General features: G+C 35.8%; 12 protein-coding genes, 3 long non-coding RNA genes, 1 other non-coding gene and 2 pseudogenes across 37 annotated transcripts in view; 11 read left to right on the top strand and 7 right to left on the bottom strand.

Moving 5' to 3' along the window:
* Window positions 1-1,723, bottom strand: part of LOC121240960 (protein LNK2-like) — a 7,055-nt gene extending 5,332 nt beyond the window's left edge. For both annotated transcript variants that reach the window (XM_041138476.1, XM_041138477.1), the window contains exon 1: window positions 1,446-1,723. In XM_041138476.1, the coding sequence (XP_040994410.1) occupies window positions 1,446-1,469 (24 nt within the window). In that variant the 5' untranslated portion in view covers window positions 1,470-1,723. The remainder of the gene's footprint in view (window positions 1-1,445) is intronic.
* A 565-nt stretch (window positions 1,724-2,288) lies between these two features.
* On the bottom strand, window positions 2,289-2,361 carry TRNAR-ACG. The gene has a single exon. It is a non-coding gene; the product is annotated as a tRNA-Arg (tRNA).
* An 8,566-nt stretch (window positions 2,362-10,927) lies between these two features.
* On the top strand, window positions 10,928-11,955 carry LOC121241426 (putative disease resistance RPP13-like protein 1). Its single transcript, XM_041139182.1, has 2 exons — window positions 10,928-11,477; window positions 11,888-11,955. Exons 1-2 carry the CDS (start codon window positions 10,928-10,930, stop codon window positions 11,953-11,955), a joined length of 618 nt encoding a protein of 205 aa, XP_040995116.1.
* A 2,039-nt stretch (window positions 11,956-13,994) lies between these two features.
* Window positions 13,995-16,647, top strand: LOC121240974. Of its 6 annotated transcripts, none has more exons than XR_005935608.1 (4): window positions 13,995-14,121; window positions 14,203-14,274; window positions 15,910-16,306; window positions 16,490-16,647. It is a non-coding gene; the product is annotated as an uncharacterized LOC121240974 (long non-coding RNA). The 6 variants fall into 6 exon arrangements; XR_005935609.1 differs by adding an exon at window positions 14,738-14,824 and having other exon boundaries at window positions 16,021-16,647; XR_005935610.1 differs by adding an exon at window positions 14,738-14,848 and having other exon boundaries at window positions 16,021-16,647.
* Window positions 16,648-36,260: 19,613 nt separating this feature from the next.
* On the top strand, window positions 36,261-55,492 carry LOC121241023 (xanthoxin dehydrogenase-like). 9 transcript variants are annotated; one of them, XR_005935630.1, is made up of 4 exons: window positions 52,119-52,387; window positions 52,676-52,718; window positions 53,361-53,490; window positions 54,515-54,529. XR_005935630.1 is itself a non-coding variant. In XM_041138604.1 (4 exons), the coding sequence occupies exons 3-4, from the start codon at window positions 53,444-53,446 to the stop codon at window positions 55,355-55,357; spliced, it is 846 nt and encodes a 281-aa protein (XP_040994538.1). In that variant the 5' UTR covers window positions 52,119-52,387; window positions 52,676-52,718; window positions 53,361-53,443; the 3' UTR covers window positions 55,358-55,492. The 9 variants fall into 9 exon arrangements, 8 of the variants coding, with proteins under 8 accessions (XP_040994535.1, XP_040994534.1, XP_040994537.1 ...); XM_041138604.1 differs by lacking the exon at window positions 54,515-54,529 and adding an exon at window positions 54,559-55,492; XM_041138601.1 differs by lacking the exons at window positions 52,119-52,387; window positions 52,676-52,718; window positions 53,361-53,490; window positions 54,515-54,529 and adding exons at window positions 36,261-36,300; window positions 37,016-37,105; window positions 38,166-39,253.
* A 3,783-nt stretch (window positions 55,493-59,275) lies between these two features.
* LOC121241424 (putative disease resistance RPP13-like protein 1) lies at window positions 59,276-62,125 on the top strand. The gene has a single exon (XM_041139180.1). It carries the CDS (start codon window positions 59,309-59,311, stop codon window positions 62,123-62,125), a length of 2,817 nt encoding a protein of 938 aa, XP_040995114.1. The 5' UTR covers window positions 59,276-59,308.
* A 6,640-nt stretch (window positions 62,126-68,765) lies between these two features.
* Window positions 68,766-71,371, bottom strand: LOC121241025. 3 transcript variants are annotated; one of them, XM_041138610.1, is made up of 5 exons: window positions 71,161-71,371; window positions 70,432-70,537; window positions 69,621-69,742; window positions 69,387-69,508; window positions 68,766-69,246 (listed from the first exon to the last, which is right to left on the bottom strand). In XM_041138610.1, exons 2-5 carry the CDS (start codon window positions 70,535-70,537, stop codon window positions 68,937-68,939), a joined length of 660 nt encoding a protein of 219 aa, XP_040994544.1. In that variant the 5' UTR covers window positions 71,161-71,371; the 3' UTR covers window positions 68,766-68,936. The 3 variants fall into 3 exon arrangements, with proteins under 3 accessions (XP_040994544.1, XP_040994543.1, XP_040994542.1); XM_041138609.1 differs by having other exon boundaries at window positions 71,178-71,368; XM_041138608.1 differs by having other exon boundaries at window positions 70,432-71,371.
* A 5,643-nt stretch (window positions 71,372-77,014) lies between these two features.
* On the top strand, window positions 77,015-77,867 carry LOC121241026 (dirigent protein 22-like). Its single transcript, XM_041138611.1, has one exon. The coding sequence runs from the start codon at window positions 77,140-77,142 to the stop codon at window positions 77,707-77,709; it is 570 nt and encodes a 189-aa protein (XP_040994545.1). The 5' UTR covers window positions 77,015-77,139; the 3' UTR covers window positions 77,710-77,867.
* Window positions 77,868-78,392: 525 nt separating this feature from the next.
* On the top strand, window positions 78,393-79,359 carry LOC121241024 (dirigent protein 22-like). Its single transcript, XM_041138607.1, has one exon. The coding sequence runs from the start codon at window positions 78,540-78,542 to the stop codon at window positions 79,212-79,214; it is 675 nt and encodes a 224-aa protein (XP_040994541.1). The 5' UTR covers window positions 78,393-78,539; the 3' UTR covers window positions 79,215-79,359.
* Window positions 79,360-80,104: 745 nt separating this feature from the next.
* On the top strand, window positions 80,105-81,345 carry LOC121241027. Its single transcript, XR_005935633.1, has 2 exons — window positions 80,105-80,735; window positions 80,803-81,345. It is a non-coding gene; the product is annotated as an uncharacterized LOC121241027 (long non-coding RNA).
* Window positions 81,275-84,042, bottom strand: LOC121241020 (annotated as a pseudogene).
* Window positions 84,043-87,821: 3,779 nt separating this feature from the next.
* On the top strand, window positions 87,822-90,178 carry LOC121241021 (annotated as a pseudogene).
* A 1,039-nt stretch (window positions 90,179-91,217) lies between these two features.
* Window positions 91,218-99,637, bottom strand: LOC121241019 (ubiquitin carboxyl-terminal hydrolase 24). 2 transcript variants are annotated; one of them, XM_041138597.1, is made up of 7 exons: window positions 99,200-99,637; window positions 96,006-96,668; window positions 95,689-95,873; window positions 94,406-94,653; window positions 92,873-93,018; window positions 92,185-92,361; window positions 91,218-91,712 (listed from the first exon to the last, which is right to left on the bottom strand). In XM_041138597.1, exons 1-7 carry the CDS (start codon window positions 99,212-99,214, stop codon window positions 91,521-91,523), a joined length of 1,626 nt encoding a protein of 541 aa, XP_040994531.1. In that variant the 5' UTR covers window positions 99,215-99,637; the 3' UTR covers window positions 91,218-91,520. The 2 variants fall into 2 exon arrangements, with proteins under 2 accessions (XP_040994531.1, XP_040994532.1); XM_041138598.1 differs by having other exon boundaries at window positions 96,006-96,665.
* A 735-nt stretch (window positions 99,638-100,372) lies between these two features.
* LOC121241509 (glycosyltransferase-like KOBITO 1) lies at window positions 100,373-110,477 on the top strand. The gene is given in 12 exon segments (XM_041139298.1): window positions 100,373-100,773; window positions 100,776-100,937; window positions 101,824-101,973; window positions 102,116-102,168; window positions 105,092-105,200; window positions 105,329-105,463; window positions 105,640-105,684; window positions 106,594-106,781; window positions 106,869-107,010; window positions 109,187-109,233; window positions 109,406-109,493; window positions 109,810-110,477. Coding segments are annotated over 12 exon segments (1,581 nt in total). The 5' UTR covers window positions 100,373-100,596; the 3' UTR covers window positions 110,095-110,477.
* Window positions 110,478-111,791: 1,314 nt separating this feature from the next.
* Window positions 111,792-113,346, top strand: LOC121240359. Of its 2 annotated transcripts, none has more exons than XR_005935526.1 (3): window positions 111,792-111,897; window positions 112,829-112,916; window positions 113,012-113,346. It is a non-coding gene; the product is annotated as an uncharacterized LOC121240359 (long non-coding RNA). The 2 variants fall into 2 exon arrangements; XR_005935527.1 differs by having other exon boundaries at window positions 112,750-112,916.
* Window positions 113,347-114,117: 771 nt separating this feature from the next.
* On the bottom strand, window positions 114,118-116,845 carry LOC121241542 (bifunctional endo-1,4-beta-xylanase XylA-like). Of its 2 annotated transcripts, XM_041139351.1 has the most exons (3): window positions 116,491-116,845; window positions 115,987-116,052; window positions 114,118-115,538 (listed from the first exon to the last, which is right to left on the bottom strand). In XM_041139351.1, the coding sequence occupies exon 3, from the start codon at window positions 115,444-115,446 to the stop codon at window positions 114,427-114,429; it is 1,020 nt and encodes a 339-aa protein (XP_040995285.1). In that variant the 5' UTR covers window positions 115,447-115,538; window positions 115,987-116,052; window positions 116,491-116,845; the 3' UTR covers window positions 114,118-114,426. The 2 variants fall into 2 exon arrangements, with proteins under 2 accessions (XP_040995285.1, XP_040995284.1); XM_041139350.1 differs by lacking the exon at window positions 115,987-116,052 and having other exon boundaries at window positions 116,491-116,844.
* Window positions 116,846-119,472: 2,627 nt separating this feature from the next.
* Window positions 119,473-122,208, top strand: LOC121241584 (protein IQ-DOMAIN 14). 3 transcript variants are annotated; one of them, XM_041139411.1, is made up of 6 exons: window positions 119,473-119,669; window positions 119,881-120,017; window positions 120,088-120,453; window positions 120,795-121,013; window positions 121,215-121,346; window positions 121,436-122,208. In XM_041139411.1, exons 2-6 carry the CDS (start codon window positions 119,943-119,945, stop codon window positions 122,042-122,044), a joined length of 1,401 nt encoding a protein of 466 aa, XP_040995345.1. In that variant the 5' UTR covers window positions 119,473-119,669; window positions 119,881-119,942; the 3' UTR covers window positions 122,045-122,208. The 3 variants fall into 3 exon arrangements, with proteins under 3 accessions (XP_040995345.1, XP_040995344.1, XP_040995346.1); XM_041139410.1 differs by having other exon boundaries at window positions 119,473-119,790; XM_041139412.1 differs by having other exon boundaries at window positions 119,473-120,017.
* A 4,498-nt stretch (window positions 122,209-126,706) lies between these two features.
* On the bottom strand, window positions 126,707-127,708 carry LOC121241423. The gene has a single exon (XM_041139178.1). The coding sequence runs from the start codon at window positions 127,706-127,708 to the stop codon at window positions 126,707-126,709; it is 1,002 nt and encodes a 333-aa protein (XP_040995112.1).
* Window positions 127,709-130,189: the final 2,481 nt, after the last annotated feature.

Here is a 130,189-nt window from a genome sequence, read left to right as displayed (position 1 = left end):
GATACTCCAAGTGTCCAAACGAGCCCTAAGTGTGGTCAAACTCTATGAAGTTCTTTCCTTCCACAGACTTATAAAAAAAAAAAAAAATGTTCTTTCCTTCCACAGAAAGATGTTACCAACATGAATTGAATAATAATCTATCCTCAGCAAATCCCACATTCAGGCCATAATTTGACACAATAGGAAGCAGCCACCCTGATCATTCAACTGAAAACGAAACGACTAAACAACCCAAGTCTCCCCCTTTGGGAGATAGAATCAGCAACTATTCCTCATCACTGCTAAACCAAAAGGATCTGGAAATTAAAAGTGCAGCAAGTTAATCCATGCGACACAAATTTCCATTAATATGGCATAACCAGGTTTAATCAACTCATCTTTCTCTTTACAGGAGAACCCATAAAATCTGCATTCTGATGAAGGTGCTATATGATGCCAAGCCTCTATGTTAACAAGTTGTACACTTCACTGACAAGTTACCAGCTCCATTTTGGTCTCATTTTTCCATATTACTGTCTAAATCTTAACAAACACTTTACTTTAATCTTCCAGTTAAATCATAGAACACCAAAGCTATGACTCCCCTTAGAGCAGTAGTCCATAGTGGAAGGTTTTTTTTTTTTTTTTTTTTTTTTTTTATAATTAATAAGATTTTGCATATCAGAATAGCACTTCCAAAAATTCTATTTGCCCAGTCCAGTCCCGTCCATGTTCCTTCATGTCGCTTTCTTTCACTCCATCAAAGAATTATTGCCTGCACCACACAAACTAACTTCAACTCCTATTTTTCACATTGAAGTACCATTTGAATCTAAAACAAACTCGTGAATACTTTTAGACTCGAGTGAAATTGAGATTCTATTTCCAAGAGAGAGAACAATTCCACTTCAAGTCTTTCACGATTCCCTATTCCTTTGAAACATGTCCCACATTCAGCCTGTTCAACGAAAACTACCACCTAAGAGGGCACTTAAGTTTAAATTACAACTACATATAGAATAGAATTTGACCATGAAAGAAACCCATTGGGTTTTCCTTTGGCTGTTGCTAATTTTTAGCAGTAGTAAGGAGGAATTCAAAAATAGGGAAATTTTTTCGATTAATTTCCCAATTGTTCAAGCAAACGGTGAGCTTTTTGATAAAGCATCAAGACATGTTTTATAGCCTTGACCAAATAGATTACAGCATTCTGTTACCAAATCTATTGTTCTCAGACATTTCCACAAAAAATCTACATATAGAAAAAAGAAAATCCTTCCACAACTTTAGCAGAACAATCTAAACATACCCAGAAAGCAAGTTTACATCTTCAAGCTCAAATTCTCACACAGAAAATCATCTTACAACCACATCACCAAGCTATTAATTTCCAAACTTCAATCATACCGGCGAATAGAATAACATAATTGAAAAACAAATCGAGGAAAATTGAGAAATTGGGTTACCTCTTCGTCGTTCCAATCAAACATCTCTGAAAAACCGGGAATAAATCTCTACGCAGAAACCCAAATCATAGCCACGCACGTAGATTGACTCGCACATTTGCCAAATTCCCCGGGAAAGAAGAAGCTTACAGAGAGAGCATCAAACTCCCAAAGACCAAAAACAAGATGCAAAGAGGTTGTTTTTGTAACTTCTATTGCTGATGTTGTTGAAAGGGCAAGCTCAGATCCCACGGAGTAAAGCGGAGTTTCGCAGAGTTGGGGAGCGGGTTGAGCGACACGTGTACCGGCGTATCTGAACTTGTGGCCAGGAGAGAATGATCTAATGCTGGAACGTGATTGGCCGGAGCAAGATTTGAATTTTCATTCGGGTTTGGATTCATTTTGGGTGGGTGGATCTAGTTCGTGATGGAGGTCGTTTTGGAGGTCGCTTTCAGTTGGGCCTCCGTGGGCCTGTGGTGCTGTTGCGTTTCTCTCTTTTTTTTTTTTTTTTTTTTTTTTTTTTTTTCAATTTTTATTTTTCCTTTTTCGGGGGCGACAAAAAGGCTATTTTTAGGATTTATTAGTTGAGGTGGGGCCCTAATGAGGAACATGAAATTTCCCTTTCATCTTATATTATTATTATAATTTTTTAAAATTTTCATATTAAATATAATAAATAATTCAAATTTTTTTAAATTTTAAAATAATAATAATATTAAAAAATAATATTTTATTTAATTTTAATATTATTTTGAGGTAGCTTGTAATTAGAGATTTCGTTTGATAAATAATGTTTTTTTGGTCATGCTGGATATGGGATAAGTACGGGCAGTGAAGAAAGTTTGAAAGGCAAACAAAACAAAACGACTCCACTGGGGATCGAACCCAGAATCTCTGGTTCCGTAGACCAGCGCCTTATCCATTGGGCCATGGAGTCCTTGGTTGAAGGTTTCTCTCACGAACATCTTATCTTATTAAACTTTTCCAATCCGAGCTCCATTTTAGGGCTAAATTATTATTATTATTATTTGTTATTTCTTCTTTATTTCTCCACATATCAATTATTAATATATTAAAAATGATGAGATTTTGAATTTAGAAATAAATAAATTTTATACAGTAAAATTGGATCTCATTAAAATAGCTGTTAGTTCACAATTAAGAAAGAACATTCAAAGAATATGTATGGTTGATCAGTAAATTGTCTAACATTTAGGAATACAAAACCCAACAAAAATAGGCAACTATTAAAATCCCTAAAACAAAGGCCAATGGATGAATGAATAAAATGCATAAACAAATAGTAAAGATTGGATAAAGATGCACAATAATTAGATTATATTAATAGAGCACTAAGTCAGACACATATAAGTTAGAACATACCATAGTCCCATACAAGTTTAGCAAAGAAAGGGGTGATGCGTTTTTGCAGGTCATGTTGTTTCTTTGTTTCACAGGATGGAATGGAAGATAACAAGGTACAGGTGAGGTTGGAAATAGAAAAAGGTTGTTGGGACTGAGGGAGTATGTGTATAACCTTACGCCTCGTTTATTTTTACAGCTCCTCTCAACTTATCTAATCATTATAATTTTTATAAATTTCCACACAAAATAAAATAAACAATTCAACTTTTTCAAATTTCAAAATAAAAGTAATAGTAAAAAAATATATTCTAACAATATTTTACTCAACTTTTAACTTTAATCTCAACTCATTTCATCTCATCTGTGAAAACAAACTGGGGCTAATCTATGCAAATCTAAAATAGAAATCCATATTTTGATGAACCCAGAATTCTCCAATTCAAGCCTGCGCTCCACGTCTCCAAAAAAAAAAGCCCATTTAACATTCACAGCTCTTTCATTACAATTAACTTCTCATACACTCACTGTTCTCAGTGAGTGTTATTGAGTTAGAAATTTAATAGACTCTGCTCACTGCCCTGCCCTCAAGTGTTATTGAGTGTTACAATTAACTTCTCAAGAGAAATTCATTCAGGGTTTTAACCCTCTCTAAATCCTCTCTTGCTCACTGCCCTTGTCTCCTCGACCCTTGTATTTCAATACGTATTTCCAATATACGAAAAGCAAAACAATTATAACAGTTGGATGCTCTGAATATGAAACTGTGTTAACAGATCTAGCTTTTATTTTTAACCAAATGATTGTGGCCAGCCACCATGTCTATCAGCCACATTGCAATATGAACAATGTATGAAGTAGTAACACAAACTTGCTAGCTTTGCAAGATGAGAACAAAAGAGAGTTGTTAGAGGAGTTTGCTCATCAGGCTTGATGACCATGGTGCAAAAGCAGGGCATGGTCGTCATGCCTGATGAGCAAACTCCTCTAACAGCTCTCTTTTGGAATATCATTTTTGATATTTTCTCCACGGGATATTAAGGGTTGTGGGAATGGAGATTTGGAGTCTCTTCTGGAAATGGTAATTTGGTGCATTAACTCCCCAGAGAAACATTTTGCAGAGATAAATTATTTCCTTCTTACCAAGGAATTTATATTATTTCTTCTCCCTAACTTGCCATAACAGATCATACAATGGAAAAGTAGAAGCTTTTCTTCTCAAGTAGACCATTTTACTTCTCTAGAACCTGGTTGTATTTACTTTCTACGCAATCACCAAGCTTTTATTTTGAATATAGCTATTGAAGTAGAACATGATCTTTGAACTTCCTAAATGTGGATCAGAAATGGTGTACAAATTAAAAATGCTCATCTTTGTAGCTGTAACCAGTGTCAACCTTATATATATTAACACTATGAAGAAAGTCTAACTGTTTTCGACTTAGCAGTTATCTTTAATGCCATTCTTCTTTTTTGCTTGAAACGTCACCAGGTAATCAAAAAATCGATTATTGGGGTTGGGACAGATGAGGATTCTTTAACAAGAGCAATGAAAATCAGAGGGGAGTATTACAACATGTACAATAGCAACCTTGACAAGGCACTTATTGGTGATTGTAGAAGATCAACTGCAAATTGAAACTGATGCTGAAAATCAGGCTGTAACAGATGAAGTGCAACCAACTAAAAATACTGGAGGCTGAAAATCAAATTCATGATATGGCAATCAATGCCAAAACTGGTGCTTCAGTTTAAAGATGAAGGAGATGTGATCCTACGGTTTTAAATTTGATTTTTGTAATTGTAAAGTTTCTAAATTCAAACTTTCAAATACTGCACAAGTTTAGAAAATCTGTTTGTTATACTCGTGTATATATACACCTATGTAATCTGTCATTCTTTATGCAAGAAAGCAATAAAAAGTATTCCTTGAAACAAGTTTCCTTTTTCTCTTACATGGTATCAGACTGACCAACAAAAGACAAACATCTCTCAATATGTCTTCATCTACCAACACCAACAACCAACAATCCAATAATTCTTCTGTTATCTCCATAACCAATGTTGTTACTGTCAAACTTACCGCTGGAAATTATCTACTTTGGAAAGCCCAACTAGTCCCCTACTTCTGTGGCCAAGACCTCTTTGGTTACCTTGATGGCACTATTTCCATGCCTTCAAAAACCATCTCATCCTAGAATAATATCATTCCAAATCCTGCCTATAATCTCTGGGTACGCCAAGATAACATTATTCTTAGCACTCTCATGTTCTCTCTCTCAGAAGGAGTTCTTGCTCAAGTTGTTAATTACACCACATCTCATGATGTTTGGCATGCACTATACAAAAATTTCTCATCACGATCTCGTGCGAAAACTGTACAAATTCGCACTCAATTGGTGACTGCCACTAAAGGCAACAAATCCGCCACTGAATATTTTTTAGTTATCCAGAAACTAACGGATGAACTAGCTATTGCAGGCCAACCTATGACTTCTAAAGATGTCATCACATATGTGCTAGCAGGTCTCGACCATGAATATGATAGCTTTGTGGCTTCCATCTCAACAAGACCTGAAAAAGTCTCTCTTGAAGAAACCTATTCGCTGCTTCTCACAACGGAAGCTCGCATCTCTTGACATCAACTTGCATCTCCCATCCAACAGGCATCCATAAATGTCACGCAAAAATAATATCAATTCTCTACAAATAGAGGCCAAGGTAAATGATGGATGGGGGCGAGGCAATCGTGGTGGTTTCACCAATAATACTCGGAACAATGATCAAGCTTCTATCATTTGTCAAGTGTACAACAAACCAGGTCACTCGGCTAGGAAGTGCTACCATCGGTTTGATCTTACTTACCAAGATTCAATCAAGACCGAAAATAAGCAAGTCATGGTAGCATCTAATGGATCAAATTATAAACTAAATGGCATGCAGATACGGGGGCTACTCATCATGTGACAAATGACCTCAACAATCTAAATCTTCAAAATGAAGATTACAATGGCACAAACAATGTTCTAGTGGGAAATGGTCAAGGTTTGCAAATAGCTAAAACTAGTTCTACTCAACTCTCTACTCCTACTTCTTCCTTTACTCTTAACAACGTTCTTCTTGTTCCCGAGATTCAAAAGAATTTACTATTTGTCCATCAATTTTGTGTTGACAATCGTATGTATTTTGAATTTCATGATCACTTCTTTCTTGTGAAGGATTATTTGGGGAAGGTCCATCATCAAGGTCACCTCAATAATGGCCGTTATCAGTTCACCACCAGCACCCGAACACCTCAAGTCTTCTCTGATATTCGTGCTTCCACTCAAGAATGGCATCATCGCCTTGGACATGCCTTAACACCAATTCTCAATAAAGTCCTTTGTCAAAACAACCTTCTAGTCGACAAGCATAATCTCCATTCCATTTGCTCCGAATGTCAAATGGCTAAGAGTCATGACTTACCCTTTAATTTGTCTCAAAATATTTCTACTCTTCCCTTAGATTTAATTTTCAGTGATGTATGGGGTCCCTCCTTTGTGGTTTCTACCACTGGAGCTAAATACTATGTCAGTTTTCTTGATGATTATTCTAAATTTGTTTGGTTATTTCCAATGAAATTTAAGTCTGATGTTGAAATGATATTTCTCCAATTTCAAGCGTATGTTGAGAAATACTTTGAAAGAAAAATTAAGGCCATTCAATCGGATTGGGGTGGTGAATTTCGTCGCTTGAACACATACTTCAAACAAACAGGAATCAATCATCGTTTAACCGGCCCATACACTCACCAATAAAATGGCGCTATTGAACGTAAACATCGACATATTGTCGAAGTTGGATTAAGTTTGTTGGCACATTCAAAATTGCCGCTATCCTATTGGGAAGATGCATTCCAAACTGCTACATATATCATCAATCATCTTCCAACACCTGTCCATAAATACCAATCTCCCTTCCAAATTCTATATCATCAGCAGCCAGACTGCACATTCATGCGTGTATTTGGTTGCACTTGTTGGCCAAATATGCGTCCATACAACAAAAATAAAATGAGCTTTCGGTCCCAAACATGCATCTTTCTTGGATATAGCATCTGTCATCAAGGATACAAATGCCTTGATCCATCAACAAACAAAATTTATATTTCAAGGCATGTTATCTTTGATGAAACAATTTTTCCACCCATCAAAAACATCTCATCTGACTCCAATTCAGTCCAAACCGTGTCTCTTCCCTCAAATCTTACTATCCCAAATCAAACTAGATTTACATATTTGCAACCAGATTCTATTTCCACCAACACACACTCTGCACCTTATCCCTCTTCTTTTGTAGGGATAGAAGCATTGAGATCAACTCAACCTGTCGCTCCATCTTTAGTCTCAGACTTGGTTTGCAATCAGCAACATACTTCAGCACAGCAAGCTTCGAATACTCATCCAATGCAAACGAGGTCCAAGAACAATATTTGTCAACCTCGAAAGCATTCGGATGACTATATTCGTTATCCTCTTCCAAAGGCCTTAATCACATAAACTGCAATCTCAAATCATGAGCCAACATGTTACACGGAAGCATCCAAACATGCACATTGGCGTGAAGCAATGAACCAAGAATTTGATGCTCTCTTAAAGAATGGAACTTGGTCTCTAGTCATTCCTCCCAACAATGCTAACATAGTTGGATGTCATTGGGTCTATCGTGTTAAAAGAAAAGTCGATGGAACTATTGAGCGTCACAAAGCTCGCTTAGTTGCCAAAGGCTTTCATCAACAAGAAGGAATTGATTTTTTCGAAACCTTTAGTCCCGTTGTAAAGCATGCAACAGTTCGGCTAATCCCATCAATAGTAGTTTCACATGATTGGCCGATACTTCAACTTAATGTGCAAAATGCATTTTTGCACAATGACTTACAAGAATAGGTGTTCATGACTCAACCTCAAGGCTACATTCATCCACAATTTTCGAATCATGTATGCAAGTTTCACAAATCACTTTATGGTCTACGCCAAGCTCCACGTGCTTGGTTTTCCAAGTTGTCAGAAAAACTCAAATCTTTGAAATTCTGTGAAAGTCAAGCTGATAATTCTCTCTTTATTCTCATAACAAAAATAGAGGTCATTTATATTTTGATATACGTTGATGACATATTAATTATTGGTTCAAACTCTAATGTTATCAACAGAACCATTGCAAGCTTGAAAGAGTCCTTTGCTGTCAAAAAGCTGGGCGACCTCCACTTCTTCCTTGGAGTTGAAGCTATTCGAAGTAATAAAGGTCTTTATCTCACTCAAAGGAAATATATTGTTGATTTGCTCAAGAAAAGCAAAATGGATAAAGCCAAACCGTGTAGCACTCCAATGGCTTCCACTTGTCATCTCATTGCAAACGATGGTACTCCATTTGAAGATGCAGGGCTATATCGATGCATCGTTGGGAGTATGCAGTACCTAGCCTTTACACGACCAGATTTGGCTTTTGCAGTCCATAAAGTGAGCAAATTCATGCACAAACCTATGGAATCACATTGGCAAGCTGTTAAAAGGATACTTCGGTATCTTAAGCACACGGTTTCAACAGGTCTATTAATTACCAAAGCCAAGGATTTCATATTACAAGCTTATTCAGATTCGGATTGGGCAGCCGATAGGGATGATCGTCGATCGATTGGTGCACATTACATTTTTCATGGACCTAATCTCATTTCTTGGAGCTGTAAACAACAACAAACAGTGGCTAGAAGTAGTACAGAAGCTGAATACAAGTCCCTTGCAAACACAGCAGCCGAGTTAATTTGATTAAAATCGATCCTATCCGAGCTTGGGATTCCTGTGCATCAACCACCGGTTCTTTGGTGCAATAATATTGTCGCGACATATTTATCATCCAATCCTGTGTTTCATGCATGCACAAAACACATTGAAATTGATTTTCACTTTGTTAGAGATCAAGTGGCCCGAAAACAACACTCAGTACAATTCATTTCAAGCAGGGATCAATTAGCCGATTCTTTGACAAAACCATTGCCGCCTATTAAATTTCAAAATGTGCAATTCAATCTGAATATTCGTGATCTCCCCTTTAGATTGAGGGGGCGTGTAGAAGATCAATTGCAAATTGAAACTGATGCTAAAAATCAAGCTGTAATAGATGCCGGAAATCAGGCTGTAACAAATGAAGTGCAACCAACCAAAAATACTGGAGGCTGAAAATCAAATTCATGATATGGCAATCAATATTGCCGAAACTGGTGCTTCAGTTTAAAGATGAAGGAGATGTGATCCTGAGGTTTTAAATTTGATTTTTGTAACTGTAAAGTTTTTAAATTCAAACTTTCAAATACTGCACAAGTTTAGGAAATCTGTTTCCTGTACTTGTGTATATATACACCTATGTAATCTGTCATTCTTTACGCAAGAAAGCAATTAAAATTTAAAAATTATTCCTTGAAACAAGTTTTCTTTTTCTCTTACAGTGACACATCATGAGACTACAAAAAGTTCTTGATGACTTTGCTTGGATAATAAATATAAATCATTCTACTGATACCCATCTCTGTTTCTTTTCATTCCATTCATCTCCTTGGATTGCTTATTGGTCATGTCATTGGATTAAAATTTTGTGATATGTGTGTTGGCTGCAGAGTTAAAACTTGAAACTTTGTTTATCTGTAAATGTAAGTTGATTTATTGTATATATAACAAACCCATTTTTATTCTTCCGGTTCTCAAATTGTTGGCATGCAATTTTTTTTTTCCTTCATTGTTTGGTTTTTTTAAGGTGCACTTCCATATTGTTATTTATTATTTATATAAATGATATCATTTTGCTGTTATGACATCTGAGCTCACTTCGTTCAGCTTTTCCCTTCCCATGTTTATATTTAATTTTCTCATCCTTCTGTACAATTTGGTAGGATAAATTGTAATTGATTTTTTAGCTAAGAAGATCCCGGATGAAATTGATGATCAAATAATTCAAGAAAATGATTCGTACAGGTCTAGGTTGAGCAAAACTCATTACATGTCTTTTTTAAAAAAATAAGATCCGTATGGAAAAATCTGATTTTTTTTCTAAGGATCGAACATATGGTTTCTCCGGTAACTTCCAAGCTAGCTTGAAGTTCATCAGGACGGCTAGCTTGACATCAATGAAAAGTGAACTATTTTAGTCTTCGTTTGTTTTCGTAGATAGATGAGATGAGATGAATTGAGTTAAAATTAAAATTAAAAATTAAATAAAATATTATTATAATATATATTTTTAATATTATTTTTATTTTTATATTTGAAAAAGTTGAATTATTTATTTTATTTTGTGTAAAAATTTGAAAAAATTGTAATGATGAGATAAGATTAATTGAAAAGAGTTGTAAAAACAAATGACGTGTTGGGGAAATCAACACAGCAGAAGGGATAAAAGCGGTAATAAAAGAGTACATTTTACGCACTCAGTGACACCAAGAATTTAACGTAGTTCGGCAACTGCCTACATCCACAGAAAAGAGCTTCACTAATAAATAGTGGTACACAAAAAAATATTACAGAAGAAGAGGATCACACTCTATTCAACTCAACTCTCTTCTTTTCTTTTCAGAGCTCTCCGGGCTCTCTCTCTTTTCTCTTCTTATTTCTTGAGTGTGTCTGAATCTCTCGCATGGAGCTTCAATTTATAGGCGAATGTATATCGCATTATCGTATGAATGCATTTAATATGCATTCAATAGACAGTTGGACACTGGGCACTGCGCGCTGGACGTTGCAGGATATTGAAGCTGATCTTTTAAAGGCCAAACAATTGCGCACTTTCCTTACATTAAACGAATACATGCGGTATTGGGAAATCAAAATGCCAAGTACAATATTGTGCTTAAGAGTTCTCTCCCTGGGCAGTATAGGCTTTGGGAATACTAAGTTGCTTGATTCAATTGGCGAGATGAAATATCTATGTTATTTGGATGTTTCTAGTCAAGATTTAACAGATTGCCCGATTCCATATGTAATTTGTGCAATTTGCAAACGTTGAAGTTATCATGGTGTAGCAAGTTGGATAGATTGCCAAGAGATATGTGGAAACTCATTAATTTACGTCATCTTGAAATTGATCGAACTTACCATTTAAAGGAGATGCCGATAAAAATGGATAGATTAAAATGTCTCCAGACGTTGCCAAAATTCGTCGTCAGCAAACATGACAGTGCTAGTGGGTGCATTGGAGAATTGGGAAAACTAAAAAATCTTCAAGGAAAGCTTTTAATTAAAGAGCTCCAAAATGTTAGATCAGCTGATGATGCTTTGAATGCAGGCTTGAAGGATAAAGGTTACCTCGAGAAGTTGGTGTTAGAATGTAATATTCCTCCAGAAGAAGTACTTTGTATTTCGGAAAGTCAAAGAAGTGTACTTGAAAATCTGCAGCCCCGTGAAAACTTGAAAAGTCTCTCCATCAAGCGCTACAGCGGGAAAGGTTTTTCAGATTGGATAGGAGGGCTTACTTCATTGTCTGAGTTGAAATTATTTGATTGCAAATATTGTAGTGCCTTGCCATCCCTTGGGCACCTCACCTCCCTTGTACAACTGCTAATCTATAGCTGTCCAGAGCTCAAGTACATGCCAGAAGAGGGCTTCCCTGCCTCCCTTCGTTTTCTATGGATAGCATCCGTATGTCCAGTGTTGGAGGAAGAGTTGAAAGGTTAAAAAGGAAAAGAATGGCTCAAGGTGGATTGCGTCCCCAACATAATGATTGATCGCAGACAAATTCAAGGATATGATGAATGGCCGAGAGGTGAGAGACCCATGCAACCTCAAAGCTTTTCAATAAGTTATAAAATCAACTTTTTTTTTTAAACATTAATAAAAATAAAAGTAAATGAAATATGATTTGGCATTACAATGTGAGCATTGGGAATTGTTTTGCTGATCGTGAATTAACTGCCTTTTTTGATTGCCAATCGAATTTCTGTTTTTTATATATACAAATTCTTAGATCCCTCTAGCTCATTTATTTTCCATACATATATATACTTTCCTACCATTTTCTCCGTGTTGTCAAATTAATTCTCTTTCTTTCTTTTCTAACTGTCTCATTCTTTTCGTTGACAGATAATTGGGCAAGTCGGTATGTTTATGATGATTCAATGTTCGAGACTATGGAGGAGGATGAATATTAACAAGTTCGTACGTACAACTTTTTCTTAAATAGGGTCACTTCTATCACATTTACTTAAAATTCACACTAATGAATTACTTTTATTTTTCAAAAACAAATGCAATATATGACTTTTCTTCATCTTGGAAAAATCGTGACACTCATTTGGTTGTTTTTTTTTTTTTTTTTTTTTTTTGCAATATATATGTTTACAAAAATGCTTAATACAGTCACCTGCCTTAAGCGCCATGTAAATGGCTGCTGAGTTGGCAAAAAAAAAAAAAAAAATGCTGTGGAAAAACAAGACCCTTCCCTCTCCTCCATCCCGAATCACCCTGCAAGATCTTCTCTCTCGCTCCTCAGACCCATGCTGCAAGATGGCAAGACCCTTCCCTCTCGGCCTCCATCCCAAATCACGCTGCAAGACCTTCTCTCTCTCTCTGGTAATACCGAAGCCGACCCTGCAAATTATTTCAGGTGGGTCTGGCCGTTTAGAGCTGAATGGTCCTGAAAAGAGTGGAGGGATAGGCCAAGATGTTGGGTGGGGTTGGAGGCTCTTGAAATTATGTCAGGTGGGTAGCTCTGGAAATTGATAGAGGAAGTTGCATAACTTGTTGGGAATAAAGATTTCAAGGTGTTTGTGATGGCCTCAAAGTCTAGACTTGGTGGAATGAAGGTTGAATTGTCATCTGGGTTCTCAGCTAATTTGCGGCCAGTGGATCGGACAATGTGGCCAACTTGGACTTGAACTATCTCTCCTCCGGTGCTCATCATACGCATTGTTTCTATGCTTTGCATAATCTCTGGTTTGGTAAAAAATCTCTTTGTTGAGTGCTTCTGTTTGGTGGGAAGTTTATGCATTCCCCATATGGTTGAAGATGTTGGGGGTATTGGCCAAGGCCATGTTCTTGTGGTTCTTCTAATGTATGAAGAAGGGAGAAAAAAAAAAAAAAAAAAAAAACCCTAACCAACAGATAGATCTATTCAAAATTTTTGAATAAAAAAACACAGAACCAGCCACAAAATAATTGATCCAAAAAAAAAAAGATAAGGAAAAAAAGAGAAAGAGAGACGAGAATTGATCCAAAAGCAAACCATACCCAGCTAAATGGTTGCTAATTCAATTACATTGATGGGCTTCTTTTTACTCAGCTTTTCACTTACCAAAACTAGCACTGTTCATCTAGGCCAGGTTTTTTCTTGGCCCAGTCGGGATAACCGGATTCCGGATGAGATTTTTGGAACCCAGATTGACTTATCCGGCTCTATCCGGTCCGGATGCGTCCGGGTAAGGGATTTTAAACCCGGTACCCGGTTTCTATTCAAAACCAAAAAAAAAAAACTCAAATCATGCCAACGCGCAGCTAAATTACTCCCAAAAGATCTCTCTCTCTCTCTCTCTCTCTCTCTCTCTCTCTCTCTCTCTCTCGTCTAAATAGTAAACCCTAGCTCCCGCTGCTCATTCTCTCTCGCATCAAACCCTAGCTCCTCCATATTCTCGTTCTCCTTCATTGACTGGTTTGTTACTTTTTTCACTACAATCAAAGTGGGACTGCGACTACTTGGTGAGGTCGATTCAAAGGTACTGCCCTGTGTCGAACTTGGCCAAGTGGGTATCCATCGATGACTCTCAATGATTACTTGATGGAGAGGAGTAGCAAATATGGGAAGAAGATGGAAGTGCTTGAGCTTGGGATCCAAGAGATTAGACGTGTTTCAGGCTCTGTATGTCAGGTACAAGTTTGTTTGTTCTTCTTATTATCTGCTCAAACCTCTCTCTCTCACAATCTGTGAACAATGAATGTAAATTTGGGTAGATCTGGTGATTCCGTCTTCTTCTTCCTATTTCTTCTGGGGCTCAAAGGTCTTCGTCCCTAAACCTCGAACCCACTTCATTTCCAAGCCTCCTTTGCTCTGTAGAGCTACATGGCAGAAGATCCGTCCATGACATTCCTTTCATGGGGGTTTATCTTTGTTCCGTTTCTCTATTTCTTTTGTTGGGTTTCTTGAAAAAAGTACGCATACTTACTCTTTCACTTTCTTCTTCCATTTTCGTTTCAAATGAATCCTAAGCACAAGCTCTACTGATACTGGAATAGTGTCTTTCCACTCAATCAAGTGAAGTCCCAGGTGCTAAAAACTTGAGGGGATTCGTTTTTCTGGCTATGTCTACCTTATTCTTGGAAAGGTTTCGCTTGTCCTTTTATTTTTCCGTGAAATTTTTAGTTTCAGAAATTTATATTAAGTTTGAGTTTGGTGGATTTTAAAGGAGATTTTGGAGAGGCAATTGAAAAGTTTTAGAGAATCCAAGATTTAAAGAACTCTTCTTTGGGCGTTAAAGGTAAACATTTGCATTTGTTAAGTCTAATTTATTGCATTGTCATTGAATTTGTGAGACTGGACTCAAATGGCAAAAAGGGTATTGACCAAAAGTTTTGTTAGGGTCCTTGATATAGTTGCTGCAATGAAAGCTCTTGTTGGGCTTCATCTCAGTAATTGTTGAGACAATCAATTACTGAGAGTAGTTTACCTAGGGTCCACTCAATCCCATTCATACGCATGGATAGCTTCGCTTTTTATAGATTTTTTTGTCTTTCATTTGAGTCTAAAGCAGAGGAATTAGTCTTTTGATATAAAAGAGTCAATGGCAGTGCATTGTGGTAGGTTTAGCTTTTGTTACCATGGGTTCTTTTTCGTTAAATATTATCTTTGTTTTTTGCAGTTTTTTTTGTATATATTTTTTCACCTAAATGCATCCCACATTTATGTCCTTTTCTGGTAGTGTGTGTGTGTTTTTTTATTAGATTTGTTAAAGGATGCAAACCCAAGCACCATAGTAGATTTAATATATTGATGAAGCTTACCTTCTAGAGTTGGAGCAGTTTCATGAGGTATTGTTGCATCAGCCATATTTGGTACTGCTAAGCATAAAATTCTGTAATAAGTACTTAAATTTAATACAAACAATTCTATTGATGTTTGTCAAATATGTTTCTCAAATGTTTTGGCTTTGTCCAGAATGATTAGGTTTCACCTTTATATGATGGTTCTTAATCACACCTTTTAAGCACCATAAACAACCATGTAGGATATAAAAGATCACAAGGCCACTTCATCACACAGTTTCTTTAAAAATACTAGATCAAGATGTAAGCCAAGAGCACTCACAATGGCTTCTTCATCTTATCCTTTAAAATACATCACCAAAACTCATTTTTTCTATTTTACATATTGACTTTTACAATATACCATATATCAGCTTATCTATTTTTTCTTCATATCATTTAAATATTATACTTTTTAATCTTTTTTATTCATTTCAAATATTTTCTCTAACTACTAATGATATCTTCATATCTTTTGATATTTACAATATATTTTCATATATAATGTCATATAATTATGTTTTATTTTAAATTAATTCAAATTTGTAAGCTAGACTAAAATATAAATTAATTCAATAAAATGTAGCATGGTATATACCTAAAACTAGGCGCACCACGAATGACATTTTTTTTTTTTTGAATCACACCAACAGACATTTTGGTTTGCTATTTCACCCTAGAAAATAACCTCTTTCCTCAATACATATGATCCCGATTCTCCGTACACACTTTGCACCACCATGTTCCGAAAGTTTACTTTCTATAGTTTATGCAATGAAAGAAAGGAACTTGGGGTTGAAATGGAAATAAAGTTTACTTTCTAGTTTCTGCAGTGAAAGAAAAAAAGTAGAAGGTAAGAGAGAGAAATGAATAAAAAATTTATGCATTTGTGAATAGTGTCTACTAAATGTGGTAGTGGTACTGTAGCAAATTGTATTTTAAAGATGAAATACATAATCCATTGGAAGGATATTTTGAGCTCTTTCCTTTAAATTTTATAAAAAGTTGAGTTTTACAAGAGCCATTGGGAGTGCTTTAAGCCACTTCATCACACAGATTCTTTAAAATTAATTTTAAATAATTTATTCAAGTGCAGGATTTCACAAGAGGGTTAACTTCATAAATAAAATTGGAGTGCTTTTTCCATATAATCCATTGGAATCATCTTATCCACTTTCTGATTTCTGTTTCTGGTACTTCAGGGATCCTCATGCAATGACGACAAGGAGAGAGAAGATATTGTCTTCTCTTTAGAGATGAGAAGACTTCTAGAGAGCAATGTCAATTTTTATAGTCCTTTGGGGGGTAGAGGTAGCATGAGGTGACTTGGGAACCAGCAGCGCGGTAAGTGTACTGGGAATGTTTTTTAAGGCCAGGCTAGCAGCAGCTGATATTTGTTTGTCTTTTCTGAGTAGGGGACAAGTCATCCCGCAATAGCCAATTATATAAATGTGTAGAGCATAGTTTTACAGAATCCAACTTATAAAGGTATTCCCATAAATCTATAGATGCTAATTTCTGTTCAATATGGTGATAATTAAAGTTATACATAGTTGTTTAATTTTGCACTAATTTTGTGATTTTTTAATTGCATTGCACATTTTAGTATTTTTCTTTTTTCTGTATTAGCCCCTTGTCTAGTAATTTTGTACTGACCTTTTTGGCTTACAGAATGTACAAGATCTCTCACAGTCAGATCAATTGAAGTTGCACTTGCCGGAATTATTTTGTAATCCATATCTTGTAGTTTTGTATCTTGCAATGTAATGTAATGTGTAAATAACAAAATAGTGTAATATGTAGTGGATTGTATGCATGTTAGTTTTTCATTTTTATATATTTTTATTTTTCTGGAAAATGTTAGTGCTATGCTTTTTAATGATGACTCAGAAAATGTTTTCATAAAATATATGCTTTTATAAAAAATTATGATTTTCAACACTTTTTTTAAATTTTTTTTAATAAATATAGAAGAATTATGTTTTTCAACATTTTAATTATAGGCTTTTATAAAAAAAAATTATGCTTCTAAACCCATTATCATCTAATTCATCACTAAAAATATAATTAAAATTTTATTATTATAATATTAATTAGAATATAATAATAATAATGATGATGAACTTACAAATAATCTAAATTGAAAGATTTTTGTTTATTGAACTTTTGGAACAACTTAAGATTTTATTATATTTTCTCTTAGATTTAAAAATAATTGTACTTTTTCGTACATAATATTATTTAAAAAGAATAAAAATTATCTTCATATTATTTTTCATAGTAATTCATAAAAATATATCATAGTTATTGGATTAATAATATTTTTATTTTACAAAATGCAATTATTGTTTTTAGGTTCTAATTTATGCAGCAATTTATAATTGGCCTTTAATTCATCATATTCACAATTTCATCTTATGTGGTAACACATTTCATATTAATCTATTTGTAATGCATTTTTAAATTATTATTAAAATAATTAATAACACTTTTTATCTTTTAAAAAATTATTTTAGCAAGAACATGCTTTTAATTCTAAGATCTAATAATAATAATAATATTATATATAAATTCAAAAATAAATTATTTTATTTAAATTTAAAGAATAAAATTTCATTATTATACGATATTTTTTAAAAATAAAAAATTTCTTCCTATTATTTCTCGTAATAATGAATCGTACTGAATAACACTTTTTAAACTAATATTGTTTTTAATTGAAAGATATTATACTTTCAAAATTAAAATGAATAGCCTATTTTTACATTTTATCATTCCAATAATAATTGTATCTAATAGTTTTCTATAAAAATTAAAAAATATTATTTTATCTTTTTCATTTATAAGAACATTATTATTATTATTATTATTATTATTATTATATTTAATTGGTCTTATAATGAGTGAAGCAATGCATGTCCTATTATGATTTTAATATAATGAGTTTTAAACATTTAATTTGTTATGTGTTTAATAATTTTATATTTTCTGTTTTTTTCATTTTCTTAAGTATAATTATAAGAGAATTATTATAAATACAAAGAAATTATACAAAAGTAAATCCGTAAACTTACGTGACTTTATGAGATGTTTTATACCTATTTTATAATAAAAATAATTTTATCATTTGACGTATCACATTAATTTACGTCAGTTTTTTTTACTTTTGTATAATTCTTTTGTGTCTAAAGAATTTTCCTAATTACAATCACTAGTAAAATTTATTGAATAGATTTATGATTATCTTTATATTTATCATAATACATCTTAAAATTCATACTTACCACATTAAAAATGTTGTTGCACTTTCAGCAGCTGAAATAGGTACCTTGTAAGTGAGCTCTTACCTATATATTTATAACACATTTGTCGTCGAAATCACGATAGCGTTTAGCCATACTTGTGGGTGTCCAAAAACCTAAAAATCGAAGCTTGGAATGGATGGTCCAAAAACTCTAGAGTCGAGACTGATTATTCCGACAGTTCTTATTCAATTCAACCTTAACAAGAGATAAACATATATAGCAATACATGAAGGAAAATATACTATATTCTTGAGTTTGTACCTTCAATTTGATTATTCATATCTTTTTTGAAAATTATTTTTTTCTTTATAATTAACGAAGTTACTACTAGTGTATTGATATTTTTTTAAAAAAAATTAAAGATGTTTAAAAATATTTAAAATTAAAAAAAAAAAATACAAATTTGTACTAGGGGCAAGGCCAAGAGTCAAGGTTGAGTGGCATAATAGCACCACCCAAACTGAAATAATGTTTTATACAATCTCAAGCTCACATACCCATTTTAAAAAAATGTGATTCGTCTAAAAAAAGAATACTTTTTTCATATAAATCTCGAATGGGGTTATGCTACTCAGACCGCCACCCCATATATTTGAAAATTGCTAAAGACACAAAGATATTATATAAAAGTAAATTCATAAATTAACATGGTTTCACAAAATCTGTTAAATCTACTTTACAATAAAAATAACTTTACAATCTGATATACCACATCAAGTCATATCAGTTTGTGGATTTATTTTTGGGGAATTCCTGTGTGGCTAAAACTTAAACTCATTCCAACTTAAAAAAATTAAATATATTTTAATAAGATGTATAAAATACTATTCACAACTCATCTTAATGTCTAAATTATTCTTCTCCATATCTTGTCCTAATATTTATTTACGAGCAGTGTTACATCCACTAAGAATTTAGCATGAGACCCGCCTTGATAAGAACAAAAAGGTTTATTTTTTTTCCATTCATTTTTTAATATTCTTAAACATTTTTTTTTAAATCATAACATTATTAAAAAACACTTATTTAATTATTGAAAAAAAAAATGTTGGGATCGAATCGGAACCCAACAATCGAGGACTCTAGCATTTTTTTTATTTACACTTTACAGAAGCACGAGAATATACGCTTTCCCCTGAATCAATATTGAAAAAAGTGAAAAAAAAAAACACTCCCAGACGATCATGTCTGCTACCAAATTTGGTGGTGAGTACTTTTCTACTTCATTCCAAGCGATTTACCATTTTGTCTAAAACGTTATGCTTCTTTCTGGGTACAATTGATTTTCAGCTCCTTGTTATCTCTTATTTTGTTCAATTTCTGACTGAAGCTTTTGGCTTAACCATCAAATCAACTGTGGTTTCATCTTTGTCCGTAGTTTTAGATCTTGATTTATACTTGATTGAATGGCGGAACACTATTTTTAGTAGTTCTTTATTTTTTTACATTTTATCATTCCAATCATAATTGTATCTAGTAGTTTGCTATAAAATTTAAAAAATATTATTTTATCTTTTTCATTTATAAGAACAATATTATTATTATTATTATATCTAGTTGGTCTTATAACGAGTGAAGCAATACATGTCCTATTATGATTTAATATAATGAGTTTTAAACATTTGATTTGTTATGTGTTTAATAATTTTATATTTTCTGTTTCTTTCATTTTGTTAATTATATATAATTATAAGAGATGTTCAATAATTTTACATTTTTTGTTTCCTTCATTTCCTCAAGTATAATTATAAGAGAACTATTATAAACACAAAAAAATTATACAAAAATAAACCCGTAAACTTAAGTGACTTTATGAGATCTGTTAGATCTATTTTATAATAAAAATAATTTTATCATTTGATATATCACATCATGTCACGTCAGTTTTAAGTTTACGTTTGTATAATTTATTTATGTCTAAAGTATTTTTCTAATTACAATCACTTGTAAAATTTATTGAATAGATTTATGATTATCTTTATATTTATCATAATACTTCTAAAAATTCATACTTACCACATTAAGCACTTTCAAGAGGAAATAAGTACCTTGTAAGTGAGCTCTTAACACATTTGTCGTCGGAATCATGATATCGTTTAAACATAATTGAGGGTGTCCAAAAATCTAAAAATCGAAGCTTAGAATGGATGGTCCAAAAACTCCAGAGTTGAGACTCATTATTCCGACAGTTCTTATTCAATTCAACCTTAACGAGAGATAAACACATAACAATACATGAAGGAAAATATACTATATACCCTTGAGTTTGTCCCTTCAATTTGATTGTTCATGTATTTTTTAAAAATTATTTTTGCTTAATAATTAATGAAGTGAGTACTTTTCTTAAAAAAGATTAAAGATGTTTAGAAAATATTTAAAATAATAAAAATACAAATTTGCAATAGGGGCAAGGCCAACGGTCAAAGCTTGGCGGCATAATAGCAGCACCCAAACTAGAATAATGTTTTATACAATCTTAAGCTCACGCACTCATTTTAAAAAATGTGATTAGTCTAAAAATAGAATACATTTTGCATAAATCTCGAATGGGTTATGTTATACAGATCCCATAACATATGTATTTTAAATTCTTTATTTATTTTTTATGCTAAATCAATTGAGTTGTACTACTCATCATCTATACATTACATACTTATTATGGAAAAAAAGAGGAAAAAAAATATGTGTAGTTTGTGGCATAAAGTTGTGTTCGGTTATTAAATTCAACTCAACTTATTTCAAATCAATTATTAATGGGATTCACTACTTTTTCAATTTATCATAAAAAAAAGTTAAATTCATCTCAACCTACTTCATATATTTTAACTTAAAAATTTAAGAGAACGGCTAAAGACATAAATAAATTCTATAAAAGTAAATCCATAAACTGACTAGCTTCGTGAGATTCGTTAAATCTATTTTTACAATCAAATGTACCACATCAAGCCACGACAGTTTGTGAATTTATTTTTGTGTAATTCCTGTATGGCTAAAGTATTTTTCAAAACTTAAACTCATTTCAACCTTAAAAATTAAATCCATTTTAATAAGATGTGTAAAATATTACTATTTATAATTCATGTCAACGTCTAAATTATTCTTATCCATTTGGGAGAGGCTAGGGGCCGGACATGTGAATAGAAAGAATTTACACTCTAATAATATGTTGACACCTTTGCATTTCAAGAGAAAGTAAAATAGAACTGTCCCATGTAAATAGAGCCCATTCTAACAGGCACAAGCTCTAACATTTTTGCTTAGTTTTCATAATCAAGTATTGAATTTCTCATTTGAGTACGTAAAATTGAAAAACAAATTAAAAAAATGAGGAACAGTAACAAAGAGAGGGACTGAGGGGTGAGAGAAAGTGAGCTTCGACCGGCCTCTTGGGGGGGGGGGGGGAGGAGGAGAGAGCAAACATTTGGTGTTGGCGAGAGAGAGGGAGAGAGAGGAGAGAAAGAGAGAACAATGGGGTGAGGAATTGTATGGGCAATACTTACATGAGAGTGTTTCTATTTTTTTTTTCTCTTGAAATGCAAATGTGTAAATATATTATTAGTATGTGCTCGAGTCGCGCTCGACATATCGCTCGAGAAATAGACCTAATTTTTCTATCTAACTTTTCACCTAAACTATAGATGAATGAGGAATGGGAAGAAAGAGAAAGAGACTGAGAGAGCCGAATATCTTTACAGGGACTCTTCTCATATATGTGTAATACACCGGGAAAATTTTTTTAATAGTAAATAATACTGAGCTCTTGAAGAGCCAACTTAACACTGAGCCCTTGAATAGCCAATTTTGTCTTGAATATCTTGTTTTATTTCTTTAATTTTACAACAATATCCTTTAAATATTCTGAAATATTTTAAAGATAATTTTCCTGAAGTATTCACTTTCAAGATACGTGGGCACAAAAACCAACGTACATTGATATTTAATTATCACTTAAGTTGAACATAAACGCTTTGACATTAAGATTTGTCCGGTAATATGACTGCCATGAAGTATTCTTAGATATATTTAGGTATTTTATCCATAAATATCATTTAAATATAAAATATTTTTAATTTTTAACTTTTAACTATTTATCTAATTATTATAATTTTCACAAACTTTCAAACAAAACATAAAATAATACTATTTTTTTCAAATTTTAAGATAAAAATAATATTAAAAATCATATTAATTAATATAATTTTTTACTTTATAATATTTTTATTTAACTTCTTTATTTCATTTACGGAAATCAATAAATCAAATTAACTCAAAAAATTTCATTGCTATTTACATATATACGAGATATTGCCCTAAAAAGAATGCGTGTCAAATAAAACAAACCACTAATTTGGTGCCCGCTGCTTGGAAAGCAAATGGGTAGGATAATTCCATTTTGTTCATATTCATCTGGCAAAACCCTGCAGCATCCATGACAGATTATACAATGATCAGTTCCTTAACTTTGATATGAAAAAGTACAACTTTTTCTTTCTCCAAGTTTCCTATTTTACTTCTCTGAAATCTCGTTGTTAATTAGTACGTAGTTATCTAATTAACACTTTTATTTTATTTTATTTATTTATGCGTCCATCAGCTACTGCTCAAAGCTCTAAAAACTTTAGCTAAATAAACATTGAATTTGCATATGTGAGGTGCTACTACTTTTATTTAAATTGCACTATAAACTACTAAAAATGGCAATTTACATGATCATAACCAACTAAAATCTGACAATTTCAAAGGCAATTAAATGGTGAATGGTGGTAAATTAAATGGTGAATGGTTGTAAAATGTTTCTTTTTTAATTTTCTGGATTGCCATCTCTCTCATTTTCCAAGGCAATGTCCACGGGACCACGAAGTTCCCTTTCTAATGTCATATACAATCTTTAAATAGATAAATTTCGAATAAATCTTTTATAAAAATATATTTCACTAATAAAGAATAATTTTTTACATTTTTTTTAAAATGTAGTCCATTTTTATACATAAACTTATATAGAATTTGTCTATTTAAAACTTATACAAATCAATCTTCTTTCTCGATGGTAGGCCATCTGATCAAGACAAGTATTTTGAAAAAGCAACTATGAATAGGGGAATTGCAACTTCTGGCTGGCTGCTCAGTAGCGATTGATCAAGACGGTAGAATATAAGACGTTTAACAATATGAACAGCTGTCATCTTGAAGCAGTGATCATTTTTTCTGAAATATATGATGAATGATGGGTCTTTCCTTCATTTCCCACAATGGGATGATATGTATGCATATGATGTATGCAGACATTCAATCCACAGTTAGAATCCAAAGTTCGCCACAAATGAATCAATTATCAAGAGCATGTGCCAACTAACAGATAAAAGATGATCCCTTTTTATTTTCCGAGGAGGGAAAACAAAAAGGAAAAACAAGAACAAAACCAAAGTCGAAAAGCAGGAAAACGAAATTTCTTTGCATCCATGTTTGATTTTTTGCCAATGTCTACCGCACAGATCGAGTTATCAAGAGCATGTGCCAACTGACAGATAAAAGATGATCTCTCTCTATTTTCTGAGGGAAAAAGAAGAACAAACTTCATCCATGTTTCATAACCAAACAGGGCCTAATCTTTGGGCATATGAGAAGCAAAATACTCGTTTTGCTCTGCTTCTTACATTAAGTAAATCAAGACTAGGTGACATGTGCTAATTTAACAAATTTAACTAAACTCCTGTAGTTTGATATGGCCTTAATAGTCCCCCTCGAGTCAAGCGGCACCAGAGAGATGGTGAGGCTTGATCAAAGGAAATTAAAACGAACAGCAAAAAGTGGCTTGGTAAATATGTCAGTAAGTTGATCTTTAGTTGAGACAAAGGATACTCGAAGAGTTTTTGTAGTGACCCTTTCTCGCACAAAGTGATAGTCAAGCTCCACATGTTTAGTACGTGAGTGTAAGATCGGATTGACAGACAAGTAAGTGGCGCCCCAATTATCACACCACAATGTAGGAGGATTAGTTAAGAAAATACCAAGCTCACCTAATAATGATTGTATCCAAAGTAACTCACATGTGGTGTTGGCGATAGCTTTTTACTCCGCTTCGGTGGAGGATCAAGTAATGGTTGGTTGCTTCTTAGATCTCCAAGATACAAGGTGGGAACCAAAGTACACACAGAATCCACCAATGGATTTGCGATCATCCGGGCAACTAGCCCAGTCAACATCAGAAAATGCAGATAAGAAAAATGTAGAGGAAGTTGATAAATGTAAACCAAAATGAGAGATTAGCTGCAAGTAACGGAGATATGGTGAGGCTTGATCAAAGGAAATTAAAATGAACAGCAGAAAGTGGCTTAGTAAATATGTCAGTAAGTTGATCTTTAGTTGAGACAAAGGATACTCGAAGAGTTTTTGTAGCGACCCTTTCTCGCACAAAGTAATAGTCAAGCTCCACGTGTTTAGTACGTGAGTGTAAGATTGCGTTGACAGACAAGTAAGTGGTGCCCAAATTATCACACCAGAATGTATGAGGATTAGTTAAGACAATACCAAGCTCACCTAATAATGATTGTATCCAAAGTAACTCACATGTGGTGTTGGCGATAGCTTTATACTCTGCTTCGATGGAGGATCGAGTAATGGTTGGTTGCTTCTTAGATCCCCAAGATACAAGGTGAGAACCAAAATACAAGCAAAATCCACCAGTGGATTTGCGATCATCTGGGCAACTGGCCCAGTCAGCATCAGAAAATGCAGATAAGGAAAATGTAGAGGAAGTTGATAAATGTAAACCAAAATGAGAGGTTCGCAACAAGTAACAAAGAATGCGTTTAATAGTCTGCCAACGAGGCACTCTAAGAGAGTGTATAAATTGACAGACTTTGTTAACTGCATAAGAGATATCAGGTCGTGTAAAAGCAAGGTACTGAAGACTCCCTGCCACACTACGGTATAGTTGAGGGTCTTCAAATGAAGAACCTTCTAGTGCAGTGAGTTTTACCAAAGTGGACATGAGAGTTGATACTGACTTAACATTATGCATGTTTGTCTTTTTGAGTAAGTGAGTGATATACCTAGTCTAAGATAAAAATAAGCCATGAGAATTTATGGACACTTCAATCCCTAAGAAGTAATGTAGGGATCCTAAATTTTTAACAGGAAAAGAATTACGCAGAGAAGAAATTAACTCAGAAATTAAAGTTTTGCTAGAACCAATGACAATAATGTCATCCACATAAATCAAGACATAGATATAATCAACAGTATTTCAAAAAAAAAAAAAAGAGGAATCAGACTAAGAAGCTGAGAATCCCAGGGATAGTAGTCTATTGCTTAACTTTGAAAACCAAGCCCTACGGACTTGTTTAAGACCATAAAGTGACTTACGAAGCTTTCAGATGTGAGTTGGATAGTTTGGATTTGCAAAGCCCGGTGGTTGATGCATGTAGACAGCTTCCTCAAGATCCCTATGCAGGAATGCGTTTTGGACGTCCAACTGGTGCATAGGCCAAGAAGAACAAACAACAATGGAGAGTAAGAGGCGTATGGTCACTAGTTTTACAACCGGACTATAGGTTTCGAAAAAATCAATTCCGGCTTGTTGATGAAACCCCTTAGCCACTAAGCAAGCTTTGCGGCGTTCAATGGTCCCATCTGCAAGTCTTTTGGTCTTGAGAACCCACTAGGAGCCTAGAATGTTGAGATTATCAGAGTAAGGAATGAGATCCCATGTTCAGTTATGGAGCAAAGCTTCAAACTCAGAGGCCATGGCTGCTCTCCACTCAGGGTATTTGGAGGCTTCTGTGAAAGAGGAAGGTTCTTCGAGAATATTGGAGGAAACAAAGGAGGTGAGGTTAAGGGAAGGTCTTGGGTTTGGCCATGAAATCGTTCCATTGGAATGTTGTAGGGGAAAGAATGTGTTTTCGGGATCGTGTAATCATGGGGTGTATTGAGGAGGAAGATGATGATGGCAGCTCGAAGGATGAGAGTTGGTCTTGGTGCGGTGCAGACGTTTGCGAAGGGGATGACCTAAGGGAAGAAGTTTGTGAGGAGGAAGAAGACACGGGTTGGGTTGATTGGGCTGAAGTGTCTTGTGTATTAGACTGAGTCAGTAAATTAGGGATGGCAATGGGTTGAGAGTTAGAGAGAGGCCCAGGTGATCGTGAAGGAGTAGAGGAAAAGGACTGTTGGGGAGGACGGGCAGCTAAGGATGGGCCAAGAGATGGACTAAGTAGTAGGGCCCGATGGGATAAGTTAGGTTGAGACACAAAAATGGTGTGTGGGAGGAGTGTTTTGTGAAGCAAACGGAAATATGTGTTCATGAAATTGGACATCCTGTGATGTATAGATTCGTCTAGTGGGGAGATGTAGGCATGAATAGTCTTTATGGTTCGGGCTGTACCCCATAAAAACACATGGTTTTGAAAGGAGATCAAGTTTGTGATGATTAAATTGCCTTAAATTAGGCCAACATAAACACCCAAAATTCCTTAAAATGTTATAATCTGGAGAACTTAAAAAAAGAAGTTGGTAGAGAGATTGATGATTGAGGAGTGGGGTAGGCATTCTTTTAATAAGAAAAACTGCCGTAAGAAAAGCTTCTGCCTAAAATTTTTGTAGAACCGATGCATGGGCCAAAAGGGATAGCCCAGTCTCAACATTGTGACAATGTCTCCTTTCAACAATGCCATTTTGAGCATGTGAATAGGGACATATTATGCAATTATCAAGATTTTGACAAATTTTTTGTATAGGCCGAAATCCTCCACCCCAATCAATTTGGATGGAGGCAATTTTGGAAGGGAAAAAATTCTATACATATTTATGAAATGCTAAAAAATAGATGAAACATTTGATTTTTCTTGAAGTGGAAAAGGTCAAATATATTTAGAGTAATCATCAACTATATCTAAATAAAAATGACAACTATTAAAGGAGGGCACATACGTGGGTCTCCATACATCTAAAAATAAAAGACTAAAAGGTGTAAGTGATCGAGATAAGGTAGGAGGATGGGGTGAGGAATGGGTTTTGGCTTGGGGGCATGTGGAATATGGAGTAAATCGGGTCTGGGAAGTAACAGGGAAATTAAAGTTTTTAATGGTGAGGTTAGTTGTACGGGGAGAATGATAGCCAAGGTAGGAGTGCCAATTTTGAGTCGAGGTTTGTTCACCTAGCATAGCTTGAGGAGAGAAATTTGTCGAGACACCAGTAGGCAGTTCATAAAGTCCATTCCTAACGTGGCCCCGAAGAAGAGCTACCTGGGTGTGCAAATCCTTCACAAAAAATAATTAGAATGAAATTCAAAGAAAACTGAATTATCAAGACAGAATTGACGAACATAAAGTAGATTGCGAGTAATAGAAGGAACATGTAAAAGTTTATGAAGTAAAAAATTGCCAGAAGGAGATATAGATGGGTTGAACCGGTATTTTGAATGGGAAGAGTGGAGCCGTCCCTGATGCTAACTTGGTCAAATCTGTGGTATGAAGCTGCATCCAAATTTAAGTTAGCAAAATCTGTAGTAAAATGGTTCGTAGCCGCTGTATCCGAGAACCAAGAGCCTGTGGTCGAGGGAGGAGAAGAAACCGTAGTAGAATATGCAGTGAAAGAACTGGGAGGTGAGGCTTGGTAACTATGATTGAACCGATAATAACAGGAAATTGTTGTGTGACCAGGTCATTGACAAACCTGGCACACTGGGCGACCATTAGAGTGATTGGGAGATGGATTAAAGTTGCCACGGCTTCCACGACCACGAGAAAAGGAACCCCTGTTTTGTCTAGGAATAGAGTTGGGAGCTAGCTGCCTAGATGCAGTGTTTGCTGAGAGAGAAGAGCCCGAAAGAAGCGAGCTGGTTTGATGGGCGAGCCTGGATTCATGGTTGAGAAGAAAACTGAAAACCTAATGAGTGGAAAGTGGGTCAGGTCGTGTGGTTAGAGAGGTAACAATTGATTCATAATCACTTCCAAAAAGAGTAAGAAGATGGATCACATATTCAGTAGAGGATAGAGGTTGGCCAACGGCTCCTAAGGTGGCAGCAAGAGCAATGGCTTTATAGAAGTAAGAGGTGATGGAATCCGACCCATTCTTCAAGGTGGCAAGCTGAAATTGTGTTTGCATTATATGGGCTAAGAATTGTGCTGAAAACATTGTCTGGAGAGTGGACCAAACATCAAATGAAGTGGAGCAATTAAGCACTTGTGCGAGGATGGTATTGGACAGATATGCGTTAATCGTGGAGACGATGAGCTGGTCTTGCAAAACCCAATTCGTATACTCTGGACTTGGCAAGCTGTCGATCGTAGAAGGTGGTTGAGGATTTGATCCATCAACATTCCCAAAGTGGCGATGCCCCTTGAGGAAAGGCACTATTTGGGCCTTTCACAAGAGGTAATTTTCAATAGTTAATTTGATTGTGATGAAGTGGGTGGAGGAGTGAATGGATGTAGGGTTGATGGTGGGTGGGGGCGACGAATTTAATATGGGGTTGATGGGAGGTGGGGACGACAAATGTGATATGGGGTTGATGATGGGTGGGGACGACAAATGTGATATGGGGTTGATGATGGGTGGGGACGACGATTTTGATATATTAGACGCGTCGAGGTTAGCAATGTATGTATTGGTGATGAGAGACGGACGTTGGTCCTAAAAGGTTTTTAGTAACTATCGAAACTAAGCTAAGGGACCAAGAAATAATATTGCACTGTGAGTGCTCGATAAAAAGTGCCAGAGAATAAAGTTTTCCAGTCTGCACAGGGTAGAATTGAAAACGTCGAACAGTTGTCATCTCTCTTTTTCCGAAATTATCAACTGTGTATAAACATTATTGATGGGTCTTTTATTCAATGAAATGTATGGTATGCAAAGAGTCAATCCAAAAACAAAATCTGAAAGTTCACGAGCAATGAATAAAAGATCAATGAGCAGAGCATGTGCCAACTGACAGATAAAAAGGACAAAAGAGGAATAAAACAAAAATAAAAAAGCAGGAAAGCGAAATTTGTGATCCATGTTTTTGATTTGTCATAAAGTGTGTTTTTTCAGTAACAAATCGAGTTATAAGTAGTTATCTATTAATTAACAAATTTATTATTATTATTATTTATAAGTCTGTCCATCAGCTACAGCTCATCATGTATTCCAATTTCCCTAACTATTGTCTCCTCATGAATATGCATGTAGCTGGCTCACTTCTTTCGTCCGAGAAAGCATGATATGGCTGAGGTTGGAGTTGCATTTGCCTCCCTTAATTAATTGCAGCGTTGTTATTTGACAAAATGGCATCTGATCACGAGGTAGCTAGCTCATTCATTCACTTCTTGCAAGAAATAAAATTTGTTAGCCCAAGCCTCGTAATTGAAAATTCATATATATATATATATATACTATGTGTTTTCTCAACCCTTTTTATGAGTGTAAATGTTTCAACAATAATATGTCATGATTCATTGACATGAATGGTTTTGAATGCCTTTTTTTTTTTTTTTTTTCCTGGACATCTTTTCAAATGTAGTTACTCTATGCAATTTAGCCAACATGTTTTTCCTTTTTCCTTTGTCTTTGCTATGATAAAGTAAGTTGTTTCATTAAGTAAATTATTGTAACTAAGGCTTGGTGACATGTGCTATTTTAACAAATTTAACTAAACTCCCGTAATTTGATATGGCACTTTAAATCTATCTTTAAAATAAAAATTACAAATTGATATACTTGTAATCAGTTTTTTGAAATTCATTTTCTGGATAATTAATATTGTAGTTTACTATGAAGTCACATGCAATATTGTTAGCTAATAGTTATAGGGAAGAAAGGAGGGCCCCGCTGGGGTCGTTGATATTTATGTTTAATGTTGTGAAAGATTGGGTTAAGATAAAAAAATTTGTGGAAAAGGTTCGTCCATGTCTGACACTTTTGACTCTTCATTCGCTTAGCGCCACAAGGGATGATTTTCTTTATGAGATATTTAGCTGCCGTTTGACATTGAAAGAAGATAAGGATGGGATAATTTTAAATAAAAGTTAAATAAAATATTATTTTTAATATTATTATTATTTTAAAATTTAAAAAAATTAAATTGAGATTTAAAAATTTTAAATTACTTATTATATTTTGTGTAAAAATTTAAAATAATTATAATATTGAAATCAAATAAGTTGAAATATTTATCAATCAAAATGTGACTTGTAATTAGGGGGCCATGCATGCATTAAATGGTGAATGGTGGTAAAATGTTTTTATAGATTGCCATCTCTCTCATTTTCAAAGGTAAAGTCCACAAGTTTCCATTTCTTTTGGTGGTAAGCCATCTGATCGGGACAAGCATTTTGAAAAAGTAGGATAAATGTCTTACATGAACAGCTCTCATCTCCAAGCAATGATTCTTTTTCTGAAATTATCAACATTGCATAAACATTATTGATGGGTCTTTCCTTCAGTGAAATGTTATGACATGCAAAGCTCACCACCAATCAATAAATGATCAGATGACCAGAGCATGTGCCAACTAAAAAAACTTGTAATTGCCCTATTATTGTGGGTTATGAGATGTCTTTTTCATGCATTTTTTTAGTTCTCTTAAAAATTTTAAAAAAAAAAATTCACCTTAAAAATAATTACTAACCATGATCGGCATGCTTTGTCGGGACACAGCATTTTATTTTGGGATGCGTTCACATGCACCATACAACAGGCTGCACATATATCCACAAATGCAAAAAGTGGCTTTTCTTGTCATTTCACAGGGGTTGTGATCATTATTATCAACGTACAATGTCTTTAAAAACGGAGTAGTACTCTTCTCTAACTCCTCATTCAAAACGCACTAGTCTTCTAGTTCGCCTACAACAAAGCTCCTGATCAAGTTAATTAAGGGCTCACAAAGAGGCGTTGAGATGGTGGGTGAAACGGCAAAGAGTGGTGGTGCTAGTGGTGATCATCGGATCCTGGCAATTCTTCTGGTGATTATTTTGCTGCACAAAGGCCATTGTGGAGCGAGTGTTGTTGCTGCTGCTGATGCTTCAATATTCCAGGACAACGTCACCGCCTCCCTTAACTACCAAGGCCACATTATTGACATGGATGAACCACACCAGTGGTTCGATTCTGAAATAAGCAGAATGCTCGCTCCAAAACCTCCATACACTAATGGTGTTTTTAAAAAAACGCAAGTATCCAACTGTGGCGGCAGGGGTAAAAAGTACAGTTCGTGCGAGCCCCTGAAATCTCGAAGTGGCAGGAGAGGAGAAACGTGTCGCAGCTACTACAAACGCAATTGCAATACCTGAATTAAGTGTAGGATATAATATGTGTTCTATTTCTTTAAATTTTCTCTTAGTTTTTGCTTCCCTTTCGCTGAACATTTTTACTCAAATATTGTATGTTTGCACAAAAATAATCTATAAATTGATTCACTTATGAAGTCATGTTAGTTTGTGAGGTTATTTTTATATAATTTTTATGTGGACATTGCAATACTCATTAATTTAATCTATTTAGTAATACTCATTAGTTTAATCTTTCTTATTCCTGCTATTTATTGTGAAATTGGCATTGAATGAATCATGTTATAATCCAATTGCAAGTTAGCAATTAATATTACTAACTAGCTAGCTAGCATATATGGGGGAACTTTTTTATCACACAAATTGATGAATGCGAGGAATCACTTGCATGCACGTTCACCCTCGGTCCTGGCCCAGGAGAAGTTCCTGATCCAAGGTCGAGTTAAGAAAATGGTTACTTCTTATAATTAATTAATGGTACGTGTATGTTCTGGTGATGCTCATCATCCTGCTGCAATATGCATGCACACTCACTGCTAATTCTTCAATCCACCGTTGAACGATAAAATTAGTAAAAGTTGTGAAATATGATTTGGCATTATAATGTGTTGATGTGAGCATTGGGAATTGTTTTGCTCATGACTTAAATGTTAACTCTTTTGTATAGATAATCAATTCCTTTTTAATTGCCGATCGAATTTCCGTTTGAAAAACAATGGAAAACTTCAAAAACCGGTGCTATTTTTTGTGTGTATATTTATATATATATATATATATATATATATAAAGAAATGATAGAATTATTACTGTGTAACAATTTGATTACAATTATGTAATAAAATATTATTATTTCAACTTAATTTTACCTCGGCACATATAATAAACAGATAAGGGGATAAGGGATACTCTTGCCTTATACCTCTCGAAGGTAAAAAGTTATTTTCATCTTTGCCATTAACTAGAGTTGAATAGTTTATTGCTAACTAGAGTTGAATAGTTTATTGCACAAACACATTTCATAATCAAGCTGCTTGTTTTCTCCCCAAACCCAAGCCTTCTCAACATAGCTTCTAAGAATCATTTCACCATGTCATAGGCATATGACATATCCAATTTGATTGCCATGCTCTCAACTCTGCCCTTTTGCTTTGTCTTACATCTCGTAGGCAATCATTATATTATCTGTCATTAGCTTGTTTGGGATAAAGACACTTTGATTCGAAGAGATGATCTCAAGTAAGTCTTTCTTAATTATGTTAGCCAACACTTTTGAGAATAGTTTATACAGCACATTGCATAGGCTTATTGACCTGAAATCCTTCACAGTAGTGGGAGACTTCACCTTTGGAGTGAGAGCAATAAATGTATGATTTAGGCCCTAACTCATATCACCACCATTTAGGAATTCTAGCACTGCTCGACATGTTTCTTCGCTTACTATGTTCCAATGATTTTGGAAGAAGCCTGCCCCAAAGCTATCAGGGTTAGGTGACTTAAGAAAAGACATCTGGTTTAGGGCCACCACCACTTCATCTGTTGTAAACTCTTTCTCCAGCCCCCCTTTCATCCCTTCAGTGACCCTAGGTTCAGTTGTCAAAACACACTTCTCAATATCAACAATAGTAGGGTTTGCAGATGAAAAGATCTCATTAAAATAACTGTAGAAGGCTCCCTCAATCTCCAACTCCTCATTTACTAACATTCCTCGAGAGTCCATTATTGATTTGATGGTGTTTTACCTTTTTAACTAATTAGCACATGCATAAAAGAATTTTGTATTTTTGTCAACATGTGTTAACCATTGCCTTTTTGCTCTTTTTTTCCACCTCAGATCTTCTTGCTCTAGCAATAGGCTTAACTCCCCTTTCAGCCTCTTTATCTGCCCATATCCTCTGGACCCTCATCATCCTCTAGACCTCTCAGTTGCTCATATTTCTCTTTGATTGCGCCTTCCCTTGCCAATATGGAGTCTCTGCTCCACTTACTTAGTGAATTTCTATGGTCAAAGAGTAGCTGTTGGATCTTGTTCAAATGTCCAATAATTTTCTATGTTTTTCCCATTCAGTTTCTACAATTTTACCACACTCCCCCTCCATACCCTAGCTCATCTCATACTAGAAGTTTCTTCTCTTATAGCGCATATCCATCCTCTCTTTAGTAGTGAGGAGAAGAGGCTTATGATCGAAAACCTATGTCCCCAGAACCTCCACTCCCACCTTCTGAAATCTACACACCCAGGCATGGTTGGCTACAACACGATCTAACCTTTCTTTTATAGAAGTTTCATCCTCATGGCCATTGCTCCAAGTGAATTTGTTTCCAGACTAGCCTAGATCAGATAGACCTACCACCTCAAAAGCCCTTCTGAATAACTCCATTTGTCCGTCATTTCTTGTCCTCCTTCCTACCTTTTCATCCTGGGCCATTATCTTATTGAAATTACCCACCACACACCACCCCATACCAGATGGTGGATTTTGGGATTTTAGTAACTCCCAAGAAATACCTCTCTTGCTCGCTTCTGGGTTGCCATAGAACCCTATCAACAGCCATTTGTTCCCCACCTTGTCTCCTTTGACCCACACATTTATGTGCCACTAGGAATAGTTTATCAACTCCACCTCATCCTCATTTTTTCACATTATTATCAAACCACCACTCATTCCCCTTGGTTCCACCACTACACATCCCTCCATTCCCATTTTTCTCTTCACACAGTCTGCTTTACTTGCTCTCAGTCTTGTCTTCATCAAGAAGACAATATCGGGCTTATTTTCCTTTGCTTATTAGCAAAGGGAATAAACTATGTGGGAGTTCACAAGCCCCCGACAATTCTAACTAAGGATTTTCATGACTCCTGGCGGTGGCTGCTAGAGGCTGCCTAGCAACCACTGCCACAACATTGACTGTCACCTCTTCCAAGTCTCCTCCCCCCAATTTAATTTTCTTCGATCCCACTTCTACAATATCTTTTTCCATACCGCCTCTTTTCCTTGGACTCAAAAGGCAAGAGGAATCTGTTGGCATACATTTTTCTCTATTTCGACGCTTCCACTTACCAATCTTCTTGGTATTCTGTATCATCTTAGACACCTCCACTCTACCTTCTCACTACTAACCTGGCCACCTAGAGGCACTTGACTGTCATTAGCACTCAAATCCAGCACTTGTTCAAAAAAGGGATTCGTCCCCATTCCATTCACATGTTCTTTAGGATCCTTGATTCATTCCTTTTTTGCCCTTGTGACCAAGTCTACATCCATCAATGAGCAGTTATCCTTCACATTCTACTCAAGCACCTTCTAACCCTCTCATTTCCCTTTCCCACGACCTTCATCACCCTTCCAGCTCCCTCCTTTCCCAAATGCTAGCCAACTCTTCTCCTCGCTCACATAGCTGCTTTTGAATTTGTTCCCCCCTCTTCTATGACTATCTTAGGCCCATATTGATAAGATTTCCTTCTTGTAGCTGTATCTATGAGGTACTACTATTTTTCTTTAAATCGCACCATAAACTATTAAAATTGGCAATTTACATCATAAACAATTTATAAAACTTGACAATTTGTACTCTCAGTACTTAACATATTGCCCAAATGATCAATTATCATGTACGTAATGTATGTTAGTAATTAGTGATTGGAATATTAAACAAAATGGGATTTAACAAATTGACTTTTAATGCAAAAGTACATTTAATTATTGGTACTGAATGATCCGGTAAATCTTGATTTTTAAATGCTATATATGTGTGTGTATGATGAAATTGGGGTTCGTATTTGAATCTAAATTGATAATTGATTTGTTTTTATTTAGGTTCAAGTTGATTTGGTTCATGAGAAGTTTATTTAGGCACAATTGTAAAACGAATGTTTTTGCATGCTTAGTTATGAATGTAATTATGGGGTGTAATGGATGTAATGGAAGCTGCTGTGAGGAATGTAAGGTGTAGGCACGCAAGGTGTTTGAAGAAAAGCTCAAGTGAGCCACAGGTACATTGATACGGGTTCTTCGAGGGGCCCAACCTCCTTACTGAATTCAACCTAAGCAATTTCCAGATGCCCCTACGTTCTTCCCCTTTTCCTTCCACTCTATATATTCGATTCCTTCCCAAAACAGACTCTTAATAAACCTCCAGGTTTGATAATTTGACACGTGCAAAATAAAAGCTACCTCACTGCCCACTAACGTTAAACCTCACAGACACTAAACGCACAGTTTTTGGTGTTTTTAAGTCCCAAAACGCTGTGCTTTACAAACACTACTAATTTTTTCTATAATTGAAAAACGCTGCGTACTGAATGACAACAGTCTTCTTAATTCAACTAAACTCCCCGTTTCACTTTTCTTCTCATACGGGCGCTTCATCATGACCCTCCACACGGCGTCATTTCTTGTTCAAGCCCTCCAACTATTTCACTTCTTCGAAGTTCGAACTCTAACTCAGATCACTTCCCTTCTTCTACGTCTGCACCGCTTTGTTCTTATAGTGTTTCCCTTGCCGTCTCTCTCTCTCTCTCTCTCTCACTCAAACCCTAAGTCAAATTCTGAGCCGAAATCTCCGTTGTTCCTCACAGAGAAAATCGTCGGTATGGTTCTCTCTCTCTCTCTCTCTGTTATTTTGAATCTGGTTCTGTGGTTTGGTTCTGATGGTGCATGTTTCGCTCTTTTGAGTCTTTTTTATCTTTTGGTGGTTGAATCTTGCCTTTGCTTGCTGATTATTGAGATTTTGCATATTATGTTTTGTGGGGTTTTGTTTGAAGAAATGCATATATTTCCTATTCCAAATTTTCCATAATAATTAGAGTGAAAATATGACACTGTTGGTTTACTGAGTATGCTTGAAGTCTCTCTTTTATTTCTCTTGCAGGACTGAAAGGAGCATGAGCTTTGGATGGTTCATCTTTAATGCAGTAAACTTCTTGCATTTCTTCCTTAGTTTTTCCATTCATTTTGAGGATTGAAAGATTTTTAATTTCTGCTCAAAGGAAAATCTTTCACGAATGTTCTTTTCAAAGGGATTAGTCATAACCAGGGGAGGCATCACAGCAACAAAATAACTTTGGTGGAGAAAATATTAAATATATGCCATTGGCTTGTATTTTGTTCTTGCATTTATTTTCTCTACATTATTTATATTTTTTTCTTGTAAAAATTTGAATTGGCGATAAAGTTTTTTTTCAAAGAAAATCTAAAAAATAAAAGTAACACAAAAGAACTATGCAGAAAGATATTTAAAAAAGGCTATGTAAAAAATTGTAAAACATCTGTACATGAAAGGCCGAGAAAAAACCCACAATCATCAATTTTTCACTTGTTAAAAAAATAAATAAACATAAAGACTATAAAAAAAGTCTTTTTAAAAGAGTTAAAAATATTTTTTAAAAAAAAAAAAAATCAGGTATAAAACCTGTTCGATATAATATCCGGTTATAACCGGGCCCAAATCCAGATATCCACCTGTTTTTGGACCGGATTAACCCGGGCAGATACCCTCCCGCTTTTTAAAATCCGGATCTGGATCTGGTTCCGGATGCACAGCCCTAATCTCAACGTCCAAGTTATTCTTATCCTAATACTTATTTACGCATTATATAAGCACGAGTATATACACTCTCCCTGAATCAGATATTGAAAAAAGTAAAGGAAAAAAAAACTCTCCCAAATGATCATGTCTGCTGCCAAATTTGGTGGTGAGTCTTCACTTCCAGGCCAAAGGTAACCAATAAGACATCTCTTTACCTTTCTCTTCTACTTCATTCCATGCGATTTACCATTTTGTCTAAAACGTTCTGCTTTTTTCTGGGTACAATTGATTTTCAGCTCCATGTTATCTCTTGTTTTGTTCAATTTCTGACTAAAGCTTTTGGCTTTACTGTCGAACCGATTGTGGTTTCATCTGTCTGTAGTTTTAGATCTTGATTTATACTTGATTGAATGGCGGAATACTATCTTTCGAAGATCTTCCTTGTTTTTGTAATATGAGAATTAAATCTCGATTTTGATTTCATATTGGCCGGCTCTTCCATTTTTTTTTAGTTAGTAAATTGAAGAGCGATCATGTCAACTGATGAACAACTCTCTCTCTCTCTCTCTCTCTCTCCTTTTTCTTGTTCCTAATGCTTGAGGTTAGGCAAAATTACGAATCGTCGAAATGCTTAATTTTGTAGCTGAATGTTTTGCGAGTTGAATAAATCTAGATTCTTTATGGCTTTGTATGGGAGAATCTATTTTCTTTAAATTTACACATGTTTTACAGTGGTTGATTTTTGGTGTGAACTGTTGTTTTATATTGCCTCTACTTGTTCAACTGGTAGTGAGAAAAGGAATTGCTTCCAAATTCTTTGACAGCATATTTGTTCAATTGTATTCAGCAATTCTCTTTGCGTCTAATTCTAAAAGATCTTCGACAAGTAGTCACCAGTTATAATACCAACTACCATGGCCTTGTCACAAACTTAACTTTTAGTATTTGATTTCTCCAACTGAATGATATCCAAAATATGAACGATTTACCCATCTCAGAAACCAATTTCCCTAGGAAAGCCACACTTGTTTTCCGAAATCAAGCGAGTGAAGTAAATTCTCAAAAACAAATTGCTTCATTTCAATAATAATGTTTTTGTTTTTCACTTTGCAAGGGGTGAGAGGATTCTGAGTCTTAACTCAGATTGGAAGCTCCATCAGTGGTCTTAATAGTTAATCTCTTAATAGATTCTAACATATTGCATTAGATTCCTTGTAGGATATAATACCTTCATTTTGTTTTCCCCCTCAGATTATTGGGGAAAGTCGCATTGATTACAGGAGGAGCCACTGGTATTGGAGAGAGCATTGCGCGCCTATTCCACAAACATGGTGCAAAAGTTTGTATAGTTGACTTACAGGACAACCTTGGCCAGCATGTCTGTGATACCCTTGGTGGTGAACCAAACTCTTTTTATTTCCATTGTGATGTCGCCAAAGAAGATGATGTTTGCCGTGCAGTTGACTTCACTGTCAGTAGATTTGGTACACTTGACATCATGGTCAATAATGCTGGTTTGTCAGGTTCACCGTGTCCCGATATCTGCAGTGCAGACATATTGGAGTTTGAGAAGTTATTTGATGTAAATGTGAAGGGAGTCTTCCTTGGAATGAAACATGCAGCTCGGATTATGATCCCATTGAAGAAGGGCTCTATAGTTTCTCTGTGCAGTGTTGCAAGTGCCATAGGTGGGCTCGGTCCACATGCCTACACAGGGTCCAAGCACGCTGTTTTAGGGCTCACAAAGAATGTTGCAGCTGAGCTTGGACTACATGGGATACGTGTCAACTGTGTTTCTCCTTATGCTGTTCTAACAAGCTTGGCTTTAGCTCACTTGCCGGAGGAGGAGAGAACTGAGGATGCCATGGCTGGTTTTCGTGATTTTACTAGGAGGAATGCTAACCTGCAGGGAGTAGAATTGACCACTGATGATGTGGCTAATGCTGTGCTATTCTTAGCAAGCGATGAAGCAAGGTATGTAAGTGGAGCTAATCTCATGGTTGATGGGGGCTTCACATGCTCAAATCACTCACTTCGGGTGTTTAGATGAAATGACAATCAAGAGGCTCATGCTTTGCTTTGGTGTTAGTTGGAGTCGTGTTAACTAAGGTCTTTTTGGTGGGCAGAGGGCTGTAGAGTAGAATGGGTTGAGTTGGGTAAGTTCATGATAGAATGTAGCTTTTTGTTTTATCATGTTTATAAGTTGCACCTGCATCAAATGATCTTCACTGATTAAGCAAGTCTTGTGAATTCTGAAAGATACAAGATTGTTCTTTCTAAATTTGCTGTTAACAACAGGTATGTACAAAGAGGTGATACAAAGCAATTTTTGTTTTCTTTTTAAATTTAGCTAAAACAGTTGAAGTGAAACAATCATGATATGTTAGGGCTTATTGATTTTTTTTTTTTAGAATCTTTGAAACCTTTTGTCAATCATTTGGGCTTTGCTAATGAGCATTTCTACTTAGTTACTCCAAATTCATGATCCCAAATGATGAAATAATGGAGTAGCTAGAAAACTTTAGGGAATGTTGCATAAATGGAAGCCATCTATCTAATCTCTACAATCATGCTTATTAATCTGAGCATTAAAAGTCGGTAATGATTGATAAAGTTTCCCAGATTTCTACAGAAATGTACAATCCGGATCAATCTTCACATAGCAGTTGAACAATCTCATGTACCAAATCCTTGTTTTTCGGGATTTGTGTCCTAAATCCAAGCACAAAAATGCCAATACCCGTGTCTCTAGAAGCAGTTTGTTTTAAATCAAGGCGTTTATTTCTTATTTATTGCTTTTTTTTTTCTTTTCTAAAACCGAATGCATTTTTCGTTCTATTCTCATTTCTCACTGAACTTTGAAAAAAAAAAATTGCTGTACAATTTGATTTATGGGTGTAGAAGGCATTTTCCCAAAATTTTCTTGTCTATTTTCTTGCAGAAAACTTTTGTATCTTGGTGATTAGTGGATGAGCTGAAAGTTTGTAGTTCTATTTTTTTCATTACCCACTTGTATTTTATAAGATTATTGTACTTAATTTATCAAGAAGGGGACCTCATTAAGCGGTTTAATGTCGTCCAATAAGCGGACTGAAAGATTATCGTTCAACAGTTAAAAAGAAAGACATTCTGGTTCTATGTGAATGTCTCTTTTACTGTTAAGTTTGTAAAAACAGTAAGGAGAGTTGAAGTATTAGCAGCATGTTTCCTTCCAGCACATGATATAACCATCCCAATGACACAGGCTTGGAAATCAACGTATCTTTTTGGTTCATTTCATCCTATACGAGGATGAGAGCATTATAATCAAATTAAATGATTACATTTTATTTTTTTCATTCTAGATTAATGGATTCCAGAGTCCACACCCTCATCATGTGGAACTTGAAGAGATTTGTACACTCATTAACATATTGTCAATATGATCAATAGAAATAACAACGGGGCCAATGCATTACATGGTGAATGGTGGTAAAATGTTTAATTTACATGGATTGCCATATTCTCTCATTTTGAAAAGAAATATCCACGAGGTTTTCCTTTGCTTTGGTGGTAGGCCATCTCATCAGGATAAGCATGATTCAATCCACAAACAGAACTCAAAGCTCACCACCAATCAATCAATGATCAAATGACCTTTGCCACATAAAAGATTATCTCTTTTCATTTTATGAAGAGAGGGAAAAGCAAAATGGACAAAAAAAGAACAGAACAAAAATGGAAAAGCACGAAAACGAAATTTCTTTAAATCCATGTTTGATTTGTCATTACTTGTGTTTTTGAATAATAAACTTCATCCATGTTTCATAACCAAACATGGCCTAATCTTTGGGCACATGAGAAGCAAAATATAGCTTGCAACCTGGTTTTGCTCTGCTTCTTACATTATTAACCTTCCTTCCTTCTTTTTCCTTTGATTTCTTTCATTCTAAAGAAAAAACATGGGCTGAGATGAGAGTGGAAGTAAAATTACAGAAGATAGAAGAATAAGAGATTATTTTCTCCCCCTCCATAAATACCAAAAGAGAATGTTATCTATTTATTTATTTATTCAAAGGTCATCTTCACTGTGAAGTTGAATGGATGCACATTATTTCATGGGTGTGAAGTGCAGACCACCTCTAATTACCACATTGATCAGTTGTCCCAAAAGGAATCCAAATTAAGCTAATTTCTTGACTATTCTTTGCACCATTTCTACCGCACAGATCCTGTAATAGTTATCTAATTAACATTTTTTGTTGTTTTTATTTATGAGCTCACGTATTCCAATTTCCCTAATTCTTTTCTCCTCAAATTTTAGGGGTGTAAAGAAAAATCAGAAATGTACCGGACCGGAACAAACCGGTCAAATCGGTCCGATTTTGGAATGGTCTAGTCCGAAACCGGTTTCCGTAATGGCAAAACTTGCTAGTAAGTGTCTGGTTCCGATTCGAGGCCTTTTAGGCATGGACCGGACTAGTTCTGTATAATATATATTTTAAATTATTTTTTTAATATATAATATTTTTTATATTATATATAATTTTTATATATAATATATAATAATATAAATTAATTTAAAAATAAACTAAAATTGTAAAACTTTAAACTGAAATTGATAAATCACATCAATTGAAAAAAAATCCTAAATATCAGAATATTTGAATTTATATATGAAAGTTGTAAATAAGATCACTAAAATATTATTTACTAAAACAAAAAGAAAATCACTCAAATATTAATACCAAATTTTTGGGGCCTAATAAATTCTCAATATATTCTTTTTTATAAGTACATAATACATTATTAAATTAGTAATACTAATATACATTAGTATATAATGTATATTAATTATAATTTATATTTTATAGCTTAATACTAATAGTCTAATACTATATTACTATTAGTAATATACTTTGAAGTCTATATATAAATTAGTATATTTTAAAACCAGAAAACTGGACCGAACGTTATTGATGGGAGAAATGATAGTTGAATGTGTAAGTGTTGTACAATCACTTTGAAAAAAATGAATAAATATAAGATCAACTCATTTTTTTTTTATAATAGAGCCTTCTCTTTTTTAAAATAATTGCACGATACTTATGCACTCTACTACTAGTATATAACATTACTCTTTCAATGAAATGTATAATATGCATTGAGCAATGCTATACAACTTTTTCAATCTTTACATATTAAATTTTTTTAAATTTTTAGATTTTTTAATTTTTTTTTGAGTTTATTCTTTTTAAATTAATTTAATTATTTTATTTATTATTTATATATATTAAATATTTGATAAAATAAAAAATATAATAAAAACTTGAAAAAAGTATAATGTGTGAAGGTTTTATATGCATTATGCTTATCCATATGCAGAACATGTGCCAACTGATCGATAAAAGGACAAAAGCAAAAAAGAAAAAGAAGAACAAAACAAAAGTAGAAAAGCAGTCATGAGGTGTGAAGTTGATTGGATGCACATTATTTCATGTTATCATGGTCCCCGAAAGGAATCCAAATTAAGCTTTCTTGACTATTCTTTGCCAATGTCTACCGCACAGATCGAGTTATCTATTAATTAACAAATTTATTATTATTATTTATGAGTCCGTCCATCATCTACAGCTCATCATGCATTCCAATTTGATCAGGACAAACATTTTGTAAAAGCAACAAGATAGTAAAATAAAATGAGACACGGAGATAAGATAAATGTTTTTTTAAAAATTGTCAGATAAGACTGTTTATCCATATCGGATTAAAAATCTGGCCCGATCTGAAACCCAAATAACCGGTTATTCTGGCCCACAATCCGGACCGGAACCCGCATCACTCCTAACCGGCCCAACCCGGGCCGGTTAGCGGTATTACATCTGGGTACCGAATTTTAACCCCGGTATATGGATAAAAAATAAAAAATAAAAAAAATAAAAAAAAACTAAGCCTAACTAAGCCCCCCCAACCTGTTGGCTGAATCGTATCTCACTTCTCCCCTCTCTCTCTCCCCCTCGAGCCATGAAAGTTTGAAACCCTAGCCTTCTCTTTCAAGTTTTGCCGCCATCTCTCTCTCTTGTAGTCACCGCTGGCCGAACTTCCGATCCGTAAGTCTCTCTTCTCTCTCTCACTTCGGTAAGTCTCTCTTCTCTCTCTCACTTCGGTAACTCTATCTCTCTGTGTCTCTCGATCTATGAGCAATGCCTTTGGACAAATCTTATGTAGGTATAGAGTAGATGCCGTTATTTTTCTAGACCTGCTCTCTTTTGTTAAACATAGGTTTTTTTAAAAAAAAAAATTTTTGAGGGTTTACATTTTTGTTCTCTGTTTGTTGATTTTGAGTTTGTTTTGATGAGAGTGTTTGAATGTTTGAGGAGTATTTTTATGGGTTAGATCCTCGTGCCGTCGTCTTCATCTTTGGGTATGTTTTCTTATCTCTGTATGTTTTGTTCTCTGTTTGTTATTTTGGGTCAGTTTTGATGAGAATGTTTGAATATTTGAGGAGTATTTTTATGGGTTAGATCTATTTAGTTGAGCAAAGAAAAAATAAATAAACATTTTTCTACGCACTTGAAGATTGGGTTTGTTGCCATGTACATAAAAGGAAAAATACATAACAAATCTCTTTAGATCTGTTTATCTGCAAAAATGCTAGAACCGTGGGTATCGAATCCAAAGAAGTTTTAAGGCCATTGAGAGGTGAGTTGGCTTCAGAAATATGTTGAGTATGTTTCAGACGTATGGCTTCTGTCCAGTGTAAAAAATATATAGTTTTGAATAAAGATGACCATTGGATTTGGTTGTTTGAAAGTTTCTAAACTTGTCTGTTTTTCAATGGGCTTCATAAGGTCTAACATGAGAATTCAAGATAATGGTAAACCTCCAAAATAGAGATATAAAAAATTTCTATTCAATGTGGCTCTCATGACAACTTACTTCATTATATAATGATCGAACGTGATCTATTGTGGTGGATCTAAACTCTATTTTAGGTTCTTGTTTATTAATTTTGCTAACAGAAGTGGTTGTCTAGAGATATCTATTTGAATGAAAACTCTATAAAATATTTGTTAGTGTGGGTGTATTTGGAGGAAAAAAAATGTTGTGCTTGGATTCTAGGTAATAGTTGAACATTCATGTTGTAGTTGGCCAAAGTTGCACCTTTATGCTTGTAATTCAATGGAACTAAGTACTGATCAAGTCTAGATCTCCTACCACTTCATGTGCTTCCCCTCAACTTTGATTATCTACACATTTCTTTGACTTTTGATTTTAATATATAAAGTTTATTAACAATTTCTTAAGCATGGAGTAATATATATATATATATATATATATATATATATATAAATGTTTTAAAAGTCATAGTGGTAGCACAACAAGAAATAAATATATTTGTAGCCACATTTTTAGATTTGTCATTTTCATTCAATTTTGTGAGATTCTAGATCACATGATGAACGTGACTTGGATTGATCTTTTCACTTATTTGATAAATTAGGTAATGCCTAGATTTTACTATTAGTTCTTCAGTTAGGTTTTGTTGCTTTCAATAAAGAAATTTCCAATGATTTCTCATAATTAAGCTTTCATTTTACGAGTATGATGTCAATAACTCGCAATTTTTATCTTTGTATAGAAGTATTGAGCAAAGCTGATTTTGTTCTCATCTTAATCTTTAATTTAGTAAGTGGAATTTGTCTTAATCCTTGTATATATAATCCTTGTTTACTTATAAATATATATATATATATATATAATCCTTGTTCAAAACTTTTTGTTTTTGCAGGATTTCTTTCAGTCTAATTACTTGAAGTTTGCTATTTGATGTGGAGATTAAATCATTGATGAACATGCTACTAATTTTGTAATTCATATATTGTAATTTTGTATTTTGTAATATAATGTATAAATAACGAATAATGTAATATGTAGTATATTGCATTATGATGCATGCATCGATAAATTTATGCATTTAGTATTTAGAACACAAATATTATGCTTTCCAATTTGACTTCTTAGAATTGTTTCTAATAAAATAAAGGCTTTTATATAAAAAATAATTATGGTTTGAAAATTTTTAAATAAATATAGGCTTTTGCATAAAAAGCTTTCAAACGGATTTTTCTTGAAATAACATGAATAAAATATAGGTTTTTACTTGAAAAAGAGTTATCCGGGTATGAGCTTTTAGTATGAACCTTTAGTAAAAAATATTAAATATAAATCTTTAGTGTTAAAAAAAAAAAAAAATCGGGTATAACCCGGAATCCGGATTTTCGGATTTCAAAAATTCGGATCCATTTGGGATCTAGCCCGGGTCTGAACCGGACCAATCTGGCTCGGGTTTGAAACTCGAGTCCCGGTCCGAGTATATCTGAATTCTCAGGTTGAAACCCGGATGAACACCTCTACTACTATATGAGAAAAGGTTAATGGAATGAAGCACTGAAAAAAGGATTTTCTTAGAAAAGGTTACGAGTTATCTTTGACAATATGACAGACTACCTAATTAACCGCGTTAGCCATTTTCCTATTTAATTTTATTATAGTAAGATATTTTAATTTCTAACTATCATTTTCTTATGAAAAACTCTTGATAGCAGCCACTATTTACTGCATCCAAATTACACACATGACATGACTTTCGTTCCTCCTCCAAACGGGGGCAGTCACTTTCATTTTGAATTTTCATTTCGTCCCTTCTCCCCCCAATCCCCACGTTTCTTTCTCTTTCTTCCTCTTCTCCCTTTCCGTTTCTTTCCTTCAAGAACTTCTTAGGGGAACTGGTTTGCATAATTCAAGAACCAGTTTCGGACTGGACCGGTTCAAAACCGGTCCAACCGGTCTAGTCCGAATCAATTTTTCAATTTAAATTTACACCCAGTCGTGATACCATGAGAATGTTTGAAAATTCACCTTACTTTTCTGGTAATGAATATTTACATATATATAATTTTACAGATCGTATGGCTTTAATACAAATTAATTAATTTACAATTAAAAAAGAAATAATATACAAAAAAATCTCCTACAATCACGTTGGTCAACTTTGACATATATGAATAGACTATGATTGAAGAGTGATATCCTCGACAACTTCTCTGAAATCTCGTTGTTAATTAGTACGTAGTTATCTAATTAACACTTTTATTTTATTTTATTTATTTATGCGTCCATCAGCTACTGCTCAAAGCTCTAAAAACTTTAGCTAAATAAACATTGAATTTGCATATGTGAGGTGCTACTACTTTTATTTAAATTGCACTATAAACTACTAAAAATGGCAATTTACATGATCATAACAAACTAAAATCTGACAATTTCAAAGGCAATTAAATGGTGAATGGTTTTATCACAAAAAAAAAAAAAAAAATGGTGAACGGTGGTAAAATGTTGTTTATTTTTTTATTTTCTGGATTGCCATCTCTCTCATTTTCCAAGGCAATGTCTACGGCACCAAGAAGTTTCCTTTCTAATGTTGCATACAATCTATAAATAGTTAAGTTTCGTATAAGTCTTTTATAAAAAATAAATTTTACTATAAAATAATAGTATTTTATAATTTTTTTTAAAATGTAATCTACTTTTATTTATAATTTATATAGAACTTATCTATTTAAAACTTATACAAATAAATCATCTTCTTAATAGTAGGCCATCTGATTAGGACAAGTATTTTGAAAAAGCAACTATGAATAAGGGAATTGCAACTTTTGGCTGGCTGCTCTGTAGCGATTGATCAAGACGGTAGAATTTAAGACGTTTAACAATATGAACAGCTGTCATCTTGAAGCAGTGATCATTTTTTTTTCTGAAATATATGATGAATGATGGATCTTTCCTTCATTTCCCACAATGGGATGATATGTATGATGTATGTACACATTCAATCCACAATTAGAATCCAAAGTTCATCCAGAGCAGGTGCCAACCGACAGATAAAAGATGATCTCTCTTTATTTTCTGAGGAGGGAAAACAAAGAGGAAAATCAAGAACAAAACCAAAGTCGGAAAGCAGGAAAACGAAATTTCTTTGCATCCATGTTTGATTTTTCATGTGGCATGTGTTTTTAAATAGAGAAATGATACTTACAGTCGTGAGTGTATAAGTGCCGTATAATCACTTTGAAAAAAGTGAATAAATACAGAATCTATATAAAAAGAAATTTTTTAAATTGATGTGATTTGATATGATTCATCATATTTTAAAATTATTTTTATTATAAAATAGATATAATAAATTTAATAAAATTACGTCAGTTTGTGAGATTATTTTTATATAATTCTTTTACATACGTATCAATACTCATTAGTTTAATATTTCTTTTTTCTGTTATTTATTGTGAAATTGGCATTGAATGAATCATGTTATAATCCAGTTGCAAGTCAGCAATTAATATTACTAACTAGCTAGCTAGCATATATGGGGGAACTTTTTTATCACACAAATTAATGGAATTTATCACTAACTAGGCAGATGCTTGATGAATGCGAGGAATCACTGGCCTGCTCATTCACCCTCGGTCCTGGCCCAGGAGAAGTTCCTGATCCAAGGTCAAGTTAAGAAAAAGGTTACTTGTTATAATTAATTAATGGTACTTCTATGTTCTGATGATGCAGATCATCCTGTTGCAATATGCATGCACACTCATGTCTATGTATATAATCCCTGTAGTGGAGCTGCGCACTACTAATTCTTCAATCCTCTGTTACTTGAACGTTAAAAGTAAAAGTTGTCAAATATGATTTGGCATTATAATGTGTTGATGTGAGCATTGGGAATTGTTTTGCTCATGACTTAAAATGTTAGCTCTTTCTTTTGTATCCGTAATCAATGCCTTTTTTTTTTTTTTTTTTTTTTTGCCGATCGAATTTCCGTTTGTAAAACAATGGAAAACTTCAAAAGCCGGTGCTGTTTTTCGAGTGTAATATATATATATATATATATATATATATATACATATAGATATATAGATATATACTAGGAAATGATCCGAGTGCGTTAGCCCTGAGGTGTACTTGACATAATGATTTGAATAAATAAAAAGGTAAAAAAGTCAGTAACTTATTTATTTGAAAAAAGAAAATACAAGATTAAAACAAGATAAAAAATCAAAATTAAGAAAAAATCTAAACTTCAACAAAGAATGGGCATTGGTCTATAATTATCTATTTACTTTTTATATAATAATAAAATATTATTAACTTTTTATTTCAAAAAAATGAAACAAAAAGAAAGGAAAATGAGTATACTGTTAGAACAAAAAAGATATAAAAAAGAGACGTCAATTCATGTGTGCCGCGGGGCTATTATAAGTTTTTTGATAAACATGATCATTCATTTAATTCCACAAGGGAGCAACACGTCAAATGATCAAGGGTCTTACAGACCTTTTGGTAAAACACGATCATTCTTTAAATTTTACAAGGGAGCTACACGTCAAATCGTCAAGGATTTTAAGAACTTTTTAGTAAAACAGAACTTAACGGACTTAATGGAAAAATAAGAAAAGTTAACGGAAAAAAAAAAATTACTATTCACAATTAGATAGCCACTTATTATAATAGAGTAAATATATATAAAGAAATGACAGAACTATTACTGTGTAACAATTTGATTACAATTATGTAATAAAATATTATTATTTTCAACTTAATTTTACCTCGGCACATATAATAAACAGATAAGGGATGCCCTTGCCTTATAGCTCTTGAAGGTAAAAAGTTCTTTTCATCTTTGCCATTAACTAGAATTGAATAGCTTATTGAACAAACACATTTCATAATCATGCTGCTTATTTTCTCCCCAAACCCAAGCCTTCTCAACATAGCATCTAAGAAATTAAGTCCATTTCACATTGTCATAGGCCTTTGACATATCCAATTTGATTGCCATGCTCCCGACTCTGCCTTTTTGCTTTGTCTTACATCTCGTAAGCAACCATTATGTTATCTGTTATTAGCTTGTCTGGGATGAAGGCACTTTGATTCGAGGAGATGATCTCAGGCAAGACTTTCTTAATTCTGTTAGCCAACACTTTTGTGATTAGTTTGTACAACACATTGCATAGGTTATTGACCTGAAATCCTTCACAGTAGTGGGAGACTTCACCTTTGGTGTGAGAGCAATAAATGTATGATTTAAGCCCTAACTCATATTACCACCATTTAGGAATTTCAGCACTGTTCGGCATGTTTCTTCACTTACTATCTTCCAATGATTTTGGTAGAAGCCTGCCCCAAAGCCATCGGGGCCAGTGACTTAAGAGAAGACATCTGGTTTAAGGCCACCACCACATCATCTATTGTAAACTCTCTCTCCAGCCCCCCTCTCATCCCTTCAGTGATCCTAGGTTCAGTTGTCAAAACACATTTCTCAATATCAACAATAGTAGGGTTTGCAGATAAAAAGATCTAATTAAAATAACTGTAGAAGGCTCCCTCAATCTCCAACTCCTCATTTACTAACCTTCCTCGAGAGTCCATTATTGATTTGATGGTGTTTTCCTTTTTCTCTGATTAGCACATGTATGAAAGAATTTTGTATTTTTGTCACCACGTGTTAACCAGTGTCTTTTTGATAATTTTTTCCACCTCAGATTTTCCTGCTCTAGCAATAGGCTTAACACCCCTTTTAGCCTCTTTATCTCCCCCATATTCTCTGGCCCCTCATCATCCTCTAAACCTCCTAGTTGCTCATTTTTTTTTTTTATTGCGCCTTCCCTTGCCAATATGGAGTCTCTGCTCCACCTACTTAGTGAATTTCTGTAGCCAAAGAGTAGCTGTTGGATCTTGTTCAAATGTCCAGTAATTTCTCTATGTTTTTCCCATTCAGTTTCTACAATTTTACCACACTCCCCCTCCATACCCCAGCTCATCTCATACCTGAAGTTTCTTCTCTTATAGCGCCTATCCATCCTCTTTTTAACAGTAAGCAGAAGAGGCTTATGATCCAAAACCCATGTCCGCAGAACCTCCACTCCCACCTCCTGAAATCTACACACCCAGGCGCGGTTGGCTACAACACCATCTAACTTCTCTTTTATAAAAGTTTCATCCACATGGCCATTGCTCCAAGTGAATTTGTTTCCAGACCATCCTAGATCAGATAGACTTGCCACCTCAAAAGCCCTTCTGAATAACTCCATTTGTCCTTCATTTCTTGTTCTCCCTCATACCTTTTCATCTTGGGCCACTATCTCATTGAAATCACCCACCACACACCACCCCATACCAGATGGTGGATTTTGGGATTTTAGTAACTCCTAGGAAATACCTTTCTTGCTCGCTTCTAGGTTGCCATAGAACCCTGTCAGCAGCCACTTGTCCCCCACCTTGTCTCCTTTGACCCACACATTTATGTGCCACTGGGAATAGTTTATCAGCTCCACCTCTTCCTCATTTTTTTCACATTATTATCAAACCACCACTCAATCCCCTTGGTTCCACCACTACACATCCCTCCATTCCCATTTTTCTCTTCACACGGTTTGCTTCACTTGCTCTCAATCTTGTCTTCATCAAGAAGATATTGAGCTTATTTTTCTTTGCCAGTAAGCAAAGGGAATGAACTATTTGGGGGTTTTCAAGTCCTCAACAGTTCCAACTAAGGATTTTTATGACTCCTAGCAGGTCTGCCTAGCAACCACAACCACAATATTGACTGTCACCTCTTCCAAGTTTCCTCCCACCAATTTAAGTTTCTTTGATCCCACTTCTACAATATATTTTTCCATACCACCTCTTTTCCTTGGACTCAAAAGACAAGGAATCCGTTTGCATACCTTTTTCTCTAGCCCAGCGCTTCCACTTACCAATCATCTTGGTATTTTGTATCATCGTAGACACCTCCACTTTGCCTTCTCACTGCTAACCTGGCCACCTAGAGGCATCTGATTGTCACTAGCACTCAAATCAACCACTTGTTCAAGCAAGGGATTCGTCCCCATCCCTTTCACATGTTCTTTAGGACTCACGATTCCTTCCTTTTTTTCCTTTGTGACCAAGTCTGCATCCACCAATGAACAGTTATCCTTCACATTCTCCTCAGCACCCTCTGACCCTCCCATTTCCCTTCCCTTTCCGCAACCTTCATCACCCTTCCAGCTCCCTCCCTTCCTAAATGCTAGCCAACTCTTCTCCTTGCTCACATAGCTGCTTTTGATTCTTCCCTCCTTTTCTCTGACTATCTTGGGCCCATATTGATAAGATTTCCTTCTTGTAGCTGTATTTGTGAGGTACTACTATTTTTCTTTAAATTGCACCATAAACTATTAAAATTGGCAATTTACATCATAAACAATTTATAAAACTTGACAATTTGTACTCTCAGTACTTAACATATTGCCCATATGATCAATATGTTTATCACGTACGTAATGTATGTTAGTAATTAGTGATTGGAATATTAAACAGAATGGGATTTAACAAATTGACTTTTAATGCAAAAGTACATTTAATTATTGGTACTGAATGATCTGGTAAATCTTGATTTTTAAATGTTATATGTGTGTGTGTATGATGAAATTGGGGTTCGTATTTGAATCTAAATTGATAATTGATTTGTTTTTATGTTCAAGTTGATTTGATTCATGAGAAGTGAAGATAAATATTTGCTTAAATCTTGTGTACTTGTTTTTTGTTTATAATTTTATACAGAGCTTTTATTGTCAGTACTTGCACAATTGTAAAACGAATGTTTTTGCATGCTTAGTTATGAATGTAATTATAGGGTTTAATGGATGTAAAGGAAGCTGCTGTGAGGAATGTAAAATGTAGGGCACGCAAGGTGTTTGAAGAAAAGCTCAAGTGAGCTACAGGTATATTGATACGGGTTCTTCGAGGGACCCAACCTCCTTACTGAATTCAAGCAATTTCCAGATGCCCCTACGTTCTTCCCCTTTTCCTTCCACCATATATCCGATACCTTCCCAAAACAGACTAACAAACTTCCCGGTTTGATAATTGACACATGCAAAATAAAAGCTACCTCACTGCCCACAAACGTAAAACCCCACAGACATTAAACGCACAGTTTTGGTGTTTTTAAGTTCCAAAGCTCCAAATAGACAAATCCCATACAAGCCTTTTATAAAATAATGGGTTTCACTAATAAATAATAATTTTTTTTTACACTTTTTTTAAGTGGAGTCTACTTTTTTACAAAGGCTTATATGGAACTTGTCTATTTGAGACTTGTACAAATCATTTCTCTTCAACTAAAACCCCCATTTCACTTTTCTTCTCATACGGTGTGCTTCATCCTGACCCTCCACACGGCGTCGTTCTTGTTCAAGCCCTTCAACTACTTCACTTCTTCGAACTCAACTCCGATCACTTCCCTTCTTCTACGTCTGCAGTGCTTCGTTCTTCTAGTGTTTCCCTTGCTGCCGTTGGATCTCTATCACGATCTCTCTCTCTCACACACTCAAACCCTAACTCAAATTCTGAGCCGACATCTCCGTTGTTCTTCACAGAGAAAATCGTCGGTATGGTTCTCTCTCTCTCTCTCTCTCTCTCTGTTATTTTGAATCGGGTTCTGTGGTTTGGTTCTGATTGGTGCATGTTTCGCTCTTTTGAGTCTTTTTATCTTTTGGTGGTTGGATCTTGCCTTTGCTTGCTGATTAGTGAGATTTTGCATATTATGTTTTGTGGGGTTTTGTTTAAAGAAATGCATACTATTTCCTATTCCAAAATTTTCATAATAATTAGAGTGAAAATATGACACTGTTGGTTTACTGAGTATGCTTGAAGTCTCTCTTTTATTTCTCTTGCAGGACTGAAAGGGGCATGAGCTTTGGATAGTTCATCTTTAATGCAGTAAACTTCTTGCATTTCTTCCTCAGTTTTTCCATTCATTTTGAGGATTGAAAGATATTTAATTCCTGCTCAAAGGAAAATCTTTCACGAATGTTCTTTTCAAAGGAATTAGTCATAACCAGGAGAGGCATCACAGCAACAAAATAGCTTTGGTGGAGAAAATATTAAATATATGCCATTGGCTTGTATTTTGTTCTTGCATTTATTTTCTCTACATTATTTATATTTTTTTCTTGTAAATATTTGAATTGGCGATAAAGTTTTTTTAAAAAAGAAAATCTAAAAAAAAAATTACACAAAAGAACTATACAGAAAGATATTTAAAAAAGGCTATGTAAAAATCCACAATCATGAATTTTTCACTTGTTTAAAAAAAATAATAATAAACATAAAGACTGTAAAAAAAAGTCTTTTTAAAAGAGTTCAAAATATTTAAAAAAAAAAAAAAAAAAACCAGGTATAAAACCTGGATTTAAACGGATACCCGGTTATAACCCGGCCGAAATCCAAATGTCTGTCTGTTTTTGAACCGGATTAATCCGGGTGGATACCTGCCCACTTTTTAAAATCTGGATCTGGATGCACAGCCCTAATCTCGACTTCCAAGTTATTCTTCTCCGAATATTTATTTACGCATTACAGAAGCACGAGTATGTACGCTCTCCCCTGAATCAGATACTGAAAAAAGTGAAGGAAAAAAAAAAAAAAAACACTCCCAGACGGTCATGTCTGCTGCCAAATTTGGTGGTGAGTCTTCCCTTCCAGGCCAAAGGTAACCAAATAAGACATCTTTTTACGTTTCTCTTCTACTTCATCCCAGGCGATTTACCATTTTGTCTAAAACGTTCTGCTTTTTTCTTGGTACAATTGATTTTCAGCTCCTTTTATCTCTTGTTTTGTTCAATTTCTGACTGAAGTTTTTGGCCTTACCGTCAAACCGATTGTGGTTCCATCTCTGTCTGTAATTTTAGATCTTGATTTATACTTGATTGAATGGCGGGATACTATTTCAGTTCTTCCTTTTTTTTTTGTAATATGAGAATTAAATCTCCATTTTGATTTCATATTGGGCTCTACGATTTTTTTTTTAGTTTGTAAATTGAAGAGCGATCATGTCAAATGATGAACAACTCTCTCTCTCTCTCTCTCTCTCTCTCTCTCTCTCTCTTTTCTTCTTCCTAATGCTTGAGGTTGGGCAAAATTAAGAGTAGTCAAAATGCTTAATTTTGTAGCTGAATGTTTTGAGAGTTGAATAAATCTAGATTCTTTATGACTTTGTATGGGCGTATGTATATTCTTTAAATTTACACGTTTTACAGTGGTTTGATGTTTTGGTGTGAACTGTTGTTTTATATTACCTCTACTTGTTAACTGGTAGCGAGAAAAGGAATTGCTTCTAAATTCTTTGATAGCATATTTGTTCAATTGTATTCAGCAATTCCCTTTGCGTCTAAGTCTGAAAGATCTTTGACAAGTAGTCATCAGTGATAATACCAACTACCAAGGCTTTGTCACAAACTTAACTTTTAGTATTTGATTTCTCCATCTGAATGATATCCTAAATATGAATGATCTACCCATCTCAGAAAACCAATTTCCCTATGAAAGTAACGCTTGTTTTCCAAAATCAAGTGAGTGAAGTAAATTCTCAAAAACAAATTGCTTCATTTCAATAATAATGTTTTTGTTTTTCACTTTACGAGGGGTAAGAGGATTCTGAGTCTTAACTCAGATTTTATGTTCCATCAGTGGTCTTAATAGTTAATCTCTTAATAGATTCTAACATATTGCATTAGATTCCTTGTAGGATATAATACCTTCATTGTGTTTTCCCCCTCAGATTATTGGGGAAAGTGGCATTGATCACTGGAGGAGCCACTGGTATTGGAGAGAGCATTGCGCGCCTATTCCACAAAAATGGTGCAAAAGTTTGTATAGTTGACTTACAGGACAACCTTGGCCAGCATGTCTGTGATACCCTTGGTGGTGAACCAAACTCTTGTTATTTCCATTGTGATGTCACCAAAGAAGATGATGTTTTCCGTGCAGTTGACTTCACTGTCAGTAAATTTGGTACACTTGACGTCATGGTCAATAATGCTGGTTTGTTAGGTTCACCGTGTCCCGATATCCGCAGTGCAGACATATCGGAGTTTGAGAAGTTATTTGATGTAAATGTGAAGGGAGTCTTCCTTGGAATGAAACATGCAGCTCGGATTATGATCCCATTGAAGAAGGGCTCTATAATTTCTCTGTGCAGTGTTGCAAGTGCCATAGGGGGGCTCGGTCCACATGCCTACACAGGGTCCAAGCATGCTGTTTTAGGGCTCACCAAGAATGTTGCAGCTGAGCTTGGACTACATGGGATACGTGTCAACTGTGTTTCTCCTTATGCTGTTCCTACAGGCTTGGCTTTAGCTCACTTGCCGGAGGAGGAGAGAACTGAGGATGCCATGGCAGGTTTTCGTGATTTTACTGGGAGGAATGCTAACCTGCAGGGTGTAGAATTGACCACTGATGATGTGGCTAATGCTGTGCTATTCTTAGCAAGCGATGAAGCAAGGTATGTAAGCGGAGCTAATCTCATGGTTGATGGGGGCTTCACATGCTCAAATCACTCACTTCGGGTGTTTAGATGAAATGACACTGCTTCCGAATCTCGTTTCGGAAGACGGTTGAGTCTCTCTATCTTTTGTTCCGTTCTCAAGTCCCTGAACTTATGAAGTATCGTTTCCGTAGTATACCAATTCGTCAACATACCACCGAGCCATTTATTATTAACATAATGACAACGAGCCCTTATTGCAGCCCGTGCTACTGAATCAGCTGCTTTATTTTTGGTACCAACAATTAAGAATTGTTTTCCCCTACTTGCTGCATCAAAAGAAATATCATTCAGGCAATATTTCTAAAGGAGTTGCAAATGGATCTGTGGGTTCACCAATCATTGATGGTTCTAGAACCGCTAAACCTACGTTACATGCAATGGTGCCTAGAATTACTACTGGAAAAATATATAAAAGATCATTGGGCCATGCGGGTTCTCCATAATAATTATGACCCATACCTTTAGCCAATTAAGCTCTTAATACAGGATCATTCAAGTCAGGTTTTTTTGTTATTGGGATAGGAGTCGTGTTAACTATGGTCTTTTTGGTGGGCAGAGGGCTGTAGAGTAGAATGGGTTGAGTTGGGTAAGCTCATGATAGAATGTAGCTTTTTGTTTTATCGTGTTTATAAGTTGCACCTGGATCAAATGATCTTCACTGATTAAGCAAGTCTTATGAATTCTGAAAGATATAAAATTGTTCTTTCTAAATTTGCTGTTAACAACAGGTATGTACAAAGAGGTGATAACAAAGCAAGTTTTGTTTTCTTTTCAAATTTAGCTTAACAGGTAAAGTGAAACAATCATGATATATTAGGGTTTATGAATGTTTTTTTTTAGAATCATTAAAACCTTTTGTCAATCATTTGGGCTTTGCTAATGAGCATTTCTACTTAGTTACTCCCAAAATCATGATCCTAAATGATGAAATAATGGAGTAGCTAGAAGACTTTAGGGAATGCTCTACATAAATGGAAGCCATTTATCTAATCTCTACAATCATGCTTATTAATCTGAACATTAAAAGTCGGTAATCGACAATAATGCTGCATGGATGCTTTCTTTTTTCTTTTCTTTTTATTTTTTTGGACGAATTTATGGGTGTAGAAGGCATTTTCCCAAACTTTTGTATCTTGGTGATTAGTGGATGAGCTGAAAGTTTGTAATTCTCTTTTTTACATTACCCGCTTGTTTGTTCTCACAAGTCATAATTGTGATTATAAAATTCGTATCAATTTAACTACTGGAAATGTTCATGAGTTTCTATCTTCTTTTTAGCTCACTAGAATGAAATTATGTGTCTTACTTTGTATACTTGCTGTGTACTTCGGCTTTGCCTAGTTTCACTCTATTCAATAAAGCTACTTATTTACTTATAAAAAAAAAAAATTCAATTCAACTACTGAAGTGTATATATATTGCTTAGTATTTTATAGTGAAAAATACTACTTTTTATTATCTGTTGGTGCTAAGAAGTTGGCTTAGTATTTTTATTTTATAAGATTATTGTACTTAATTTATCAAGAAGGGGACCGCATTAAGCGGTTTAATGTCGTCTAATAACCGGACTGATCAATAGAAATATAACAACGGGGGGCATGCATTACATGGTGAATGGTGGTAAAATGTTTAATTTACATGGATTGCCATATTCTCTCATTTTCAAAGGAAATACCCACGAGGTTTCCTCTGTTTTGGTGGTAGGCCATCTCGTCAGGATAAGAATGATTCAATCTATAAACAGAATTCAAAGCTTAGAGCATTGATATTGATTTCGTTAAAAGTCTAGCTAAATATAAAATATGATAAATTTTATCAAAAGAGAATTACATTAAATTAGCCAAAGAGATAATTGTAAAATTTTGAACTACAGCCTACAGTAAATGAATATGTTTTTTCAAATTTAAAGGGTTACTGTTCACTCATCAAATCTATTTTTTATTCACTTTTAATCTACAACCGTCTTATAATTATAATGTAAGAATAAAATTAAATTATTAATTAATATATGATTAATGTAATTATAAAATATGAAAAAAATAAAATATTATTATTAAAAAAATAATATTATATTATTATTTTGATGAATTCAATAGTTAATCTAACGTAGAGTTATGGATAGTGAAGTTTTCGATATATGAAAAATATGTACTTTTTATTAAAATTTAAAAATGAATTTGATAAGTAGAATGCTACTACTCTTACCACGAATCAATCAATGATCAAATGACCTTTGCACCTAAAAGATTATCTCTTTTCATTTTCTAAAGAGACTGAAAAGCAAAATAGACAAAAGAAGAACAAAACAAAAATAGAAAAGCACGAAAACGAAATTTGTTTGCAGCCATGTTTGATTTGTTTTTGAATAATAAACTTCATCCACGTTACATTATTTTTCATTTGAAAGAAGAAAACACGGCAAAGATGGGAGTGGAAGTAAAATAACAAAAGATAGAGAAATAATTGATTATTTTTTCTCGAGACCAGAGCATTTAATTGCTGAGGTACAGTGCAATTGCATATTGTTGGCACAGTATAGTACTGTCCTTAACTTGATATTCCTTAATTAATTTGGTTCTATCACATGGTTTGGCCCCAATTAATTAATGGATCGACAGGAGTCTCACGGGGAATCCGTCAACTGTCAAAGACCAGAGCATGCATGTGCCAACTAACAGAGACAAAATTATCAAAGTGTCGAGAAATCGATTTTCGCACTCTCATTTATCTTTAGTTCCGTAATTTAATTAAGTAATTAATGTGTCACTTTTATTTATATATTTAGAATTGTAAGTAGGCTTATCTTATAATAATGGAGTTTTAAATGTGAAGTAGTGCAGCTTTAATTTCTTGCCCACCGCGTCGATCACGAGGTAGCTAGGTCATTCATTCACTTCTTGCAAGAAATAAAATTTGATAGCCCAAGCCTCATAACCAACTAAAACCTGACACTCAGTTAACCTATTGCCCATATGAGCAAAATAAATAATAATTTATGGATTGGCATCTTTCTTTTGCAAAGGCAATGTCCATGAAGTTTCCTTTCTTTCGGTGGTAGCTCAAGCATTTTGAAAAAGCAACTTTGAGTAGGATAATTGCAACTTCTGCATCAAGAATTACAATTCTTTTGTCGCCACTTTACTATTTTTAATGTATTTTTTTAAAAGATTAATTATCTACCCCTCTATAAATACTGAAAGAGAGTCGCGTTCACTCCATCGACAGCAGTATATTCATAGCCCCAACTCCATTTGCCTCTCCGATAAGAAGCAATAATTCTTCTTATTTTCAAATATCGCTAATTTTTTATAATGTTTAGTTTTGTGAAGATAAGGATTTTGTGGAGGATGTTCATCAAGTAAATAAACTTTTGACTGCCCTTTCTTTTCCTCCGGACTACTTTGAGGCCCACTTACACCACAATCTATGCATAAAGGACAATAAGAACAAAACAAAAGTAGAAAAGCTGGAAAAGAAAATAATTTTCCAGGCAAAAAAAAAAAAAAAAAAAAATACTGGTGTCGGTTTAAAGAGATTGGCAATAATGTTGATGAGTTGATCTTGAATTATAGAGATTGCTCGTTCAACTTTCAAAGGTTCCATTTCCACGATCCATTCATATAAAAATCCCAAGAGAATTCCTGAATATTGCATCATCGCCAACCTTTTTTGTAATTAGTTCCAAATTAAAGAAGAAAGACATCTTATTTACCATCTTAACAGGAAACAAGGTAAATGTTTTCTTTGGGAGCTGCCAGATGAGAAAATGTTAATGGAATGAAGCAGTACTGAGAAAAGGATTTTCTTAGAAAAGGTTATGAGTTATCTTGACAATATGACAGACTACCTAATTAAACCGCGTCAGCCATTTCCCTATTTAATTTTATTATAGTAAGATATTTTAATTTCTCACTATCATTTTCGGATTCCCCATTTTCTCACACGATCGAACTTTCTCAGAAATTCCATCAGTCAATGACCCATGACCAGAGCATGTGCCACTGACATTCTCCTATTTAATTTTATTACAGTAAGAATTTTCTTGCAACCTGAGCTTGCTTTGCTGTTTGCAAAAAAAAAAAAAAAAAAAAAAAAAAACCTTCCTTCATTTCCCTTGATTTCTCTCATTCCGAAGAAGAAAAACATGGCTGATCAGGTGGGCTTGGCATTTCTCTCTGCTTCACTCAACGTGTTGTTTGACAGAATGGCATCTCGTGAGGTGCTTCACTTCATGATGGGAAGAAAACCAACCGAAGCGCTCTTAAGGAACTTGAAGAATGCAATCCAGTCTGTGAAGTTTGTGCTTGAAGACGCGGAGGAAAAGCAACTTACGGATTCTTTTGTGAAAGACTGGGTTGATGAGTTGAAGGATGTTATCTACGACGCGGAGGACATCTTGGATGAGATTGCTACTGAAGCCTTGCAAAGAAAGCTGCAGGACGCTGAATCTAGTACCACTGCACTAGATAAGGTACGAGACCGCTTCTCTCGTACTTTCCTTGATACTTTTGTCAATGAAGTAGAGACAAAAATAGAAGAGGTACTTGATAGACTAGACGATCTAGTAAAAGCAAAGGATTTTATGGGTCTACAAGTAGGAGTTGGGGAAAAACAATATCCAGAAAGGCTGTCCACTAATTCTTGCGTCTTAGAGTCCGACACTTTCGGTAGGGATGAGGACAAGGAAGAAGTAATTGACATATTGCTCTCGTCTGATGTGAGAGGAAATGAAATGTGCGTGATTGCCATCGTTGGCATGGGGGGAATCGGCAAGACTACCCTTGCTCAACTGGCATACAATGACAGTCGGGTGGAACAACATTTCAACCTTAAAATATGGTTTTGTGTTTCAGAAGAATTTGCTATGCCCATGGTAGAGAAATCTATTATAGAGGCAGCAACTTCGTCACCTTGTCCTGAATTTAAGAATCCAGAGCAGCTTCGAGTTATACTAAAGAAGAGTTTGACGGGGAAGAAATTTCTCCTTGTTTTGGATGATGTTTGGAGTGAGAAACCCATTCATCGGGAGTTCCTAGGCCAGCTCTTGCGATATGGGGCTCGAGGAAGTACGATCCTTGTCACCACAAGGAATGATAGCGTTTCATTGGCCATGCACGCTATTGCAACTCATCATCTAAAGCTATTACCAAAGGATGATTGTTGGTCCCTTTTTGAAAAGCATGCATTTCGTAATGGTAGCTCCAACGCAGATCCAAAGATAAAAAAAATAGGTACTCAAATTGTGGAAAAGTGCAAAGGTCTACCTTTAGCAATCAAAGCCATTGGCGATCTCTTGTGGTCTGAATCAAATGTCGAGAGATGGACGAATATATTGAAAAGCAATTTATGGGATCTTCCCATGGAGGGGACATACATTCTTCCGGTTTTGAGGTTAAGTTATAAGTATCTCCCCTCATATTTAAAAAGATGCTTTGCTTATTGTTCGATATTTCCAAAAGGCCATATTTTTAAGAAAGATCAATTAGTTTTGTTATGGATGGCGGAAGGCTTCTTACAACAATCCAAAATACTAACTACGGAAGAAGTTGGCAATCGTTGCTTCGATGCTCTTGTATCAAGATCATTATTTCAACAATTAAGTCATGAAACTAAGTCAGGTTTTGTAATGCATGATCTTGTCAACGACTTGGCAAAATCCATGGCTGGGCAATTTGGCACTGATAGTTTAAAAAAAATTGTGAAGATGACTCGCTATGTATCGTATTTCGATGAAAGTTTGGGTACGTTGCGGGATATTGAAGCTGATCTTTTAAAGGCCAAACAATTGCGCACTTTCCTTGCATTACGTTTTCCAAGAGTAGAGTGTTGGGAAAACAAAATGCCAAGGACAATATTGTGCTTAAGAGTTCTCTCCCTAGGCAGCATAGGCTATGGGATTACTACGTTGCCTGATTCAATAGGCGAGATGAAATATCTACGTTATTTGGATGTTTCTTCGGCAAAATTTAACAGGTTGCCCGATTCCATATGTAATTTGTGCAATTTGCAAACATTGAAGTTATCATGTTGTAGGAATTTGGATAGATTGCCAAGAGATATGTGGAAACTCATTAATTTACGTCATCTTGAAATTGATGCAACTGACAAATTAAAGGAGATGCCGATAAAAATGGGTAGATTAAATTGTCTCCAGACGTTGACAAAATTCGTCGTCAGCGACAGCAAACATGACAATGCCATTGGGGCTAGCATTGGAGAATTGGGAAAACTAAAAAATCTTCGAGGAATTCTTTTAATTCAAGAGCTCCAAAGTGTTAGATCAGTCGATGAAGCTTTGGATGCAAGCTTGAAGGATAAGGGTTACCTCGAGAAGTTGGTGTTAAAATATAAGCCTGATCCACTTGGTATTTCGGAAAGTCAAAGAGGTGTACTTGAAAATCTGCAGCCGCATGAAAACTTGAAAAGTCTCACCATCGACTACTACAGCGGGGAAGGTTTTCCTGATTGGATAGGAAGGCTTACTTCATTGTCTGAGTTGAATTTATTTAATTGCAAATATTGTAGTGCCTTGCCACCCCTTGGGCAGCTACCTTTTCTTGAGAAACTCTGGATTAGTGGGCTGCATAGAGTTGTTAATGTGGGTCCAGAGTTTTATGGAAATAGTAGTAATTCTTCAATGAAGCCATTTGGAAGCTTGAAATTTCTGCGGTTGGAGAATATGTTGAATTTGGAAAACTGGTTTCATTTGGGTGCTGAAAATGAAGTTGAAACTTTTTCTCAACTTGAAGATTTATATATTAGAAACTGCCCCAAGCTGAGAGGAAGGTTGCCTGTATAGTGGTCAAGTCCTCGGTACGTACAACTTTTCTTAAATAGGGTTACTTCTATCACATTTACTTAAAAAATTCACACTAATGAATTATTTTATTTTTCAAAAACAAATGCAATATATGACTTTTCTTCATGATCTTGGAAAAATCGTGATTGGAACAATTAATTCTTGATTTTTAAACTACATACGTATTTGAATCTATATTGATAATTGAATTGTTATTATTTAGGGTAAAGTTGATTTGATCCCTGAGAAGTGAAGATATTTGCTTAAATCTTGTGTGCGCGAACGCTAGAAGCAACCTCCTACGTACCTAGCTAATTGCCACGCACATTATTGCCTTCCATTTCTATATGCATTTCCAGATCCGTGAAGGGAATGGTTTGGCAGATGGTTAATTTGGGAGCTAGCTGTGGATGTGAGACCACCTTTGTGGACGTGGCATGGCTAGTTGTGGACGTGCATGTGATTATAAATTATGATGCTAAGTTTGTTTATGGTTTTTCTTGTTATATATATGGTTCATGTGACAAACATTTTTGCTCAACATTATATTCTGGTTTGAAATATTATTATGCTATCATTTGCACTGGTATATATAGATGCTTCTTTTTACTCAGTTTTTCACTTACCAAAACACTTATATTGCATGTATGTTTTGGTTCATGCAGGACTCCCTCACTTTAAACACTAGTTTTATACTTTTTTTATTATGATAAATAGTTCGAAATAAGTATTGTACAGATTAGTTTCTAGTAATATATATATATATATATATATATGGTTTTTGCAAGACCTTTGGTTTTGTGATTTATATAACTCTCAAAGTTTTTTCTTCGTTTGTAAAAGGTATTCCTCCGCTATAAGTGAGGGTTATCAATAAAATTGAGGGTACCGTCACTCTTAGGTTAGGTTTAGATAGTAAATTGAGAAGAGATGAGATGAGTTGAGATGAAAGTTAAAAGTTGAATAAAATATTGTTAGAATATTATTTTTTAATATTATTATTGTTTTAGAATTTGAAAAATGTTAATTGTTTATTATATTTTATGTGAAAATTGTAATGATTAAATAAGATAAGTTAATCTTTAGGATTTATTTAATCCCCCCCCCCCCCCCATTTTTTTTGTCATTTATGGCGTTCCTATGTCGCAAATAAAGAATATCAATAAAATTTCTTTTATAATATCTATTGTATTTCTACACTAAAAGAGGTTATTAAGAACATTATTATTATTATTATTATTATTATTATTATTATTATTATTATTATTATTATCATCTAATTGGTCTTATAACGAGTGAAGCAATACATGTCATATTATGATTTTAATATAATGAGTTTTAAACATTTGGTTTGTCATGTGTTTAATAATTTTATATTTTCTGTTTCTTTCATTTTCTTAAGTATATATATAATTATAAGAGATGCTCAATAATTTTACATTTTTTGTTTCCTTCATTTTCTTAAGTATAATTATAAGAGAACTATTATAAACATAAAGAAATTATATAAAAGTAAACCCGCAAACTTATGTGGCTTTATGAGATCTGTCAGATCTATTTTATAATAAAAATAATTTTATTATCTGACGTATTACATCCAGCCACATCAATTTTAGGTTTACTTTTGTGTAATTCCTTTTTATCTAAAGTATTTTTCTAATTACAATCACTTGTAAAATTTGTTGAATGGATTTATGATTATCTTTATATTTATCATATTTGTTGCTCTAATTGATATACATCTTAAAATCCATACTTACCACATTAAAAATGTTGTAGCACTTTCAACAGGAAATACGTACCTTGTAAGTGAGCTCTTACTTGTATATTTATAACACATTTGTCATCGGAATCACGATATCGTTTAGCCATATATAAATAAGGGTGTCCAAAAATCTAAAAATCGAAACCTGGAATGGGTGGTCAAAAACTCCAGAGTCGAGACTGATTATTTTGACGGTTCTTATTCAATTCAACCTCAACGAGAGATAAACACATATAACAATACATAAAGGAAAATATGCTATACCCTTCAGTTTGTACCTTCAATTTGATTATTCACGTATTTTTTTAAGTAACTTTTGCTTAATGATTAACGAATTGATTACGGGTATATTGATATTCTTTTAAAAAAAATTAAAGATGTTTAGAAAATATTTAAAATAATAAAAATACAAATTTGTAGTAGGGTAAAGCCAACGGTCAAAGCGGGGTGGCATAATAGCAGCACCTAAACTAGAATAATATTTTATACAATCTTAAGCTCACGTACTCATTTAAAAAAATGTAATTAATCTAAAAAAAGAATACATTTTTCATAAATCTCGAATGGGTTATGCTATTCAGAACCCACACCATATATATTTTAAATTTTTTATGTTAAATTAATTGAGTTGTACTACTCATCATCTATACATTAAATACTTATTATAGGAAAAAAAAAATTAAAAATGATGTGTAGTGTATGGTATAAGGTTGTGTTTGGTTGTTGAATCCAACTCAACTTATCTCAAACCAATTATTGATGGGACTCATTACTTTTTCAATTTTTCATAAAAATGTTAAATTCAACTCAACTTACTTCATATATTTCAACTTAAAAACTTAAGAGAATTGCTAAAGACACAAAGAGATTATATAAAAATAAACCCACAAACTGACGTGGCTTCACAAGATCCATTAAATCTACTTTACAATAAAAATAATTTTACAATCTGATGTAGTACATCAAGCCACGTCACTTTATGAATTTATTTTTGTGTAATTTTTATGTGGCTAAAGTATATTCCAAAACTTAAAACTCATTTCAACCTAGAAAAATTACATCAACTTTAATAAGATCCATAAAATATTAATATTCACAACTTATCTCAATGTCAAATTATTATTCTTCTCTATATGGGGAGAGGCTAGGGGCTGGACGTGTAAATAGAAGGAATTTACACTCTTGAGCATTGGCATTGGACTAGCCAAATGCCAATGAATCTTCATATTTTGGCTAGATATGAGTAAAATCCTCAACATTGGACTAGCCAAACAGCTAAAGCTCAACATGTGAGGTACAGTAAATTAAGCTCCCTAGTCCTCTTTCGCTAGGCACTATTCACTAACCAAAGTAATATTTTAATCAATTCCAACAACCATTATATCATCTAATTATTTTAAAGTCTAAATTATCCATTTCAATTTTGATGAATAGTCCTTTATTTTTTACCTTATTCTATTTCATTAATAATAATTAAATTATGAAATTTAAATTAAATCATTAATTAATATATAATTCTATTTCCTACCTTATTTTAAGTAAAAATTAAATTATTAATTAATATATGAAGTGTATTTACAAAATATTACAATTTTTTTTGTAAAATATTATTAAAATATATAATATTATATTATTATTTTGACTTTAAGATAGCTAATTCAATGAGACTTCACCAAGCTAAAGGTTATTCAGCAGGAGCCACTCAGCATTTTCGAGAGGTTCTAACAGCGTCTTCAGAGGTGGAGCGAGCTGATTTTCAGCCCTGCTTGATAATGTTATTACAAATGAGGAAAATATGATGCTATGTATGGCACCTTCTGAGGATGAGGTAAAAGAAGCGATTTTTTCCATTTCTAGACAAAGTAGCCTGGGGCCTAATGGCTTCGGTTCTACTTTCTATATATCATGTTGGGATATTATAAAAAATGATGTGTTGAAGGCAGCACAAGAGTTTTTCAGTGGTGCACCTTTAACCAGTTTTTATTCCTCTTCTTTTATTGTTCTAATCCCGAAAGTACAAGATCATTCAAGTTTTGACAAGTTCCGTACTATTAGTTTGTGTTCCGTGGCTTACAAGATTTTTTCAAAAATTCATGTAAGTAGATTGGCGCGGATTATTCATAAGTTGGTTTCCCCTGAACAATGTGCTTTTGTGTCAGGGCGAAGCATTTTTTAGAATATTTCTCTCGCACAGGAAATGGCTCATTCCTTGAATAAGAAGACCTTGGGTGGTAATGTGATGGTGAAAATTGATATGGCAAAGGCATATGATCGAGTTGATTGGGATTTTCTATTGGAGGTTTTTAAGGCATTTGGATTCTCAAATAATTTTTGCCGATTAGTGGGGGAGTGTGTGAAGTCTCCGTGGTTTTCAGTGATGATGAATGGGCTTTTAAAGGGTTTTTCCAACCTTTGCAGGGTTTACGGCAAGGAACCCCCTATCCCCTTATCTTTTTATTATAATGGAGGAAGTGTTGACACGGTTGCTCAAGAAAAATTTTGAGGAAGGGCGAATTGGAAGTTTCTCTCATCCGGTTGGGGCTCCTTTGATCTCTCATCTATTATATGCCGATGATCTTCTTATATTTACGAATGGTGGGAAAATATCAATAAAAAGATTTGTTGATACTCTTGCATTGTATGAAAGGTGGTCGGGGCAATTGATTAGCAAGGAGAAGTCGGCTATATTCCCTTCAAAGCTCATTACGTCTTCTCGAAAATGTGCCTTGTTGAGGCTAACAGGTTTCAAGGAATGAAAATTCCCAGTTATCTACTTGGGCGCACCACTTGTGTCGGGTAGATTGACGGCTCGCATTATTGAGCCTTTATAGAAAGAGTAAGGAAAAAGGTGGGAGGGTGGAAATTTAAATCACTTTCTCAAGGGGGCGGTTGATTTTCTTGCGACATGTTTTGTCAAGTATGTCCATACATATTATGTCGGTAATTAGTCTTCAGATGGTTACTATCTCTCTTATAAATTCTTTGTTGGCTAACTTTTTCTGGGGGGAGGTAGATGGAAAAAGAAAGTTACATTGACGATCCCGGTCGACTATGTCTAAGCCAACGGCAGAGGGTGGATTGGGTTTGAGAGACCTAAAGGAGGTTCAACGCTCTTTGCACATGAAGTTTGCATATCACCTAATGTCGACTAAGAATTTGTGGCCTGATTTTTTCCGAGCGAAATATTTCAGAGATGGTCATATAGCCGCTTGGAGTTCTACTGGCTCTCGCTTCTGGAGGTCCATCGTATCAACTTTACTTGAGGTCATTGAGAATACAAAAGGGTTGGTGCGAGGAGAAAATGTTTTTTTTGGTATGATAGGTGGCTTGCTTCGGATCCATTGTCTATGCGGGTAGAGGAGATCTCTAATGCCAAGCTTCGGATTTAGGACTAATGGGCAGACCAGTCTTGGGATGTTGGTATTTTGACGGACCCTGTTGGTGCAGAGGCTACTTCGAAAATTTTACAGGATGTGCATGCTGGTAAAGTAGGCCTAGATGTTTTTGTCTGGACTCCTTCACGTGATGGTAATTTTTCGACAGCAACTGCTTGGGAGGTAGTTAGATCCGGAGGTGATTTAGTGCACTGGAAGGAATGGTTTTTTCAACGATTGTTACCTAAATGTGTGTCCATCTGCCTATGGAAAGCATGGTTTAACTCTCTTGCAGTAGATGAGAGGGTGCGGACGAGGGGTGTTTCATTAGCATCAAGTTGTAATTGCTGTATACGGAGATTTTCGGAAACGCTAGATCATGTCTTGTGCTCGAGCGAACTGGCTACTAAAGTGTGGGATCAAGCAAGTATTGCGTTGGGGTTTCCTTGTACCAGACAAAATAGATGGAAAAGGAGGATCTCGGCGTGGTTTCAATGTGTAAAAAAGACGTCCATAACAGATACATTAACTGGTTTAATACTGTGTCTAATTACATGGAGCCTTTGGAAGAGAAGATGCAAGGCGAGAATGGAAGGGGTGCAAGAAAGTGCCAACCAAGTGTGGTGGTCCGTGTAATATTGGATTCATTTGTTAGCTGGAGAGATCAACTCATCTCAAGCGCTATCCTTGACTGATTTGCAGATTTTGACTGAGCTCCAAATTGAGTGTCTGAACATTTATGTGAGACGGCAGAAAATAGTGGCCTGGACGAAACCTCCTGTGGGTTGGATGAAGCTGAATTGCGATGGGAGTTGTCGTGATAATCCGGGGAGCTCAGGGGGAGGGGGCGTTGTAAGAGATTCGGCTGGCAATGTGAAGGGGACTTTTTCGACTCATTTTAGTGTTGGAACTAATAATGGAGCCGAACTAAGAGCTATTTTAGAGGAGATTCTTTTGTGCCGAAGATTAAATTGTTTTAATGTGATTATTGAAAGTGATTCCAAAGTGGTAGTGGATTGGATTCTTAAAGGGAGCTGCACCTTGTGGTATTTATAGAATTTTTGGAAAGAATTAATGGTAGCACTTGAGGGGATTACGTTTATGGAGGTCCACCAATATTGCGAAGAAAACCAAACGGCGGATTTTTTAGCACGGCAAGGTGAGTTGGGGAGGAATGTTAGCTATGAAGGCCCCGATAATTTACCATAGCTTTTGAAAGGCATTATTCGACTAGATAAAGTGGGGCTTCCAACTATCAGGAGTTAATTTCTTGAATTGTAGTCTCTGTTTTGAGGTTTCTAGCATTAGATGGTTTTTGTTGGTCTTCATATAAATTGGTTTTCCTTTTTGTTTGTTTGTTTGTTTTGATGCATGGAGTTTTTGTTACCACGGTATTCTTCAGTTACAAGTGAGGGTTTTTTAATAAAATTGAGACCGGCTGCAATGTGGATGGCTACCGGCTCTTTAAAAAAAAAATTACTATAAAAAAAATCACAAATAATTCTTTTTATCAGTAAAATAAATAGGCATAACCTAAGTACACTAAACATATACAAGTGCGGCACCTAAGCATGAGTGTCGAAAAATCACAAATAATTTTAAAAACCACCGTTTTTCCCTTTCATTTTTGTCTAAAAAACAGGAACTACTGGTACCAAAGTTACAACAGCATCTACTCATCTCTACGAAAATGTACTCTGAGGTCAGGAGAGTCTGGAAGAAGTAATTCGAGCTCTCCCATGTAATTATCAAGACGACCAGAGCCTAAACTTTGCTCCTGCGGGCCTGCTAAATGAGAACTAACCTCTGCATTTTCCCTTTGTTCCAGAGCTTTTTTGGCCATTAGATTGTCATTGAACAACCGAAGTGCGTCTGCTGTTGAGAGAGAATGAACAGATTCATACAAGTCCCTGAATTCGTTTCTCTTTTCTTGGGTTCCAATTAGCCTTTCTTTCAACTCATCTGGGAGGAAAGACAATGCACTTCATACATGTTGCAGATGGCCAAAAGTAAAAGAAATTATTAAGTACGAGACAATCTCAAGCAATTTGATATTTTTTCTGCAAACTAGATAACAGAAAACATTAGCTTTTCCCCATCCCTCCCCTTCCCCCGGTTTTACCTGGTAACACCTCTTACAACACCCCAGTTGTACCCAACAAGGACCGATTGCTTAAAACCAATGTTAAATCCTTCTTGTGCAGAAGCTTCTTTCCCTGCAGTGATACCTTCACGATATCCATGCTGAAAAAATCATTAACAAAAAGAAATAATTAAGTCACAAAAGCATTTAATCAAATGCACAGGCTAAATTTGGATGATAGACGAACAAAACCAACTATAGTTAGGCAACTACTGTATGATGCTGGTCACGTCTCCTCTGCCATTCCCTGTCCAATTCAGATGAATCATTCAACTCATCTCCATAACTGTCCCATATAGGTCCATCTCCATCCTGCAAATCATCCCCAAGACAATCTGAAACAGAAAGATGAATAAGATGTACTGCTGCTAAACTACCAAAATCTCGTATTCTACTCCAAAAGAAATTTATGCCATAACAATTGCGAAGATAACAATTAAAGAAAATATCTTGCATGAGAAATTCCAAAAGGTAATTCTTGAGCAGAAAAGGTAACGTTTTCTCAAATAATTGAATAAGAAAAAATAATCTTTTTCTTTTTGAATGCAAACAATAGCAAAATGGGTTCACTTTCATTTTGAATATCCAAAGTTGTTATGCCTTAAGGATGTAAAAGGTCAAAGCAGATGTATTTGATCATATAAACGCTGGGAAAAAGGAAGGTTTTGCTAGTATCAAAATCCACATTTAAGCATGGAAATATTTTCTTATGATAATGTCATGCAGAAAAAGAAAGCAGCTACCACAGCAAGGGTCTATTTAACTTTCAATTGCTGAAATTTATTTATAAAAGAAAAGAAAGGAAAGGAAACAAAAGAGCTAAACACAAGAAGTTCTTCTCTTTTTTCAATTAACTGACGCACCCATGGAAATGCACGTGAGTGACCTCATGCATCATCCATCCTTATGCAGGTTGGAAGTGCCATTCAACACAAAAATAGAAAACACAAATAAAATGTAGAAAGCATTTGATCATAAGTTTCTCAGCCAGATTTGCCTTAAAACATATAAATTAAAGTAATACCATGCAAATCACTTTCTTTACTAACGGAAGTTGAAGAAGAAACTAAGTCTGTCTTGGACAGCTTCAGACTTTCAGAGTAAAGCTCTTCAGCAAGATTGCCCTCCATCTGTACAAGCATAAACAAGTGAAACTAAAGTAACAAAGTCCAGCATATCAATAAGTAAAACACCACACACAAAAAAATGAGGATTTTCAATAATGAATTATCCCAACGGCAGTATGCAGATAAATTGAAAAAATAAAAACTTCAAGTTGCATGGTGCTTGCATAAACACAATCATCAACTTTAGAGCACCAAAGTAGAGAACATAAATGGGCATGCCTGAGTACACAGGTATTTTATACGAGAGAGATGCCAAAAACCCAAAATGACAAATACCCACACAAATTCCACATGTAATCGGTGCAGTTCCAAAGTAGAGATTTGAGTAAAATAAAATGACCAAAAAACACACGAAAGATCTAAAACCGATGGAATTAATGGAAAATCAAAACCTGTGTCCAATAAGACATTTCATCAAATACAGAGAATGCCCGATATGAAACCAAACATCAAAACTGTGAAAATTTACCACCAAGATCGATATTCCACAACAAACCAGCAATCCCCAACCAAAAAAAGATAATGATGCGCATGAAATTAAAGCGAAAAAAAAAAGTTGCGAGATAAGACATAAGCTATTATTCTCAAAAGAAAAGAAAAGAAAATATAGTGAAAAGATAATGAACTGGTAGGCTTGGATTACCCAAAACCCTTCCTCCAGCTTTGGGTGAAATTTCTCGGTTGATTTCCTATAAGTTTAGGATCTTTCTCCCTCTGTGTATCTCTCGGAGTGTCGATGAGATTACGGTGTACGGCCACGCCACACAAAAGCCCCCAGTATTTAGTATTTCCTAACCGAAAGTGAACCTGTAGCAGCATGTTTAGCGCTCACGTTATTTTATTGTCAAAATTTTTTCTTTAGAAAAATCAAGCTTATGCTCTAGAAAAAGATAAATATTCTAGTCAGACTTATAAATAATATAATTAGATATGCTTTATCATATTATAAAATTATTTAAAAAAAAAACAGATATGAAAGACCATATGAAAATAAATTAATTTATGAGTTCACTTTTATGTAATCACTTTATAGCTGATGTGTTATCTTTAGAAAAAATTATATTTATCATTTCTTACACCACACACCAACATATGATTTATTATTTTTATCGTTCTATTTAAATGTACATATTAATATAAAGATAAAAATGATAAATCACATATTAATATAGTATAAAAATGATAAATAACATTTCTCTGTGCTTTGAACTGTTTTTTATTGATATGACATGATGTATATGATCTAGATTAAGAATAGATGATAAACTATAAAAACATATTATTTTTATTTTAAATTTTATCATTTTCAATTAACACAAGAATTATATTTGTCAATTGTTGTGTATATATATATATATATATATATGAGTTATTCTATTCTTTAAATCGTGTGTAGAGTCACTATTTACATTATTTAAATAATAAATTTTAATTTATAAGATACAAATTTTAAAATTTATATTCTAAATCAAGTTAGTATGCATAATAAATTTTTTACATATATACACAGAGAGAGAAGAGAAAGTTATAAAACCGAAAAAATCTTGGGAGCATCCACTGTAGGCTGCATCCAAGTTGCACGCATTATGTGTCGAAACGGGGGCTTGAGAGATTTTCAACACATTTTGAATTTTCATTTCGTCTCACCCCCTGCGTATACCTTTCTTCCTCCCTCTCTGTTTCTTTCTTCCTCTTCTGTCTTCCCGTTTCTTTCCTTCTTCTCCCCCCACTCCCCGAGCAGGTCCTCTACACTGTGATTTCCCGAGCTCCTCTGCACTTTCATTTCTTGAGCTCCTCTGCACTGCGATTTCGAGTTCACAGGTGATCCTAACGATTTCGTCTTCTTCTTCTTCTTCTTCTTCTTCTTCTCTGCGAGTTCGACACACTCAGATTGAAGCCCTCAATCCACCGACGTGAATCCCTCAGATCTAAGGGAGGGGTAATGTATCGTTTCTTGTAAATAATCTTCTTCAAATTTTTCCATGTATTACTCCTTTTTTCTCTGTAATAATTCTAGGGTTTAGTCATACATTTCTTTTTTTTTCTCTGTGTTTACAGCATCTCTTTTTTCCTCTAGGGTTTAGTTATATGAGCTGTAAATTAATGATATTTTGCTAGAAATTAATGGGGTTGTTTCTGGATGATGCATATCTAGTATTAGCTAGAGATTGGAGGTTGCATTCTATCCAGAAACTTCGATGAGATTAGAAAGCATGGCCGGATTTGGAAGACATGTCCATACACACGAAAGCACATGTTCTTCTTGTCATTTTTTTTTTTTTTTGGGTATGGAATTTGTTTGTAGTATATCAGATTTCATACATCCTAAGAGAATCATAAAATTCTATAAAATAAGATTTGATGACTCACAAGTTAATTCACAGATACAAGCTTGGGTATCATCGGGGGGAACAGAAATGATTTCTCACACGTTGACTAGGCACCAGGAGATTCTGCAAGATCTCACTCAGGTAGCGTGGCTTCTTATTTGATGTTTAGCTGGATCATTTAAAATGAATTTGAATCAAACTTTGTAGAAGGGGCTTTTGCCGTTGTGTATGGGGTCTTGAAGTTTTTTTGCATTGCTTCAAAAGGGTTACACTATCTTTTTCTTTTGTCCTTTTTGTCTTTCATGTGCTTTCTGCTAACTTGAGTGGTTAATCATAGGGAGCTCCTTCCTCACCAAAATCAAGAGCAAGAGGATTAAGAACACTTAGGGCATGTTCTTATGTTGTTGTAACACATGCATCTATTCTGCCCTGGATCTTTGTTTGAAAGAAGGAGAGAGAAGAACTTAAACAGTATTTGTTCTGAGTTTACTGGAAAGTGAAGATTGGTGGCTATTTAATTAACTATTATGGTTGACCAATTGCACTTTCTTAAGCTTCATACAACCCCCTATATTAAGAAGAATTTTGTTTTTGAGCTTGGCCTCATGCTGTAAGGGCCACTGAAGCTAATCATAGAATAAACATGTATGCTTGCTTATAATTTACCTTGTTGCTGCACCTGCTTCAGTTCGAAAGCAATGGGAAAATGCAGCATATTTCAATGGTAACAAGGCTTCGAAGACGTGGGGTGATGTACTACAGCACAAGTATGATGTTCAGAAAGAGGAAGATAAAGTGAGAGAGATAGCAAAGAATCTGAAAAAGCAAAAGCAAAAATTGTTATATTTGTATTAAGTTGTGACATTTGTAATAGTGTTCGCTTAGTTAAGATAAATTCTATGTAAAAAACATGTCGTATGGATTAGATGGGTAGCTCATGAATGGAAACAACTTGTAAATTGTGTGGTGTAGATGGATAGCTCATGGATTAACACCATGTTATTATGAAAACCATGTAAATTTTTGTTGCTAAATCAACCTGTGTAAGGGTTCTTATGCGCCGTTTCTGTTTTTTCCCTGCTATCTTGCTATTGTTGGAATATGGTCTTACAAAGTAAATTAGGCCACCAGAGACTGCAAAAGATATGCCAAAAATGCATCCAAGCAAATATTCATGTTTTCCAGTTGACGCAGAGCATTCATTTGTTCAGCCTGCCATTGATTACTTTGCTTACTCTTCGACCATCTTGTATAACAGAGATGATAGTCCAATAATATTTGGGACTATTCAATGCTACGTGAAAGATGCAAAAGCAAGATTGTTGCTCGCATCAAAGGTTGCAGACAAAATGAGTGTTCCCATGGGTTTCAAATTGGTGAGGGGAATGCTGAATCTTACAACAAAAGTAAATTTTCATTGTTTGTACTGTAATGACCATAAAGTGAATGTTGAATCTTATAACAAAGATACACTTCTACTGTCCATTAGAAAGTACAAACCAACCCCACTAGTTTTCTGAAACTGAAAACCATTTTAAAAAAGGAAAAAATAAAACTTACTTTTGATAACATATAGAGATAACTTAAGAACTAATTCTATGACAAGGAAGGTGAGCAAAATTCCTAAACCCAAAAGACTCAACACTCTCTAGAGAGGTAACCAAGGGGCTAGTGACATTGTGCTTCCCATAAGACCATACAATAGAGCTAGTCCGCATTCTAGAGCTACAGGGGAGAGCTTAACTACCCATTGTTTGCACCCACGTCCTTATGGCAACTAGGGAGAGCTAGTCATCATCTTATGGCAACTATTCATCCTTTATCAAGCTTCTGCAACCATGAAATGGAGTCATTCCTTGCCTATCATGCATTTTTAAGCAGGAGAAGCAAACCAATCATTTGTATACTCTATGTTAATTGCATTAATTAAATCTAAAACAATTGAACTAGAAGTAACATACGTACGGTTACTGTTTAAAACTGCACAAGCTAGAAATCAAATAAATGAGCTCCTGCTCTTAGACAAGCATTAACCCATTAGATATTGTCATTACATATAAGTCATGTCCAAGCTACTAGGGAGAATTCCACTTTGTAAGTATATAATAAAACTCTATATTATTGCTACTTGGAAGTGTTCCAACTAAATGTAGAAAAGAAAAACTCTCCATTCTTAGGTAGTCATCAACAAAACTTTTAGGGTAATCCTAAGCGGCTCCAAAGTCAATAAGATTGATTACTTTTGTTGCCTCCTTGAACAAGAAATTACTCCAATTAGGATCAGTCTGCACTTGATCGAAGACAAAAACACACCATAGTTAGGGGGAAAATCGGCATAAGTGTCAACAAACAATAGCAAACTCATCATGAAGTAACAACCATACCATCCATACAAAACCATGCATGTCAAGTAAAACAAATGCTTTCACTCTTGATACCCTCTCAAAAACTGAGTCAGAAACAATAAAAAACTTTCATTCTAGGGAGAGTTACCTATTATCAAAAACTTTTAGATTTGGTACACTATTATGATGTAGTGCATGTTGATGACCCAAAGTCTCATACTTGTTGAAGTATGAAGATAGTTTACAAGCACGACAAATGACTGCACTTAGATTGGTCGACATTTCTTGAATATGAGTAGAGTCAATAGCTTGGTGTCTTATGATTACATCTATCAATATTGTTGGGTTTATTCAAACTTGGAGAGTTTCTCAAGTGATCATAGACTGGAAACAGCAGATCCTCTCTCGTATTCATACTTCTATATATATTAGATTATTATTTTGCTATGCTTTTGTTCATCCTTAAAAGAGTACTTGAAATAGGCATCCAACAAAAGAAAGAAACAGCTAGACATGGAGAATCCCCGGCCTGCAATGACTTTTGTTAATGAGCACCCCCATGTTTCTTTTGTTCGAGATTTTTGGAGAGTTTTGAAAACAACAAATGAGTTGTGTAGGGGCTCAATACACACGGTTTTCTCACATGAACAACTCGTATAAATTATAATACATGCGCATTGTTTATGCGAAAGAGCCAGTGTGAATTTCGTGAAATAAACGTTTGAATGTATGATAACAATTTAGAAAAAAAAGAATTTTTAGATAATCTTATCTATAAGTTAGTCGTGTGCTAAACTTACCCTTTTATTAACAACGGTTCATTAAAATCTTTATCAATAGAACCATTTCCTTAAGCTTCAAGCATTTTGATCATGTTTGAACGAATTTACATAGCAATATTAATATTCTTCAAAACTGATTTCCATTCGCGGATTAGCTAGCGATCTATTCCTAGGCATTTTTTAGCCTTCAAGTACATTCCAATTGTCTCCTATATGCAAAATCATTTCATGATCTTCCATATGCCTCGATGAGGTGCAACATGCACCAGATCTAAAAGTAGGTGTTTCTGCATGCACAAGCAAGCCAAAAATAAAAACATAAAGCAAAGGTAAATACTAGAATCAAATACAAAGCCTATTAACGAAACGAGCACACAGAAAAGAGAGCAGTTAAGGACCCTAATTTTTTGAAAATTTATCCATGCCCTAAGCATACCCATTTCAGAAAATACAAAAATCACATTTCGATGTACACATGAAGAACATAGCATATATGGACGGGAAAATGGTAGTACAATATTTACCTAGCAAACCATTTGGCGAAACAGAGCACTCGGTCCCGTCGCTGGTTTGGTCTGTTCAATCAGCTCGCGGGGAGCGGTGGCGCTGGGCAAACGTACGAGCGTCGCGAGGTGGTGCTGGCAAGAGGAAGCCGACGGATGCAGGTTCGTGGCGAGGAAGGAGGTTCGCGGGATTGAAACCTTGTTTGCTCCATTCAATGAGCTCATGGGACAGTAGAGGCACTATGCAGACGGAGGAGCGCCGCTCTGTGGCACTGACGAGAGAGACAGTGTCGCTGGGAGGAGCTGGGTTGCGGGAGCAGACGCGGGTTGAGATGGAGCAGAGCTTTTGCGGGATGAATTCGAATGGAATGAAAATGTTACAGATTTGCAAATTCGATCAAAACGTGTGTTTCAATTTTTTTTTTTTCTAAAAAAAAATACAAAAAACCACAAGCATCCATGTAGTGAGTGCATTGTGTGCACCCACTACAGTGGATGCTATATAGAACTACTCTATAAAACCAGTAAAGAAGTAGGCCAATAAAAAGCAATGGGACTCATCATCAAGTAGCCCAATCCTTTTGAAAAGCTCATCCTATAAAATGGTAAAGATATTGCTACTAAAACCAGAGGCAATTCCCCAAAATGGTTTGTTCGCTTATCATTCTCCTCATCCTCTGCTTAGCCTTGCTGAATACCCTCAGTGCAGCTTTTGTGGAGGAAATCACAGATGTCATAGCGATAAACTGCGAGCAAAAGACGAGCCATCTCCACTTCTACTTCCATGATATCGTTAGTGGCAAAAGCCCAAGTGCTGTCAGAGTTGCAGGGCCTCCAAACAGTACCATTTTCGACTTCCGGAACACGATGATGGTTGATGATGCACTAACCGAAGGGCCTAAACTCGCATCAAAAATCGTGGGAAGGGCTCAAGGATTTTATGCCATGGCTTCTCAAAATGAGGCTTCACTGCTTATGGTTATGAACTTTGTTTTCATGGAAGATAAGTATAATGGCAGTAGCATTACCATTCTTGGGAGAAATCCAGTGTTTAGTGACGTGAGAGAAATGTCTATTGTTGGAGGTAGCGGGCTTTTCGGGAATGCTCGTGGCTATGCATTGGCACATACAATTTCGGTTGACCCGAAAACAGGAGATGCCATTGTCGAGTACCATGTTTACGTATTGCATTTCCAGGGATTTGTTTTGGCTTAAGCTTGAGATCGGATGAGTAAGGGGATCTTGTCTTGTCTTGTTTATTTTATTTATTTTTTTCTTCAAATGTGCTCTATCGTATTGGGGTCATGATTGCCTCAAATGTATTGTTACCCCCAAAAATTATTAATACTCTATATATGTGGGCATTGCCTGCTGACTCTCTACCTCATTTCATTTATTCACAAATTGAGAATGTTTCGCTTTCAACTACTATTGTATTCACCTTGTTAATGTATAACGACTCTGCATTTTGGTTTGATAAAAAAAGGGGGACGCGCGATTGTTGCTCGAGCAATGATTTAGCCACTCACATTAACTATCACATACACATAGTCAGGTTCATTGTTGGAGGTTTACACATGATAGAATCCATTAATGAACAGTGACAATGAGTATGAACGGTAGATCTAACATCATTGTGCGTAGATTATACGTCAATTTTAGCTCCTGGAGTAAAGTAAGCACAATCATTTTTCCTTCAAAAACACACTACATTTATAGCCTCGTCATATCAGATGATATCAGAGTTTCTTTTCCATCTTAGGCACAATCATTTTTCCTTCAAAATGACGTATTAAGAAGCACGAAAAAGAAACCAATAAAGTAAAAAAGTAGGCCAACAAAAAACATTAATATGGTTTCTTGAAAACGCATCAAGCTGGTAGATGAATCGACCCTTTGAAAAGCTCTTCTCGCTTGACAATGGAAAGCTATCAACTTTATCCCTTTTCCTCAATCTATAAAATGGTAAAGATATTACCACGAGTGAACATAAATCAAAGTAGGTAACCCTCCACAAAAGCTTACTTTGGAGGCAAATTCTCCAAATGGCTTGTTTTCTGATCATTCTCATCACCCTCTGCTCAGCCTTGCTGAACACCATCAGTGGAGCTTTCATCGAGGAAAGCAGAGAAGCCGTGGCGATTAAGCGCGACGGAAAGACGACCCATCTCCACTTCTACTTCCATGATATCCTTAGTGGCAAAAACCCAAGTGCTATCAAGATTGCAGGACCCTCCCAAAGCACCATTTTCAACTTCGGGAACACAATGATGATCGATGATGCTCTAACGGAAGGGCCTGCACTCGAATCGAAACTCGTTGGAAGAGCTCAAGGATTCTATGCCCTGGCTGCACAAAATGAGATTGCAATGCTTATGGTTATGAACTTTGCTTTCATGGAAGGTGAGTATAAGGGCAGTACTCTTAGCATTCTTGGGAGAAATCCAGTGGGTAATGACGTGAGAGAAATGCCCGTAGTTGGAGGTAGTGGGGTTTTCAGACAAGTTCATGGCTATGCATTGGCACATACAGTATTGTTTGATTCAAACACAGGAGATGCCACTGTTGAGTACAATGTTTATGTATCGCATTTCCAGCCCGTTGCTAGCTTAGCTCGACATGGGATGAAGCCAGGGCAACATGCTTTGTTTTTTGTTTTATTTATTTATTTATTTTTTGTTTTCGGGTTGAACAACTCATTCACTTCTAAATATGTCTAATGTAGATCATATCGTTATTTGAGTGTGCCTTTTTGTTTTATTTAATTTATTCTTTCGTGAAAGTATATCGTGTTGTAGCCATGGTTGCCTGGAAAAATAGAGAAATTCTGTATACATATGTCCTTGTTTGGAGCATTTGAATTCACGACTGGGTGTGTTTTGGCTCCCAATTACTTCACCTGCATTAGCCCTATTCTTGATATCGTGCTTGAACTCTTGATTGAGAACATGGACGCCCTTGACAATCACACGCCTCTCCCTCTCTTCCCTTGAAAGAAATCATCTGAGAGAGCAAAAAACTAGCTATAAAGAAGCCTTGTCTTTTAAGCAAGCATGCTTTTCTTGAATCATTGGAGTGTCCCATCTTGAGCTGGACCCAAGCCGAACGGTGGGTGGATTTGTGTTGTTAAATGGGGTATCCCACTTATTAAGAAGGTGCATGAATCCACCCTTGACAATCACACTGCTATCACACGCCATGCTTTCGCATTGGTACCCTGATTCCGTGAAAACCAATTTTGAGTCCTTGACAACAAAAATTGCTGCCTCTCAAAGTTATTAAAGCATTAGTTTTTCACCTTTTTTTCTTTATTTTTTGGTGAAGGCAAGTTTCAGTTGTTGTGAAAAAATGATGACAATAATAAAAGTAAACTAGAAACAAGCAATCAATCACACGACACAAAGTTTACGTGATTCGGCAAATTGTTTACGTCTACGAAGCTGCAGAAGATTTTTATTTATTTGAGGAATCACAAGGTACAGTGTTTGGGGTAAATTATTGTGCTCAAAGTACAATCACAATATAAAAAACACATATATATATATAGGGTTACATGGCGGAAAATACTAATTTCTCACAATTTGCTATATTTGCTCGAGCGGTGTGTCGAACGCGCACCTAGCGAACTTTCTATTGGTTGTTTGCTCGAGTCATTTGTTAAGCGGCTCACGAGCGAACTCTCTGTAATGTCTCCGCTCAAGCGATTTGAATAGTGTGCTCGAGCGGTCTGAGCCAGACTCCAAAAAAACTCAACACCATTGCCATGACCATTTGAAAGTTTCTCGCAGGAAAACATCAAGCCTCTACTTTTAAGCAAGCAACCTATAAGTAATGTTCTGAAAACCGGTTCGAGATGGTTTGTTCTTTTTAGTCACTCTCTTCTCCTTTTGTCTCATCCTTTCTTCTCAACTTCATTTGCCACCATTCTTGGAACGTTCTCAGAGGCTGAGAGCAATCCCCTATAATAATCATGTATGCAAAAAACGCATGGAGAAAATGGCCCTCTTGCACTCAATATTCCTATGACATCCTTAGATGGCACAAATTCGACTGCCATTAACATTGCCGCACCACCAAACTGGTCAATGGTGGCTTTGGTGCTACCATGTATAATAGACGGCCCATTGATGGAAGGGACAGAGCCAACTTCAAAGCTAGTGGGAGAGCTCAGGGGATGTATGTTTCGGCTTCTCAACATAACCCTGGATTCCTTTTGGTGATGAATTCCGCTATCCTAGGAGGTAATGTTCAATGTGAGTTCCCTTAGCTGTCTTTGGGCTTAACGCCGTAATCCTGTTTTTGATACAGACAGGGAAACACCAATTGTCGGAGGCAGTGGAGTTTTCCGATTTGTTCGGTTTGGCAACGGCAGTTTCAGTCCAAAAATGGAGACACTGGTATTCATAGTGCGGTATTCATTGAAATTCCCCTTTCTTGTTTCCTTGCTCCGAATCTTGTCTCGCTTGAGGCGTGCTTTCTTATTTTGTTTTCATCGCGTGTTTTCTTCTATTAGATAGTACTGTAATTTCTCCAGTACGAGAATGGGATAAAACCCACGTAACAAAATTATGTCCTTTTATTCTTAAAATCAAGCACCTTCTGAGGTTCTCAAGAAATTGAAAGTGCATGCTTGTTTAAGGTCTAAATTTAGTATTTCCATGGATTACAAATATCTTCAGAGCATGGTTTCTGATAAATATATAAAAAATCAACATATATATAACAATCAAAACAAAAATGAATGGATAAGTATGAAAGATTGATGGAAAAGTTAATTTATTTTTTTACAATCTTGTCTATTCATTTTTCAACGAGATGGTGAATTTTTAACAAAATGTAAGCCAAACCCAACAAAGAAAATTAAAAAAAAAAAAAAAAAAAAAGGAACAAGAAAAAAGCAATCAGTGTAACATTGCAACTCATCTCAGTTCCTCCTAAATCCCCAGCCTGAAATAGAAAAGAGGGACCTATCATGCCAGCAGATAACCAAACATCCATTCTCTTCTTTGATATTATATCCACGATCATATTCCTGCAAGAGCATCCTTCCCTGCAATCTACCGTGATAGCTAAAAGGTACCTTCCCGAAACCAGCCAACTCGAGCCTTAAAACCCATTTGTCAAGCTTCTCATGCCTCTCCTTTCGCTCGGCTCCCTCACATGCTATGATGTTTTTAATTTCCTCTGCAAATAGCATTTTCTCAACCTTCTGTCGGTATTTGGGCGCTCTTGACCCAGTAGACTCCAAACAATCAAAGAGAGCAGCATAGTAGTTCAATGCTCCATTGGCTCTCTCCATAAAAGTAAAGCCATTATGGTTTGCTTCCTGCTCAGTAATCACCATCAGTTTCGGCGAGAGGCTCCTAAGAGAATTTAGAAAGCTCCCCATTTTTGGGGAAGCACTTAGAGATAATGCAGAATCAGGACTGGCCATGTACACATTGATCGGATCCTTCTCAAGGAACTCTCGTAATGTGTGCTGGTCCATGTGGAAATGTTTCTGCAGGTTCTTTTCTACCGAAGGAGAGTTCCTTGTGAGCAATTCCTCGTCAGTAGCCAAGAGAGTGTGTAGCTGAAGTACAGCGCTGACTGCAACAGCTTCTCCTGTCTTAACTCCCAAACTTTCAAGATTAAGATTCTCTAATTTACCCAATACGGGATTGAATTGAAATGGAATGACCAATTTTTCAGCTTCTCCTGTCAACTCAAGAGCCATTTTATCCAATACCTCTTTATCTTCATGAATACCTGTAATTCTCAAATGGGTGCGCCTTCTGGCCGTGCACTAATTGTCCGAAGAAGATGAATCCATTGTGCAGGCTCAAATGAACAGAGATCGATAATATGAACCATCTTCTCCCCATCCATAGCTTCCAAAATGGCCTCAATCGTGATCAGATAGGCAACCTTTAAGAAGGGGCAGATGTCATAGAAGACTTTTTGAACTTCATTTTTCTCATAGGGAGACAATATTCTTGTTGAATTGAGGGCTTTAGACAGGCGAGGCCGCGAGACTTTAAGCAGTTTATCCGCAAGCGCCTCGGTGAAGTATGCAGCAATTCGCTGCATTGAGTCGCCATCGCGGGAGGCAAGATGGGAGCTGTGCTCAAGGCCGATATCGGCATTCTCAATGCTACCGGCAGCCACATAGTAAGCGCAGGCTCGAAGAAGATGTATCAAATACAAACCCCTCTCCTCAGTTTTCAGCTCCTTGCGCCAGCGATATGGTGGTCCTAACCCAGTAGATAGTGACATCCACGGAATGAGGGACGAAGAAGTTTGAGAAGATCCATGTTCAGCTCCGGCCATATCCAACTGAGAACGAACTCTGCACCGAAATAAAATGAAAATATAATTACGGATGATGGAGCTTTTTTTTCTTTTTCTTTTTTTTTTTTTTTTTTTTTTTTTTTTTTCCAGTACAAGGCCTACTCGATTGAAGCATAATGATTTCTTGATAACAGAATACATATTTGAATAATTTGAAATTAAAAACCACGTTTCTGTTATGCTCCAGCATTTTGTCAGCAACTATGCAAAGAATCATGAAAATTTTACTTACTACATACAAATCAAAGGCATGCTGCAGTTGGTGTCTATTGTTTTGAAGAATCCATCAAAGGGATCAAAGTCATGAAACAGAAGCAAGAGATATTACCAGAAAATGTTCAATTAGTTCCTTCTTGAGAAGTATTCAAGTACACCACCACCTTCAACTGGGTTTTCAAATTGGTCCAAAACCCAGAAACCCGAAAGAAAAATTCCAAGCTTTCTGACGCGATCTCAAACAATTCACCGAAGCGGGTTGAGATTTATGAAGGGTTTGGCGTGTAGGGCTTTGCTGCAAACTCAGTATTGGAATTAATGCTCCTGTTTTGAAGGACTTCTCCATGGCTGCGTCAGTGAAAAACAAGGTTGTTTTGTCGTTTCTGATTTGTTTTTCCTTTGTAGATTCAGAGGAATATGGAATTTCTGAAATATAGAGGTAACAGAACCCCTCCCCCCCTCTCCCTCTTCCCCTCCCTGTCCCTTTCTTTCTAGATTTTCTCTCTGTAAAATTCTTTTTTTCCCTCTCTGATTTTGTTCAGCATTGTAAGAGGATGGGAATAAGAGCTGGCAAAACTTGGTTTCATTTTCCAGTACAAAAACCTACCAAACATCCTCCAACAAAAGAAGACAATATTACACCCTTGTTTGTTGCCCAGAGCATAGAGTGGTGATTGCAAGGAAGGCTCACGAGTGCCAAGAAAACCACAATTTGGATTTTTTTCATATGTATGAACCATCGGTACTTTCCTCTTCGTTATGAGGAAGAGACAAGAAGTTTTGGGAAAAGCCGAAAGTGGATTAAGGATGGAGACATGAACTTTTGGTGTGAAGTAACGGGGTGTCATGTTCCATTTCTGGGCTCTCTCTCTCTATCTATAAAATGCAAAAAGGGACAAGCAGTGGAAGGTTAGAGATACGTGTTCTTTGTCCCATACGAAAGTACTGCAAAATGCAAACGCTCTGTCTATCAACACAAACTTGAACCATGACCTGACTTATAACTTGCACATTAAAGGAATTATAGAGATGTCTTCTACGGTTTCTTCTCTGCATACTTTGGAAGAATCTGATTAAATATGGGGAAAACATCGTGCATTCATTTCTAAAATCAGAAATCTGGATAACCATTAAGCATTAGATAGTAGTTAGTTTCTGGCTTTTTTAAATAAAAAATGTATATATCTTCTTCCTATATATAAATCCAACTTCTCCAACTAATCTCGGAGGAAATTGACAGATCCAAGGCTTTGGAGAAAACATAGATGTTGTTTTGGCTCTTTCCTGCCTCTCAAATCATAATGTCGCCAACTCAAGTTTAATGAAGGGCTTCCATCTACTCTCTCACTCTGACTTTCCCTTTGTCTCTTGGGAAAAGTGAAGGAATTTATCAGATTTAGTAAATGATTTCAGGTAAAAACAGGTGCTGTTGAGGTAGGTTGGAGTTTCCAAGGCCTAGATATCATCATTGAAAGAGAGAGCTTAGAGGGGTAAAGAGAAGCATCCGTTGATTTTAGAGTATATGCTCAGATAATCTTGTTGGTCGAGCAAGTTTGCTTTTAGCACTGAACGATGGCTTCCTGTCTCAATGCTGAAGCCGGCCCTAAAGGACGTTTAGTGGGGGCGTTTTCAAGGGGAAACCATTTATTTGTAGAGCAGACTTGGCAGTTGGCACCTTATTGAATTGTCATTTTATGATTGAGATGATAAAATATAGAAGAAAGGCTGGCTCCAAAATGAGCATTGAAATACCATTAATGACATTATGCTTTTCTTAAATTGGTTGGATTGGCTCTCCATTGAATGCTGTTTCATGATATATAATGGAAGATTTACCAAAAACTATGAGAGGAATTTCAAACTCAAGTGTGGTGTGGATCCCTTTCCGGTTGTGGGCTTTTGACATCACCATCAAACTCTTCAAATAGGTAGCCCATGCTGTGTCCAAAGTTAGGGCCTTGTAAACCCATGATTTGAATGCCAATCTACTTGAAAATTTGATCAATTATTTATGCTCATCATAAAGGTGTTACAACATTTAGCGCAGTTCATGGAATTTAGATCCCTTATAATTTATATGAATTCTAAAGTCTAGAGTAAAAGATAAATAGATACGTAAAATGGATCTTATATTCATTAAGTATTTAATATAATACTTTGAATATTGTATCAGTACCTGCCATACCGGAAGGGATGTACCATACCGGATAGTAACCGATATGGGTGAGATAGGAGTTTCGTACCGGATCAAATACTGGCCATTGCAGTGTGTTTCGGTCAATACTGACTGGTTTTTTATGTACCAACTAGTTTTCAGTGTATTGGCCGAAATTTTATATTTTTATATTTTTAATATATTTTCATAATTTTCACTATAATTCTCACATCTAAAGACTATTTTGTTGACTTTTTTAATTCTCTTTTTTTTTTTATGACTGAAAATCAAATCCCTACTCTCATTTTCGTGATGAGGATGACTATTTTTTTTTAATAATTGGATTGAGAAGTTACAAGTATTATTGAGTTTTATAAATATGTATTTTAACTTTTTAAGATGTATTTTAAATATTTTATTTTGAAATATAATTTATATATATATAATTAAGTTATCTATATATAAACTATCTTAAAACGGTACCGGTATCAAAATATTTTATTCCAGTATCTTAACCGAAACGGTATTCAAAACTTTGATTTAATGTTCAAAAAATTCATTCAAACAGACATAAATGTTGTGGTAATCACTTTATTTTGACACGTTTATCTCTAAGTCTTAGAGTTTAAAGAATTCAAATACTTTCACATAAGTATTTTATGCTACATTTATCTCTTATGCAATGAATCATCCAATTTAATTTGAAAATTAAAAAGATTATCAATTCATTTGACAGCACAATACGTGGATGATAAGTCAGGACAAGCATGAAAACATGGCAACCGCCCCCTTCCGCTCTGTTTCCATGCTTGTTTCTTTTTCTTTCACCGTCATGTTCTATGCACCTCTAATGGCTTGCATTACACCTTACGACATACAAATTTGGACAGTCTTCTTTATTTCTAATTAAATATAAGCTATAGCCTTTGTATCCTTTGTAAATTCTTTTATTTTTAAGTAACTTATGCCAAAAAAGTTATCCCTTCAAACCCCAAGAAATTATAATTAAAAAAAAAAAAACTGAAAAGGAAGTAATATCTTTTTCCTTTGTGGTTTATTTCTTAATATAAGTTAAGAGCTTTAATTCGTAAATCTTGAGTAATTTATTTATAGAAACATTCTATTTATTATTTATTTTATTATCATCTTCTCAATATTTTATGACGTGATATCAAATGATTGATTTATAAGTTGAACATAATAAATAGTTTACAATCTTTTAAAGATAATGATAAGGTTACTACCTTTCTACTACTTATTTACTATTCTTTTTATATTTTTATTTCTTTTAATTTTTTATTTTACTTAATGATTAAGAAAATAATTATTAATAAAATTTTCTATTTTTTTAAATTTTTTTCTTAATGATTAATAATGTTAAAAAAATACTTAAAATAAAATGATAAAAAAATAAAAAAATCTTAAATACATTATAAATAGTAAATGGGTAATAAGAGGGTAAACCTATCACTACCCATCATTTAATACAAATAAAACAAGATTTAAACATCACTTTCATTTCTTTTCGTATTTATATGATGTTTAGTTAATTTCTTAGTAAATTCGACGTCCAATTTCTTGGGAAAAACAACACGTGAGAAGTTAGAAGGTAGAGGTGGCCATGATGAAAGGAAAAGTGTCGAGCTTAGCTTAAAGGAGATAATATAATAGAGGTTATTTTTAAAGATAAAAATATGATATTATAATTGTAGCCGACCACTTTCACTCTTTCAACTTTGGAACAAATTAAAGTTGAATTTTATCAGTATTATATTAATCAATCAAAGCTTAGTAGTCCTAATGGCACATAGTGGTGACAATAATAGAAGATGGAATGCCTTTTTCTTTTTCTTTTTTTCTATGATCCTTTTAAATAAAGACGGAACAATGAAATATCAACCGAGAATAATTATTAGATATTTTCAAAAATATCTAATGTAATATAAGAGTACTATCTACTCATACTCCTAAGGTAAATTACCAATTATTCTTGTAAAAAAAAATGTCAAAACATTGATGTAATTCTCATCAGTTTGGTTTGATAAAGGAACAAAGAACTTAAGAGGTTTGATAGCCAACTTCATTTAAATTTGCTTACATAGGGCAGAGTTGAATTCAAATATTTTTCAACCGGTCTTTTTTTTCATATTATTTCTTGAAGAATTTTAAAGTGCTTACATGACATAATTTGATTTGAAAGATAAATTTTAAAATTTGAATCTTAGAAAATAAATCTTAATATTTATTTGATGTAGATTGTGTGGTCTATGCACCGACTTGAAAATAGAATAACGCTTTTTTCTTTGTGACAAGAACCTTAACTCGCTCCTGATTCCAATTTTCTTGTGCCGATCCACAACTTGGCGACCCTGGTTGATGATCTCCCAAGTCTTTGTAATGAACAGAAGCCAAGTCATAGACAGACATCCTGGTAATAATTGGCCAACAGAACACCATGTTAGAACAACACCAACAAGAGCTCAATCCTCCATTGATGGAAAAAGGCAAGGTGGACCCTCAAATAAGTAATAACTCCCTCAAACATGAATATTTTACCGGTCAAAGTAGCCGTTGTTACACCCCCACTCCCTCTCCCTTTTAAATATATAAAACCAAATACTTTTCCAACAAGAAATCCATGTTCCCCTCTTTATTCCTTCCCTCTTCACAACTCCACTCCCCTTTAATCTTTCTTGGAGAATGGTGGTCTCTCTCTCTTTCTCACATACCCTTTTCCATAATACTCAGAGAGAGCAAAAACAGATTAATCCTATGGATCGTGCCATATCAGAAACCCAACCCTCAAACCCATTATCGTCTGCAGCCACAAGCTCCAGCAGTATGTGTAGTACCAGCAGTGAGGCCGGTGATAGCCCGGTAACATCCCTCCGTTTTGAGCTCCAGGACGATAGGTATCAGTTGTCTTGTAGAACTGCTTCCGGGTCATACTCGTATCGATCTTTGGCTGTACTTTCCGGCCATATTGGCTCAGTTTCCTGCTTGGCCTTATGTGGGGAGTTCATATTGAGTGCTTCACAAGGCAAGGATATCATAGTCTGGCAGCAGCCGGATTTAAGGCTATTCACAAAGTTTGGACAAGGAGATGGCTCAGTGAAGGCGCTTGTAACGGTTGGAAATAAGGTCTTTACAGCGCATCAAGATAGCAGGATTAGAGTTTGGAAGGTGTCAAGACGGTCAGAAAATATATTCAGACTTGTCGACACCCTCCCAACCACTAAGGATTATTTGGGGAAGTTCATGAAGCAAAGCAATTATGTCCAAACTCGGCGACACCACAAGAAATTGTGGATTGAACACGCAGATAGTATCTCTTGCCTGGCAGTCCATAATGGGTTGATTTACTCGGGTTCGTGGACAAGACACTTAAGGTGTGGAGGCTATCAAACTTGAAGTGCTTGGAATCGATCAAGGCCCATGATGATGCAATTAATGGGTTGGTGGCAATTAAGGGAACTGTGTATTCGGCTTCTGCGGATGGGAAGATTAAAGCTTGGGGAAAGGTCGGGAAGAGCTCACATTCTTTGAATGGGATTTTGGAGGGTCATAAGGACGTTTCAATTAATTCAGTAGTAGTTTCTGAGGATGGAAGATGGGTTTATGGAGGGGGATCAGATGGTTTTGTGATGGGGTGGGAGGGGAGTGGGAACTTGTCGAGTTGGAAGGCAATTTGTGAGACCAAAGCACATCAAATGGCTGTTCTGTGTATGTGCCTGATGGGGAAGATTTTGTGCAGTGGCTCTGCAGATAAGAGTATTGGTATATGGAAAAGGGAGACTTATGGCAAGCTTAGTAAAGTTGGGGTCATAAGTGGACATGAAGGTCCAGTCAAGTGTTTGCAGCCATCGGCAAGTAATGTTGGTGGTGGGTTCTTGCTCTATAGTGGAAGCCTTGATAAAAGTATAAGAGTTTGGTGGGTTCCCAATCACTCTGCTAATAGAGATGATACCTCTCCAACAGAAAATACAGCGAGGAAGTCAATCGTTTTGTGTTAGGAAATTCTGTCAAGCTTTGAGTAACGGAGCACCGGTTCCCATTTTCAGTGTCTGCAGAGCTTCCAAAACTGAGTATTGTAGTTGTATCTTGTCCATAGTCATACAAACATCAAAGGGTAGAGCAGAGAATCGAGAGCAAAAAGAAGGGTATAGTTGAAGGCTGAAGCTTAAAATGTCGAGAGATGCTTTCTTGGTTTGAGATCTTATTGTGGTGTCATAGGATAAAGTTTGAAGGATACGATAAAGTGGAGTGATATTGTTTGTGTTTGTGATTTCCTTTTTCCAGTCTTGTCCGATATTTACATTTCTTGCCAATTGTAATTAGAAATTGAGAGAATCAATCAAAGAAAAAAAACTTAATACTCTTTGTTGGTTGCATGATTGTGTTGCATTTCTTTGGAGATTGTTGAAGAACAATAATCTGGTCTTATTGTAAACCTATGCTTGCTTAGGACAGAACTTTAGCAAAACCAGAGGAAGCATATTAGCAAAAGGGCTCCATAAAATAATAGCACGGCTACCCCACCACCAACTTTAGGAAAAAATACAATGACGTTCTTAAGAAAACCCAGAGAACACAAAGACAGTTTGTTTGCTTATATAAATTGGCTAATGAATCTTTTTTCCTACACTTTAACTTTTCCAAAGCATCTGATACTTTATCTGTTTTTTGGTAATCCTCCTCAGTCCTCAGTTTGGAACTCTCAAATGGTGCAAAATCAAACTGTAACATCATTGACTACCTTTTTGCCAAATTGTCGGTATACTTTAAGGTACCAAATCCATGGATTTTCCTTTCTTTTGCCGCATTTTGGGCGGAGAGTGGAAAAGAGATAAGGTATAGATAGGACTGTTTGCAAGTATCAATTTGATTCTGCCAGAAAGAAGGTTCCTTAACCCCTTGTAAAAGTAAGCGGTGTACCAACATTATTCTGGTTCAACAACCGCTCAGGATTTAACAACACTGCATTCAACCTATAGTTGTTGCAACATCAAAAGTGAATATTGGACCAGAAAAGGCCATTCAAGGAGAAAGAACAGAGAGTCATGAATCATGGGAAAGCAAGCAAGCTTACATTGCTAAAGCACAGAAGTTATTTCTTTCCCATGAAACTCTATTTTTTCTAGTTGTACATAACTTGTCTGTGCGGCCAGGCCACTATATAATAGAAAGAAAAGATCTAGTGCCCTCCCTCTTATTGGACCAGCCTTGCTTTTTGCATATTTTATGAATGAAACCCAAGCAGCAAAATCTCTACCGACAAGAAGAAAAACTTCTAAAAAGATACAGCCAACCAGCACCAGAAGTTCAGGCAACAAGTAGGCTGGGCCATCAGTTTAATATGCTAAGCTGAATTGCCATCAGTTTTGATGTTAACTTATTTAATATGTGGTACGACTTCAGAGATTAAGTAAAGAACTAGCAGGATTAACAAAACAATTCAGACGAGCAAAAGAATCAAGATGAACTTTTTTTTTTTTTTCAAGATGAACTCAGACTGAAATGTCTAGAAGGTGAAGTAATATAAGGAAAGCGACAGCAAAAGGTCCAACAAAAACTTCCTAAAAACTACAAGCCCTGGAGCCTCCTCCCCTAATAATGAATATGATCCCTTTTAATTGCCTGATAAAATTGGATCTGAAGAGTTAAACACATTATATGCTATTTCTATCCGCCTCAATTATATTATATTATATTCTCTCGACTTAAAATATCAAGTTCTAAAGATCACCATAAAAACTACTTCCTCCTCCAAACGTTCAAACATTTTTTCAGAAACAAGAAATATCTATCCAGGCACACTTGTGAAGCAATAGTGATATAGGAAAATTTGACGTGTCTTTCTAGCTATGTTTTATGAGTGAATTGTGTATGTTCTCTCGTTGAATTGGAATTCCACGCACCCCTATCCAAACACACCTCATCATTGTTTAAACATATACGAGTGATATAAGAAAATACCCCTATCCAAAGACGCCCCATCATTTTTTGAACGGTGATTGTATAATAATGATAAAATTTATAATTCACTAATTTCAGCCATATAGAAATTACTTCAACACATGCTCACTACAAGGACTCCAAAACTGCACGACATGATTATAAGCAAAAAAAAAAAAATAGTACAACCATCCTCAGAGAGGAAACATCCAAAGCACCCACCAACCTTCACCACAGAGAGCCTTCCTCCCTTCCTCCATTTGGGCCTGACTTGCTTATAAGTTGTAACGTGTCAAATATTCTCCCCAAATTGTAGAACGAGACAGGGCTCTCAAAAGGGATCAGTTATCGACTAAACTCCTCGGTTACCTCACTCTACTTGTTTGTAGAAGAGGACATATGCCTGTTCATGCAACACCTTATTTGCACCAATGGCAGTGACTGATGCATCATCAAACCGTAGCCACTGACCATTGGGATAACGAGTATCAGCTGTATAGTGCCCCTTCGAGGGCTCCCACCCATGATGAGTTATTGTAGCAACAAGTTCATATTTTCGACCCTGTACAAAGCAAATAAATAAAGAAACCATTTATATCTACATTCTTGGCTTCTTGCTTCCTTTGGCAGTCGAACTAGATTTCTTAAGTTGAATACGTGATTGAGATATTAAAAAATCATACTACATGTTAATATGATGCTTGTTTTTTTTTTTTTTTTTTTTCAAGTAATATTTTCTTTTGTTATTATTACATGCAAATATCAGGATTTTGTTGGCCTGATATCTTAGAAAAATTATTTATTAAAAAATGATATCTTAGAAAAAATGTTGTTTTGAATGTGAAATTGGAAGCTCTCTGGATGCACAAGAAAAAATGAATAAAAATTGCAACCTCTGACCCCCCTTATGCCCATCAGAAGTAAGAGCACATGAACAATAAATTGACATAATGCAGAAGGCAATAATATCATCCTCCAAAAACAAAGGATGACGAGGGAAAATATTTGTTTAATGATAACAGTATAAGCATCACCTCATTAGATGAAGAAACAAGCAGTTCACGGCTCAACACCAATTCAAGAGGAAAGTGCACGGGCTTATGCAACTTGGTGCTTCCTTGCTTTCCATAACCAAAACGCTTAAGGTGCAATATCATTATCTTTGAAAGGGTTTGTATCTTAAATGATTTGCTGGCAGTCACAACACCAGCCTGTATCAAAATTATAGTATTACAACGTCAGCAGCATGAAGCATATGACATATATACGTGATTAAATATCAAGACAAGATCACAGATAAACATACACTAGGCTTATTCCCCTTCTTCCTCACTTGTGAGGTTACTGATCTTGCAGATTCATTAACCACCCAACAGAATTTAATATTTCATAAAAAAATGTACCACGAACCAAAAGCTGACCACAAAGACCAAAGAAAGATCTCGAAAAACAAGTAATTTCTGCTGGGCCTTTATCCTTTTTTTAGGTTCATTAGGGTTTTTATTCGTTGGAATTTCCAGTTATCTTGGTAGGAATTTTATATCTTTATTTCCGTCTCCACAAATCATTTTTTTTCCACAGGGATCGTGATGTCTTTCTACGGGATTGCGGGTCTCTTTATTAGCTCCTATTTGTGGTGCACAATTTCATGGAATGTAGGTAGTGGTTATGATCGATTCGATAGGCACATTGGGAACGTAGATAATTGTAAAAGGAAGTTACCTTCCCAGTTGTTGACGTTCGGTACCCCTCAAGAGATTCGGGTGCAGAAAATAATCGAAGTGCATCCTCAATAGTACGAACAGCTTCAGGATGAATATCGAGGTGCAGCAAGAGAAATGGTTGAACAGTGGCAGAAGCTTTATTTCCTGCTCCACACCAATCAAATAAGCATGAATAAAAAACAAGAGACTCAAAGAGCAAGATATTTTAATGCAAGTTCCAAAGGAAAGTCAGGTACCATAGATGAAAAAGATGATGTGCATTTCTGCTGGTAAAGCACATCAATAGATGTATTTTCCATAATCATATGCTGAAAGCAACTTTTTTTTTTTTTTTTTTTATCCAAGTAAGAAGAATTTATTAATCCACATAATTAGGCATAACCCAAGGATACAAGAAGTATACAAGAGAAATAACACCTAATTATAAGCCAAGAGTTGAGAAAAACTGCATAAAAGTCATTAAAACTAGTCCCATCTAATACAATAGCTGAAGCCTAAAGTAACATCGTATGAAACAAAAAATCTCTAATCCCTCCCACCGAACGTTCTCTATTGTCAAAACAGCAACCATTCCTCTCATTCCAAATACACCACATAAGACATAATGGCACCATCTTCAAACAGCCACAATTTGATGATTGCCCTGAATACCTCTCCAACAAGCCAAAAGATTCACCACCCTCCTAGGCATCACCCAATCAATACCAAGCCTAACAAAAATCTCATCCCATAAAATCTTAATCAAATCACAGTGAAAAAGAAGGTGGTCCACCGATTCTCCATTTATTTTGCACATAAAAATAAATAAATAAATAAAGCACCAATCAATTATAATAATACCGTGCTTTCTCAGCTTATCAATAGTCAGAGTTTTCCCATGAGAAGCCAACCAGCCAGAGAGGCACTTTGCTTCTCCAAATACACTTACAAGGAAAATCAATAGGAGGATGGATCGACATAACCTTATACACTGATCTGACAGAAAAATTCTTATTCCCAATAGGAATCCAAAGCAATCTATCCTCCCCTCCAGACTTCATATTTAATGCGGATAACAAGCTGTAAAAATGGATAAAAACAACAGTAGAGTCCAGAAACTATGAACAAATCCTTGAAAATATGATATCTTAACTATCTAGAATCTGTGAAGCAAAACTACCTGCTTATCTAACAACAAGCCATTGAATGTGATAGATGCACGTGTTTAAAAATTTTACATAATTTTACAGAAAAGTTCTCTAGCATGCCAAATATTGCACTGCTTTGGAGGTCAATTCCCATAAATGGTTTCAAGAGAGGAGACATGCTTTGTAAAATGATTTTTGTGATTTCACATAATTTTTCTTTAGTGTCGCCTTTCTAACGTACAAAAAAAAAAAAAAAAAAGAGTGAAAAACGAGAGTCCTTATATCATTTGCAAGCAGTAAAGAAGGAGAAGATTAACCAGCATATCCCAGACCAGCAGAAAATAGAAAAAAATTAAAATCCCAAAAGAAAAACTGCAGTTGCATAAATGAGATAACTGCCCTACCTCTTGCCTTCACCAGACTTCTCAACTGCCCTCCAAATATATCACTTAGTTCTGAAGGGACAAAACTTTGAGTTCTTGTCACTGCTGATTTGTTCTTTCGGCCAACTGTTTCCCATTCATCGCTTTCTGCAGATGAAACCAGAGATAATTTGTTTCCATTTATGCTTGAAGACTGCCCTTCAAGTTTAAGTAACTCATCATGCATTTGATCCATGATGGAGCTTAGGAATTCCTGAGCATCTTCCTGCCTGAAAATGACAACACCAGAGACCAACTTAAATTAATCACAAGCATCAACGTTCACTATAATCAAAGATAACAGCAACCAATATCGGGCATAAACATGCCAAGCAAGCTAGATTTACTATGCAATTTCTACTTCCATCCATATGACCTTATATCTTATGGGCTGCTTCTTTCCTTTTTCCCTCAATTCATATAATTACTGCTAAATTAATTGAACAAAAATTAAGATTACATACCAATAGCGCATTCTAATCTGCCATCCTCCAGTGAAAAAGATCGACAATAATAGCTATAAACCATTCACAGTGACCATGCGAATAAATGAAACCTTCCAAACAAAAGCAATAAGCTACTTCCAGAAGCAAAATCTTGAAAAGCTATTCAACATCTAAAGATACTCAAGTGAAATAAAAGAAATAAATGACATGTTCTTATTTTCCTTGGCAGGCACAAAGAAATCCAGAATAGGTTTATCTTGTCATGCACATTCTTGTCCTTACTGTCATATCAGTCACTATCCCTTATATCCCTCTTTTAAAACATACATTGATAAAAGTTTCTTGTCCCAGTGAGGGGAAATTTTATATGGCAATACCTATAATTTCTTTTACTTTTCTGAGAACATACATATACATGCATACATACATAAATATGTGTGTGTGTGTGTGTGTGTGTGTGGTGGTTGACAATCAGTTTCAAGTTGCTGATTATTGGCCACTGGCCACAAGATTAGTGCTCGGCCGCAATAACTTGTCAGTAGTGAACTCAATATGAATGGCAACTTTTAGCTAATTTTTTATAGGTGATTGAAAATTCCATTAAATAATGCAAAGGATAAGGAGAAGTACACAGGATGCATACAACATTTTGCTAAATTGATAAGTAACTGATAGTGTGTCCATATATTTATGGGATTGTTATATCTTATCCAAACTGCCATGCCAAGCACTGATACAGAATTTTTTCCAGTCCAGCCTCTATACACAGTGCATCAAGCCCAGTAAAGGAACAAGTATTGACATAGAACATGCACATACCTTGGTCTGCCTGAGATGCTACTTGGTACATCAGGAGTAAATTTTTTAAGAATATCCTCAAACATGGCAGGCCAAAAAGGCCTCCCACTCTCAAGAGTAGCTATATCTGTCTCTAAGCTTGAACCATTTGGCATGTCAAATTCGGCAATGAATTCTGCAAATGCAGTTAATGTCGGATAGCCAACCTAAGAATAGAGGTACAAAATGGACACATATTAGGAGTGCGTAGAGACTACATTTTGATTATATTGACATCAAATATACAGCTATAGCAACAAAAAAAATCAATACAAACACAATTTGTAGTGAAAATAGACCTTGGGAATGTTGCGAGTTCTCAATTCCTGCAGAAGCTGAACAAAAGGAGAACAGGATAGGAGCGCCTGCAGGGTTGCATTAAGAAAGCATAAATTCCCTGAGTTTATTAAGCCTCTGGATAAAAGGTTTCTGCAAGACAAAACAGGCCCATTAGATGCCTTCCTGGAGTCATCCTCAGCGGCAAACAAGGATGAATCCATGGAACCTCCATTCTGCTCTGTGTTCTGCAATTTCAAACTCGAAATGGGAAGTGAGGGACCATATTGATTCTGGGATATAAGCAACGAGGATGAACCGATATTATCTTGGTTCACTTCTTCTGCACCATTAATATGAGAACCATGGGTGGAACGATCGAGGCTTCCATTTTCTTTTGGAGTTCTAAGCACTCCCGGTAAATGTGTATTTACTATTTTAACACTCTGCACTTCATCATCCTTCTTAATCGTATTCGAGGAAAGCACACTATTCGACCCTTTCGGAGAATCCAACTCTATGATTGATTCACCATGAAGGCCACCCGAAACTTTTAGAGTCACAAAATTCACTGAACCAAACTGCAATTCTTTCTTCTCCACCGACTTTTCAGCATTCTTAGACGACTTCTTTAGCAGCAAGGACCTGGTTTCATCTTCAGTAAATGACCCAAATACTACTAACTTCTAGAGTGCACAAAAACCACCAAGAAAACCAAAGGTAAAGCATAGTTAATAATCATAATAGCTTCACAAGTCACAAGAAATCAGCAAGTAACCAAGAATTATACATCTAACTACACATCCTGCCAGCTTCAATAGGAGTCAAAACCAGTGAACCACAGCAACATTGCAGGGTAAACAAAGCATGGAAAATATGTGACAGTTGATGATTCCATAAACAAAATGTGCATTCAAGACCTACTTACCATAACCACTAATCCCTCATTCTAAATGCATAAAAATTAATTGAAATAATGAACCAAAGGAGTTCCAACGAAAAATGATGTATAATACACTAAAATTACATTGAAACACCAGCTATACAGCATACATATATAACTCATAACCAAGCAGGATAAATAAACGCAAGATATCAATTGATTGAATGTGCATTGTTGATGCTAATTAATATATATCCACGGCATATCATCTGAAAGCCATCCGTGCCATCATACCCATAAAACTTCAATTCAGAAGCGGCATATCCCCTTGTATTTTGTAAGGCAGATCTGAACAAAGTCCGAGCACTAAAGGCTCTTCTCCTTTGTTTTGAAGGGGCGTCCAGGTTGAAGGTGAACTTAGACAAATCAAATATGGTGCCAATTGGAGATGTTTATCACATAAGATAGTTGGCCAACACTCTGGGGTGTAAGATTGCCTCTCTCCCTATGACTTATCTTGGACTCCCATTAGGGGCTGCCTCAAGAGCATCTTTGTTATGGGACACAATGATTGAGAAAGTTGAGCGGAGACTGGCAGGATGGAAGAGAATGTACCTGTCAAAAGATGGTAGGATTACCTTGATTAAGAGTACATTATCTAAATTACCGACCTAATTTTTGTCTCTATTCCCTATGGGGCAAGTGTGGCGGTTCTAATTGATAAACTTCAACGTGACTTCTTGTGTTGTGGAGTGGAGTGGGGGAGGAATTCAAATTTCACCTCGTCAAATGGGAGATGGTATGTCGCCCAATCTCCAATGGTGGTTTGGGTATTAGAAATATGAGAATTTTTAATCGGGTGCTACTTGGCAAATGATTGTGGAGATACAATAAGGAACCAGAAGCCTTATGGAAACTGGTGATTGAGAGCAAATATGGAGGATTATGGGGAGGATGGTGTACTAAAGAAGTGAGAGGGGCTTATGGAGTCGGGTTGTGGAAACACATAAGAAGAGGATGGGAGGTATTCACTAGACACACAAGATTTCTTGTGGGTGAGGGTTCCAAAATTAAATTCTAGAGTGATATCTGGTGTGGTAACAATGCTCTACAGGATGTATTTCCTTCACTTTTACGGTTTGCAAGTGTCAAAGTTGTTTCAGTGGTTAGAGTCATGGTGATAGCCGGGGAGCAAATCTAGTGGAATATCAATTTTAGTCGAGCGGCACAAGATTGGAAAATGAGCAGCTTTGAAGAATTTTTTAGTATCTTATACTCTATAAAACCGAGCAACCAGCAGGTAAAGGTTCTTTCTCGGTTCGCTCTTACTACAAGTCCCTCACACAAAAGCCCAATACTCAGTTTCCATGGAGAAGGCTATGGAGACATAAGGCACCGCCCAAAGCAGCCTTTTTCATGTGGACAGCTTCCTTGGGTAAGATCCTCACAACCGACAATTTGAGGAAACAGAGGATGATCATTGTAGTTTGATGTTGCATGTGTAGAAAAGGGGGCAAGTCGGTGGACCATCTCCTTTTGCATTGTGAGACAGCTTGGGTGTTATGGAATGAAGTGTTTTGTAGACTAGACTTGGCTTGGGTTATGCCCAAGACAGTGGTGGTAGTTTTGGCCAGCTAGACAAATCTAAGAGGCATTCAACAGATTAAAGATGTGGAAGATGGTCCCCATATGCATCATGTGGTGTTTGTGGCAGGAGCGGAATGAATGGACATTTGAAGACAAGGAGAGATCGTTGGAGGAACTAAAAGCTTTTTTAATTACAACTCAGTACTTGGGCCATTGCTGTTGATTTTAATGGCATGGATCTACATGATTTTCTTGTCTCTATTGCAGCTACTTAGATAAGGCATACTTTCTGTATTTGTACTGGGCCGTGCCTATTTGTTGATTAATAATACTTATTTACTTATAAAAAAAACATCAATTCAGAAACAGAAAACCGATAACTTGAGAACATTTACATCTCACCATCAAACCAACCGACAAACAAGAAATTCGAAAATTCCAGATCTTGGGGAACAAAACCACAATAGAAACTTGTAAATTGCTATTTACAAAAAAAACAAGCAAAAACACAGACACCTATCAACTTCCCTATCATGCATAAGCTGAGAGACAATTCAAGCATGGAAAAAGTTCAACTTTCCTTCCAACCACACGTCATAAATGCAACCACCCAAAATCTAAATCTCTCTTTGAAACAAACCCAAGGAAAGTAAGAACATCCATAAACAAACACCGCAAAAACACATTAAATTCCACATTTTTAGGGAAGATAATTGAAAGATGGATACCCAGAGAAGAAAAATATACCTTAGAATCATTCATTGTGCTGCGCAGTAGACAAAATATCCGAACACAGAACCGGGAAACAAAAGCACGATCTCAGTGAAAAGAAGTTTAGTATAGGAGAGGAAAACAAATCAGAGGTAAAAGATTCTATTAGGGTTTTATGTTGAGACCCTGAAGGAGCAGAGGAGAGAGAGGCGTCGATTGAAGACATGAAAAGAAGAGAGGAGACTGAGAAGTGTTGAAGGGGAGAGAGCATTTAACGAAGGAACCCTCCCTTCTTTGGCCCACAAGCTGAAGCATTCCAGTCAGAAACGAAGAGAAGGAGAGAGAGAACGAAAATTTTGTGGCTTTCTCCAGTTAGGTTTAGGTTTCCTTATTTTATTCTGGGATAATAGAGAGAAAGAAAGAGAGAGAGTTCTCTTTTTTTTCCCTTTTCTTTTTTTGCTTGCATTGATAATTATGGAAACTTAAGATACCATACTACCAAAGGGTCCTCCAACTATGTTTTATAAAAAAAAAAAAAAAAATATATATATATATATGTGTTTTGGGAAAATATTTTAAAATTGACATAATATTTATTTTAACAAATTAATATTTTTTATTATGTGATTTAAGGACAACCACAGGGTCCTCATGTTCATACTCTTGATAATATCTCATTTTTCAAAAATAATTTTTCAATATATATATTGAGATGATGAAATTAACTTCACTTTTAAAAAATTCAATGTGTAAGTCTCTATGTTTATCATATTAGGCAAAAGACACTGCTCAAATTATATAAAAATAAATAAATAAAGTCGGGAAAAAAATAAAAAAAACAAAGGAATTTTGGTCGACGATTCTTATTTCCTTCAAAAGCTTTAAATGTTCACGGTATCTTTCCAAATACAGAAAGATTCAGCAAAAGATGCAAACAGCAAAGGTTAGATTAGGTTTGTTTTGATGGTTAAGGTGTGGTTTTTGTAATGATTATTTTTTTAAAACCAAAACCTCTTTTTTGGAAAAACAAAAACCTCGTACCATCTTTTTTTTTTTATTTGAAAAATATATTTTTTTTTATACAAGGAATAGATAATTTCGAATCTAAATTTTCTATTTGAATAATCAAATTAGCCTTCAAGTTCTTGACAACTTCGTAACATCTCATAACGCTCAAAAGCACATATATATATAAATTATCATTATTTATTTTAATTATCAAAACCATCTTTTTATATCTTAAAGCGACAAATTTTGATGAATCAAACCTTTTTTCATCGTTAAATTGAAAAAAGAACTGAAGGTTTGTTTGATAATCTATGATGTAATTTCTCCGCGGAAGAAAAACTCAAGCTTTTCGCTTTCAACGTTCAAACTACCTCTTCAGGTCTCTCTCACACACTACCCAGTCTCTTGTCTCTGTTTTTGTCGACATGCCCAACCACCAGCACCTCCAGGCCGTGCTCCGTCCCAACCAATCTTCCCCTTCGAGCTCCTTCACCTCCAAGGTCCTCCTCCTTCTCACTCTGCTCCCTCTCACGCTCGCCACCTTGGCCTTTGTCCTCCAATGGCGTGGTGGGATCACCGACCCCACAACCCGCTGGGCCCCCCTGGGTCCCAACACCTGTTCCCCGGGATGGACCCCTCCCCTCTCTCCCCCACTCCCCACCACTCTTCTCCCTCCGACTGCGTCAGCCTCGGTCGCGGCGCTTCCCCTTCGTTCCCTTACTATCACGGCTGGAAGTTCGACTACGGGTCCAATCTGAGGCCTAAGGTTTGGTTCTTTTGAAAGTTCTTCGCTTGCTAGGTTGATGTGTTTCTGGGTTTTGCGCATTATGGCTTGGATTTTAGTGTTGTGCCCCGAGAGTTTGACTCCTGGTCTAATCTAGGACCAAAAGTTTGACTCTAGACGATATTCTGGTTTTTGAGGCTGATCTGTTTCGTTAATTTTTTGTTCTTGTTCGGATTTCTGAGGCAAATTTTAATTCTTAATGACATTTCATATTCTGGGAGTGATCTGAATCTGGGTTTTGCTTACTTTGGACTACATTCTAGTGATTATTTTAATCTAAGGTTATGTATTCGTGGTGTGGCTGATATTAAACCATTTACTTGGTCGCTGAGGAAAACATTGAGGTTAAATGGGCTCAAAGTGCTGAAGCTTGTGCTTTATCTTCTCGTGGTTGCCGGAAGTTAGCTCAAGTGCGGTAGTTTGTTTATCATACTTAGTTGAGTGGCATTTCATTTGCGACGTTCTGACCTGTTACCGAGAAGGTTGGTCCTTGTCAAAATTTTGAACTTGGATTTTCTAAACCGGGGCTTTATTTGTTAACTATTTTTTGGGGTTTTGGGTTAATATGGTTACTCATACGTTAATTAATGAACGGTTTGGTTTGTGTGATGGTAGGAAATATAGAGTTCTGTTATATTTCTGTTGTGGATTATTGAATTGATCTGATCTTGGATTTTGCTTTTGGGAAATTGGAATTTGAGCCAGATGTCAATATCCTTAAAGTACTATTGTGGGTTCAATCATGTAATGCGACTAATTGGACAATGGCTTTTAGTTGAGGGCGATGTCTATAGCTTTTCTATTCTACATGTATACTGAATTAAATCATTGTTTATAACCTCGTGCAGCTTTGCTTCTGAATGTGTAGATATGTATTACGACGAGTACATCAGCTGGCTTGGAGCAGATTTTGCCATGGATGTTTTACCACAAGGTTATTGGAGTCTCAGCCTTTCTTCTTTTTGTGGAAGGAAAGGCTGCATCTCCCGACGTGTCTAAAGTTCTGGAATCTATCCCTGTAAGTCAATGCATATCTGCTACACTGACTGGTTGAGTTTTGTTTAACTCAGCTTTTTTTTAAATGGAGTTGTGCTACTTTTATTTTTGTGATGTTTAATATCTGAAATTCTTGAAGCATGATTTTTGTCTTGCTTTCTCAGGGTGTGAAAGTGATATATAGAACGAAAGAGCTGGAAGAACAACAGGCTAAGAGGTATGTTGACTGCCACTTTTATGGTTGCATCAAATATGTTTGACTCAAAAAAAATATGTTTGATTTGAAAATGGTCCCTACTTTCCTCATATGGTGTGTATGGAGGGAATGATTGAGGTTTTGAGGACCTGAACGGATGATGAAGGAGCTCAAGAGTTTCTTCTTCAACTCTCCTACTCTGGACAGCTTCTATAGATTTTAGTGGGCTTAATTTCCTTGATTTTATTGTATCTTTTCCTGTTTCTAGATAGGTGGCTCTCTTGTACATATCTTGTGTACTTAGATTGCACCTTTTGCATGTTTAATAAAATCTTTGTTACGTATAAAAATAATCTAGATTGTTACTCTCCAAAGAAGAAAATAATATAGATTATTGTCCACTTGCCTTCTGACCGCTTCGGAGATTTGATAACTTTGGAGGGGAAAGAGAGATGTAGATATATGTAATTTCTACTAATTTTATCAATATTAATTGTCTTTAATTTTATTCAGTATATGTGCATGTGTGTGCATACATATATATCTGTTTTTCCTTCTCTCTTTCTTTCTAGACTTTTTCTTGCTTGAACATTTTTTTTTAATAAGTAAACGATTATATTGATATGAATAGGCATAGCCTAAGTACACAAGAAGGTATCAAAAAGGTCACACCTAGTTAGAAAGAAGTAATAGAAGCAAGAAAATCATGGAAATCGAGGCCACGACAGTCTATAGCTGTGGCCCAAAGAAAAAGAGTGCTAACAAAAAATAATCTAAGTTCTTCTAGTGAGCACTCATTGTCTTCAAATGTCCGGTCATTTCACTCCTTCCATAGGCACCGCATGATAGAAATCGGGACCATTTTCCACACCGCTGAGATTTTTGGGAAACCTTGTAGATTTATCCAGCTGGCCATGAGCTCTGTCACTATGGCAGGCATCACCCAAGCTAACTCCATTCTATTAAACACTTCATTCCATAACATTCCAGCCTCCTCACAATGCAACAATAAATGATCCACGTTTTCACCATTTTTCCTACACATACAATACCAATCTTCTATGATCACTTTACATCTCCATAAATTATCTGTTGTCAAGATCTTACCTAATGCTGTTGTCCATACAAAAAATGCCGCTTTGGGAGGCGCCTTGTTTCTCCATATCTTTCTCCAAGGGAATTGTGGTTGTGTAAACATCTTATAGAAAGAACGGACCAAGAATTTACATTTACCTGTGGGTATCCACCACATCTTATCTGCTCTTTGGGTTCTTTGCCTCATGGTGTATAGAAGAGCAAAAAACTCCTCAAAGCTGCCAACTTCCCAATTTTGGGCGGCTCTAGTGAAATTAATGCTCCCTTGGACTAGTTCCCCAAATGACTCCATGCAATTATCCACCGAGGCATCTTTCTCACCTGCAATCCTAAAAACTAATGGGCCGGTAATCCTTCACCTCTAAGGCCCCAATCTTCTAAGGAATGAGTGCAATAAATGTGGCGTTGAGGCTTTTCTCAAATTTCCAAACTGCAAAGAATTATTGGAACACTTTCATTAAATCAACCCTCACCACATCCCAATAAGATTGAAAAAATCCCATGGAAAAGCCGTCGGGGCTAGGTGCTTTATCTTTAACCATTCTCCTTACCACATTGTGGACCTCTAGTTCCTCAAAATGCCGCTCCAGCCACAAAACCTGTTGTGGATCAATGGACTCAAAGGCTAGTCCATCAAATTTTGGCCGCCATCCCACCTATTCAGAAAGTAAGTGGTCAAAGAATCGCACAATATGCTCCCTAATTATAGGAGGCTCCATACAGTCTACTCCATCTATTTTTAGTATCTCAATGGTGTTAGTTCTCCTATGGGAGTCGGCCACTATGTGAAAGAACTTTGTGATGCAGTCCCCTTCTTTCAACTATAAAACTCTTGATTTTTTACACCAAAAGATCTCTTCTAGTAACACAACCCTGTCTAATTCGGCCTTTAGCTCAGCCTTCTGAGATGCTTCCTCCATAGAAAGAGCCCTCCCCTCCTAAGTCCTCACTACCTCCTAAAGCTCCTCTAGCATGGTCTTTTTACGGTCCCTTACATCCCCAAAAGATTGAGTGTTCCATAACTTTAAATCATTTTTTAGAGCTTTCAATTTACTCACAAAAATGAAACTAGGGGTGCTATCAATTTGATAAGAATACCACCATTGCCTAAACCTTTCCACAAAACCTTCAGTGTTCATCCACATGTTTTCAAACTCAAAATACCAACGCCCTCCCTGAATACCTCCACGATCTAGTAATAGTGGAAAATGATCCAAGCATAGGCAAGGCAGCCTCTTTTGATAAAGCTCCGGATAGTGAGTTTCCCACTCTGGTGATACTAGAAATCTGTCCAATCTGGACCATGTATGATTATTGGACCACATATAGGCACCACCCATGAGAGGAATATCCATCAATCCCAAGTCAAAAATACACTCCAAAAATTCTATCATATCTGGTCGTAATCTGCTGTCTCCAGATCGTTCACTAGGAAACATTGTGACATTAAAGTCACCACCTATGCACCATGGTAAGTTCCACCAACTATGAATTCCGGCAAGTTCTTTCCATAACATTCTTCTGCTGCTGTCTAAATTCGGTCCATAAATACTAACAAAAGCCCATAGATAATTATCATCAACATACCTAAAGGAACATGCCACAATATACTCACCAATAAATTCCTCCAACTTCTCCACGACCCTTCTATCCCACATCACCAAAACGCCTCCTGAGGCCCTGTTAGAAGCATTTGAACATAATTGCCGTATCTAACTAACTCCTAGCATTTGATAGGTGTAACTTCTCCAAACTAGTATTAGACATATTTCTAATTTCATCTCTTTATAAGATATTTTGTTTGTTTTGATGATTTATTGTTAATGCACATTGTGTATTGTACCATCAGCCGGATTTGGAATGAGACATGGCTTTCAAGCTTCTTTTACAAGCCATGCAATTATGAGCTGTTTGTGAAGCAATCTCTCAATATGGAGATGGCAATTGTAATGGCACGGGTATGGAAGATAGTATTCTCATGTATCTCATACCTCTGCTTTTATTTTAACATTTGGAAAATAATATTAACGTAACTTATCAAAATAATAATAATATTAACATACTTCCATGCTCATTAAAACATCAGGATGCTGGTATGGACTGGATAATCCATCTAGACACTGATGAGTTACTACACCCAGCTGGTGCTCGGGAGTATTCCTTGAGGCAGCTGCTGCTTGATGTGCCTAAAAATGTGGATATGGTTATCTTTCCTAATTATGTGAGTGAAATTGTTTAGCTTTTTTAGATTTGTATACAAGTGACAATATGCATTAAGAGAGCTTGTTAAAGATGGTTGAACATGCTACTCTTGTCATTTCTTCCGTACAATCTTCTACCGTGAGCATGATATTTTTTGCTTTTGTTATAACTAATTGTCGTATTTGTATCATTTAGGAAAGCAGTGTTGAACGAGAGGATATTAAGGAACCTTTTACAGAGGTAATTCATCATTACCATTGTTACCATCTTAAACATTTTAGATTCCTAGTGGGTTTTTTTTTTTTTTTTTTTGTCCCCTTCAAGAATTAGACTCAGATATCTTCTGGTTTCATCTTCATTATTGTGGAGCTCATAAATTTGTGGATTATATGACATTCAGAATGCTTCAAAGCCAGTGATATTAATAATATAATTTTTTACCAGTAAATAAAGATTTTATTGACGAGGATTAGACATAGCTCAAGCACACAGGAGTGATATCAATAATATACCATCTGAAAATGGATGACACAATCCATTTTTACTGGACTATTTATGGATGAATGTTAGAACATTACAACTTTTGGAATGTTGACCTAGTTTACTGAGGAATGGCAACCCCTTTTTTCCATCTGGCCCGTTGGCATTAAAGGTTGTTAGTTGTATCATTTCTTCAAAAGTAGTTCTCTTGTATCGTAAAATATTTTCTGTGGAGTTCAAGGGCACAGTATTCTGTATCAGATTGAACTGTATAAGATGGTTAAAATGCATGCAAATAATAGGTATTTGAAGGTCAGGATCTGTTTGCCATGATTTCAAGTAACTTGGGACCAGGCTTGGTTAGAGATGATGATTCTTAAAACATTCAATATTTGATTAATATACCAGTATTAGGCAGATAAAACAATAATTAAGAAATATTCTACGATTTAACCCAAGTTTGGTCTCCACCAATTCAGTTGCTTGCTATTTAAGTATGTAGGTGTGTCTCAGCATAGCAAATTTCGAAACACCTTTCCAATTAACACGATTCCATGGTCAACAAATGAAAGATTAATATACTCCACAGAAAATGGTGTGTCATTATGTTGGTATATCTTTGAGAATGCCTGTATGGTACTTGATGCATGCCTTCTTGTATGCACACAGGTGTCAATGTTCAAGAGGAATTATGACCATCTTCCAAAGGACGCATATTTTGGCATGTACAAAGAATCGACTCGTGGTAATCCAAACTACTTTTTGACTTATGGAAATGGGAAATCAGCTGCTCGGATTCAAGATCATCTTCGTCCCAATGGTGCACACAGATGGCACAATTATATGAAATTCCCGAAGTATGTTAATTAATTTCATAGTGTGGGAAAAAGTGTCTTTATAATTGGCTTACTGATGTCAAATTTCATTGGTATAATTGCTGCTAGAGAAATTAAATTGGAGGAAGCTGCTGTTCTACACTATACATATGCCAAGTTTTCAGACTTGACCTCTAGGCGTGATCGATGTGGCTGCAAGCCTACAAAGGAGGATGTCAAAAGATGCTTTATGTTGGAATTTGACAGATCTGTGAGTCCAGTGATTTGTCTTGTTTTTCTTCTGTGGCATGTACTGTTATCCGAGCATAATATGCAGCAAGTACAAGATTATGGAACACAGTAAGCATTTTAGGGAAGAACTAGATAGTTTGTCCATGTGCAATGTCAAGCAGTCGTAGTTCTGCTTTGCAAGTACTTAAGAACAACAGACAAAATTTAGTTGGTGTGAAATTCTTGAAGCCTAACAGAAGTTGTAAAGGAAAAGGGGACTGACCATGTAACCAGCCAATGAGATCTAAATGAATGATAATCCTCCTCAAGGAAATGATGACATGGCCTGTTTTTTTTTTTTTTTTTTTTTTTTATAAGTTAGAACTTTATTAAACATAATGAAATAGGCGAAGCCCGAGTACACAGGAAGTATACACAAGAAACACCTAGTTACATTCTAGAGCTTAGAGAAACGACGACAAGAACTCATTTACAGCCCCCCCCCTTGAGTACAATAGCAGAAAACCAGCAAAGTAGTGTGCTTATAAAAAACTTCCATAATGCATCACTATTGCGTTCCCGATCATTAAAGCACCTCTCATTTCTCTCCAACCAAATACACCACATAATACACAAGGGTATCATTTTCCATGCAGCTGCCACTTGGGAACAAGTATGCATTTGAAAGTTGGTCCAGCTTTTTAGGAGATCGTCCACTGTTTCTGGCATAACCCAGCACAGCCCAACCCTTCCAAACACACCATCCCACAGCACTTTAGCCATTTCACAATGAAGTAGTAGATGGTTCACTGATTCCGCTTCTTGCTTGCACATAAAGCACCAATCCAAGACAATCATTTCGCGCTTTCTCAAGTTATCTATAGTCTGAATTTTCCCTAATGCGGCTGTCCAACCAAAAAAAGCCACCCTTGACGGAACATGAGCCTTCCAAATCCGCTTCCAAGGAAAGCCAATAAGGTGCTGATTAAGTATCTCCTTATAAAATGACCGAACTGTAAATTTTTTAGAGGCTGTTAGTCTCCAACATAGTTGGTCCCTGCCCTGTCTTCTAATCTCCACTGAATACAACTGTCTAAAAAAATCAGTGACCTCCTCTACTTCCCAATCTTGAACAGATCTAGAGAAGCCTACATCCCAAAGTACCATTCCATTGGAAGAACCCATCATCTCGGAAACCGCAGCTTGCTTATTAGTCGCCAATCTGAAAACAATCGGGAATGCTCGAGGCAATACAATATCCCCACACCAAACATCAGACCAAAATCTGATTTTTGAACCATCACCAACCGAGAAGTAAATTTGTTTTAGGAAACGACCCCAACCTTTCCTAATAAACTTCCATAGACTCACTCCATGCGAGTTCCTGCTCTCCTTGGTACACCATCCTCCCCAATCACTACCATACTTACAATCAATCACCCCCCTCCACAACGCTTCCTCTTCCCCTTGGTATCTCCATAGCCACTTCCCCAACAATGCATTGTTAAAACTGCGTAGCCTATGAATACCCAGTCCTCCATCAGCAATTGGGCAGCAAGTTTTTTTCCAACTCACTAAGGGAGTTTTAGACACCTCTCCCAAGCCACCCCATAAAAAATCTCTATACAATTTTTCAATCCGGTTGGCCACACCAACTGGTAAAGGGAATAAAGACAGGAAGTATGTAGGAATATTAGAGAGAGTGCTCTTTATAAGAGTAATCCTACCCCCTTTAGATAAATAAGTCCTTTTCCATGCTGCCAACTTCCTCTCTATCTTCTCGATCACCCCGTCCCAAATGTGTTTGGCCTTAAAAGATGCCCCTAGCGGTAGTCCCAAGTATTTTATTTGCTAGTTTTAATGCAAAGCAGTCTAGGGTGGATTGTTGGGTTGACCTGGGAATTAGTGACTACTATTATGCATAGTTATTAGTTGATCATGAAATCCTAAAAGGGATGTTTTCGATGCTGCCATTGAGTGAAAGCATTTATGGATTATTAGTCATGATGTTAGTCAGCTGCCATATGAATGTTGAGCATGAGCCTGCATACCGGAGATTTTAGGCTTATTTTGATCTTTTATAGCTCAAATCAATACCGAAGTGGTTAATTTGTGTTAGAATCCCGGCAGCCAGTAGTTTATTTTATCTTCCTTTTCTTGATTGTGTTCCCTTCTGATGATGCCTTCAGTGTACTAATAAAAATAATACATTGCAGGCATTTATAATTGCTTCAACAGCAACAGAGGCGGAAATGCTAAACTGGTAAGTTTTGAATGGAGAAAATAAATTTTTTCTTTCCCTCATGTAATGTTTTCATTTTGAGCCCATCGTGAATTCTTTGTATTCAAATCATTGATTTTGGGTCTTATAATTTTTTTCCTCCTTGCTTCACACTACTTATATATTATTTTTGGCTTTTCTATTCTACTACTAGGTACCGGGAACACATTGTGTGGGGTGACAAAGATATAAAAATGAAACTGCTGAGGAAGGGTATATTAACTCGCATATATGCTCCCATGGTAAGCATGATTCTTCAATGAAAGAGACGGGAGGAATGAATTTAAGATTAAAAGGAAGAGAGAAGAAAAGAAAGAGAAAAACAAACAGATATAAGACAATGCCATTCATTATAAATCTGAGTTGGAAGGTCATCGCATCCCATTGCCTATGGAATTAATAGATAAGAATAAGAGTTCCCTCCAAATGACAAAGCTCTTTGTAGTCGCACTTTCTATGAATCTATTAATGTTACTATTAGTATAAAGTTGTCCTTTTATTTCTTGCTGCAGGGTTCCGTTATTGGTTTATTTCTTATTTTTCTTTTTAACATTTCAGGCCATAATACAAGGCTTGCGGGAGTCCGGTATCTTCAGCTCTATTATTGCATCTGCCCCAATGAATCTTTCAAAGGGGAAATTTCTTTCATCCATTGGGAGTAGTAACTCGTCTAGAGCTGCTGCCTCTGAATCCCTTCCGTCAAGAAGGATTGGTAGAGGCAGAGAGTATCAGGCTACTGTTAGGAAGGTCTTGAAAATTGAATCTGCTGCATGTTATGAAGCAGCTGTTCCGCCATTGTCCCCACCAGGAATGGATGATGACCCCCTTATCATTGAAGTGTGATATATCCCGTAGCAAGACTGATTACTTCTACTTGTTTTGGATGGTTTGTTGCTCTTGTCTACTCACGTCAAGGAACTCATCAGGAGAGAAGAAATGAGCAAGTCGGGTTATGTTTGGTTCCCCTGGTTTATCCTGATCACCATCCAAGCACGATAATACAGTCATAATTCAGAACTAATTATTCACAGCTTGACAATTTAGTAGACTTTTCAAGTACTTGAAGACTAGTAAATGTATAGAAAGGTTAGAATTCATGGTCAAGCCTTTATTTGGCTGCTTGGGGCACAGCACAGCCAGAAATCACTGTCGTATATTCATGTATGGAATTTAGAATGTTGATAGTGTCAATATATATTTTCAGAGGCCCTCACATTTGAGGTAAATTTGGTGTTTTGATGTCTTGAATCTGCACCGACTTGTGCATTCACATTAGAGAGGTGGAATCCAGAGAACATCCACCCTACTTACTGCAGGGTTCAATATGATGTATTATGTTCTCAAATATCTCTTGAAGTTTAGATTTCATATAAGGTGGTTGTTTTCTCCAATGTATTTAAGGGCGCCTAAACTTTTTACAACAGAACTACAGCCAAAATTCGAGAACACTGAGCTCAAGCCACAGTATACTCCTCATGTTAATTAAATCATGGGATTTTTCTTCTTTTTGTCTGCCCGTTTTGCTCGTCATGTATCAAGGAGTAGTGTTTGGAGAATCTCATCAAATTTTGGGTGCTCTCTTTTCACTTCAAAAAATATATTCTTCTCACGATAATCTGACAGGTTAAGGTATATATTCGAGAGTCCAAGCTCAATGCGTTTGGTGGAGTTTAACATGCCTATTTTAATCATTAAGTGGAGTTTCACATTCTATATTCCAATCTTAGAAACTGTCGAGCACATTTTGATTCTGTCGTCTAAGAATGAATATAGAAGTTACAACCTACTGACTCACCCTCCTTTTTGTCGCTAGAGGGCATACCAGTTAAATTATAAGGTCTCGTTTATTTTTATAATTTCTCTCGACTCATCTTATTTTATCTTATCTAATTATTATAATTTTCTTAAATTTTCACACAAAATAAAATAAATGATTCAATTTTTTCAAATCTCAAAATAAAAATATATATTCTAACAATATTTTATTTAATTTTTAATTTTAATTTTAACTGATCTCATCTCTAAAAATAAATGAGATTTCCAACCGATTAAGTGGAATGTATAACGACGTGACATATATTCAGGAAAATGTCACCTGTAATTAAATTTGTAAAAAGACAATATTAGCATTATTCACATGCAACTGACAGCTATCATGATAAAGAAAAGCTATATATACACTAACAACATGCTAACGTAAGAAAGAAGATGAGTTATTGCGTAAGATTATATGCAACTAGTTCTCAGTATTGTGTAAGATTTCGAAGGTTTGATAGACAACGTGATTGGGGGGCCATGAGCCAGGACATGGTTCTCAGTATTGTGTCCTAAAGATATATATATATATATATATATAGACACACACACGAATAGATTCTTAACTTTAGATTATAATTCTAGGTGGTGGGGTACGTAACATGAGAAAAGAGCCATAAACAAAGCCAAAATAAGGAAAATCCCACATTGAAATTCCTTCACCCATTTGCACGTGTATATATATATATATATGTATGCATATAGAAGTGGCAAGCATAAGCTCACTTTGACAAGCAGAATACGTACTGTTCTTCTGCTCGACAATGGCCAAGGATAGACAACAGAATTCAGTGGCAAAGGAAGAAAGTAGCAAGCACCGGTCACAAACAGGTCTTTACCATCTCTCTCCTCTCCCTCTCTCTCACACACACAGACACGGATACACTGCCGTGTGAACGTGCGCTCGTAGAATAAATATATCTAAGGGTGTAAATTCAAACCGATCCGGACCGATTTTACCGGTTTTGAATCGGTCCGGTCCGGGACCGGTTCTTAGAATGTGAAAATCGGCCGGTTCCGGTCCCGTTCCGATTTTAGGATTTTACGGATCAGACCGGACCGGATCGGTTGATAAAAAATATATATAAAAAATAATATTTATATTATTGTATATATAAGTTTTATATATTATGTGTAATTATAAATTTTTATGTGAAATTTTTATATATAATATATATATAATTATATATTATTATATATTCATAAATGAAATAATTTCTTATTATAATTTATAAATTATTACATAAAATGTTAATACTAAATCACTAAAAATTTATAATTAATACTAATATTAAATATATAGTTTATAACTAATACTAATATATAACTTATAACTATACCAATAGTCTAATATTATTACTATTATATAGTCTAATATATTAATAAAAGTATAAAACATATCTTTTTAAATCATTTTTTTTTATAAACAAATTTTTAATGACAAATTGTGAAACTTACATTTTAAAAAAATCGAAAAACCGGACCGGACCGGACCGGAAACCGGTAAATCGGAAGTACCAGTTTAGGAGGGTAACCGGTGCGTAATTGGTTTTAGAAAATACAAAACCGATACATACTGGTTCGGTCTTAGATTTTATCCAAAACCGAACCAAACCGGACCGGTTACACCCCTAAATATATCCGTTGTTCTGGGCCATCCCTTTTCTTCTTAACTTCTTTCAGGATAAATGTTTTATCGTTTGGATAAGCAATTCCTGGATTCCTTCGACTTGTTCAATTATGCACTAAAACTGCCCAGCAGAGAGTACTCCATTTTCAGCAAAGAAGGGGCTTAATGTAGTCTCAGTTGATGAAGATCACCAAACAAAGCGTTCCTGTGTTCACGAATGGTAAGGTTATTATTAGTAGAAAATTACCTTCGTCCTAGTTATTGGTCACCATATTTCTTATACTTGAACAATCTTGTTCTTTGTCCACTTTGCAGCCTCTTTAATTTATTCTGCTGTTTCCTGTGTGTTCCTTCTGCTGATGTCAAGCCAAAATAGGAGTTTGATTTCAAGATGGCAGAATATTACGCCGATGGACATTGCATACATTTTAAGCTTTCAACTAAACCATGTCTAGTACGCTGGTCTTGCTGCCTAAGATATATATCCACTTTGCTTGAGTGATCTGTAATTGTGCAAGTTTTGTTGGACGTTTATCTGAATCTTTGGGTCTCAAACTTCTGTTCTTGAGCAGATGCGTTCCTTCAGAAAATAACTTGATGTAACAGATACATGTATTTGCATATATAGAAGGCCGCTATCCTAGTCGATCGGTTTATATCTCTAACCTATTACCATGCATTGCTGCTTTGAATTGAGACACCCATCGAACTGTGGTGATATAAACCTATAATTCATCTAGCAAGAGAGTTGCAAGGGCACGGACGCCTACCATTTTAGTTTCTCTTTTTCCCATGTTCATAAAAAGATGGGACTTGAATCCATAGCATCCACTCCATTATAGCTATACTTGACTGCCCACCATTTTAATAGACCGGTGGGTGAATTAGTTGACTGCAAATGGTGAGATTCACATTGAGGTTCTTCAAATGGTACCCAAAACTAGTAATTTTTTTGTTCCAATAAACTTCTAATTGTCTTGGTTGCTAAGAAGAGGACATAGGGTCCTTAAAACATGGAAAAGAAAACCGAAAAATATATATGGCTACCTATTTTTTTGTCGTACCTATAGAAAAGACTTCTATTGGGAAAATTTAACATTCCTTGAAACTGTAGAAAATTCTTGTGAATTGAAAGAGTAAAGCAAAAGGTATGGAGCGACCAGAGATCACCCTGTAGGTGGAAGAGGAAATGAGGTATCCTTTCCTGAAACATTTGAGATTCTTCATGGAGGAAGACAAAGTAGGTAGATGGCCTTGGTATTGTAGATATCACTAACCAAGAAACATAATGCTGTAATAAGACTGCATGGAATTGGAATATCTTCTTGAATATCTCAACTAGTTCCCATGTCATAGGATAGAATGAACCACTGTATGAGCTCGACAAAAACTCACACAACTCAGGCAACTGACAAGAGCCATAATCTAAAATATTCATATATAGATCTTACTTATGTCGGAGACAGAAAAAGGGCCCAAAATATCTGTATGTACTTCTCCTCTAAAGGAAACTGCAAATTAAATCCCACAGCTCTTGTACAACTCGGATTGTTTCATATTTTATCCCTTCTACTGTCAAATGAATTGCATTCAATAAGCACATAACTAATCCTTGCTTAATAAGGGTATGAAACAACACAAAAAACCTGCTATTGAAAGAATCTGCTTCTCCCAACTCAATGGACAGATTTCTGATATTTATAACAATAAATCAGTAGTTGAGAATTCTACTAATAAAAAGACGGAAGCCCATTCTTGATCTCTGAGTACTCACGGCCAAAACTGACTCTTTTCTTTGTTTGCCCCCTCCAGCAATGCCTTCTTTGATTACCATCGCCTCCAAATCTAGAGCTTTTGGTACCCTGCACATACAGATGAGAACCTTCTCTCTTCCTGCAACCCTCATTCCACGTTCCCCAACCTCCACCAGTTCTTCCTAATTCCTGGTGTTTAATCTCATTATTACTATTGTCCCACTGTTTCCAACCCCAGGCATTTACCACATTATCTTTCCATCCTCGATCTTTTAATTCACTGCTCCGATTATATCTGCTTTCCCAAGGATTGTTAGCATTATCCAAATTCTCTGTCTCCTGTTGGTTACAGCCCCAAGCTTTCTTCCCAAAATGACCCCGCCTCTTATCATTCATGGAGACAACACCCTGACAGCCATGCTCCCAAGTATTGTCAGTATTATTCCGATCCCTTGAGAGGCTGACATGGTTTCCTACCTGATTATAACCCCATGACTTATCCCCACAGTTTCCCCATGAATTGTCCATCATACCTGCATTGCCCTGAGTAGAGCTGTGCTCCCAAGGATTATCATCATTATTCAAAGTTTTCCGATCATTTTTTTTGTTCTCCCATTGGTTCCATCCCTGTGCTCTATTTTCCAAAACTCCACTGTCCTGCATATCGTCAGATTCCCAAGGATTGTCATATTCTTGGTTCATATTATGGCCTTCTGAAGGAACAGGCACTGCTGTTTTTGAGTTTCTATTTTTTTGCCTCACCTGTGTATTCAGTTCTTCCTCATCGGGAACAAAGCAATATTGATCCAATTCCTTGATCAGTTCAGGATCAATTTTAGGTTTCCAATCTATCTCATCAATGTAAATATCTGGATCGGGCAGAGAGATATCACAGCGGAGGCCATTGATCTTAGACCAAAAATGTTTCTTTGCATTTTGAAATGCTTCTTCACCAGCAGAATCATCCCAACTGACTACATTATTATGGCAGTACATAAAATTCTTGGTGTCTACTATCTTCCCCCATGGTATCGATCCAATCAAAGTGCAGAATTTCTTTTCCCATAGTGGCACACCATCTTTCCATTCTACAGGAGAGAAAAACAAAAAAGAATAAAAATATAAAATCAGTTTAAGAGTCCATTCGAATCCATTATTGCTGCTGATAAGAATTCTCCACACGCACCAAAGAAAGATAATTTGTATGAAAATAGAAACCCCATGAACTACAACAGCTATCTTTCCAAGAAAATAAAATTAACTATAAGGAAAAGGAGCAGCAATGGAGCCTGATAGGCCATGTTCAACATCCATAAAATCACGAGAATTAGATAACCTTCCCATTAAAATCTCTAACAACGATAATTGAGTAGACAAAAATAAATGGCAGGAGCTAAGAGATTCAGGGTAAAGCACATAATCTTTACAAGGAAAGTTCTATCTCTTCCAACGCATAAAATCTTTCGACTGGTTCAGAGTAAAAAAAAAAAAATAGTCGCAGTGAGAAAAAAGGAAAGCCTGTTAATATATACGTACTGGGAGGATGTGTGTGCGCGCGAGCTCACGCGTGTGTAAAGCAAATAACTTCCAGTGGCACTAAATCTGCAAATGTAGGATCAGTACATAAGAATAGACTTTGTGCCTTCCTCTTTCTAATATTACAAGAATGCAACAGTCATTATCCTTTATACAGTTAATTACTAATCAATAGAGAACATACCACAATTTTATATAGAATAGTTTACCAAAAAGTCGAGGAATTATAAGAAACCAGTTATGGAACTGAGAAACGAGGCCAAAAAGGGTCAAGAAAAACAACAATTCCAACGATTCTACAAAAGCAAAAAACCCAATCCACAAATAGGATCAAAGAATTGATAAAAATAGTAATCAAACGAAGATCTCAGATAAAGCACATAAGAAAACCATGACAGCGTCATTCTACAAAAGTAACAAAACCCAATTTACTAAAACGATAAACATTTAAAACAAAGTAAAAGAAACCAAAAAAAAAAAAAAAAAAAAAGGTAATAGAGTTACCAGGAGGAATGTAATGGTCGTATTCTCTAAGGGGCGACCATGGAGATCGATGATGACGGAAAATTCTACGGGAGGAGCGATTTCTCCAGTTGCCCATTACACCCAAAAAGCCTCTCCTCAAATCTCTCTATCTTTCTGTTCGAGGAAAGATACAGAGACAAAAAACGAACGAGAAGCGAGAACGATAAACGAAAAACGAAAAAAAAAATCCCGAACGATCAAAAAAAGATTCGGCTTTTGCTTCAGAAGTGGAAGAGAAGATATCACCGGAGACAAAGAGGCGTTCGAGTTCTTATGTTTTCAAGAGTGGCTTCGTGGCTTGCGAAAGAGGTTTGATCTGCAGCTACAGCCTACAGGTATGTTATTGTTACTGTTCGTCTGGATCGGTGATATTGCAATTTTGCCACTGCCACTTTCTTTCCAAAAAAAACAAAATGAAAGCTTATTACCATTTTCACACGTATTTTGATTAGAAATTTAAGAAAATTATAATGATGAGATGAGATGAGATGAGATGAGATGATTTTTCAATTCAAATGGAGCCGAATGATAATGTATTTCATAGTAAATAAAAAGAAATCTCAATAAATTTTTTTATTTTCCTTCCCTTTTTCTTTAATTTTAATTGTAAATTTTGTTAAGTAATATTAGATACAAAATTTAAACTTAGATAGTATAAAATTTTGTACAAGTTATTCAAGAAAAACTTGAGACATCATATAAAAACAAGCTTTTTTAGATGAGATCATTTTTTTTTTTCAAAGGACTTATATATATATATATATATATATATTTATATATACACACACATACTGGGGAATGACCTAGGATACATTAGTCCTGGAGTGCACCATGATTTAAATAAATAAATAAGTAAAAAAGTCAATAGCTTATTTGTTTGGAAAAATATATTCAAGGTTAAAAAAAGACAAAAAATAAATATTAAAATAAGATCTAAACTTTAACAAAGTATGAGTATTATTTGCATCCATATTGGATTATCTATTTACTCTCTATATAATAATAAAATATTATTAATTTAATAATTTTTATTTTTTATTTTTATCACATTTTATAGTTCTTCTAATTAAAATATTAATAATAATCATATTCTAATCAAATTAATAATATTCAATATTAATATTAATAATAATTATATTCTAATTAAATTAATAATTAGTATTATATATTGAGTGTTTTAGGTATTTTATTAGTTAAATTTACTTAAAGTTGAATGTTACAATGAAAATGCTCTAAAGCTTTTATGTTCTAAAGAGTAAAGCCATTTTAATTTTTTTATTTAAAAAAAATTGAAACAAAAAGAAAGGAAAATGAGTACACTGTCAGAACAAAAAGGACATAAAAAAAAAAGACGTCAATTCATGTACGCCACTGAGCTATTAAGGGTTTTAAAGACTTTTTGGTAAAACAGGATCCTTCATTAAATTCTACAAAGGAGGTACACGTCAAATTATCAAGGGTTTTAAAAGCCTTTTGGTAAAACAAGATTTAACGGACTTAACGGAAAAATAACAAAAGTTACTATTTACAGTTAGATAGTCATTTATAATATAGTAGATATATATATATTCTATTGGGCTTATTTAAGTTTAAGCCCAATAAGCTTTGATGGGTCAACTCCATTTGTAGCCCCTGGGGCCTGAACAATGGATTCTTTGGGCCTAGGATGATCTGATGGGCTATTTGTATTTGATGGACTTTAACTCCATTTCTAGCCCATTACCAATGACTGAAGTCCAATTGTAGCCCATTACCGAATGACCAAACCTCCAGTTTCTTGAGCAGGACATGAAAGTTGAAACAAACCTTAGGTTGTGGGCTTTTGGTGCATCCAAATTTTGGATGATGGGGCTGTCTACTTCCGCAGTTGGGTTGTAAAAGATGGAATTACAGCGAAAACAACATGCATTTTCTTTTGCTCCATCCCAGTATTTACAGCATTCACTCTATATTATGCCGCTCAAACACTTCCATAAAAAGAGCATGAAATGTGCAAGATTTCTATAAATAATCATCAATGTTGAGTTCTGTTTTCAAGAAGGTAAAAGAGTGTTTTCTTAAGAGGAATACTAAACTTGTGCTTGTGGGCTATACAACAGGACTGGAGGCTCTCACTTCCCATATAACTCCTTTCCTTTGCCTAGTAGACACCCACAAGACTGCTGCAAGGGAGAATTATTTTCGTCCCTTTTTCAAAAGATGAGAATGTATCATGACAACTCATCTCTTTAGGGCCCTTTCACAGCTGTCTTCACTTCTCACAACAAAAGGCTGCTTTGTTTTCTTCTCCACAATCCCCTATCTCTTGCTCACTGACTCCCCCCACTTTCCCTCAATTATAGCTCTCTCTCTCTCTCTGCCACTCCATGTGTGTGGAATAGTCTACCTGTACTTAAAGAGATATTAGGAACAGCCTGTATTATGTTTCTTTACAGAGGTAAGCATTCTTTTGAATATGCTGCTAATGGAAAATAACAACTAAGGTAGTAAAAGTAAAAGGCAAAGTCAAAGATGTTCATCTTGGCAAATTGGTATTGATAGTATACACTAGTTAATTACAACTGGTCACCTTTTTTTGGGTATTCACTTGAAACATATAGAATGATCAACATAGATGAATCAAGTGCAGGTTAAGGATTGGGAGGAATTGAAATGGTGACACCCCCAAAAAAGCAAACTTGACAAGGAGCAAGAAAGAATATCCATATATATGATGGGTTGCCAAAACATGCTATACCCTCAGCAAAAACAACCGAGGACAGTTCTGTGATTTCACTCCCCACAGCACATGAACATGTCTGTTACAGTAGAGAAAATGGAAGCATGGAAAAAGGGAGAGGGCCCATGAGGCTGGGAAGAGTTCTCATTTGTCATTAAAAGGTTGCCTCTATGACTACAAAGCGCCTATGCCTTTTCCCAAGAATCGCTTATTTAAAGGCCCACAATTGAACAGAGAAAACCATCATGCGAAATGTGAATGATTGGATAGATGCACAAAACACATACATCAAATGCCAATATTAGTTGTTTTCAACTGATATATTTAACAAAACCTTGGGTGTGTGATATTATAAAAACTCTGGGTATTTCCTCCATAGCGTGTCCTTTACTGGGAATTTGTATCAGAAAATAAAAACAATTACCGGTCATATTTCGAGGTTCTCTCTCTGAATTTCATAGTAGTAGTATCCAAGTTTCCAGGAACTCTCACTTTCTGAAGCTGTGATTCTTGCTTGATCTGCTGAATAACAGGAACAATGGTTCAGTTTGTTGTAAATAGTTCAGTGACTAATCTACTCCATTACTAGCCAATAGTGTTTGCATAGTTTTTAACCTTTTTTCCTAACTGATGCATTTATTTACTACCAGAAACCACCGTACCAGCGTAGTTACAGAACCTTCTCAGATCAATGTGATGAATTGATTCTTCAATGGCTAGGAAGAAGAGCTGGTTCAGTATAGTGAAGAGGTTCTTTATCAGAGAAACGCAGTCAAGTCCAGAAAAGGTAAAATGATTTGCTTCTTTGATAGTTTTGGTCTTCGATTCGGTTCCTCATTTGAGATAAATATTATCAGGAGAAGAGAAGGGAATGGATATTTGGAAGGTTTAAGACCAAAAGGTTACCCTCGCTCACTGCACCATCTTCCTTGAAAGAAAGGAGTCTGTGTGAGGCAGAGGAAGAGCAAAGCAAGCATGCCCTCGCCGTGGCTCTTGCCTCTGCTGCTGCTGCTGAAGCAGCTGTTGCAGCTGCTCAAGCTGCTGCTGCTGAGGTTGTCCGGTTGACAGGCACCTCTCAATCTGACCATCAATTTGAATATGAAACAAAAGAGCTTTCAGTCATTAAACTTCGAGCTGACGCCCCTTCATCCCACTATCAGTATAAGAAGGAGATCCATGAAATTTCTGCCACCAAAATTCAGACTGCCTTCCGGGGTTACCTTGTGAGTTTTTAACAAACTTTTTATCTGCCTCATATCTCCTTTTCTGCTAACTAATTCACTGGTCATATTTCGAGGTCCTCTCTCTGAATTTCATAGAACTAGTCTTGGAAACTCTATAGATTTGCTGTTAGAAGAATGATAATAAAAAAGAAAATCCTGTTAACAGAAGGTAAAAGTCAGTATTTTGGTATCTAGAACACAATTTAAGTCACCCCACCAAATTTTTAACTTATAATTACGGGAAAGAAAATGAACACACAACTTAGATCTGTTTTTCTTTTCTTCTTCAATTCTCATGGATTTCCATGATTTTGATGAACATATGTGGGAGAGATTTGCAGGCAAGGAAAGCTTTGCGGGCATTGAAGGGAATAGTGAGGCTTCAAGCTATCATTCGAGGCAGAGCTGTCAGGCGCCAAGCTCTAACTACCCTCAAGTGCTTGCAGTCCATGGTAAATATCCAGTCACAGGTCTGCACACGAAGATTCGAAATGGCCGAAGGCACTTGGGATTATGATGGAACTAAACAACTGCAGGATTGGAAAGACAAGATAATAAAGGTATAGAGTGCAGAACTCAATGACTCATTTTAACGTGAACAACTGATCTGCAAAATCCATATACCATTCCTCTCGTTATGGAAACATTCTTTTTCTGCATGTATCCTTGACTATTTTATTTTCTAGCATTTAATAAATTACTTCTTTCCTTTGCATATTCAGACTGACATAATTTGGCTGGCAAAAAAAAATGGTTTTCAGATAGATTCAAACAGTCAAAGAAGGTGGGATGACAGCGTTCTGTCAAAGGAAGAGGAAGAAGCATTGTTCTTAAGTAAGAAGGAAGCCATGATTAAGAGGGGACGGATAAAGGATTATGCATTTAGCCACCGAGTAAGCTCCTTTGCTTTTGTGATCTTCACGTTATGTATTTCACAAGTTTAGATTATAGTAACTGAGTTTTCAGCTGAAAAATGTTTCAGAAGTCAGCGGAAACAGAACGAAGCAAGGTAAACGGAAGATGGAGGTACTGGTTGGATCAATGGGTGGATACCCAAGTTGTTAAAAGCAGAGAACTTGAAGATTTGGATCCAGTTCCAACTTCAAATCCAAGACAACAAGAGGATTACGGAAGAAGACAACCTAAGCTAAGAAATGTTCAGGGACGGAATAACTTTGAAGGATTTGAGTCTCCGATAATTGTTCCCAGAAGATCATTTCATAGGAGGCAGCGTTCATTAGGAGATCATAATTCATTTTCAAGCTCTCCTGTTGTTCCAACTTACATGGCTGCTACTGAATCTGCGAAAGCTAAAGCAAGATCAATGAGCTCGCCAAAGTTAAGGCCAAGGAGTTTTGATACATGTTCTGAAAGCTATTCACCATGTAAGAATAAGCTGTCTTTCATATCCTCCATTAATACTGAAGTGTCAAGCGGTGGTAGGATTAGCAAGACTAGCAGTTGCCAGCAAAGATCTCCAAGCTTGAAAGGCGTTCCAGGTCCTATAAAATCAAGTCGAACGATTAGAGATCTCAGCTTTGACTCAGGGTGCTCATTGCAGGTTTGGGACCGACATGGTGGCTTCAGATGATTTCAGTGGTTGCATACAAGAAGAGAATTTGGCTAGTGTGTCAGGTAGGAGAGGAGAAAAATAGTATGTAATTGCAAGTAGTTTGAGTAGGACAACAATGGGAAACTATTTTATCCTCTTCATTAAATCAGTAGCTCACATTAATGCTACACATTTTATTCAAATGCGTCTTTCTTTTCACAACCGGCATAGGCAATAGTATGCAGAGTAGAAGTTTTATGCAGAATATGCAGAGACCAGACTCCATGATTTTGTGTCCAGAATGCTGTATAGGATACTCGAGAAACACCCCTGAAAAAGTTTACATCTATGAAAAATAACCTTGCCATGATAACTTTTGACCAATACAGACAGTTCCCTTTGCACATTTCAGTTTGTGAGACAAACTGAAAGCTATTTTACTACGGAGACAATTCTCTTGCAAATCAAATCCTACCATGTTAGTGATGGGAAGGACATGCTTGAAGTAGAATGTTTCATAGATCAAAACTTATTTTTGGCAAATTGCCAGTTACTTTAAATGGCCCAACCAACCCCATCTCCCCCAGAACTGCCAAGGTATACTGATCCCATTGAGTGAAATATTAGGAGGTTAGATTCGAACCTTTCACAAGCTCAAGCCTTAATGCACCACACCTCTCATTAGTTCTGAGTTCATTCTTCTCCCAAAGTAATGCTTACTACTAAATACGACACGCACTCTGCACAAAATTTTATCAAGAAACACCAACCTTGAACTCAAATTCAAGTTTTTCCTTTCTTCCAACTCTAGATTTGTCAAACCATTGTCATGTCAAACGCCTCAAATTTATAATGGATACTGAAAACCACGAATCTGAGTCACATGCCAATTCATATTCTAAAGATGTCAGGACCTAATTCATTGGGTGCAGACTGCAGTACCCAGTACACAGCCTTAATACTGCATACTACTAATTGATGCAGCACATTGACAAACGCCAAACTTTTGGACATACATCACCTACACTCTGTCACAGAAGTCACGGCATGAGAAGTTAATGGGAAACATATATAATAATATAAGAATAAGATATAGGAACTGGGTTATTGGCCCCAAAATACAACTGAAGAAAATGTCATGAGAGTCACATGTATAAGCAATTGTTCGTATAATTAGACAATGTAATTTCCAAGATCAGAAAGCGCATGTCAACTGAAGGAAAGAAACTGAAAGTGACAAGCTCAGTCTTCGTTTAGCCTAAAGATGTCTGCATCTGAAAGTGAAAACTATACAGCCCACCCCATATCCTCATTCCTCCAATATCAGCAAAGCATATAGCAATATTTGACCTCAACTCTGTAAATTCATGGGCACGTAGACCCTCGTTATAGAAGAGAGGACACTGAGATCCCTAGCTTCCATTTCTTAAAATAACAATACAGTACTCATAGAGATAATCTTGAGTTTTTTTTTTTTTTTTTTTTCTAGATGGTATTCTTGTAAAATCATCAACTTGTCTTAAAAATTTAAGTTAGACAAGTTTAAGATCATGATCTTAACATTCCTCATTACATATGAGTTAGACTCACTTTCAATAAATAGCTCAACACGTAAAATATTTATTTAAATAAAGTAAAGTATAGAATCCAGAATCTAACTCTGATACCATATAAAATCACTCATTATCTCAAAATCATTATTGATTTGATATTATCTCCAACAATTCCAATATACATCAAGAACTTGGAAACCCTCTAACTTGATCTTTCAATTCAAAACTCAAGTCTAACAAACTGTTAATGTAAAAAAAAAAAGGCTCAATAATTGGGGCCCGAGACATCTACTAATGCCCACAGAAGTTTCCCAAGCTCAAATCCACTGTCAAGACTCAAGACTCGAACAAAAATGGGCTGTGTCCAATACCTTGAAACGGGGTAGACTTTCTTATGGGCTGTCCTCGGTTTGGATATTACACACCAATATTAACAAGTTGACATGCAACTTGCAAGCACAAAAACATACTACTCAAGGAGAAAACAAGAAGAACAAAGGTGCATTAAAAGTTGCTGGTCGAGGTAGCTGTTTCGCATCTTATCTTACGCACCCTTTCCAAATTCCTAATTAATTGAACAGTAATGATCTGATGAAGATTCTCCGGAATTTATGCCAATTAAAAAAATATAGTCGTAAAGCATGATGTCCGGCCTCTTAAGTAGTTTGTAACTACGTACGTTTGTATTAATTTTTAGAAACAATAATTAATGCTAGATCTATAACTATTAATTGTAGAATCGAGAATAATCTTAGGTCTTAATGAATATTATCGTTTCATTAAAGATATAGTACTTTAGAGATGTATATAACTAATTGTCACTGGGAAATTAATGCGATCGAGAATTAAATTCTAGCTAGATTAGACCCAAAAACATAATTAATTATAGTTTGAAGACTCGTGCATTGATCTCACTGTTTGGTTATACACAAAGAAAGAGGTGACTGATCCGATGGGATATATATTGTTAATTAGAATTATATATCCTCCGATCGACGACGTTCAAGTCAAGTTATTAGTAATTACAAGGCTCATGAGTACTGTGCATGGTTCCTTTATCCTAAAAGCTCGTGATCGGGGTATTGTCATGATGAGTATTAATTGTGAGGTCTGAAAATATCGAAAGCTTCTGATCAGTTTCTATATGTGATTGTGTGCCCTCTTGCATGTGTACATCCCTCATGGAGGTGTCGTTATTTCAAGTGTTACTATGCATGCGTGCATGCCATTGCAGGTCGGGATCCCTAGCTAGCCTGCCATTCGAAGGTGCAATAACCATTCATTTTGTCTTATTTTTAGATATTCTAATTTTTCATATATTATTTGAGAAAAGCTCCCGGCCTGTTGGGTGACAACCCAGTTTTCATACCGGCCAATAGAATTTCAGCACATAAGACATACAACAAATCTCTATTTATACTCACATGCATAAGATTCCTTCCTTATTTTTCATCTTCTTCTTTTTTTATTTTTTATTTTAGAAGAGGACGGTACCTCAATTTTATTAATAGCCCTCACTTTTAACGGAAGAAAACCGTGGTTACAACCAACTATCTGGGGGTTACAAAAAAACCCAAAACCCAGGCAGCAAAAACCTCAACTATATGACCATCATACAAATATCCCAAAAAGTAAGAAAGAAACCACGAGAATACCAACACAAAAACAAGGGACAAAAACAACCTGCAAAGAAACATCAGTGCACAATAGTTAAATAAAAAATAAACAAGTGCAACAGATCACTTACCTCACTGTGATATCCGCATATATGGCAAACCAATTCTGTCCATGCGAATAAGGCCTCTTAACTTACTAGGCAGCGGATGCCTGCTATCATTCCAATTCATATTTAAACCCCCAGCTCCCTGCTTAGCAAGAAAATCAGCTACTGCATTTCCTTCACAAAAGATATGACTAATTTTATACTCCATGCATCCAAGGCAAGTTAGAATATCTTCCCAATAATCTTCAAGATACCAAATATTACACTCTCCTCTAATAACCCATCTAACAAGAATTTGAGAATCAGTCTCAATATGAACTCGATGAAAGCCAAGCTGACAACACCTCCTAACCCCTTCCAGCAAACTTCTCATCTCAGCAAAATTATTAGAATCCTGACCCAAGAAAACTGAGTAAGCCACACACAAATTGCCACCAAAATCCGGAATAACACCCCCAGCACCAGCTGGGCCAGGATTTCCCAAACTACTTCCATCTATGTTGAGTTTCACCCAATTCTACTGTGGCCTAATCCATTTAACCACAGAAACCTTCTTTGGTTTTGGATCTAAAATTGGAATATCCAACCTATTTAAAAAATCAATATCCTTGATTGGAAGTCTCAGCACCTTGGTGATTAACTGCATAATTCTACGAATCCAAAACTTAATAACATGTCAGACTGAAGCCACTGTCTCAAGCTTACCTTCATACATGGCTTTGCAGCGCCGATCCTATAATTTCTAGGAGACAATGGAAGGAAAAATACCAAAGATAGTTCTAACTTGAGACACATTACCAGCGAGACTAAACCAATAATTGACCTGATCTTGCCAAGTTCTAAAAAAACCCATATGCACACCAAAATGATTTGACGCCAAGCGCCAAATCTTACAAGCAAAATCCCCATTGCAAAGTACATGGTTAAGATCCTCAATATGCCCCGAAGAGCAACAATTATATCTAGAGGCCAAAGGAATACCAATTATTTTTACCTTAGATTCCACACTCAAACAATTATTATAAGCCTTCCACATCAGAATGAAGAATTTTTTAGGAAGGTTTTTATACCAAATTCATTGTGTCCAAGGAACAGAAAGGGCCTGGACCCTGATACAATCCCAAGCACTTTGAGTAGTAAATTTACCATCATTATCTTTTTTCCAGATTAAAACATCTTGTCCCTCCTTCCGACTTGCCAGAAATTAATACAAATCATTTGCTTTTTTTTGACTAACTAAACTCTCTAGAAAAGGAACATCCCAGCCAGTTTTAATACGACACTCTTTAATTTTCAACAAAGGATTCTCAATCACCGTGAACTGATCTTTAAGAAGTCCCCCTTCTTCCCAGTTATCAAACCAAAATGAGATATGACCGTCACGCACAAGCCACTTAGAATTAGAAAGGACATCCGGAATGCTTCTCACAATAGACTTCCAGAATCTCGTCCCCTTATTAGGAGCCAGAAGAGATAATGGTTTCCCCTGACGTACTTGCCTTTAAAGAACTCCGCCCATAAAGACTGACCCGAGATTAACCGCCAAGCAAGTTTCATATGGAGTGCCCTTTGAATATCCCTGAAATCCCGAATCCCCAAACCTCCCTCATCTATAGGTCTGCAAATTTCCTTCCAAGCCACCCACTTTCGCCTATCTTTACCATCAGATTCACCCCAAAAGAAGGAACTCAAAAGCCTGTTTAGCGACTTAATCACAACAGTAGGAACATGTAAAACAACTAAGAGGTGTGTAGCCATACTAGACAAAACATGACTCAGGAGAATAGTTCTACCACCCGCAGAAAGAAATTTCATCTTCCAACCCGCAATTTTCTTTTTAACTTTGCCCAATAAATCACCAAAATCACAAACCTTAAGTCTACCAACAACAATCGGCACGCCCAAGTATTTGAAAGGAAAGCCCCCTTCAGAAAAACCAGTAGTAAGAATAATGTTTCCCTTCCTAGAAAGCGAGATACTTTTAGAAAAATAAATGGCACTCTTATCTTTATTGAGCATTTGACCCGACCAACCTTCATAACATTTCAAAACCTGCATCAAAGATCTCATAGACCTCTTGCCACCATTAGCAAAAATAACAATATCATCAGCATACATAAGATGGGATACCAGGGGAGTACCTCTAGCCTGAGTGAACTGACCAATCTTATTATTATCACAAGACTGTTTAATAAGACAAGAGAGAACTTCTCGCATAACAATGAATAAATAAGGCGAAAGAGGGTCACATTGTCTCAGACCACATTCTCCTTTAAAGAAACCCAATGGTGTGCCATTCATCATAATAGAGAACCACGGTGAAGAGATGCAAGACTTAATTAACTCACAGACATTAGCAGAAAAATCAAACGCATCTAAAACATGGAGAAGGAAGTTCCAATCCACTCTGTCATACGCCTTGGACATATCCAACTTAATCATCACATTTCCCCTACAAGTTTTTTTATTGATAGAATGAACCATCTCCTGAGTTAAACTGATATTTTCAAATATACTGCGACCAGGAAAAAAAGCCCCTCGCTCCTGAGAAATCATCTTAGCAAGCATGTTAGTAAGACAGGCAACAATAATCTTGGCACATATCTTGTAAAAAACCGAACAAAGACTAATAGGTCTAAATTTGTCAAAACCATTAGGCTTATCAGCTTTAGGAATCAAGACAATATATCAAGCAGTGAAAAACCTAGGGAGGGATTTAGTTTGGAAAAACCCAAATATGGCTTCTAATAAATCCTCCTTAACTAAGTCCCAACAGGCTCTAAAAAAACCCGAGCCAAACCCGTCAGGGCCATGACTACTCTCAATAGGCATCCTTAATTTCAACAAGAGAAAGAACTTTACAAACCAACATATTGTTATCATCAGAAATCACAGGAGAAATTAAATCACTTAAGCAAGGCATAGCTCGATTTCTACTTTGACCTAAGAATTGATGAAAATAATCCACAGCGGCATTATGAATCTCAACAGGATTATTTAAAACGGTACCATCAACCAAACACATATCGATAATCCTATTGAGATTTTTAGTATTCAAGATGGCATGAAACAATTTGAAATTTTGGTCCCCATCTTTCAACCAATTTTTATTAGCCATATGAGAGAGACGCATTTCCTTTCTACCCATCCAGGTCGAAAGCTCCAACTTGGACACCATAAGATCATTCTCATCTTCAGAATTAAAAGACACTTGAAGACTGTTTTCCAAATTATCAATACGTTGCTCTAAATCATGAATAATAACATTAGTACTACCAAAAACATTTTTATTCCACTCCCTTAACGCCACCTTAACTCTTTTCAATTTAAAAATCAATTTTTGCATACCATAACCAATGCACTCTTGATTCCACACTCTCTCCACAAGACGAAGAAAATCAACATGATCAGTCCATATGAACTAAAATCTAAAAGGACTAGGCCCATGCCTGAACGGGTTTTCGCCCGTTTGAATCACCAAAGGAGCATGATCCGAGGTTGTTCGACTCAACACCTGAAAAAAAAAACATTCGAAAAATAATTAAGAAAATTAGAATCAATAAAACAGCGATCTAATCTAGCCCAGCTTTGAGCCAAACCGCCTTGGCCGTTGCACCAAGTCATCCTTGGTCCTTTGGAACACATCTCCTGTAGACCACAATTTTGAATACAAAGATTAAAGTCCTCCATTGCTGAAAATTGACGAGGATGTCCACCTCTTCTCTCAGAGTCATCTTTAATAATATTAAAATCACCACGAATCATCCACGGAAGATTATTGCTGTCACTCGCCTCCAAGTCCTCCCAAAGATTTTTCCTCTCATGTTGACTATACTTTGCATACACAACAGTGAGAATAAATTCATGTCCATTCTCATCAACTTTAACAGTCAGGAGCTAACTAGTACCTGCCACCTAATGTACTGAGACAGCCGTGCTCCATAAGAGCCAAATTTTACCCTACTGTGCTTCATTCGTCATGAAAAAATCATAATTAAAATTCCTTAAGAAACTAGTGATACGCTCCTCCTTTAAAAAAGGCTCAGCCAAGGCTATAATGCTAGGCTTGTATTTGTAAATAATTTTTTTCAATCTCAATTGAGAGGTGCCCACTCCCCTTATATTTCAAAATATAATCGGATCAATCATAGATTAAGCTTAGAAGGGCGAATTACCGCCCGAGTGGAACTCCTCTTCGGAAACTTGCCATCATTAAGCTTAGAATTTTCTAAGTCTGTACTATAATCTTTTTGCATGTCATGCTTCATCATGTACCTCTCCATTTCTTGTTCTGATTGTACTTCATCCAGATTGGTTTCCTCCAAATTAATTTCGTCAACCCCACGGACTTTGAGGCCTATGGATCCAGATTTCACCAACTGATCATCCACACTAACCCCAGTTTCGCCCACCGCTTGGACTGGTTCATTGACTCCCTTCATGCCTTGCTCCATGTGTTGACAAACAGGTTCTTGTGGCTGCATGTGCAAAGCATCCTCACGCTCCACGGACTCGTTACATGCTAGTACTGCATGGCTGCTAGAACATTGCTTCTCCACGAGCACCGTCACCTCATTTTCACAAGGTTCACCGTCACCCAAAGATGCCTTATAAGCCACCATTTGCAAACTCCCCCTGCTCTAGATTATTTTCTGTGATAACTTCTACCAGTTCCTGCACGGTCTTCTCACCTTTCTTAACCCATTTCATTCCGCTTGTGCCTTTCTTTTTCTTATCCTCATGACTTATTCTACAAGTCTGAACATTATGGCCCTGAACCTTACAATTTTTGCAGTACGCGAGGAGGGTCTCGTAAACTACCTCTTGTCTTATACTCCGCGATAACCCCGATCTACCTATCCAGAAATAAGGAATAGGATCTTTAGAAACATCCATCTCAATGCACAC

This window comes from Juglans microcarpa x Juglans regia, chromosome 7S (assembly GCF_004785595.1).
Source record: "Juglans microcarpa x Juglans regia isolate MS1-56 chromosome 7S, Jm3101_v1.0, whole genome shotgun sequence".
Taxonomy (NCBI): Eukaryota; Viridiplantae; Streptophyta; class Magnoliopsida; order Fagales; family Juglandaceae; genus Juglans; species Juglans microcarpa x Juglans regia.
The sequence above is the reverse complement of the archived record's forward strand: the minus strand, read 5'-3'. Positions and strand labels throughout refer to the sequence as shown.

Bases quoted from the DNA above. Each gene is read 5' to 3' on its own strand.
- LOC121241025 (XM_041138608.1), bottom strand. From the start codon at position 70,549: ATGCTTGTACAGATGGAGGGCAATCTTGCTGAAGAGCTTTACTCTGAA. The intron at 69,509-69,620 runs GTAGTTGCCTAA...TGATTTTTTCAG, and splicing joins GACGTGACCAGCATCATACA to CATGGATATCGTGAAGGTAT. The intron at 69,247-69,386 runs GTAAAACCGGGG...ACATGTATGAAG, and splicing joins GTTGTAAGAGGTGTTACCAG to TGCATTGTCTTTCCTCCCAG.
- LOC121241023 (XM_041138603.1), top strand. From the start codon at position 37,053: ATGATCATGTCTGCTGCCAAATTTGGTGGTGAGTCTTCACTTCCAGGC. The intron at 37,106-54,558 runs GTAACCAATAAG...TTTCCCCCTCAG, and splicing joins TCTTCACTTCCAGGCCAAAG to ATTATTGGGGAAAGTGGCAT.
- LOC121241584 (XM_041139411.1), top strand. From the start codon at position 119,943: ATGGCTAGGAAGAAGAGCTGGTTCAGTATAGTGAAGAGGTTCTTTATC. The intron at 120,454-120,794 runs GTGAGTTTTTAA...AGAGATTTGCAG, and splicing joins CTGCCTTCCGGGGTTACCTT to GCAAGGAAAGCTTTGCGGGC. The intron at 121,347-121,435 runs GTAAGCTCCTTT...AAAATGTTTCAG, and splicing joins ATTATGCATTTAGCCACCGA to AAGTCAGCGGAAACAGAACG.
- LOC121241426 (XM_041139182.1), top strand. From the start codon at position 10,928: ATGGATAGATTAAAATGTCTCCAGACGTTGCCAAAATTCGTCGTCAGC. The intron at 11,478-11,887 runs GTTAAAAAGGAA...TTTCGTTGACAG, and splicing joins GTTGGAGGAAGAGTTGAAAG to ATAATTGGGCAAGTCGGTAT.
- LOC121241542 (XM_041139350.1), bottom strand. From the start codon at position 116,587: ATGGGCAACTGGAGAAATCGCTCCTCCCGTAGAATTTTCCGTCATCAT. The intron at 115,539-116,490 runs GTAACTCTATTA...TCTCTCCTGTAG, and splicing joins CGACCATTACATTCCTCCTG to AATGGAAAGATGGTGTGCCA.
- LOC121241423 (XM_041139178.1), bottom strand. From the start codon at position 127,708: ATGTCCAAGGCGTATGACAGAGTGGATTGGAACTTCCTTCTCCATGTT.
- LOC121241019 (XM_041138597.1), bottom strand. The intron at 92,362-92,872 runs GTAACTTCCTTT...ATTTTGATACAG, and splicing joins GAACGTCAACAACTGGGAAG to GCTGGTGTTGTGACTGCCAG. The intron at 91,713-92,184 runs GTGATGCTTATA...TGCTTTGTACAG, and splicing joins TTGTTTCTTCATCTAATGAG to GGTCGAAAATATGAACTTGT.
- LOC121241024 (XM_041138607.1), top strand. From the start codon at position 78,540: ATGGCTTGTTTTCTGATCATTCTCATCACCCTCTGCTCAGCCTTGCTG.
- LOC121241424 (XM_041139180.1), top strand. From the start codon at position 59,309: ATGACCAGAGCATGTGCCACTGACATTCTCCTATTTAATTTTATTACA.
- LOC121241026 (XM_041138611.1), top strand. From the start codon at position 77,140: ATGGTTTGTTCGCTTATCATTCTCCTCATCCTCTGCTTAGCCTTGCTG.